The sequence below is a fragment of the Hypomesus nipponensis genome, chromosome 21 (genome assembly GCF_054491055.1).
Source record: "Hypomesus nipponensis isolate SF chromosome 21, ASM5449105v1, whole genome shotgun sequence".
NCBI classification, from domain to species: Eukaryota; Metazoa; Chordata; class Actinopteri; order Osmeriformes; family Osmeridae; genus Hypomesus; species Hypomesus nipponensis.
In genome coordinates, this window is record NC_140381.1 from 9,684,859 (window position 1) to 9,829,037 (window position 144,179).

At 47.8% G+C, this 144,179-nt stretch overlaps 3 protein-coding genes and 1 long non-coding RNA gene across 4 annotated transcripts; 2 read left to right on the forward strand and 2 right to left on the reverse strand.

The window, feature by feature from the left end:
- The first annotated feature begins 34,655 nt into the window (after positions 1-34,655).
- xylt1 (xylosyltransferase I) lies at positions 34,656-98,050 on the forward strand. The gene is made up of 11 exons (XM_084686006.1): positions 34,656-34,953; positions 67,716-68,328; positions 73,388-73,560; positions 73,944-74,146; positions 78,196-78,276; positions 79,633-79,849; positions 80,338-80,514; positions 83,972-84,237; positions 87,737-87,935; positions 92,189-92,522; positions 94,612-98,050. The coding sequence occupies exons 1-11, from the start codon at positions 34,681-34,683 to the stop codon at positions 94,932-94,934; spliced, it is 2,859 nt and encodes a 952-aa protein (XP_084542132.1). The 5' UTR covers positions 34,656-34,680; the 3' UTR covers positions 94,935-98,050.
- Positions 98,051-128,772: 30,722 nt separating this feature from the next.
- Positions 128,773-133,367, reverse strand: LOC146237877 (uncharacterized). Its single transcript, XM_084685975.1, has 7 exons — positions 133,286-133,367; positions 132,443-132,607; positions 131,635-131,766; positions 130,827-130,958; positions 130,019-130,150; positions 129,211-129,342; positions 128,773-128,958 (listed from the first exon to the last, which is right to left on the reverse strand). Exons 1-6 carry the CDS (start codon positions 133,365-133,367, stop codon positions 129,215-129,217), a joined length of 771 nt encoding a protein of 256 aa, XP_084542101.1. The 3' UTR covers positions 128,773-128,958; positions 129,211-129,214.
- Positions 133,368-137,086: 3,719 nt separating this feature from the next.
- LOC146237878 (uncharacterized) lies at positions 137,087-137,894 on the reverse strand. The gene is made up of 3 exons (XR_014740497.1): positions 137,808-137,894; positions 137,391-137,500; positions 137,087-137,224 (listed from the first exon to the last, which is right to left on the reverse strand). It is a non-coding gene; the product is annotated as an uncharacterized LOC146237878 (long non-coding RNA).
- A 2,605-nt stretch (positions 137,895-140,499) lies between these two features.
- Positions 140,500-142,098, forward strand: LOC146237879 (nucleotide exchange factor SIL1-like). The gene is made up of 4 exons (XM_084685976.1): positions 140,500-140,526; positions 141,178-141,299; positions 141,648-141,744; positions 141,907-142,098. Exons 1-4 carry the CDS (start codon positions 140,500-140,502, stop codon positions 142,096-142,098), a joined length of 438 nt encoding a protein of 145 aa, XP_084542102.1.
- The last annotated feature ends 2,081 nt before the right edge of the window (positions 142,099-144,179 follow it).

Genomic DNA, 144,179 nt, shown 5'->3' on the forward strand with positions numbered 1-144,179 from the left:
TTCAGACTCACGCCTTGGTTATCATTCCTTTGTCAGAGTTGGGAACATGTAAAGAGAAGACAATAGGTCGGGTAAAGCCCTTTCATTGATCTGAGATGTTCTATGTTGTTGGGTTCTTTTAGGCCGAGTGTGTGTTTTGCAGACACTAAATAATAAATTAAATAATATTGCCTGAATATCTGCCTGAATGCAGGGCCAAACATTGAGCTAACCTCTTTTAAATGAATGCTGGGCCTATGGTTCAAATCTAATACCAATGGTACTGGAAAAAAAAAAGGTATAATCTGTTGATAACAGACTTGTACAAGAACTAAAGCCCTGACTGCTTTATTCATTGACCCACTGTACTGTGGCATGTATTGAGCCTCGGACTAACATCAAGCTCTGTAGCACAACCACCAAAAACATATCTCAGGGAGTTGTGAGAGCATAGAGATCTATCTGTTGTGTTTTCTGCCGGCCAAGCACAAAAAAAATCACAAAAACCCTCCAGCATGAAATGTGTTATTCCCAACCTTCGAACTACCAGAGACAGCAGCAGACGTAACATATCACCTCTAAGCCACAAACATCACAACTATTTTATTTATGTCCGTGCTCGCCTTCTCCAGCAACGGCCCACCTTTTCACCGCTCTACCTTTCCCACGTCAACAGATGTGGTGCCTTTAAGAAAACGAGCAAACGGCCACTTGCGTCGGAAACTGCTATTTAAAAACAGCAGATTGAGGGTGCCAGATGTCCGATGTCTTCACATTAGTCACAGCTCGGTGGTTGAGGGGGCAAATGGCCGACCACACCAACCAGGACACGGTGGCAAACATCCAAAGTCAGGGACAGATACTGTACAGTACATGCCTCCCCATCTACTGAGTGACCAAGCCACAATAGCTGGAGGGGGGGGGAAGATAATGTGTTCCTATTCATTGACATCACATTTGGCCATTCAACCACACCAAACTATCTCTTAACTGGTGCCCGACAGTGTTTAGGCCGTTTCTCCTCAGCTCCGCCTCATCACATCAATGGTTGTTGACGTTGTAGCGCCTCGCGGCATCACGCGTCCTGTCTTAGGAAACGGTCTTTGTTACCTCTAAGAAAGGAGGACAACGGCACTGTGTTGTGAGTCTCCAAATCATGAGCGCTTTACCTTACCATCCTAAAACTACATCTAATGTCTCCTTTCCCAGCCTTTCGAGCTCACGACTCCTTTGAAGATGTTCTGACGGTAGGCCCCGAGAGAATGACATCTTGCAAACATAAAGGGCGTACGGCAAGCCACTCCAGTTTGTCCATGATCTTCTTTAGCTGGTTGCATTTGTTGACATGACACCACAGACAGTTGAGAAGGGTATTCACAGTGTTTGATTTACCTTCACAACGGAGGCCCGCAGATGATTAGTCGGATCCCCGCAGCCTTAGCATTAACGTTAGCGTGCCGGCTTGCATCTCGACCAGTCATTTTCCACTTGACTCAGCTCCTAACCATAGCTTTTCCACACTGAGCTCCGTAAACTCTTGTCTCACTGCAGTTTGCAGTTTACACACCTGTTTTGTTTTGCTGTTGTGTCCTTGTTGTCAAGGTGACAGGCACATCGTAATCACGCTGACATCTGAGAACTAGCTCGCGGCCCGAGAATGACGACCTGGAAAGGCTGATCGCAAAGAACCACCCGGCTCTCTTCAGCAGCCTAAACGCCCGAGCCCTTTATTTGCATTTGCTCTCTGTCTGGGCTGATTGAAAAGTGTCGTGGCATCTCCCACGTCGAGGCTTTGTGATGAAGTGGGCCACCTTCCAGGCAAGGAGACGGTTTGATCCGAGCTCACTGTGCCGTAAAAGACGCCTCGCTCGCTCTCTCTCTCTCTCTCTCTCTCTCTCCCCCTCTAATTATCCCCCCGTTCTCTCTCGTCTTCTCCTTGAGATACCATCGGCACGGTGTGGGTGTCGGCATGCTGTTTTTAAACTTCTCGTCTTCAGGATTATTTTTGTCCCTCTTTCTGCTAACCCCTGCCCCCTCCCCCCCCCCCCCCCCCCCCGGAGTTGAAGAGACGATTCATCAAGTGGCATATATATCTACTGTCCTGAGGCATCCCTCACAACATGAGAAATCACTTTTCAGTGTTCCTTCACTGAAAAATCAACGTTCTGGAGTTTAATCTGTAATGCTACATTGCTCGAAATACTAATGTATAATTTATCGCTGGAAATGTAGGCATATTCTCCAAGGAACATTCCAAGCCCTGTAAATAGGAGGCATTGCTTCCGAGCATATGGTTGAATGTTTGCTACTTAGATAAGCATCAGCTTAAACACATTGCACATCGCCGCAAAATCTACCTCATGCATTATTTGGTGCGCTTGGCATTGTAACCGGGTCTGTTGGGTTTCATTATTTCTCTAGCGAGGCATTGGAAGTCAAACTGGCACAGCATCTGGCGGCGCCGCCCTGGTGTTGCGTATCCATCACTCAGTGTGAATGAATATTTAATCGCGCATTAATAAGCGCAGGAGAACACGCTCCTATTGGACCGTGGTTATAAATGGATATAAGGGCAATGGCAGCCACCTCCATCAAAACACAGGACGAGGAGGGATGGGGGGGGGGGGGGGTTTGAGTAGAGGGAGGAGGAAGAAGAAGGAAAAAAAAAAGGAGCCAATCTAACAATCTTTCATCATAATCCTGTTACTGTTGAATAATTGAAGTTTCTGCTCACAGTCATTAATTTCCTATCATCAACTTTTTTTCTCCCTCCCGCTAATTCGCTGTGAGAATTAATGAGGATTGACTTGGCCTCTTCTGGCTGTGCTGTGACAGCGAGGTGCGGCTACTGATAAGTGGGAAGCTGGCCAGTCAGTCACACCAGATATACAGTTAAATGAGGCTACTTTGATCGCCTTTGTTCTCTTGCGTACGACACTGCTGGATATGCTCATGAATCCCTGTCTGCTACTTGATCTTTCCTGATAAGATCCAGCACTCAATTGTTGTTTTACAGAGTGAAAGTGATATTCGGAGACAACGTTTTCAGTGTACGTTGCATTCTTTATTTCTTTGAAATGACTGGATCAGAAGAAGTTTTCGGAGTGTTAAGTCACAGATATAAGCTCCCCCAAAGTAAGGGAGGCTTATTTCCCGAATAAACAATGCAAAAAAAAAAAGAAAAAAAGCTGACAAGGTTACCGGATGTATTCAAACTAAGATTGTTAACTCACAAAACAGGCCTTTTCATTCCCGAGAAAAGGTCTCCAGTTAACCTTCCAGGACACAATCCGCTTGAAGCCCGATTGTTCTCGTGTCATCTGTTCCAGAAGATTGATAGTGCTTCTCTGCTATGCTACGCCCCCAATGCTACTCATCTAGACCGTACTAGATCTTCATTGTCTTTCTCCAAGGACATCAGGGGGTAGATGGGCACCAAGAAAATTTGCCATCCCACCAGAGTGGATAAAGAAAGACTTGAAGGAACGCCACCGTCCAGAAAGCTAGTAGTCATGTTCCTGTTATAGCTCCGAAATACACCACTCTGATCAAATCAAATGTATTTGTATAGCCCTTTTACACGCAAGCATGTCACAGAGGGCTTCACATACGCCCATAGAACTGCCCCTCAACCAACCTAAACCCAAGGAAGACGAGGAAAAAACTCCCAGAAAAACTCCCAACAGGAGAAAAATAGAAGAAACCTTTGGAGGAGCAATTCAGAAAGGGATCCCCACCTCCAGAGACGGTTGTTGATATTTACAGCGGGGTGACTTGACAGGGAGTCACGAGAAGGAACGTGTTCTCCGAAGGAGAACGACACGCCAACTAGATGAGGAGAACCAAGGGCTTCAAAGATCTGTGATGTTTGAGAAGTAAAAAAAGAGTTGAATAGCTGATATGGAACTCGAGGGGGCCCGATTGTGGCTTCTATCTTGTTCTATTAATAGATCTGCCAGAATCTCATTGATGTGCGAACGGCGCACTCAAATCAAAAAGGTGGTGGGAGAAAAAGAAAAAGAATTTAAATCTCAAGGAGGGAGCCGTCAGGGAAGGCGTATTCGCGGTGTCAATCGGGGACATCCGTCTTGATTTTCTACATGTCGTTGGGAACGACGAGATGAGTGTTTGAAATGCTGCCGTAATCCAGGTTGCCTTATTGCTGTCAAAGACTGCCGCAGGAGAGAATGATTGCAGGAGGGTGATTCTACCCGGGCTTATGGGCTGCCAATTTTCCATGCGTTGTTCAAGGTATTGAAATCTCCCCTTGCATAAAAAAAAAATGGAAAAATACACCCAGGATATGAAGTCAATAACGTTCTAGACACTTTTGATAGCTATTTAATGGAAATGTCTTTTGGTAGACTGGGGGTGCCATTTCCAGAGATGGTCTCTTTCTCTCTATCACACATACACGCCCAACCCAGACATGTCCTCAATCTATCTATCTTTCCTGTCTTGTTTTTTTTTTTCTCTCTCTCTCTTTATCTCCATTCACCTTTATTTCTCTCTCTCTTTCTCCCCTGGCGCCATTCTGAGTTACGACTTCATCAACCCATCATTGCACAGGACAGGGGCGAGCCATGCATCAGGTGACAAACTCAATGCCGGACTCATTTGACCCCCGACCCCGACAGTGGAGAGCGACCCTGACTGCTCCTCCAATTAATCACCTGACCTTCCTTTCACACCGCCTCCCAGTCCAGCGTCCACCCTCTCCGACCCCTCTCCGCTGCTAACCGTCGGTCGACTCCCAGCCCGACGGCGTTCGGGGCATAGACGGTCACCATTCCACTTGACTAGCAGCATAAATCTGCCGGAAATAATTACCCGACAGCCTCCGGGGCCGTGAACCAAACCGTACCCGCCCCTCCTAACCTCCACTTCCTCCTTCACCATATCCACCAGCGCCGAGACTCACCCCCGCGTCCCTGCTTGACGCCCTCCGAGAATTCCCTCCTCTCACTGTAGCCCACGTGACAGCGAGCGAAAGACGCATTTAGAGTTAATTGGCTCCTGCAGGTGAGAACATCGGTTCCACTCGGTGCCCCGACAGCTCATTCGAAGCCTTGCCAGTTCAATTAACTGCTTGTAAAGGCTGGCTCCTGGTAGGAAAGGTCGAATTTGACCCAAAGTAGCGGGACACGGAGACTGGAGTCACTGGCTAACGGTGTGCAGACCTGTCGTGGTCGAAGGTTGGATTGCGGTCTCGCAAATGACACTTCAGTGATGTGGTGAAAGGTTTAGCAGCCGCCACCTGGACAAATGCAACCTAAAATCACTCTCAATCTAAATCTCCTCAGGCACCTCTTCTAACACCTTCAAACAACGCGCACAGACTCTTTTTTTTTACTTTTATGCGCGCACGCCCACATGCATGCCGTTTCCCTCTCACACCTAGTCATGATGTCGGTCTCTCTCTTACACACACACACACACACACATACACAGACACGTCCTTGCAGTTGACTTGAGTAACGGCCTTTATTGCTTAGGGAATAGAGGGAGATGTAAATAAACTTGTGGCCTGGGGTGGAATTACATGGGCTGTGAAAACAAAGGAAAGAAAAGCCTGCACACACAGAGCCCACAGGAAGCAGAGGCATGAAGATACTCATCAGGGAACAATCCACACACACACACGCACGCTGTGTCTTTGTCCGTCAAAAACAATCCCCCTCTATCCTTGGCACATTCTCTCTCTCTCTCTCTCTCTCTCTCTCTCTCTCTCTCTCCCTCCCTCCCTCTCTCTCTCTCTCTCTCTCTCTCTCTCTCTCTCTCTCTCTCTCACTCAAACACCTCAACGTATTTTGTCCTTTTCTATCTCGCCCAGAGAAACATATCTAGATTATGATGGGGGGGGGGCAAATCTATTTAGAGCCTAGCAACAATAAGTTTACCACACTTTGAGGTGGCGTTGGGATGGGGCGGGGGGTGCAAGGGAGGGTGGGTTGTGTTGATATGTAAAGCGCATCGCATCTCGTCTCTAATCTTTTATGCAGGAGCGAAAGGTATCCTCCTGAAATGGGAATGGGGGAGCTCACGTCAACAAACACGGCGAAACGTCTGACGAGCTGGCTGGGAGCACAAAGAAGAGCACTCCCAGTGGCGCTTTGAAATAGAAGCGCCTTCGAGAGGACCTGCAAAGATTTCTCCTTTCCAAGTTGTCTACTCAAGAAAAACGTGGGTGTTTTCAGATGAAATTCAAAAGGAATGGGTGACGAACAGCTTTCGACTAGCTCGTGGCCCGACCGGTTTTCAGAGTTTTGTTGTCGGCGCGGCATAAGATGCGACAAGCGTGCGTTGTCACGTTCTTTCCACTCAGTGAGCGTTGCTCGACAACTTAGAATACAAGCGCAGCTCTTCTCAAATAGATTTTGTAGTCATTTAGCAGACGCTCTTATCCAGATATGAAATAGTTTTGTGTCCCAACTGATGATTGATAGTTAATGAGGTGCGCCAGAGCAGGGTTTGTAAATGTGCCTGATTAAAAAGAATGTGTTCCGAACAGAGGCAGCGAGATGGATGGATGGATCACTGTGTGTGGAGGAGAGGAAGAAGGATTGCAGGTCAAGGGTGCCCAGGGGGCCTGTGTCAGTGAATAATACTGTGGCAGAAGCCTATTCACATTTCCATATTATAGATCGTTCAGGCGCTTCGAATGGACGCCTATAATGCGGCAGCAACCACTGAGCAACCAAACCTACCTGATTAATTAGGACCTTGTATGTAGATCAATGGCTCTTCATAATTAGTGGGAAGCATACGCTAATGAACATCGTCGGGGCTTGAAATAACATCTCTTGAATGTAAAGGCACAGGAACAATTGACAAAAGAAAAAAAAGACGTGAAGATTTTTCATATCGAGTGATAAGCTAGGCACACATTCCCGTATCTATTAATGATGCCATCATTGACCAGACTTAAATCAATTACTGCTAGCAAATAGGCTACCGTGAATTATTTAAGGTGCCATTTGAACCTTGTTGAACAGTCTATTTAGACTTGGGGCCCATTATTGCCACTTCTCAATTCAGCTGTGCTGTCTAGCTCTTGATTACTGTAACACATTCTTCAGCACACTGAAAAAGTCATTCATTTGTGACTCTAACACAGCTTTCAGAATGGTTGCGATGAAATTGCCATTCGGTTTCCAGCTCTAAAAAGCAAACAATACTTTTGCACGGATCCAAGGTGTATTTTCTAGTTAAAGATGGAGGATTTTTTGAGGGTAGCAAATGGGGAATATCTTTCAATCCTAACTTTATCGACACACCGGAGATGGACAAGACTTGCGGTGCTGATACCGGGTCTGTAAACATGAGGTATGGAGCTCTCACACCTTCAGGCTTCCTCCTTGTCTCCCAATGTCCGAGAGTCCATCGCCATAGCTTCCTCTATTTCTGTCTCGCTCTCATCTCCTGCCACACTTTCTTCACTTCTTCTCTGGGCGGATAGATGTTGGGAGAACAGATTGTTTTGGGGATGCGCACATGGGGCTGACTGTTTCTGATTGCCGTGTGAAACCAGCGAAGAACCAGATTGTAGAAACACAGCATCACGAGTCTTCATCTCGACTTTGACGGGTTGTCAGTGCTGTAGTCTACGATGTTTTGGGCACAAATGAAGGATTGCATTGTAGCTGCATGAACCTGGAAAAACACCATCTTGGGAAGCCAGGATAACAGAGAGGAATTGTTTCCGTAGGCAATATTCTGTCAAGTTATTCTGAAACAAAGTTTTGGTTAAATGTGAGTGCTTTAGCTCAGTGGGAATGTTTAAAATAAAGTATAGCCCTATGTTATGCAAATCCAGGCGGCTAAGCGGGTAGAGCATCGGGCTAGTAATCTGAAGGTTGCCAGTTTGATTCCCGGTTAGTTCACATGTCATTGTGTCCTTGGGCAAGGCACTTCATCCTACTTGCCTCGAGGAAAATGTCCCTGTACTTACTGTAAGGCGCTCTGAATAAGAGCGTCTACTAAATTACTAAATGCAAAGCCTTTATGATTTGAAGTGCCGTTTTTTTTTCTCTATCACTCTCCCTTTTTTTCCCTGTCACTTACTGCAATGGTGAGGGTATTCGAGTGGGTGTGTGACAATGTAAGAGTTTGTGTTAATGCAATAGTTTTCTGAGTGACAGTGCGCGCATTTGTACGGGAGCCTGTGAGTAAGAGCCGTCTGAAACGCAGCGGCAAAAAAAGAAATAATACACAGGGTTACCACGGCAACTATAAGAGAACCATAAATCACGCTAATGGCGCCCTCTCATCGAATCTCCATCTCGATCAAATCCGGGAGCTCCCTGGAATGGCGGCGACCCGCCACGACACGCGGCTCACGCAGTCTGGAAAGTGATCGTCAGATTGCGTTGGTTTGAGCGCTGCGTTTAAAAGAACGCGTGCTCTCTGTCGTTGATCGGCGTCATTTCACTCTCTGTATGCTGTCCTCTGCTACAGTGTGGAGTCGTGACGGCTGGCTGACAAGAAGCACGGATGTGTCAATTGTTTAACGTTTCAGATAACAAAACGGAGGAGATCGAAGCACACAACAAATCAAACGCAAAATTGAGTCTTGAAAGTGGAAGAAAAGAGAGGAGTGGAATGTAAGGCCCACTGAATTTGTGCACATTTTTTTCGTTGTTCCGCAGACGGTAACTCTGTCTTGATGCTTTGCTCGCATTTTCTAGACTTCCAAATGACAGGTATTGAGACCACACCTTTATTGTAGGCCTACATGGGTATTGTACAAACTTTATGGATTTCTATAGACTGACATTTTGTGCTTATGCTAACGTCACAGGTGTTTCTTATTAACATCGCTTCCTCCTCAACAGACTCGATACACTGGCTTACAAACAGATCTTTACCCACAGAAACTATTTACCTGAGCCAGGTACACCATTTAAAGATTGCATTCTTGATAACATGTGTAGATGGAATTTTAATTTAGGAGTGGATTAACCCCTATTTCATCTGGTTTCCATTGTCCCTCAAGTCGCCTAGGAGCCAAGCATTTAGCACACTTGCCCCTTCTCTCCTGGAGTACCTCTCCCTTTCTTCCTCTCCCATTTTTACTTACTTACTGTTCTGTTCTCTACCATGGCTACAGGCTGGCCCCACGGCCCCCTGAGTTCAGAAGAAGCAGACTGAAATGAAATCGTCAATTTGAAGTCACAAAGAACGCCTGAAGGACCCAAGCACCACCAATCCTTCCTGCCCCCTTTCTCTCTTCTACTCTTTTATTAAGATACAGTACAGAGCTCATTTGATGTTATTGTTTTTAATCTCTTGTTTTCTGTGCTTTTCAATTTCTCCTTTGTTAACTTCTCAGCTGATCTGCTTGGATTTCCTAATGAAACACCCAGCTTGATTCATTTCATAACATTTCGTGGCTACAGTAAGTCGTTGCCCTCTTTTATTTGACATGTGGGCTTTCCCTTGCAAAAAAGTATACTCAAGTTCATTTTATAAGTAAACTTTAGGTATATCTCCCAATTACTTTTTGTAGTAAGTATACTAACATCAATTTAGAATACTTGTTAATTTACTATTTTAATACCTCTTGGGACTAAATTGGCCAACTTTGTGTTTAAAAGGACACTTTTAAGTATACTTTAAGTGTACGAGAAGTAAAGTTTTATTTTGTACTGGAAATATACGGTGAAGTATACTATAAGTGAACTAATCCGGTTTACTATGCTTCCAGAACACTTTTAGTGTAAACTACTAGTTTTATAGTATTGCAAGTCCACTTACAAGTTTTCTTTAAGTGAACTTAACATCATGCTTACGGTTTACACTGTGTATATAATGTTGCACTTTATAGTATACTATGAGGTTTCCATTTAGGATAATTTTTTAATACTTGAAATAAATGTGAACTTATAACTGTACTTTAAGTAGACTTGTGAACTACTACCAGTGGACAACACAAAACAATTCACAAAACATACTCAGTATTAAGAACATTTCACTCTTGAAAACTCAGAAGGATAGACAGAGCTCAACATGTAAAACAACATTCAAAATGTATATTTTTTTTACACACACACACATACATATATGTATGCTTTTATGGTATAGTTTAAAATAATATCTTGGGCACTGGATTGATTCCGTTAAGCTCACCAATGAACAGGAGTCAGGTCGTGGAGCGGTTAGGGAATCGGGCTAGTCATCAGAAGGTTGCTGGTTTGATTCCCGGCCGTGCAAAATGACGTGTCCTTGGGCAAGGCACTTCACCCTACTTGCCTCGGGGGAATGTCCCTGTAATTACTGTAAGTTGCCTTGGATAAGACTGTCTGCTAAAAAAAAAAAAAAAAAGACTAAATGAACACTGCCGTTAAACCCCAGAGGCAATTCTTCTTCCGTAGGTTGTCATATCTAAGATGGAAAATGATATAAATTACTGAAAACAGTGTACAGCCAGATAGTTTGTAAAATGACAATATTGCGGAGTGAGGAGGAGGAAAGACCTCCCTCTCCCTTCAACAGTCTGGCACCAATATACCAATGAGCTTCCAGCCAACTTATTCGAATTGCATCCTGATATTATACATAGCAAGGCCACAAGTCGTAGGACAAGTTGATAACTGCAAACAATTGTAATATATTATCTACCAAATTCATGTTGAACAATGCCTATCTAGAGCTTAAAATAGAGTGTAGAGGTTAATGTAGAAGTTATCCCCTTCATGTTAATATTGCACAGGCCTAGACTGTGACAAACTAAAATGGCGTCTGTAAACTGTACCTTTACTATTAGTGTGGAAGCATGTTGAGTCAAGTCATTCTCACCACCATGGCCAACTGAAAATTCCCAGCGACAAAGTTGGCTACAGAAGGCTTTCGTTGAGTAACCACTTTTAAAAGTGTCCCCTTGTTCATTGTAGCTCCACAATCTTTTCTTTTTTGCAGGTTTATCCATAATTGCAGTTTAATCTGTATTTCCACATGTCAAATCGACTGAACGGCGTCACACATTTCCGTTGTTGTCTTTTTTGTGTGAAGGAATTCAAGCATTTACTTAACGTAGCCTACTGATGCCCGTGAGGGGTGTGTGTGATTGGATGATGACGGGTGTCGGTTATCCTTATCAAGTGTTGTGATCTGCACTGCTGCTGCTGCTGTTGTAGGCTATCAGTCAGTAATTAGATCCGCGTAGCAGTCATTAAACGGGACAAGGGAGGTCACGTATGGGACGAATCAGTTAGGCCCAATGTAAGGGACATTCCAGCTAATAGGGGACAGTTGGCAACCCACCTGGTAGCCAGTTGGTTAATTAGCTAGTTAAAATAGCAATCAACTCATTTGATTACTGAACCTATCGGGCATTAATATCTGAGAAAATAGGCAACAGTAGCTTCACTATCCATGACCTGAACAGTGACAATCTACCATACATGCTAGCTGCTCACCTTTGCTAGCTAGGCCTCCTCAGGTTATCTACCAAACGCTAGGTAGCCTAGTCTACTGTAGCTAATAACTAGGGGCAATTTTAGACTCTTTTTACGGGTGTTGAAGCACACCTAAAACACTGTTGATGTTTCTGATTGGCTGGTAGGGGGCATTAACTCGAGACAGTTATCAATGGAAACTTCCCTCCATATGCACCTCATCCATTAACTATATATAGCAGGACAAATTACGTTATCTCGTACTTACTTTAGAAATACAAGGTGTTGCGTGAGAAATGGTTGAGTCTCACGGCAAATGTGAGAGACTTGAGAGCCCTGTGACAAACAATTACAGTTTTAAAGCAGAGGCGTAGCCACGGGTAGGCCTGGGTAGACACAGGCCTACCCAATTTGATCTAAGGCCTACCCAAAAACAAAGATATCTCCGAAAAATTATGCACCAGGTGCACATCGCAAAGTAAATAAGTAAAAAAACTGAAAAGATGCCTATTCATATTTTGTAGGCCTACCCAAAAAGATTGTGCTGCCTACGCCCCTGGTTCAAAGAGCACAGTTTAATATAGTGACTCCGTGTTTCTTTACAGCATTGGTAGTTCACTCCACCAGTAAAACCAAAGGAGAAGTAGGCTAGGTTGTTAATTTGATGGTGCATATTATGATCACAAGTTTAAAATGTAAGCAACTAAAATTGCTGAGTGTTCTGACAGAGAATATTGTGTCAAATGGTCTGACTGATTTAGAAAGTGTCAAGTTCTAGGTCCATCATTGTGTTAATAGTATTAACATTAGCTGATGTTGTTTGCTAGCTACCTCAGACATTATCTGATACTGTTAGCTAGCTCTGTTGCACATTTGCCACCTAAGGAGCTAACTGCTAATGCACTTCATTACTTTAGTTAGAGCTATAGTAGTCAACTTTTCTTATGCTGATAGAATTAGGCTTCATTAAATATTTAGCCAACAGTACATTTGTGGACTGTAAATTAGAGCATGGGAATGAACCCTCACTCTTTTAAAATGACAGTTTTTCCAGATGCATATCTAATTGAATCTACAATTGTTGTCTCTTACGAAAGGAGCCAGGTTCAGGTGAGAATGAGGAGAGAACATTATGTTACTGCATTACCCACAGCAACCCAATATTATATTAGAATAGTGGTATACATTGACATGGATCAATTTGTAGGCCCTACCTCTTATCAGTACTCTGTTTGGTTTGACCTTTGGTTGACAGCACTAAGAGAGGAAGAGAGGACAATGAAGAGGGAGAGAAGGAGATGGATGGAGTCAGCACACAGGGAGAGAGCAAGAACCAGGTGAGAAAGTGGACAGGTAATCAAGACCATGTAGATGCTATGTGTTTTTTGTACATTAAATGTTTTCCAGGCGAACGTTCAGGCAACAAAGCAAAATTCTCCCAGAGAAGTAGAAAGAATAATTGGCAAAACAAAAGGAAGAGAAGGGTTGAGAGGAACTGTTCCTTAGGGTAAGTTGCGTTGGGTTTTGGGATGTCAAAACAATGTTTATTTATTATCTATTTATTGTTCAATAATTGTATTACTAACTACAAAAATGAATGTATTAATTGTTATCCAGTGAAATGTGTGATTTACCAGGGGGGTTTAACACTTTTGCAAGGCACTGAAATGGTTGAAATGTGTGAGAAATACAAGGTGTTGCATGAGAAATGGCTGAAATGTCAGTCTCATGGCAAATGCATGACACTTGAGAGCCCTAAATAATAAACTGTTATTTATTGATAGCCTAATGTTATTTGGCTAAGTCTTGCTAGTTACATATCAATGACATGCTACTCTAGCTTGCTGACTTGCATAAAAGGGAGATAAAAAATAAATTACCATTTGGTTGCAGACCGAGAAGGACGAGATTGATTCCTGGGGAGCCGGTCTAATGTCATCTGAATTTGATTCTGGCTCTGTAGGCTCAAACTTAGATGGCTGTGTAAAGCCAGCCAATCCTGCTAGCATGCATTCTTGTTGTAGTTGATGAGTTTTTGTTGAAGACAAATAACGCTACAAATTGACAGTTTAGAGGAAAGCAGCTTTCCCGCAAGTGGGCGTGGTTTCAGCGACCTCAGCCGACGCGCCCCCCAGCGTTTGATACTTGGCGATTTTTTGAATCATTCAAATTCGGCTGGGTGGTTAGGATTTTTTTCTGTGCTGTGACAAACTCAGAACAAATATTTTATTGTCACTTTATAGGGACTTTAAGGTTGTTTTCCGGAACAAACTTTTTCCCAAACAAAGTCTGGAAATAGGACAGGGATCAGTGACTGAAGCAGGACCTTGGATCTCACAGCTTTCATTCGAGCAAGGCATTATAATTGTGATTTAGGCTGGGTCACGCTCCCTAGCACACACATAAACCAACCTGGAACCGTACTCAAGCACACACACATACACACTTGATAAATTCTCCCACGCACCCTCACACACCCCACCTACCAAAACCTCCTCACATTATACACACACACACACACACACTTGATAGATTCTCCCACACGCCCAAACACACCACCTACACACATCTGCCAAACATGACCTCACTCACGCGAACGCACACTTGATAAATTCTTCTAAACACTCGCGCACGCCGCATGCTCCTACGACGCGCCGCCTCACAAACACACATACTCACACGTCACTCCGACAAGGGGCCGTCGAAGCGGCGGGGCATGAATCAGGATCACCATAAACGGAATTAAAAAGAATAAATACGTGGCTATCATAGAGCCAGAGTGATTTATGCACACTTTCGCCACGCTGGCTGAACAGCGCACCCCCAGAAATCAATATGTAATTATAGACATCCTACTCTGAGCTGCCCACCCACCCATCCCTCCCCGCCCGCCCCCCCATCCCCCCCACCCCCCCCCCCACAAAGGCCCGTTCACTAAAACCATCAAAACAAATACCACTGCAGGTGCTGCCAGTAGAGTTGAAATACTGATGCCTTCGAGAGAGAGTGTGTGTGTGTACAAGGAGGACGGAGGTTATGACTGGGCATGTGCGAGTACGTATTCGTGTGTGTGTGAGGAAGGGGTATGTTGTGTACTCCTGGGCGTGTGTGTGTGTGTTGGGCCTGCGCCAGGGTGTACAGGTGGTGTCTTTTCTCAATGTCTCTGAGGCCTTGCCAGGATGGGGAGTCACTCCCAGAAGCCATCTGAAGAAATCTGCAATCACATGTTTGTGAGTCACGCGCTCAGACAATGACAGAGGCGACAGACTGGACATGGGGATTTTTGGGCATTGCCCGGCGACATTGACCTTTGCAACATCGCCTTCCATTTTGATGCGCCAAATCCAGTGTTTGCGTGTATGAAAACATTGGCTTGCCAGCTGCCATGTGGGTCCACACAAACGAGTGAGTGTGTGGACGTGCTTGCATGCATGTGTGGGCCAATATGTGCGTGTGTGAACAATGGAGGCGGACAGCCTCTGTGAGCTGTCTGTGATAAACAACTGGATGTTTTGGAGCCCTGTTCAAAGCTCTGCACCGGCTCCCAGCTAAATCAATGGGCCAAGCAGTCAATGTCTGGCCACACCAAGGCTGCTGCGGGTCCCCTTATCTGGCCCTGCAGTTTAACGCTGACCCCCTCACAGGTAATCGTGAACAACGCCATCCATCTCCCCCCTGCCAGGCAACCTCCCCGACCTCTCTCTCTCTCTCTACCTCTGTTCATTGTCGTGAGTCTTCTGGGTATTTTTCCGGAAGCTTTGAGCTCTCGCTCTGTCTTTCTCTCTCTTTTTGCGTCATGGATGTTTGCCGTTCTCTTGGACCGTCCAGCTCGTTTTCTTTTCCATTTCCTTTTTCTATATAGGTAGCTCATTTTCCTCTACTGCCTGTTTGCCTGTGCTTCTGTCTGTCCGTTTGTCTGCCTGTCTGTCTGCCCACCTGCCATTCTGCCTGATCATCTGTCTCTGTCTCTCTGTGCCTGCTTTCATCTGAATATCTGTCTCTCCCCCTCCCTCCATCCTTCTGGGTGCCACGGGGTCTGACCACAAGAGATGAAAAAACATTGGGTCTGGTGAAATTGACGCCCACACATCATTGCCTATCAATAGAACCTCAATGAGGTCTGAAATGATTGGGAGCCGGCGCTGTCTTGGTTTGGTGCCCCGGCAGTCCCCTCAGGCTTCACTTCTTGATTCGACCGGACCTCCGTAGGTACTAAATGCTGAATAAGACTGAGTTTTTCTATTTCATTGGGGGAATACAGTATACTTGATGTTTCCTGTACGTGCATTGCATGTGAGGGATGGAATCTGGTGTCCCGATGGGATTGGACCAGGCGGAACGTTTCTGAGGGTTTTGAAAGAAGGGGTAGAATAAAAAAGGACAATACTGTTGAATTGATTTTGATGTGAGTTGCCGTGAAATGTGATAGGGTGTGCTGCATTGAATGAGCTGTGATGTGTTCGTCCACATGACCTTGTCGGGTGGCCGGATGTTTGGGGAAGTCGGCATGTAGGAAAGTGAGGCAACGCAACAGACCGGGAACACCTGGCCTCCTGACGGCCTTTCCTCTTGCGTCCTCCTTTCTCCTCCTTCTCTTCCACCCTCGGATCCCTACCTTCTCCCCTCGCTGCCGCCCTCTATCCTTCACCTCTCTTCTCCATCCCCTCCCTTCTCTCCTCTCTTCCGCCCACTAATCCCCCCCTTCTCCATCCCTTCCGATCCACTCCCTGACCCTCTGCTCTCCCCTCTCCCTTTTCTCCTCTCTTCCACCCTTTATCCCTCTCTTTCCTCCCCCCTTGCCCTCCTCTCCCTCCTTCCCTTCCTCCCATTTCTCCCTCTTTGCCTTTTTCTTCCCCCCCTCCATCCCCGACCTCATCCGACAAGCTACCCTCAAGCTGCTCGGGGGAAGGCTGGTAATGTGGACTTCTCAGAAAGGCTAGGTGAGAGATAGCATCTGAAAATAGCAACGAGAGAGACGGAGAAAAAAAGGAAGATAGACGCTCCATCAGCCGCCACACACTGGGCCTGGCAGTAATCCCTCCTTCAGTGCTCCGTTTGCCTTAACTGTGAAAGAATGGGGAAAGAGAGGGGCGAGAGAAGAGATTGAAAGATGGGGGCAAAAGAGAAATGGATGGGAGGAGGCCAGAGGAGAGATGAGAGAAAATGTTTGGGAGGAACAGAAACAAAGTGAGGTGACGTCGAAAGAAACAAAAATGTGAGGGAGGGAGCGGGTACGAGAGACGGAGTTGGAAGAAGAGAGAATTCCTGCAGGAGAGGGGGAGCATTCTGGCAATAAAGAGTGGAAAGAAGAGGGAAAGAGGTGGAACAATGTTAGAGGGGGGGGGGGGGGATTCAGAGAGAGAGCGAGTCAGACAGGGATAACTAGGGGAGAGAGTAATTGAGAGCTGTGTTGTAATTTTCAGATGCGGTTCGCTGATAAAGGCGTGATATTCCTGCTGATTAGAGCGCCACAGTCCCCTGGTGAAAATGGAGGAAGGGATGGAGGAAAAGAGGGAGTGAGGGAAAGGGGGTGGGGGGGGAGTGGAGGAGAAGTGGCCCTGTCACTGGCGGGCAGCATTGGCATTTAGGATTCATTACAGTCTACTCTGGCTGTTTCTGTTGGGGGGGTGACCTAGCCAGCACCCTGATATATGATAGCTGCGTTTTTGCTCCGAAAGTCTGCCAGCCCAAAGTAATTTGGTATTTAGCAAGTGATGTTTATCTACCCTCTCTCTCTCTCTCTCTCTCTCTCTCTCTCTCTCTCTCTCTCTCTCTCTCTCTCTCGCTCTCGTACTCTCGCTCTCTCACTCTCTCCCTTTCTTTCTTTCCCTCTCTCTTTTTTCCCCAGACCCTTTCGCCCAGTAGTTGTGCACTGGGTTATGGGAGTTAAACATGAATATGGTCCTCTGTGTGTGTGTGTGCTTGTGTGTTTTGGAACTCTCACAATTCGTATTAGTATTTCACCCACACACACACACACACACCACCACCAGCGACAGTGAGAGGAGCCCATTGGGGTGTTTTCCAATAAGACCCAAGGCACTTTTACGCCGTCCATCCAATATTGGATATGCCATCCATCCAATAGACTCATATTGGACGCAGCATCAGTGCAGTGTTCTGGGCCCCCAAGGCTCCACATGTCTCATCCACCAACTCACCCATCCATCTATCAGCCCATCCCTCCATCTCGCATTCAACGATCCATCCCTCCATCTCTCATCCACCATCTCTCCAGCAACAATCCATCCGTACATCTCTCACCCACCAACCCAACCCATCCCTCCATCTATGAATCCATCTCTCTGTCTCTCATCCACCAACCCATCCCTCCATCTCACATTCAACGATCCATCCCTCCATCTCTCCGTCAACAATCCACCCCTCCATCTCTCCGTCAACAATCCATCCCTCCATCTCTCCGTCAACAATCCATCCCTCCATCTCTCACCCACCAACCCATCCCTCCGTTTCTCAACCCATCTGTTTACCTCACCAACCCGTCCCTCCATCTCTCGTTCACGCTCTCCTCCCCTCAGGAGAGAAGACAAACCCCACCCCGCATGCTCAAACCACGAAACCCAGCTGGTCGTGCCGACATATGTGTGAGAGCATGGTAGGTGTGCACCTGCATGTGCTTCTTTATGAGTGTGTGTGTCAGATCTCAATTTTTCATCTAGGAAGCTGGATGAAAGTTTCATGAGGGGATGAGGTTGCCCACAGGGGATAACACGGGCACAATGAAATGCAAAGATTGAACTTTCTCCTGGAGGTTTGTCGGGGTGAGGGAACGAAGGCGTTGGGAGAGGGGGGGGAGAGAGAGAGAGAGAGAGGGAAATGTGAGGGGGTTGTTGGTGCCCTCTGCACGTTGGATGTCTCCGCCGCTTCTGTCGTTCTCTCCTCCCTAACTTCCCAACCCCAACCCTTCCCCCACCTCCCACACACTGGTTGTATCTCTCTATTGGCCTCATTTCTCTTTGGCAGTCTCTCGCCCTCTCCCTCCTCTGCCTTCCTTCTTTCCCAGCCCCCCCGTCACCCCCACGAACACCCAATCAAACTTTTCACTCCCCCCATCCACACCAACCCTCTCCATCCACCACCCCCGCCCTCCCCGCCATCACTCACAACCATCCTCCTTTTCCTCCAATCCTTTTTGTCACCGTCCCTCCATCACACGGTATCTTTCTATGTGGAGGGCCTGGGGACCAGAGCTGTCACAATGTGCCACGGAGGGCGAAAGGGGGACTCGACGAATGTCCCTTTCTCTCTCTTTCTCCCTTTCTTTCTACGTGGCCTCGTCTCTTTCCCGTTGTCGGGTTCCCGTATCTCTTTCTCTCTGTTGCTGTCTCTAACCATCGCTGTATACATCTTTCTGTCCGCCCATTCTCTCTTCCTCTCTTTTACTCCCCTCACTGAAAAAATAAACCGAAACCCAAACTTCTCCTTTTTGACCTTTATTTTCCTAGTCTCTCTCCCTCTCTTTCTCTCTTTCCATCCTTCTTTCCGCACGGTGATCGATGAGCTGCGTTCAGAGACAGAGCGGCACCACGTCGTTTGTTTGTCCCCGTTACGCGCGGCTGCGGAATGACAGCTGGGACCGAAACCACGGTTCTGCTGGGTGTCTCGGCTGGCACAGTCTAGGAAGTTTGGGGTGTCTGGAATTGTTTGGTTCGTCTCTCATCTTTTGTTCTGCCGAGACAAAGGACGGTTTTGTCAACCACGGGGGGCGCTGGGGATACAAATGAATTCCATTGGTTAGCCAGATCCGTACAGGGAGTAGGAGGAATTTGAAATATTACTGTACGTGTTTCTACTAGCGAACTTGATGACATGCAAATTGGATTTGGCTGGAGAGAACATGACAGTTGGTGGAGACGGGGAGGATATTGTGTGTGTGTGTGTGTGTGCGTGTATATTTGTGTGTGTTTGCATATGCCAATCCGTGTTGTGTTATTTTACCGACTTGTGTGTGTACGTGCATGTGTGTGTTTGTGTGTATCTGTGGGTGGGTCTAAACACTTATATGTGGTGGTGGGAGGGCAAAAGAATATAAGAAAAATTGTGAGGCATCAGCAGAAACACACAGAAATGTTTTCGATCTGGTGCCCGAACCCAGGAAATGAGAGCAGTCTTATATCCCCTTCTCATCTTGTAATGACATCTACTTTATTTAAAAGACATTAAGTGCCCATATTTCATAAAGCATCCCCAGTTTTTTTTATTACCCGCCATGCACCCGTGGCAAGAAATACAGGAAAGGTTCACGTTATTGCGCATTGCAAAGTCAAGACTGCTAACCTTGAAGGTTGCATTGGGTAGGAATTGAAGCAAATGGAGAGATGGGAGGAGAAGAAGAAAACAGGAAGGAAGACAATAGAAGCAGAGATGAAGAAGACAACGTGCATTTTGAATTAATGGTTTTCTTTTTTCACCAAAAATTAGTTATTTTGAATGTAGGTTTCGCACAACTATTAAAAATAGATACTGTATGTAAGGTATATAAGGGGTGTTGGAAAGGGAGTTCATTTATTTATAACAAATATTGATGTTTATTTATTTATTTATTTATTACCTTCAGGAAGCAATGTATTTGATTTCAGCAGGATAGGAACATCTCATGGACAGAACTAGATCACTCAACACAGCTTCTATCATCATCTCATCACTGTCATCCGTTTTTCGAGCTTGAAACACAGTTTCAAGCTCGAAAACAAGATGTTGCATGTTGGTTTCGTGGAGCCAGGCTAATGGATAATGTATTATGTTACGTGCTAGTACTTCCTAGTCAACCTGCCTGTGTTACATTAGCATAAACACTGGTGTGGTACAAAGTTAAGTGTTCTGTTCATGTTGCAGACACACTGTATTATACACATGATAACAGAGAGAGAGAGAGGGGGAAAGGGGAGAGAGGCAGTGAAAGGAGTGGAAAGGGGACAGACAGACAGCGGTAAAAGGAAAGTGACAGCAGGAGGAGGGAGATATGGGGGAGAACTGAGGGAAAGAGGGATAAAAGGGGGCGGAAGAAGGTTGAGAGAGAGAGAGACAGAGAGAGACAGACCCACCAAGAGAGAGAGGACATCGAATTACCATCTCGCGCCAGTCAGAGCCAGGTCTAGCTGGTTCGAACAGCAACAGATTACCAGCACAGATCAAAGATAAAGGTGAAAAAGGGACAGAGAGAGAAAGAGGACGCCGAAAGAAAAGCGCAGGGAAAGAGGGAGATAGAGAGAGAGAGACCGACCAAGACAGGAGCGCAGGGGGAGAAAATGAAATCCCATTTCCCTCCAGTGAACACATGTCAGAAGACTCCCATTGACAAGAGCCATACAGTTGATGCAGGCCTTGGTCAACTGCTGCTTCACTGTCGCACTAAAGAAAGTAGAGGGTCGACAACAACGTGTTTTTCCACAGTGTGCGCGTGTAGCAGGTAAGGTTGCTAACAGGCTGGAGCCAATCAATACAAGGACCTTGGCTTCTGACACTGCCCGACCTATCTTGTCTGCCTGTATGAGCAGGGAATATTGGATAAAGAAGTGAAAACACGCACTAGCACACACACAGCCCTGCGTGCCAAACCAAATGAACACAACATACACACACACATGCAAACATGGACAGATATCCATGCGCAGCTCCTCTCATTTGCACGCACACGCACGCACACACACGCAAACATCTGAATGTGGGACACACACTCTTGTTGGTACTGCAGCATCACCCGGGGGTCCGGTACACACCTTCCCTTTTAACCTTGATGTTTCCGTTGAGCCCACCCCGCCACCACCTCCAGCTAACACGTGTAGCCCGCAACACCCTCTATCTCCTCTGGCTGGCAGGGATGAAGGGAGAGAGAGAGAGCGAGAGGGGAAGAGAGAGAGAGGTAGAGAGAGAGCCAACAAGGGAGAGAGATATAGATGGAGATGGGAGAGAGAAAGAGCACAAGGGAGAGAGATATAGATGGAGACGGGAGAGAGAAAGAGCACAAGGGAGAGAGATATAGATGGAGACGGGAGAGAGAAAGAGCACAAGGGAGAGAGACTGGAGCATGAGAGAAAAAGTGAGAGATCGAAGGAGAGAGAGGAATATAGAGAGACAGGAAGAGGGGGTTGTCCTAGATAGGTTGTCTCCTTAGGATTGTCCAGCGTCATTCGGACCTGCAAGTTCCCGTGCCCGGAATACAAGACATCAGCGTCTTCTGATGATGACAATGAGAGAGGGGGCGAGAGAGAAGGAGAGAGAGAGATGGGAAGAAAGTGACAGGGGAAACGTCGGATCTCGTCAGAGGCTGAAGGTAGTCTTTAAATCGTGAAGTCAAGTGGCCGTCTGTGATCACAGTTTGGTCCGCTCCCGAGACGTGCCGTTAACGTTCCTTTGATGTTCCTTCAACGTTCCCTTTGTTGTGACACGGACCCCGCCGTGTGATCAAGTGTTGTTGCGATGCATCATATCAAACGATGGGAAGGGCGTCCCCAGCTGGGACCACATCGGAAGAGGCACCTCTAATGAGTTACTAGAAGGATCTTTGGATGTATCAAAGGAGAGCCCCACTCCACAAACACACACACTTATTTTTCTAGTCTGTATGGCTGTAGAGCCAACAATTGTTGCTTTAAAATCTAAAACAACCCTGTTGTTAAAAGATGACTTTCTTTTTTTTTTTTACCCTAACACGATGTAGCGAATCAAAAGCAAGTTTGACTAACCTTTCCCTGACAAAAATGAGACTAAATGCACAAAAACCCTTGTTAACCTCACAATGAAACAGTCACATATTAGGAACCAATAGGACTTCAGTGGCAAGTTGCTGAATAAAGAGGTTTCAAATGATAACAGGAACACTTTGGGGATGTTTGTGCTGTTTTGGTCTCTGTTGTAGGACACATGACAAAACAATGCAAGTCATCCTCCTCTTTTTCTCCCATGGGCGGTTTCCTGAGAGACACTGCAAGTCCCGACAACGCATATGATCTTTTTTTCATGTGTATTTTCTTGTGTTTATATCTCACTGTCCGTCTCTCTCCCAGTCTATCTCTTTTTTTCCTGTTCTCTTTCTCTCTCTCTCTCTCTCTCTCTCTCTCTCTCTTTCTCCCTCTCTCTCTCTCTCTCTCCCTCTCTATCCCTCCCTCTCACTCTCTATCCCTCCCTCTCACCCGCTCTCTCTCTCTCTCTCTCAGCCTCTCTTTGTCCATCTCTTCCACTTTCCCTCTGTTCCGCCTCCCTCTCTCAGCCCCTCGGGGGACTGTGACAGTGGCTGTCTCTGCTTACTCAGGGCATTACAGCCTGTAAGAGAATGCTGCTTGTGCCTGTAACTCGAAATGGTGCCTAAAGTGAAAATAATTAATAGTGACATGCCTCCCACACACAGACTACACACAAACACACACACACACACACACACACACAAGCATTGGACACACACAGGGTGGCAAGCATGTGCACACACAGATTTTGTACACATGCGCACAACAAAAAACATTCACACATGGCCCATCTCGTCACGCACACACACACATAATAATAGGCCGACCTGCTGACATGCATCGAGTCCATCCTACGCACCTCTCCCCCCCCAACCTCTCCATCTCCAAGATAGATGTCCCCCTGCCTCACACTACCTCACCTCAACTCCCAGGTTCGATAAACACCACTTGTCATCCTCAGAAACGTCCTCTCCAGTTGTCTCGGCCCCGCTCCTTGGCTGCTTTCGCTGAATCATCCCACCCCCCTTCATCCGTATGTGCTGTAGCTGTGAGGGGGGGGGGGGGGGGCATCCTCTCTTCTGGATGCACGCTACAGAACTACACTCTCCCTCTGACTGTTTGAGCATACCACTCAGGGAGAGAGAGAGAGGAAGTGTGCGCGTGAGTTTGTGGGCGGGGGGGGGAGGGGGAGTCAGAGAGAGAGAAAGATGAAGAAGGAAATTTACAAGAGTTGTCTGGTAATTTGATTCTGAGTGATGCCTGTGTCGTTACATCGCTTCAAAGTCAGTCACAACAAGACATTAATAAGACACACTCGGCTTCCCAGTGAATGGCTCGTCACCATCCAATGGAAGATTAGGGCTCTTTCTCAACCAGGAAATAGAGTATGAGTTGGGACAGACTGAAGTGATGGATTAATAAAGAATGGTGAAACACAGTAAATATTGAATCTTGAACCTATGAATGCCAAAATGTCGGAACCATGTACTTTTCATGAAAAAAAAAACAGGTTTCATTAAAATAAATAATACATTATAATAATGGTTATAAAAATAGGAGTTGTTTTGATGATGTCTATACTAATTTGTGAAGATTAAATGGAGGATCAGACTAAATGTTAAACAATAAAATCAAATTTTTCCAGTGTGTAATATATATATATATATATATATATATATATATATACAGTCAGTAGGCACTATTTACTATTCCCTTAATCCACAAAGAACTTTCTGACCTAATGAAATTCTGAGCTGTGGGTCTTTTCAAAAAAAAAAATGAAGAAGGCTACAGCACATTGGCCATAAATGGCCTTCGTCACTGATTCATAAAAAAATCATATTCACTGAAAATACATGGGCCGGGCGATTCGTCAAGGAGTCATTTGACGATTCATCACACAGTCATTGGTCGGATGTGCTCTGTTGGATTGTCTCATCAAAAAATCATACTCAAACTCAGAACCCACCTCTGGGTCATTTCCTTCCGTAGAGTCATTTCCATCTTTGACATGCACTGCTGTGGGGTTCTGTAGGGTTGCTTGAAATCTTGGCAGTAGTCACGTGAGTCCTAATACGTGTGTGTACGTGTGTGTGTGCATGTGTTTGTAATTTGTGTGCCTGAAAATGTGTGTGTGTGCGTGTACATGCCGGGTTAACAATGTTAATCTCCTCAGACAACAGGACCAGCGATGTCCTTCGGCTACCGACCGAGGACAGGGGGACCTTGACAGCTCTCAGTGTGTGTGTGTGTGTGTGTGTGTGTGTGTGTGTTTGAGGCAGCCTGCTGGAGAAGGCTTGCTCTCTCACACAAATATAAACACACAGACACACACACGGGCATGCACACACACAAACATAGACACACACACAAATTCAGCCTGCACGCCTTTTTTCCTTGCGTGACTGGGCTAGGCATGAACCATGGGGCCTACAGAAAAGTCTGGAATGAGATGAATAAGCAGCTTGAGCCCCTGTAGGCTAAGAGCAGAGAACCATGCAAACTAGAGTCTATTCGACAATTCTGAGAAAGAGGAATATTGACAGTCTTTCCGGTCTCTGGTCAGCTAAAAACCGGCAGACAGACATACAGTATATATCAGTTGAACGGGTTAGCTCGTCAGCCTTTCAATCTGAGTAGTCATTCAGCCAGCCAGCAAGTCATAGCCGAACCAAAGACGAGTAAACGCATCAACCAAAACAAACAGCAAGAGCAAACGGAGGAAGTAGTCACAAAGGAAAGATGAGGGAAGAAGATAAAGCTGCGCGACAGCATCTACTCTAGCTACAGTAGCATGACGGTAGTCTGCAAATCTGGGAAGCTTGCCATATGAACAGCAGGGAAGATCCACAGGCTGGTCAGAGCCCTGGTGTTTGGTCCTACTTGCGTTAAAACAGTGTTTATCCACTGAGATGAAAGGATTTGGCCCTCACCCAGCCGCACACCACATGTACCTGGACCCTCACGGCCAACTTCAGGCACCTGCACGTTACGGCGGATGGAATCCTTGCTCCATTTCTGTTACTGAGCTTGATGAATATTGTATGACAGAGAAAGAGAGTATGTGTGCAAGCGTGTGCGGTGCAACCATCTATTTGTTTCGATCACGAAAAAAACGATAATTTTGTCTCCCGTACAGTTTTTCCTATACCGTAGGTCAGCGTGATATTAACAGATGACCTGCTTGATAATGACACACGTTTGTCAAAACAGGTACGACCACTATGGACACCATGATAACATTGGACTAGCGCTACTAAACGTGAGGTTATATGTTGTTAGTGCGGGAGGCTTGTGAACGACATTTATCATCCCCCTTTACACACAGGGGCAACAAAGTGCCCTGAAAATGTGGTTAATTTGTCACCCGTACACAATAAATTCCTCCCTACCCATTTGAAGCTAATGTGCAAATGCTAGCAATGCTACAGTTCCACCCAGGCACCGCGCACTGACTCTTCGATGGACAAACAAATCGATAAGTGGTCTGGTCCATTCCATTACAGAGGGTACAAAAGAGAACAGAAAAACACCACCGCACAGACGTTAAAAAAAGTTGCAATGAGGAGGAGGCGGAGCGGGGTTGTGGGGTGTGAAGGAAGATGAATCCCCAATTTATTTGAGAGGCAGGAATCACACCAAATTGGTATTGATTACAGGAAAAGCACAGGAAATACGATTAACGTTTTAATGCTGAATATAAGCTAGAGAAATGAAAAAGTTTTCTGCAAAGTGACCGCCTCCGCCGGGGAATCGGAAATGACATTAAGGTAATGATGGCGACAGACGATAGCTCAAAGTTTTCCTCTTGAGTATCAAATTCAATGGCTTTGGTGGAGACTTGAGTGTGAGTTATGAAGCTACTGTAGCATAAAGGTCCAATACATTTCGAAATCAAATTGGTTTTCCATGTGAAGTGAACATAACCTGAGAGAATGTAAAGGCATCCGCCTTGTGTGACCTCGATATTTCTGAGACATAGGCTACAGTAACCATAACAGCGGAGCAAATAGCTTCAACCAGCAGACGACCATGAAAAAGAGAACTGAGAAGGAAAGGAAAACGGCGCAAAACAGACGTGGAAAGTAGGCCTAATGTCGGTCTAATGACCATAATCAAAGACAAACAAGGTTGCGGTGCTCATACCATGTGTCTTAACCCTGGCTGAGAGGGGTTGCATCTAATCAGCAAAGCGGTCTGCGACTTGCATAATCACTCCCACCTATGCCCGCTGTAAGCGTGGCCCCAGTGAGGGCAACTCGGACGGCGCTTTTGCCATTTTCCCTCCTTCCTCCTCCGCGCCCTCCTTCCCCTTCTCCGTGATCTTGCTACTATTTTTACGGTTCTAACAAGGTTGCTTGGCCACTGGGGGCCAGGGAGGGGGCAACCCAAAGAGAGTATGTTTCCTGACATCTATGATGCGGTGCTGAGAGTGGCGTATCCCAAGGGTCATTCGCGGGCCCTGCCTAGATGTCGGAGCAGGGCCCAGGCCGATGATCAGGGACCCTTACCCCCCCTCCACACACACACACACACACACACTGAGAGACAGATGAAGACAAGCAGCAGCAGGAACAGGGATGGGGGAAACAGAGGAAAAAACAGACAAACTCAGAGCAAGTCGGCGGTGTGTTCATGCAGAACCCGTTGGATTTGCGTTCAACGTGGAAACCTTCCGATGTCTAAGAAAGATTTATTACTGTGTCAACTAATTATACCGAAAATATTCAGTTGTGATCGTGACTGTAAGATTTACATATCTTTAGTTTGGGCGGTGTCGTTTGGTGTATGGTGGCTTATTGACAATGAAAATGGCAATATACCAAAGATTCTTTTCATGCGATGCAATAGGTGAGGTGTATTACATAGCTGGCAGACTGAAATATGATCATTTCCTACAGAATGTAGAGATTAGCATAAAGGTCACATGCAGTCCATTTGATTATAATCTCCCTTGGCTCTCCATGTCATATGAATACCCAGAGCTTTGACCGACCACTTCAATGGTCAAAAACAAATTCTCAGTCTTTTCCGACGAAACCCATTCCAATCCATTTAACCTTCGCTTTGCAAGGCATCCAGTCAGCAAAAAGACAGACAAAGCCACCCGATGGGGCCTGGATCTAGTGAGCGATCAATTATTCAATACTTTAATGAAAGGAACATGGGGGTAGATTTGCCCTGTAAAATAGTCTGTGCATCAGGGGAGAGAGAGAGCGAGAGAGAGAGGAAGTCAAATGAGTGACAAGGGAGAAACTGGACGGTTGTAAGGTCACAGGATATCAATATTAATAGATGTTCAAGCAACAGAGACATAACCCCCTAGGTTAGGGTTACTGACAGGACAGTTGAAGGATATGGCGTTGACGCCAAGTGTTTCCAGTCAGAATGGGGCCTGCTTAAAAGTTGAAAAGGTCCCATGCTGCTGTTTTGTACTAAGGATAGTCACATGCTCATTTGTGGCCAATTGAAACAATCAGGAATTGTTACTGGTTTACTCGACCACCTGTACACCAACAGAATTTTCCCTTTCTTTCTCTCTCAAACACCGACTTTTATTCTCTGACACTCTCTCAAGCGCAACATTCACAGACACACAATGCTCTCTCTCTTGCTCGGTCTGTCTCACACGCACAGCCATGCACATTGATTGGTCGCAGCTCTTCATTGTCACTTGGGAGAACACATGAGTAGCTTCAGCAGCACAGCGCTGATGCGTCCATGGAGAGTGACTCAGCTGGAGCACTGAGGGGAATCAATTCGCCGGATGTGTCACCATTGCGCTAATGTCACTGTCACAACACAGGCCTATCAAGGGGACCTTGTTTATGGGAGCTTCCCCCCGACGATATCATTCACCGCTGTGCCACCTATGACTCCACTGAGGCACTGTAAAAGGTCATGGAGGTCAACACTTGCCCTGGTGCGGTCAAATTGGTACGCATGTACACTTTGATGAAGAAAGTGTTTTGTCCGTCTCTTCATAAACGAAGTGACTAAGTTCAGTTGAGTTCTGGATTTTAATAAGTATTATCAATCTGCAGGTTGGGAGAGAAAACCAGACCTCTGACAATAAATGACAACACAACACCAGGCTTTGGTCTCAATCATGTCTCTCTCTGCTCTGAAGGCCGGAGGGACCATCTTTTATAGGGCACAAGAATGTAAACATAGATAGTGACAGTCAGGCAGTAATGACGTTACAACAGTCTCAGAGAAAGAGATTCACAGCTCCCAACACATGACCACTCAGACCAGAGAGTTCATAGTTGGAGCTCTCCTTGTAGTCATGACAAAGAACATTTAGCCAGTACTTTCTCCTGATCTCGAACATCTATTAACCCTGACACATAGACACAATCTACTCTTTTTAATAGCAAGCTTACATGAGAACATACTACTAGTATCCACTATCCAATGACGTTCTCTTTATTAGTGAATAATGTAAGCACACAGGAAATCTAAATTTCTTCCACAACATCCCAGATCCTTATGTTTCCTAATTCCACCTTTTAGTGCAGGGAAACTGGAAACTGGGGAAATGTCTGTGTTGAAGAGTGAACTGATTTAACCATTTGTATTCCAACCTTTCTTAACCTCCGACTTTTCCATTTAACCTTGCGCAGGACATTTTGAGACCAGCACGTTCCAACACGAACCCTATAGGCTAAAACAGACACATTAAGAGGGAGTCAGGTGGCTGAGCGGTTAGGGAATCGGGCTAGTAATAAGAAGGTTGCCGGATCGATTCCCTGCCGTGCCAAATGACGTTGTGTCCTTGGACAAGTCACTTCACCCTACTTACCTCGGGGGATTGTCCCTGTACTTACTGTAAGTCGCTCTGGATAAGAGCATCTGCTAAATGACTAAATGTAATGTAAATGTAAAGACGACAGACCCCAAAAACATGCGCGCGGTCAACGTCTGCAGCTAAATGGCACGCTGCTGAACTCATATCGTTCCCTCCTCATCTCTTACCCCCCCCCCTCCATTTTGGTCTCTCCTCATCTGAACCCCTCACATTGACGTCAGTGGGTGACTAACTCTCCGTTCCTATTGTTTCCCAGTGAAAAAGGGAGGAGAAAAGGGGGGGGGGGGAGTATTAGATGAAAAAAATATCCCCACTGCTCCCTCTGGCTCAAGGACAAACGTCCATGCAGCACCGTGCCCAGGGAAGCAACAGCAGAGCAGGGTTACGTAAACTTCACAATATATTTGGAAGGCCGGAGGTTAGGGCCTGGGGGGCATGACTGGTCCTGCACCTCTCTCTCTCTCCCCTCTCCCCTCTCTCTCTCTCTCTCTCTCTCTCTCTCTCTCTCTCTCTCTCTCCCCTCTCTCTCTCTCACACACTTCTGCACTGTGGGGGGGAAAAGAGAGAAAGGGAGAGTGAAGAAGAGTGCCAGGACACAGAAAGGATAGTGCCGGCACATTCTCCGACCGGTCAGGGTCGGGCTCGTGTCTCTTGTTGACTGACAGAACGGGCCGGCTCTAATTAAATTCATCGCCGGCTGCCATGGGGACCGGTAGCCATCGCTGCCGCGCCGCCAGCACCGTCCCCAGGGCAACGGAGCAGCGGCTAATGAGAGACGAGGAGCTAGCGCTGCAGACAGAGAAGATGTGGCCGCCCTTGTTTCTTTCTCCGTTTCCCTTTTCTCTCTCTTTCTCTCCATCTCTCACTGTAAGCACTCGCTGACCCACTCTCCCTAGCCTCCTTAGCCTAGCATAAGTTATACGACTACATTTGTATCCCTTCTGCATGCCTACATTGGGCATGTCTCCCCTCCCCTCTCTCTTGTCTCTCCTTGACCTTTCTCCCTTTATTTACTCCAATGACTCTTGAACTTTCTTTCTTGATGATTCGGACTCTTTTTGTGTCATTCTTTTGGCATTTCCTGTTGGTTTTTCAGTCTTCTCTCGCACGTGTTCCCCATCGTAAACATCTCTCTCTCTCCCTCTACCTCCCTATGTCTTTATGTCTCTCTCGTCCCCTCTCTCTCTCTCTCTCTCCTCCAATCTACTGTGTATCTATCTACATGCCTCTCCTGCTTGTTGCATTTCTTTCATTCTCTCCCTTTTCCCACTACCTTTCACCTTGGCAAAATATTAACATGTATAAGCTGTCAAAGTATTTTAGTAATTTCTGAGAGCACAAAAGGAATTCTGAATTTCAATGTAGCATTTATCTCTGTGGGGTCTGGCAGCTTTATCTCTTTGGGACTGTAACAGTTTATTTTACTGCCTACCCAAAGAAATACCACCCTGCTAAATAAAATGTGGCCAACATTTCAAATGCTAAAACCCACCAAGTTATCATGGAATATGCAATATGAATGTGTGTGTTTTGCATATGGGGATTCTTGTAATGATTAACACATTCTCGCCATCCACAATAGGAAACATTCGAATATTCTGGATTGATGTTATTTTGTGTTGCCAAAGCGTAGCAGAATTAACACTCCAATAACACAATCCACACTTGTTTCAAAATGCAAAGAATGCATTAGAGAGATTGGAATGTCACAAGAACCGTGAAGGCTGACAAACACGACAGCAAGGCCAGCCCTTGAAAAAACAATATCATGTTTTACTTTTCCCTTGGAATAGGTCGTTGTTTTGAGTAGTGCATAATTCGCTTTGTGCGTGTCTCAGGTAAGAGGGTTTCTTATTTTTCTGTTGAAAATAACTCAATATTAGCACTACCATGTTTCGTCACGCCCTGTGTAATTCAATTCAAAAGGTTGAGATATGCAAAACTCCCTGTCAAATATCCCCAACACAAGACCTCTCTCTCTCTCGCCTCCAATTATCGTATTTTCCCCCCTTGCCTTACCCCGAACGACCGCTCATCAATTTGCCAGCGCCAGTGTCGTGCCATCCGATGCACGGCTCTCTGGAGAGGCCCCCCCCCCTCCGCCTGAGCGCGCGCAAACCACTCGGCATCAAAAAGTGAAGGAGGAAATATACCCCAGCTATGATTACCAAAGGAAGTGTGTCATGTTTAGCAGGTTCAAAGTATTTCACATGGCTCTTCATACTAGTTGTTGTGGCCCAAAACGGTATGAGACTACCATCACTGAACTAGTTGTCTATCCTGACGTGAACTAGCACTAGACTGTCCTAAGATGACCTCACTGACTAAGAACTAAAGGGTTACCTCAGGCGAACTAGCATTGACCTAAAGAACATGACAGTACATAGATCTTAGTTACCCAAGACGCACTGACCAAACACACCCAGATACTTAGAAGATGGAAAGTAACAGCTGACGTTTAAACAACCATGGGCAACGACTGAACAAGTTCGCTGGACTCTCGAACTTGTAGAACACTCCCTGCCCAAAACTATGAACAAATATGCGATAACAAGGCATCTTATGTCTACTCAGGTTTAGGCAGGGGCAGGTTGTCTGAAGTGTATGAAACAATATTTTAGCACTCTGCACTCTCTCTGCCATGCACACTATGCCAGGGCTTTTCACCGCAGAAAAGCCCACTGTCAATGTACCTATGATCAGAGACAAATAAACTAACTTGCACATTGAACCAGAAACAAAGCAGACTCCCGTCTCCTCCTTGACCCGCAACCAGGCTAAGGAAAAAGCCACCGCAAGGTTCAAAGGCATGCGATTTTAATGCAGTTAGCCTGCGCGTAGGGTGGGCTACTCAGAAAGGTCGAAAACAGCCTTCTGATCCAGAATATCGGCTGTCCTGAAAACGGACCAAAGGCTCACATGCCTAAAGCCTACAAAAGACAAGTACTAAAACCTTGACGTATCACCATCAAAACAAGTAGTCCTGAGTGGGGGGGGTTGGACCCAAATGCAAGGGAGTACGCAGCCATGTCGAAACAAATAGTTTATTCTTGAAAGAAGCCAGGGACACAGAAAGGGTACTCACATAACAGGGGTAAGGACAAGACAAAGACTGGACACAAAACAGGAACCTAAATACACAGAACCAAACGACACACAGGTGGACACAATGAAACTAACGAGACAAACCACCGAACGAGGGAGGTGAAGACGATAGGGCAGGGGAAAACCAAAACAACAGGGGGGCACGGCTGTGGCCGTGACAGAAATGTTCTCATCATCAAATCTTTTTTTAATATAGGAAGTATTACTCTTATTGTTTAAGTCAATGAAATAAATGAGAAAATAAAACATAATAATCCCCCACCTACCATGGACTATTCTGTCTTCAGACCTGTCCAACATATACATACACATGTATTGATATTAAATGTATGCTATTAAAATGTACATGATGCTGGAGTAGAAGGGAAGAAACGGGGGGAGAGCATTTCATGGCAGGCCTTGTTTTCCATTTGATGTAAGTGCAATGCACCCCGTGCTAACACTGACTAGAAAAGTTTTACATGCCTAAAACTCTGGTTACACATACTAGTCTTCTGAGTGTACAGTAAGAATCATTTGATGCTGGGATATACAGAACAGACAACAGAGCGGGTGAATTTTATGGCACGCTTGTTGTAGTTCTTCTTGCCATGAAATGCACCCCCTGCTAACACTGACTAGGAAAGTGTTACATGCCTAAACCTTACTGTGGGTACTCATACTAGTACCCTCAATGTACTGTGAAAATAATGTGATGCTGGGATATACAGAACAGACAATAGAGGTGCAGAAATACAAGCCTGCCATTAAATGCACCCCCCTCTAATGTGTGTTCTGTATACCCCAGCATCAAATGATTCTTACTGTACCCTGAGGGGACTAGTTTGTGTAACCAGAGTAAGTTTAAGGCATGTATCACTTTCCTAGTCAGTGTTAGCACGGGGTGCATTGCACTTACATCAAATGGAAAACAAGGCCTGCCATGAAATGCTCTCCCCCCGTTTCTTCCCTTCTACTCCAGCATTATGTACATTTTAATAGCATACATTTATTATCAATACATGTGTATGTATATGTTGGACAGGTCTGAAGACAGAATAGTCCATGGTAGGTGGGGGATTATTATGTTTTATTTGTTATTTTATTTAATTGACTTAAACAATAAGAGTAATATTTCCTATATTAAAAAAGGATTTGATGGTGAGAACATTTCTTTTGATGGTGATACATTTTTTTTTTTTTTTTTTACAGGTTTTAGTACTTGTCTTTTGTAGGCTATAGGCATGTGGACCTTTGGTCCGTTTTTTCAGGACAGCTGATATTCTGGATCAGAAGGCTGTTTTCGACCTGTCTGAGTAGCCCACCCTACGCGCAGGCTAACTGCATTAAAATCGCATGCCTTTGAAGCTATACATTAGTATGAAGAGCCTTGTGAAATATTTTTAACCTACTAAAAAAATACGTTTCCATTGGTAATCATAGCTGGGGTATATTTCCTCTGTTGGTTCGCGTTCGTTACTTTACGGTTTGAATGACGAATTTGATTGATTTTGTGTTGAGAATAACATCTGTTATTAACACAGATAACCGACATTTTCTCTTGAATTCTATAACAAAGAAAGTATAATGTGAGACCTCTGTCTCCCCTCTGTTTGGTTGCGTATCAAGACGAAATCCTTCACTTTTTGATTCCGAGTGGTTCGCGCGCGCTCCCGCGGAGGGGGTGCCTCTCCAGAGAACCGTGCATCGTATAGCACAACACCGGAGCTACAGTTGATACACACGTAGTCTCGGCTATCTCGTTTACTCACCTCAGTGGCTCAATGCCCTTAAGCAAAGACCAGAACGGCTTCACCGAGGATTGCCTCATTGATAGTGTCAACACGTTTGTTTACTTTATTAGAAGCAGACAGTGTATTCTTCCTGGCTAAAATACCCCAAGTCCCAGAACGAGACTACCTCAGCCTTGGCAAGCAATTAGAAGGAGCCGAGGTGTAGACGGCTGGCAGTAAATTAGAAACCAATACATAGAAGTGGTCATACAAACTAAACTGCCTTGGTATTCTATTAGGTTATATAGCCAAATACAGGTGCTCCCAAAACACATAAGCTATATTTTTTTGCGTAGAGCAGCAGATTCTCCAACAATGGGCTTCTCTTCATATAACTTTCTTAGCTATCGGTCTTGGTCTTCCAGTTTTGGAATGTTGTGCATTAGTCACGCACCTTTTTACATTTCCATCATAGGCTAAATAGTTGACATGGACAGGAGATGGTTGGTATTGTTGGTTAAATGTAAAATGTAAAAGAGACATTTTAATAGCAAGACCATTTGCTCTGTCCATGGTACTGATATCGTGAACACATGCCGACCACTCATTTTTGGACCACATAGGCCTTATTTTAACAGGCAATTCGTAAACAAGCCTACACTTTAACTGTCCTTTATCAATCTTAGATGTAAGGTTAGCCTATTGCAACCCACGTGCTGGTAAATCGACGTACTACGTGTGTGACATGGGTTTTCTCTATCGCCAACCTATCTCAGAACATTTGGAAGAACATCTTAACGTTGTTTGGCCACACGGTGGCCCCGTGCCTTTCTGTCTCGACGCTCCTCCTTGCCTCAGTCATCGTGAGCTAAAACCTCTCCTCCAACCTCCTCCTCCCTATCCAATTCCCCCTCCTGTCGCGCTACGCAGAGCCAGAAAGCCGACAATCTTCCACTGTCGAGCCCAGTGTGAAGATGATTGTCGGCTCGTGCGCTCGCAGGTTGGCCCGCCGCTCGCGGTCCGCCTTGATAGCGGCTCTCACTGTGTTACTGGTGCAGACGCTGATAGTGTGGAACTTCAGTAGCCTCGACTCCGGGGAAGAACGCGAAAACGGAGGCTCCAACCTGAGGGAGAAGAGAGACCGGGTCGCTGGCAACAAAGCCAGCAGCGAGTATTTCAAACACGGGGTTCAGCAGCAGCACGATCCTCCGCACGGAAAAGGAACGGTTCGTCACATACAGCAGCCGGTAAGGCATCAGCGCTACTTATAATATTACCGTGCGCCCCTCCACTGAATGGGCCAAATTTAGACAAGAAGACAGATGTCTTGTATAGACATCAGAGAATTTAGCACACATATCCCCTTGAATGGATGAATGAATGGCGGTTTGGCGAAGATGGACAGAGACACCAAAATGAATGATTGGCATGTTTTCCACATTCCCCTCGCTGTCGATTCAATGTGTTCGTTGTAGTTCTAATGTTACTTTGATTTTGTGTCCGAGAGAAACGGACAACGCGAGAATGCCAAAATGTACAGTATGTTCATTTCTATGCCACATTGTTTCATTTCATGCCTTTCTGTTCAGACCTCTTTCTAAATGCTAGTTTAATGCACTGCTAATTAATAGCATGAAAAATCCGCTGAGGTAATTGCAGATCCGTAAATCGCTGCTTCGGGCCAATACAGACTGCTATGGGTCAGAAATAATTATTTGTTCTCAACAAAACAAAAGCAGCAATGCAACACCACTGTGTAATGGCCATTTGAAACACATTATTTGCAGATTATCTGTTTCAATGCGTATCAATAAACAATGCCTTAATGAACTGTTCCATGTGGAAGTAGCCTAAATGGGAAAACCATGACTGTAGTAGAACCAGTCCTAAAGAGAAGCAAGACAGCTGTTGATTGATGCTTTAAGAACCACCTTGTAAATGTTCACAAATCCACACAGTTCTGCTGCTTAATAAAAAGTATGGTGGATTTCAGCTCTGACTATGGAACGAAAATAAAGTGAAACCTTGAGGTAGTCCATTCTCTAGTCTGTGGTATTTAGTGTCTGCTATAAAAAGGTCCTGCTATATGAGTTGAACTAACCAGTGAAGTCTGCTTTGGTGATATCTGCATACCTGAGGCTCAAGTGGCAAATAACAAACTTGACAAAGGCAACGTGAGACTACACCACAAACACAGCAACCAACACTATTCATGACACACAACGAAATACATCGCTCAATACAATACATGTAGTGAAGTGAACCCAAGTCATTCATCTTGAAGTCTTTTAAAATCCCAGCAAGGTCAACACAGCACTTATTCCCCTTTACGAAAACCCAACAAACCTGAATCCCTCCCTCCCTTCGAGGTCAACGCCCGGCTGGCAGCTGCCACACCGTGTGTCTGTTGACGATGACTGTGGTGATGTGTAGCCTACAGGCTTCAGGCTACGGTCGAATCACAGCGGATCATCGCTCTCCTATGGGGCTTTTCCAAGTGACTCACTTCATCCATCCAGTGAGGCCGTTCACACACGCCACTCTAACCTGCCTTGTGAAGGGTCACGCCAAGGTCAGCACGCGGGTGACCGATTGGTTTAAGACCGCGTCTCCCGTTGACACCTCTCGCTCGGACGGACGGACGCCAAAGTCGTTTGGAGCGCTGCGGCCGCGTCGCCGTGACGCGCCTGAACGTTTCCCCTGTTTCTGCCACCGCGAATCCACTCGGCGGCGGCGGCAGCCGCGTGTCAAAACCCATTCACGCCTTGTCGACAGTGATCTCTCTCAACCCCCCCCCCCCCGACCCCTCCCCCCAAAAAACGTTGACCATTAAATACGCGCCTATTGGCTCCCGTGACCTTTGCGGTGGAATACAGAGTCCGCGGCGCTACCTTGGTTTCCTCCCGACTCGGGGTTGCCAGATCTGTGCCGGTCTGCCTGTCGGCATGCCGGTATCTGTCAGGCGGGATTGCTTCAACCCCCTCTTTTCCTACTGCACTTCTCTGGCAACCTCCCTCCCTCCCCCATACCCCCTCTCCACCCCGTCCCCCTCTCCCAGGCCTTACACGTTTAACCAGTGGCCTGTGGCATCACGGTTCTCCTGACGGGTTACTCCGTGGCATTTTCGTTTCTTCTGTCTCTGTGTGTGTGTGTGTGTGTGTGGGGGGGGGGGTTGTCAGACATTCATTCGCCTAAGGTACGGTAGCGGCAGCGTAAGAGGAACAAGCCGATGCTGCTCTTGTTATGAGAGAGAGAGAGAGAGAAAAGAGGAGTCCTTTGAGAGATTTGACAGTAGCGGCGTCGTGTGAAGAGTCCAGCTCTTCGTACAGGCCACGTAGGCCCCTTCGACTGTTTTATTTGACGCCCATTTGGCGCGCTTCATATCATGTCCCTTGAAAGTTTCCACTATAACATCAATTAGCGCTCACAAACATCAAGTGGGCAGATGTAATGGTAGAACATGTCAACGGTGTTAATGAGCAGTTCTTTTTCTGAAGCCCAGTGGGTGTGCTTGGCAATGCTGGTCTTCAGAACGGACATATATCTAAGAAGGCCGGAAAGAAAAGGAGGGAGGGGGTGGGGGGGTGAGGGGGGGGGTGCAATTACGATGAGTAACCCTGCTCTTCCTCTTCTCTTTCCATTCCGCACTAACCGCTCTTCATGGGAGTTGAGTCTGTCTTTTTTTTTTTTTTTTGTCTGGCGAAGGCCTATACGAGTCATCCCGCCCCGCTCTTCCCAGCAACATGCCGGGCCGCACACGTGTTGGACGCGTCCCACCCACCACCCCCCCCCCCCCCCCCGCTTCACTCGGTTGTCGCCACGACTTTGTACTCCGCATAGATTCCCTCATTTGTGAAACGTATATCTTCCCTTCTTCTTGGAGCCTCGAGCAGATGTCGCTGCATGGAAGATGAACCGTCTTGGCTCGGAGGAAGAGAAAGAAAAAAAAAAACGTTTTGCGTTTGGCAATAGAAATAAACGCTCCCCATTTGTCTTGAAGTCAGGTCGGTATGGCAACGGCACATCCGTTGGTACCTTTGCTTATTGAGCGGGGATGTATGTACATTAGCGCTCGGTTTGTGTTACTTTTTGATATGGACTGAGTCGCAAGAGTTTTCCCCTCGTGACACCATTTCAGTTTCTATGGTTTTCATCTACGAAGCAGCATAATAAGGGCTGTGGTGTCCAGTCTGACATGTTTAATATTCCACTTCCTGCTAAGGCCTGTGTTCTGTAGGAAACAGCCAGTAAATTGTGGCCTTGTGCATCTGTTTTGTATTTCAGAGCTTTACTGAAATGCAGATTTAGCTCTCATATTAGCGGCCTCTTCTCTGTCCTTCCCAGCCTACCTCGCAGTCTGATTCATGCCACTCTTGTCCCCGATCACAGTGCTGACTCACACACACACGCACGTACACACAGTCACACACACACGCACGTACACACACACACACACATACACAGACAACCACGCAGGCATCTGCACATATGCAGGAACACAGACAGACAGATGTGCCTGAACACATGCAAACACACACCGACACACACCGACACACACGCACACACACACCGACACACACACACACATGCACACACACCGACACACACACCGACACACACACGCACACACACAGACACACACACACACAGACACACAGGATGTGTGAGTGCGTGGTGCCCCACTTTCTCCCCCAGTTAAAACCTCCTATAGCATCCGCCCTCCGCGGTGCTCGTCTCATGACTGAGTGGGTGTACAATCGCAGCAGCACTCACCCAGACTCACCCATGTTATTCCTTGTGTGTTTGTGTGTATGGGAGACGGAGAGAGAGATCCTGGCTACATTGACGAGGGAGAGTCCTGAGAGCGTGAGGGCATTGTGACCCTGGCTAGAGGAGCATGATAGCCACATCATGATGCCACGGTGCCTTTATTCCACCTACGCCTCTCGCAAATAGCTTTGCCGCCATCCCCCTAGATCGCAATATGATGACCGCGTTTCTAGAAGGTCTGGTCAGTCCATGTTATTGCATATTTCTTTCATCATGTGCAGCTCTAATGGCATGGTTAGGCTGCCGTTTGAATTTGAAGAGAGGATGGGAGGGGGGGGAGAATCACCCATCTGAGTTTCAGCAATAGTCTTTGAACCGAACTCGTTAAATTGCAGAGAAAACCTTAAATTACAGGGTATATGTGCAAACCACTCTCCGGCAGTACATGATTTAAAATTCCCCCAACTCTGAATAATTACATCACTGAGGGATAGTCCATCTGTTTCATCTGCAAGGGGGGAAATGTTAAGTACAGGAATGGTACGGACCCACCTTGTGATCTCAGCCTGTATTTGAACCAGTGCTTATTCTGACAGAATGTAGCGAGGCACCGTCAGATCTGAGAGGAGTCAGTCGACTCGGACAACTTTTTTTCGTCATTCTTCTCAAGTAGAAACAGGACCGCAAACATACGTAACTGCCGCAAGTCTCCCCTGAAATCACCAGTAATGAGAACACCTGCCGTATTTGCGATCCGCAATTTTCAAAAGTCAAAAGATCGTTGACCTGGAAGATCTAGAGAGGAGCCGTAAGCACCGGCGTCGACCCTCTCTTCCTGTTCAAATTGCCCGTCCTCGACGATTCCATCACGCCAGCACCTCCCCCACCACACACACACCACTACCAACACCCCTCCAACAACCCTCTTCCTAAAATGACACTTCTAGCTCAGGTTCTAAATGTAGACTTCCCCCTGGTGAGCTCCATGCAACGTTTCCTACGGACAGGCAGGATAGCGGCACTCAGTGTTTCTCTGCTTACGTGGAGACCCCCTGTGGCTTTCCGAATGACGCACGCCCGCTCAATGGGCCTCGACTGTTGTCAGCGACTGGTCCGAGACCCCTGCTGTGAATGCATAGGAGAAAATGGCGTCGGCGTGACTCAGCGCGCGCGACGCCTCGCTCCGTGACGCGAACGGAAGGGTTGTTGAAGCCGTCGACATAATTCATGGGTCGATAAACCTTTGTCGCGATAACCTCTCAATCGAGCCGGCGGCGTTGGCCTCGATCTATCGTCGAACACATTTACATTGAACATTGAGTCATTTAGCAGACGCTCTTATCCAGAGCGACTTACAGTAAGTACAGGGACATTCCCCCCGAGGCAAGTAGGGTGAAGTGCCTTGCCCAAGGACACAACGTCATTTTGCACGGTCGGGAATCGAACCGGCAACCTTCAGATTACTATCCCGATTTCCAAACACACATGGCGGGATGTCGGGTGTGCGTCGTGTGGTGGTGTCGCGAATTCCGGAAGGCGCTGAATGTTCCGGAATTGTCTGTAGCAATGTTGTCAAGAGCGATTTCTCTGTTGGTTTCTTCAGCGATGGATGAGTGTCTTCCATGCAAACACACACGCAAACATTGACATTGACATTTAGCAGGATGTAGTCAGGTGCTCGTTCACCCCTCAGACGGTCAGTACCAGGGTCTTGAATCTGATGCGGGCCGTGATGGGCCGCGGTTCCTGGCAGAGGATGAAGGGGTGAACGTGGGAGATGGAGCATGATGAGAGAGCTGATTTGGCCAGCATGATGATAATTTCACACACACACACACACACACACACACACACACACACACACACACACACACAGGAACAGCTGTGATGGTGCTGGGTCAAAGGGAAAGCTCACCCTGACGGAGTCTTCTCATTGGCTGGGCGATGGCCCAAGATTCTGCATGAGGACAACTAGGGATTCTGACAACACACACACTCTCGGGCCCCCGGAGAGGCTACGCTAAAAGTGTGTGAGACCTACGGAGCAAACCACGGTTCGATTCCCGGCAGTTCCCGGCAAGGACGTCGTGTCCTTGGGCAAGGCACTTCACCCTACTTGCCTCGGGGGGAATGTCCCTGTACGTACTGTAAGTCGCTCTGGATAAGAGCGTCTGCTTAATGTAAATGTCATGTAAATGCAATCACTACCAACCAAGACACACCAGCACTTGCACAATTAGTGTTGACTTGCACAAATACGCGTTGTAAGTCCTTGTAGACACACAATATGAAAATACCCCTGCACACCCCCCACCCCCCCATCATCCTACTTCCCCCACTACCCAGACCACATCATCCACCATTACCAGCATTCACAAAATAAATTAGTATTTTCAAATAGTATTTGACCTGGGTTTACAGCCCCATTGGATGGTTTTAGTCTCCCACCAACACGATAATATCCCATCATCCAGATGAACGCAACTGTATAATAATACCCTGCGATGCAAATAATCCCAAAGGTAAGAGGCTTAAGGCAACAACCCAGACAGCGAGAGAGATAGAGAGATAGATGGAGAGTTAGAGTTAATGGGAGAGAGGGAAGGGGTGGGGAGTTAGGGTGTGGGGGGGCAAGCGGGCTGGGCTAAATTACTTCTATCTGAAATCTGCTCCACGTTTTTTGCCGGGTGGGTCAGTGCGTGGCTGTGGCTATGAGATCCTCGTCATCTCTCTCTCTCTCTCTCTCTCTCTCTCTCTCTCTCTCTCTCTCTCTCTCTCTCTCTCTCACTAAGACAGATAAAGTTTGGGCCAGACCAAACAGCATATGGAGGGGGGTGATTAGGCGTATTGCTACCCTTCACCCTCTGTTTACATGGTCCAGGTTTATCCCTTTAAATAGAGACATCCAAACATTCAGACGGGAGTGAAAGCTTCATCTAATCGTTTGGCCGGAAACCTTTTTCTCCCATAATGCTCCATTTCAGACAATGTTACCCAGATAATTGAAGCTTCCAATATCCTTTTTGCTTTAATTTTGTATTATTAGCTTCTACTTGTTACTCTAATAGCCAAGCGATGCAGAATGAAGGCTTTTTTGTTGTTGTTTTCAATCGGCCTTCTTACTTTCTCTGTGTGCCACTGCACTGAAGATGGACATGCAGAGGGCACAATGGCTTTTCAGGTCAGACCTTCACTGGTTTCTGTCAGAGGACATTCTTGACTCTCCATCTTCAATTTCAGCCCTATAGAACTTGATATGAAAGCCCGGTATGTGCGTGAGTGTGTATGTACAATACTCAAGTGTAGCTGTAAGAGAATGTGAACGAGAGAAGGAAAGCACGCGCGTGCGTGTGTGTGTGTGCGAGAGAGAGAGACAACGTGTGTGTGTTTACGACGGAAGTTCACAGACACCGTCTGTGCGTCTCCCAAACAGATAGTGATTGGAAACCACTTGACAGCCGTGTCATTTGGAAAAAGGTATAAGTACAGCCGCCCTCTCGGGAAATATCCCAGAGACTGTTGCGACACACGCACACACAAGCTAACGGTATGACGTGAGTCATTCCCTCGCTATCTCTTCCCCTCTCTTCATTCCCCTACACTAATCCCCCTTGTATTTTGCTTTCCTAATAAGATGTGGGTGTTTCGTGGCGGAAGGAGATGAGAGGGGGAGAAAACGGGCAGGGTGACGCGGCGGCGCGGCGCAGATACGGGCCCTGCGTCTCGGCCTACCAGAAAGGGATCCTTTTGTCCTCCCGGGCCACCGAGTAAAAAGGGGCCCGGTAATTGCTCTCTCTCTCTCTCTCTCTCTCCGCCATTCGCCGTTTCGTTTCCTCTTTTGTCGTTAGCGCCGCCGAATTCTAACGGTTCACTGGGGTTGTCTTGATCAGAGATTGAGAGGGAGGGACTGTGAGAGAGAGAGAGAGAGAGAGAGAGAGAGAGAGAGAGAGAGAGAGAAAGAGAGAGAAAGAGAGAAAGGAGAGAGAAAGAGACAGAAAGAGAGAGAAAGGAGAGAGAGAAAGAGAGAGAGAGGGTGGGGTATGAGAGGGAAAGAAAGAAATGGAAGAAATCCGGGGCGGAGGGAAAAAAACTAAGAAGAGAGGAAAAGGAGAGGGAGAAGACCGTTTCATCCCTTCTTAAATCCGACGTCAACTCAAATCCCAGTCGTAATCCCAGCTGCAATCCGGTGCGCTCCGAGGCTGTTTAGCGCGGAGTTGGCGAAGACCGTCTCTGGCGCCCGTCCCTTGAGGCCGACCCTCTGACAACCGGCACCTTCCGCATGCACGGAGGAACGATGCCTGCTGACAGGTTTATCACAAGAAGTCTGTGTGGAACTAAAAATTCAAATATTACCACCATCTATGTCGTCTCTCTCTCTCCCTCCCCCTTCTTCTGTCCCTCTCTCTCTTCTCAGACAGTTTATTTCCTGACAGTTTTTCAGGACAGCGGCTTTACGTTTGTCCCAGAGAAGCACAATTTAAGTCGTTTTTTTCTAATGTTGTTAAGGAAATAACTTTTTTTCTGAAGAGCAGAAGCATTTGTTAGTCTTCATACAGCATCAAATTGCCCGACAACCTTTTAGTGGAACTATGTAACTGCCTCTCAGCATTCAACCAAAGTCAGTTAGGTTCAGTTTATTTTCCTTCAACCAAGATGAAGAGGCGTCGAAATAGAACCCGGTGCTGGATCTTTAACGACAAGCCTACAGTAAAGGTTTTATTGTGAGGGAGAGAGGAAGAGGGCAACGAACCCATGACCTTTACCCCTCCCCTGGTGACACAGTCATGGCAAAACATTCATGATCTTAAAATGAGTATCAAGGTGAAGGTTGAATGGAATTTCACATAACCTCGAGCCATATATGCGTGCGTGTGTGTGTGTGACAAGGACATTCCACCAGAGGGACAGACACAGGAGCATGTGTTTACAGCCCGGATAATATGAGATGTCGTTAAGGGGTCCATTAGTCAGGCACTCAGACACACGGACGAATCAAAAACACAGATTCAAATTCGGACCGGAGAACTGTCGTCGCTCCTGTTTAGTATTCAAACAGGAATCCCTCCCATCATTGATTGGAGGGATTTTAGAGCGTCTCTCAGTGGAAAGCACACTCACTTCCTAAACACCCCGCCATCCTTCCCATCTCCCTGCTGCTCTCTCCACAGTCTCCAGCAGCACTTAGCCACTCTCAAGTAGGGATCGCTCTCTCTCACACACACACACACACACGCGCACACCAGCATACAAACACACATGCAGACATGCACACACACACACACGTCGAGACTGTACATACACACAGCACAGACACACGCGCACACACACTCGACTTTCCTTTTACACCTCAAACTAATTGCCCACTATGTAAGCTCTCTTTCTCCCTCTCTCTCTCTCGCTCTCTCTCTCTCTCTCTTTCTCCCTCTCTCCCTCTCTCTCTCTCTCTCTCTCTCTCTCTCTCTCTCTCTCCACCTCCCCTCATCTTAAAAACAGTTCTCATCCCGGTTGGCCGTTGAGTTTTTCAGCCCCCACCAAGTGGAGTCTTTACGAAATCCATCTCGACCAGAAGACCCCGCCGTAGTTGCTCGCAGTCCAAGTGTGCGTGTGTTGTGGGGGTTGATTGGGGCCTAATTGGGCCGTACAACAGTGGCGTATGTTCCATGCCACTTCTGTTGTCACCGTAACGAATCGCCACCGTCGTCATCATCGACGGCCCAGCCCGGCCATCGTGCCGGTGTCATCACAATGTGCCACCCTCCCTCTCCATTCCTCCATCCATCCCTCTCTCCCCTCCCTCTTTCTCTCACGTCCTCCCTTTCGTCGTTCTCTCCGCCCTGCCCTTCCCTCTTCCTTCCGTCGGAAACAAACGCTTTTACTGTCATATGTTTGCTTTTTCTTCACATTTCGGAGGAGATAATTAGGATTTGTGTTTGGTGCGAAGCCGGCGCGGTACGCTATTTAAGGCGTCTGCTAATGTGCGAACAGTGAGTGAGTGAGTGGGAGCGATTATCGTGCTGCAGTAGTCGACTCCGCGAGGCGCGGTGTGCAGTGGTCTAAGAGTTATGTTCCTGACAAACAAGTGTTGCCACTTAATCAAGCGTGTGCGCTTTCCCCCCCCCAAAATGGCACTCTGCTTGCCTCGCACACGCCCATGCACATGCGAGTAGACAAACACACACGCAAGTGGCCTAGACAAACACACAAACACACAAGCACATGTTCTGAGTGCGCAAAGTTGTAAAAAAAAAAGAAAAAAGCATACACAGGCAATCATACATTCACACATACACTGTTCATAAAGGGACCTGTGTCTTACTCATAGACGCTGAAAAGAGTCTTTGAGTGAAGGCAGTTGGTCAAAGGTGTGTGTGTGATGGAGAAAAGGGGGGGGGGGTGGAGAGCGGTAAAAAGTGGGGAAAGTGAGGAAAAACTTGTGGTTAAAAGCTGAGAGAGAGAGAGAGAGAGAGAGGCGGGCTAACATTCATGCCAAGCCAGAGATGTGGGTGTGTTTGCCATCTCTCTTTCTCTCTCTCCGTGTCTGAGTGCAGTGGTGGTTTGTTCTCCTGGGGAGGGAGGGGGGCTGGGCCTGAAGCCTTATGGGGTTTTAACCATACCCGCAAGAGCTCCCTGCTCCACAGAACAGCAGTGATTGGGAGAAATCATTCACTCCTTATTGGTTTCAGCACTCCCTGTGTGTGTGTGCGCGCGTGCGTGGTCGAGTCCACATCAACTGTGTGTGTTGTAGGTTTCAACCGTGTGCACGCGTGTGCGCGTTCTTGCAACGTGTCTGTGGTGTGTGTGTATGTGTGTGAAAGCCTCTGAAAACAAAGAACAATATTGTTCTTTCTCTCCCCTCCTCCGAGTGGCCAATCTGTCAGAGTGGGGGGTGGATGTGGGAGGAGGAGGAGGAGGAGGGGGGGGCAGTACTTTTTGACTTCTCTCTTTATCCAACCCCCCCCCCCCCCCTCCCACACCCGCCCTCCTTAACTGGTGTAAGTTGAATCCGTTTAACGTCAATGAATAGGCCTTCTCCCCCCTCCCTCCCCCCCCCCCCCCCCTCGCTCCTCTCATTGCCCTCAGATAAACTTGGTGGTAGAACACATCGACTTTCAACAGAGCACACTGCCCCGGTGCTGTCGGAAAAAACTGACCGTTTTCACTGGATTTTTGTTCTCTTCCCCTTCAGCTTCGTTTATTGACAGGGCGACACGAGAGAGAGACGGGAACGCAGGGAGAGATGGAGGAAGGCGGCCTCGGTCGGACTCAAACCCAGGGCCCTTATGTTAGGCGTAGTCTTGACGGCGGTCAGATGGCTGAGCGGTTAGGGAGTCGGGCTATTCATCAGAAGGTTGTTAGTTCGACTCCCGGCCGTGCCAAATGACGTTGTGCCCTTGGGCAAGGCACTTCACCCTACTTGCCTCGGGGTGAATGTCCCTGTACTTACTGTAAGTCGCTCTGGATAAGAGCGTTTGCTAAATGACTAAATGTAAGTGTGAATGATGGTAGGCCCTGTCACACAGAGCCACAGGGGTGCCCCTTCCAGGGAGGGTTTGTCTTCTATCATGTCTCTCTGGCAGGGGCGTGGGGGAGCGTTCGCAACGACCATGAACACCCAGATGGGCACATTCAGGAAAATTGTACCTCGTAACCAATACCTTATGTAACACTACACTGGTACAGTTGTAGAGTGTGTCTTCATATGTTCATGTCTACGTATGACTGTGTGTGTGGTCTAAAAACGGATTGAACAGAGACATAATTGCTCTGGCTTTTTCCAAGAGAAAGAGAAAAAGAGGAGAGAGAGACAGAGAGAGAGGTGGAGAGAGAGAGAGAGAGAGAGAGAGAGAGAGAGAGAGGTGGAGAGAGAGAGACAGAGGTGGAGAGAGAGAGAGAGAGGTGGAGAGAGAGGTGGAGAGAGAGAGAGAGAGAGAGAGAGAGAGAGAGAGAGAGAGAGAGAGAAGGAGAAAGAAAGCCTAGCTGTGTTGGAACAAGGCAATTATATCAGAGCCAGGCCAACCTAGGCCGCTCTGTTTGCTTAAAAGACACAAATGGCTCCCATTTAACTAACGTTTCAACATCTCCGTAATGAGCTTGTGACGAGAACCCCCCCCCACCCCCAACCCCCCCTCCCCCACCTTCCTCCTCTGTGAGCAAATATAAGCCCGCGCTGCCGTGTAACTCTTTCTCGGGGACTGTCATGTTTCCTTGTGGGGGCTCGCGCCGCCGTGTGCGTTCGGACCAAAAGACGCCAGTCTCTGATTGGTTCTTCTGAGCGGGATGAACTTGCGGGGCTTCCGACGTTGTTGTTTTTCGCTGCCATGTGGTCGTTGAGTGGGCTTCCTTCTCGGTCGATGGGAGCGTGTGTGTGTGTGTGTTTGTACACGTTTGCCTTGGTTATTGTGCTTGCGTGTCTGTGTGTGTGCGTGTTTACGTGTGTGTTATGTGCGTGTGCTACGGCAAATGCTATTTACTGGGGTTTTTTAATGGGAGCCATTAAACGAGAGGCTTCAGGTATTTATGAGCAGAGGCTAGCCTCCACCCTTCGTGGCGAATCCCGTCCTCGCAGGACTCCTCTCCTGCACAGCGAGGCACACACACACACACACACACATTTCGTTGAATGTATGGGATGTGTGTTTGTTCTATGTGAAATATATACGTATGTGTGTATGTATGTGTGTGTGTGCGTGGATGTGCCTATGATGGTCGTGAATGGCACTCGTAGGCTGCAGCTCTGTGTGTGCCATGTTGGAGGAAACTTCAAAGGTGAAATAGGCCCAATGCTGGCAGGGACAGAGAGGGTCTTTGGGGAGTGTGTGTGTGTGTGTGTGTGTATTTAGTGTCTGCGCCTATTGAGTCAGCCCCCATACCACCACCCTCCAGGCAGCCCCAGGGGATTCTGGGTACGATGGGCTGACAAATCAATGCCACCGGGCCAGCTAACCGCCGGGCGGCCGAGGCGACGCTATCCGAATAACAAGTGATGGCCATGAGGGTTTGGACACACGCGCTTAGACTCCTCACTCGCTCGCGTACCGGCAAACCGCAAACACTCTTGGTCTGTTCTCTCTCTCTCTCCCTATCCTTTCCCTCCGCCCTCTGTCACACACACAGTCGCACGCATCAATTCTCCCTCGCATACACGCTATCACACACACGCTCACACACACACAGATTCTCCCACACATACGCGCTCTCTCAAACACAGAGATTCTCTCTCAAACACACTCTCTCTCTCTCTCTCTCTCTCTCTCTCTCTCTCTCTCTCTCTCTCTCTCATACATACACACCCTCTCTCACACACACACCCTCTCAAACACACAGATTCTCTCTCTCTCTCTTTCTCTCTCATACATACACACCCTCTCTCACACACACACACCCTCTCAAACACACAGATTCTCTCTCTCTCACACACACACACACACACACCCTCACCACGCTACTCACCAGCACCACTGCCCGGGCTAGCTCGGCATGGATCATCCTTCCCTAACCCTGGGATAATCTCCGCCAGGTCTCTGGGCATTTAGTCTGGCACTGAGTCCACAGATCAGTTGTTGCCCAGCTCCTACTCCACACCCTCCAGCCAGCCTGGTCAGTAGAGACTCAGAGCAGGATTCTGGCCCAGGGAATGCACTGGAGGTCGGGTTGAAACCCCGCAGCAGTGAGCGCGTGCTGAAGCCATTCCTCGTCATGTGCTGGCATTCTGGTTGGTTGAAGGATGTGTTTGTTGACGATGACTGGAATGAGCATCTCTGTATACACAGACATAGATGACCTCTTTTCCTCTCATGCCGTCTAGACATTCTATCACTGTGTCCTGTGATGGGTTCCCCACCCTGGCATAGATTTGTCTGGAACTGTGTGTGTGTGTGTTTGCCTCACCAAGATGGCAGAGTCAGCACCGTGCTCCGCCGATTGGCCGAACCACATTGTGACATCGCCGGGGTTCACGGGAAGTAGAATAGAGCTGGAGCTAATGGTAGAACGAAAGGATACTATTACCCGTGAGTGCAATCATTCACTCTCCTTCCTTCGCTATCTTTCTCTCTTTCTTTTTGCCGACCACCCCACCTCGGTCACCCTCCACCTGGAATTGTGTGCATGTCTTTGTCTGTGTGTGTGTGTGTGTCCGTGGACATGTCATTAGAGTCGCACATCACACAACCACAGAGGCAGACCAACGTTGTCCGAGCTGGGAGTAAGGCTGTCTCAACGAGTGGTGATGAAAGACAGTGTGACGCACGAAGGGCTTTGAGGGAGAACGAGGGAGAGAGAGAGACAAAAAGGGAAAGGGAGAGAAAGAGAGAGAGAGAGAGAGAGAGAGAGAGGGAGAGGGAGAGGGAGAGAGAGAGAGAGAGAGAGAGAGAGAGAGAGAGAGAGAGAGAGAGAGAGAGAGAGGGATAGAGGGCGATAAGGTATGCTGAGACAGACAGCTTTAGGCTGCCAAAAGATTTGAACACGGCGACTTGCACTTTGCGGGTTGAACTGCACTAGGATGCACATGCATACATTTAACCAGCTAATCACTATACCGCAGATGAACAAATCAGTTATACTTTGCTGCGCTTGAGGGTTATAGCCTACGAGAGTGCACTGTACTAGGAAAGCAAGTTTGTGTGCGTGTGTGTGCGTGTAACACAACAGTGTGGGATTCTTTGGTAGGCCGGGGGTGGGGGGTGGGGTGGTGTATTGGGTTGAAGGAATGTGGAGGAATCTGTGTGTGTGTGTGCCTGTGTGAAATAGAAAACACAGTGTTTTTGTGTATAGGTGTAAACAGCTGTAGATGTCTCATTTCCTTCAACCCCCTATCTCCTGCGCCAAAACAGGAAGTGGAGAATACCAAACACAGGAAACACAGGCATGGATGTTTATGCACTTCCCTCTCTGCATCAGGGCAGTGGCACAGGGTCTGTATGCTTTTATCAGGGCCTGTTCCCAGACCAGAGATGAATCCGGATCCCTCCGTCCCACTTCCTACTCATGACCTCATCAGCCATTCATCATCTCCCCAAATCTGGAGCAATTGAAAAATGAAGAAATCCCTCCAATTGACTAGATTGCGTCACGTTGTCAGAATTGGCAACACCTATTCAGACCTACTCAACTGCTGGCAAGGATGGAGATAGGATTCGAATAATTATATGGAAGGTGCTAGAGCGTTAAGGGAGGCCGGGGTTTTGAGGGAGGAGCTAGGGTAAAAGGGGGGGGGGTGGATGTGGGGAGGTTACTCGGGAGAGACTGGGGTTGTGAGGGAAGCCATTGGCCTCTGGAGCAAGGCAACGTTTGCGAAACGTTTAGAGCCTGAAATATGAAGAAGTGGGCTTGTAAACTGAAATCACATCCAGAAGGGCATGGTTTTAAATCTTTGTGAGGCCCTCAAGCAAATCACTCTTGCCTCAGTCGATGCCCTGCTGTGCTAATGGTAGATGTGGTGAGGAGTGTTTGCCTCGTCAGACGCTATTCAGAAACAGGTCATTTCCTCTTGTTTCCACGACGTCTGGAGATAAGCCAGGCATCCTAGGTTGTGAGAGACCATCTTAAGGTTGGAGCAACACGCTTGCACTTGCACACACACACACACACGCGCACACACACACACACACAAACAACAGTTCCTCTGTATATTACACTGGCCCTGAGTGTAGCAGGAATACACACGCACAGACTTCTTCTTAAGATCACTCAGGTTATCTTTGTAGACCACAATGTTCTAAAGCCATATTGCCTCTCATGCACAAATGCAAATCCTCGTCTTGAAACCACGAGACAGCCAAAAAAACATTCATTTATTTAGTCGCTCTTCATTTATTTAGCCCCCACCAGTTAATTATGAATCTATTTATCCATTATTTACCCCCTGTTATAAAATGAATTGTCTTGAGATAGCATGAAGAAACCTCCAAAGATGCTAAGAAGTGTTGCTTGGCTCAATCGACAAGGGAGAAAGAGAGAGAGATCGTCTGGGGAGTGCTCTAGCACACTGTACATGACAACCATAGTCAAATCCAAAAGTTTCGGGGGAACGAGTACGTGGGAGGAGATGTGGAGTGACCTAATTAAAACGGTGGAATCCTGAGAGGAATAAATTAAGAAAACGTCAGTTAGGCCGAGCTGGAGGAGGGGAGATTAAGACGAAGCAGAGAGAGAGAGAGAAAGTGAAAGAGTGGGGGGGGGAGAGAGAGAGAGAGAGAGAGAGAGAGAGGGAGAGAGAGAGGGAGAGAGAGAGAGAGAGAGAGAGAGAGAGAGAGAGAGAGAGAGAGAGAGAGAGAGAGAGAGAGAAAAAAAGGCCAGGCGTTCATTGTCGGGAGAACCACCCTGTCTGGTTTCCCCTCCCTCCTTTCTACATCCTCCACTCTGTCATCCCCCTCTACCTTATCGTTCTCTGCACACACACGACTTGTTTGAGCGGAGCCCTTGTTTTCGTTTCATCTAAAAACACAGTTGAACGCAGTGTGTGGGTGATAGTTTCAAGATTTCAAATCTTTGCATGGCAGCATCAAATTTAAAAAAAGCCTTTCTTAGGGTTCTAAATGCTAAACTCAGCAACTGTTGCATAGCGCTGCCAAGCTGCCAGTTGCCACCTGTGTGAGGTGGAAATTGTCTGACAAAGAGAGAGAGAGAGGAAGAAGGAGAGAAGCTGAGATATGGTGCGATAGAGAGAAAGATCGAGGGCGTTAGCGACGGGGAGAGAGAGAAAGCGCGATGAGGAAGCGTGGTAAATAGTTTGAGAAAGAGAGAGAGACAGAACAATAGGACGCCAACAGTGACCTGAGGATGGAGCCGGCAACGACACCAGCTGATGTTTTTCCTGCAAGAAGTATCACCCCAGCGGGTGCTGTGCCAGTCACACACACACCAACACTCCATAATACTCCACCCTGGGAGCGGCAAGTGCATTCCTGCTGTTCAAAGAGACACGCTCCCCACGGCGGAGCTCCGTCGCAGAGACACGCTCCCCACGGCGGAGCTCCGTCACAGAGACACGCACCCCACGGCGGAGCTCCGTCACAGAGACACGCACCCCACGGCGGAGCTCCGTCGCAGAGACACGCACCCCACGGCGGAGCTCGACATGTTTGTGGCGAGCCGTGCGGGATGGCAGCCATACGGGTGCTGTCGGACAAGATGTAGCTAGGCAATGGGACAGACGAGGGAGACGGGAGCAGTTGTAATCGTCAACATGGGAGGAATCTGGGTGGGAGGGAGTCAGGGGCAGGGAGAAGAGAGGGAAGAGAAAGAGGGACATCTGGTGCAACGATCTGTGTGAGTGGAGGATGAGCAAACAAGTACGTTTTTGACATATGCACCACAGTGGCATGTGTGGTTCTTTTCGCTTTGAATAATCAAATGATGGGGCTACAGCAGGATTTACGAAGCATGCACATGGAAAAGTGCTCCACAGAAACACGCCTGTACTCCCAGTCTTGCCCTCACGGTTCAAACACATATCCAGAAGATGCAAGAACTCTCGCAGGGTATAACATACGCCATCCAGTAAACATTCCCAGTATACTTTATTCCACTGCTTAATAATCCACACACCGAGTGTTTACCCTGCCAGATGTGTGTGTGTGTGTGTGCGGCTTCTCTACCGCAGTGTGTCAGCGGGTGCGCTGGTGACAACCCAGATATTGCTGGTAGGGGCTTGTCTCTAGGCCATTAAAGCTGTCATGCTTGTAACGCGCCACGGCTGGCAACACGTCAGGCAGACGGCGGAGGTAGAGACGGAAGGTAGGGAAGGAGGGGGCACAGAGAGGGTGGGAGGGTGCTGTTGTCACTGGGAGATAGGAGGGGTGAAGGGATGGATGCGGAGAGGGGATAGAGGGAGGGCTGTCCCCGGCAGACCGGGGCAAGGGAAGAATGGAGGGATGGAGAGGAGGGAGGGATGGAGGGATGCTTTCGGAGGCTTGGGGAGCGGCTGTCGTCGAAGAGAGAGAGAGAGAAGGAGGGATGGAGAGTGGGGGACTGTGGACAAGCAAGCGATCTCCTGCAGAGTCAGACAGAGCAGAGTTGGGTTTGGTCGCGAGAGCGAAGCAGTGGAGTGGCAGTTGGCATCTCCTCACCTCCATGTTCATTGACTTTGATCTTTTGGGGGTCTTTTTTTTCTTTCTTTCTCTTTGTTCCTCGCTCTCACATAGACATACATCGACTCTCGCGGTTTCACCTGTAAACTTTCGCTCTCTTCCGGCTCTTTTCAACCAAGCGTTCCTTTTTTGGCAGATTGCCCAGCCATTCTTATTTCCCTACTCTCACTCCTTCTCTGTCTCTCTATGTCCATGTTCCCTTCGCCCCATCTCCTTTTCTCTCCCACAGTGGCTCTGTTACCTCAGCAATTCGCCTAGAGGTTTAGGGTGCCCAGTTGCTCTGTGTGTGTGTCTGCGTGTGTGTGTGTGTGTGTACGCATCGTGTTTCCTTTCCTAGTGACATTTCCGTGCCAGGTGTGACAAATGGCAGGAAGAGAGGAAGCGTTTATTCCCCGCGGTGAGCTTAATTAGCCTATCAGCCGAGCCTGGCACCGGCTTGTTTTGAAAAAGACACACACAGACTTACACACACACACACACATTTACACATATGCGTGCACCTGCGAGCACACACCCACATGCAGACATAAACACAGACTCTGGCACACGCACACACGCACTCTCATATAGACCAAGGCGGCACACTTTAGGAGTAGGACCACATGGCTAATTTGCTAGCGCAATTAAATGATATCTAAATTACAGCTATACCTCTTTCAGTGCCGAAACAGAGTTTGTCATCCAGGGGGATTCGACTTTGCCTGGTGACTCGCTTTCTCTTTAGAAAGGTTAAATCATTTGCAAATTACAGATAATTTCCTGCAATTAGTGCCAGAAGCGCTTGTGTATGGACCATACGGGGTCAGTGTGTATGTGTGTGTGTCTGTCTGTGTGTGTGTGTGTGGGGAGAGAAGGCCGTGGAAGTTGTGTGTGCTGTCGGACAGATGGCCAGTTTCAAAATCACACGCCCCTGGCTTGGTACTATGGCTATAAAGACAGGAGCGGTTTTTAAAAGCCTCTGATTCCAAATTGGGGGGTGTGATCAAAATTAAAATGAGCCATTTTAGTCATCATGGGCGATTGACTTTTTTTTCCCCCTTCACGCGGTCGTGTATGGCTTGTGAGGCCTGTGTGTTTGTGTGCTATCGAAGCATTCTATGCAGGTGTTGCCATGTGTGTGAGAACAATTATGATTTGCCTCAAGGTCTCAGGGCTATTTTTCCTTACCACTCACTCACTGTGTGTGTGTGTTTGTGCGTGTTTGTGTGTTTGTGCCAGTCTGCCCACATCTGTCTTGCACATACACCCTCGTGTTGGTCAAGGGTCTGTGCCAACCTCGACATCTGCAGCTGCGAGGGGGTCTGGCTGGCTGGGGTTAGGGTTGGGATGGAGAGACGGAGGGACGGAGGGAAGGAGGGAAGGAGGAGGGCTGTAGATCTGGCACGGCCTAGCGTTACTGTAGCCAGGCTGGGGACCTTAGCCCTGGGGCAACTGTGTGACAGGCAGCTGCTAATTATACACACACACACACACACACACACAATCCTCCAACACACACCTATTTGTCCACCCCCACACTCACACACACACACACACATAGACTTGTTTGTCAATGGGCTGTCTGAGGGGTGCTAATGATGTCTTCCATTAGCCGCTTCTCTACTCGCTCTGTCGGCAAATTACAAGCACTATTGGCTGCCAAAGAGCCTCCAACCAGGCTGTGGCCTTGGCATGGCGCTCTGCTCCCCGCTGCGCCTCAGGAAATGAATACCCCGAATGTTGCTGATGCGGCCGAATACACCTGGGACACGTCTGGCCTCTGATGCCTATCAGCTAGTTTTTTTTGGGGGGGGGGGGTGAAGGCGGGGCAGTAGGAATGTCATGAAAGGTCGGTTGTTTGGGGTTCACTTTTGCTCGTCGTTCGTTTTAGGTTGCGACTGGTTGAGACGGAGCTCGTGGTGGTTACGGTGGGGGTGGGGCTCCACATTGAAGGGATGCCGTTGCATGTCGTTACCCAAGGTGGGGTCCCTTTATGGAATTCTAGCCCCTTTGGCTAGCAGCGGGCTTTGATCTGAAGGTTCAAGAACGTTTGAGGTTTTCCAGGGGCTGATGGTTTGCTGAAGGCTGGAATTAGGACTGGAAAAGGACAAAGTGTTCGACTGGAATAAGAGGTTGCCGAGTTACAGGAGTGTTGTAAAAATAAGCCTTACAATTAGCTAACTAGCTGTTACCAACCTTAGAGTGGAGCCTCAACCTAGCGCTATAATTGGTAGCTTGGTAGCTATTTTAGGACGGTTTGAATCATATTGCTAACTTTGCTGGATAATAACAGGAACAACCCTTTCTGTGCAGAACAAAGTTATACAGTATCTTACAGCTTACTCGTCGTTGACTTCATTCTTGATTCCTCTTACCAATGCCATTACGTCTCTTTCAACCCAGGTCCGACAACCGCACAGCTCCCTCCGTCCCCCCCTCCTTCCATCCCCCGCCACCCCCTGCCATGTGACCCGAGGTTGATTAAGACAAGCCACTTAGTCCAGCCGGGGGGCTTAGCATTAGCGAGAAGCCGTGGCCCGAGCCCACAGGATTAGGAGTCATGGTTCTTCGCTACAAGAGGTCCCTGCTCTCTCGCATTCTCAGCCCACAATCCTCAGTCCAATTCTGGGAGGGGTAGGGGTGGGAGAGGAAAGGGATTCCCCCCCCCTGCCTCCCAGTCCTGCTTCCTTACCCCCTGGAGGGTCAGAATGCTAGCGCCCCCCCCCCCCCCCCCCCCCCCCGTCTGTCTGTCTGTCTGCCAACCAGCTGGTCCAACTGCGTTAACCGGCATTGTGGGACATCCGTTGACGGACCTTGATAGCGTCACATGCGCTATAAACAGTGTGTCATGTATTCAAGTGTTTGAGCATACGTTTTTTTTCCATTCCGAGCTGTTTTTCCAATGACCTCTCAGAAGTCGGCAGAAGTGTTACTTAGTGTACATGGTTTTTCATGACCCAGAACTGACATGGTGGAGTCTTTGAAAGGGACGGCTCGTCATTAGAAGATCGTAGACACACGCAGAATCTCCCCTCACGCCACCAAAATGAACGATGGAGGTCTTTGAAGGGGTTAAAGCGGTCATATCTTGTCTGACGGAGGCTTACCCGACCTGGGGTTCCTCGAATGGGCCGTTTCTTCCACTTTGAAGCACACCTGGGACACAGATTTATTGCGCTCGGCAGAGCTTCGTTCGATCATTTGGAAGTTTTAATGATTCTAGTGTCAGAGCGGCAGATTTTATCAGCAGTTTCCCACTTGTTGCCGCTAGTTCTGGTGCTTAACTCCTCACCTCTACTCCCCGCTTCCCCCCCCCCCCACACTTATCTCTCTGTCAATCTCAATCTTTTCAGTCTCTAAGGGAGACGACCTGGACGCTTTTGAAGTTTGTAGGAAGCCTGCTACAGTAGGCGCAATGAACAAAAAAATGGGCACGTGTACTATCTCATTAAACTGACCTCAGCTGCTTGGAGGAAGGCCATTGGTTCTTAGAAGTCAAGCTGTTGCCAGGGACTGAAGGAGCAGACCACAAATTGTGACTTATATACACAAGTTCTTTAAAAATAGTAGAAACCAAAAAGAAACTGTCAGCACATGCAGTAAGTGCCCACATGCACGTTTCAGTTTGTCCTGGAAATGGTCCGCACCGCAACATTTGACGTGAGACGACTTCAGTTTGAAAGTGCAGCGCTTCTCCAAATATGACATAACAGTGTTCCTTCTCAGGCTCGTGTCATGGTTTCGTTGTCATAGGGAGGTGAGTCGTCTGTGATTCGTCTGGCTCGCGCGCGCGTCCCACGCGAACGAACGCACGCGCGCACTCGCGTGCAGACAACCATCCTTGGGGATGAACCGTGAATGAATAGGTCCTGTATGTAGCCTACTGTTTGTCCTTGACGGTAGCCATGACACCGCTGACACAACAGATCAATCCCGGGTCACCTCGGAGGCCGAGGTCACTGAGGGGTCAGCGTAGAGTCCCAGCTATGCGGCACGCAGGGGCGGGAATCTCGGTAATGCTGCCTGACACTGACATCACACAGTCAAGCGGTTTTCCCACTAGAGGCACCGGACACCCACTCCCCCCCCACCCTCGCGCCCTACACACACAACACCCTCTCCCAGTCCCTGCGCCGGACGCTTTTGTGTTGGGAAAGCAGGGGCCTCCCTGGTACTCGGAGTAGCCCGTATCCCTCACACGCACACGCACACTCAAATGTACGCATGATATACACGCGCACGCGCAAAGGTTAACGCGACAATTACAATATTGCCGTACAGTGCATAGTGACGCTCGCGCATACCGATTTCACACACCATCGTTTCATCAAACAGACACATTCGCTCAGATTTCACGTCTCCCTTCAGAGCCGACTCTGGGAATCGTCGAAAGTCTAGAGCCGACCATTCTCCCACCCCCCCATGACCACAGTGCAGAGGGACCCCTGCATTGGCTTCTTTGATGAGGCTGAACGGGGGTGATGGGAGGGGGGGGGTTGGCGATGATGTCATATAGCTGGTTCCCCTTTATCTACCTTCCCCTCCCCCCGTACACACACACACACATGCATACCCCCCCCCCCCCCCCTTCTACACACCCAAACACACACCCGCGCCTTTTATACCCGTTGCCGTGGTGAATGGGAAATCGCATGGCTGTGCAGTTCAATCACTGTCAAGTGTAAAGAAAAAGGTTGGAGGGGTTTGGGGTGGAGGGAGCGAAGAGGGAGGGGAGGGGGGGGGGCTGATGTGTCCCGTGCGAAAATGTTCACGATTCGCGATAATGCCCGGGTGTCATTTCACGGCCACGGCTCGGCGAAGGAGGAGCGGGAAAGGCTAGTTTAGCTCTCTCTCTCTCTCTCTCTCTCTCTCTCTCTCTCACTCTCTCTCTCTCTCTCTCTCTCTCTCTCTCTCTCTCTCTCTCTCTCTCTCTCTCTCGCTCTCTCGCTCTCTTTCTCTCTGTCTCTCTCGCTCTCTCTCTCTCTCTCTTTTCTTTTTTTTCCCTCACACCCCTGTCATGTGACTGGGTCTATACAAAGCTCTGGATGTACTGGTTACCGTGAGTTCATTCTGACAGGGAGGGGGGGGGGGGTGTTGGGGGAGGGAGAGGGGGGGGAGGTGTCGAGAGGGGGTTGGGAAGGACACGGGGAGACGGAAGGGGAAGCGGGGATGTGGGCGAAATTGCCGTTCACTTCTCATGGAGTTTTATGGATGCTTTTGTGCCCCTGTGATATACACCGTCTGATAGTCACATGGTATATATTGAAAACGACTGAGGGGAAAGTACCCGCTGGCTGTGAGAAGGAAGGAGATCGAGAGCACGGAAAGAAAAGTGAAAACCTGGGGGATTTTCAAAGGAGAAGTGTGTGAAAGTCTTGGACGAATGTACCGGAACTGAGCAGGCCAGGATGCAGCAAATGAAAACTCAAAATACTGCACGTATGAAAATATCGTTCCCCCAAAATAGGCTGGAGAAGTGGCCCACAATCAGCAAAATAAAAACGGACAAAATGACACCACTTGAGGCTTTGCACTTATATAGGAGGTGCGCGGGCTTTTCATGCTAGTAGGCTACACTTCTTGCTCCATTCGGTCAAATTGCCCTCCAGCAAAATGGAGTTCCCAAAGATCGTCAATCGGTCAAATCAAAGGTGCTTGCTGAAAAAAGGAAACGCGTGCAGCTGATCAGAGATAACACAGTAGACCTTCGACGAGGTCCCTAAATCCCTAGTAACCAATCGCCACGCTCTGCCAATCCATGTGACCTCTGAGCGGGTCTCCAACGTGACGTGGTGGGAGCCCCTGCCTTAGCAGGACTGGAGACCTGCGCCGTCGCTCAATCGGTTCCTGGTCCTGAGGGCAGCGAGAGCCTGTGTGAACCCCACGTGGCCCCCAGCTGACCTTTGACCTTTGGGTGTCAGCCCCCCCCCCCCCCCTCCACCGCAGGCTTGGGACTGGGAGAGACTGGCACTGAGCTTATCTCGCAGGACAGAACGTGTGTGTTTGGTGCCAGGGAGAGAACGAGGGTGCGTGTGGGTCAAATTGTGTTGGCACGTCTGCGCCCGTGTATGGGTTTATCAGTCAATGGTGGCATGCGAGGCGAGCGCCACATACAACTCGGATTTTTGGGATTGGATGTGTGTGTATGTGAGTGTGTGTGTGTGTGTGACAGTGTGTGTGTGTGTGTATCCACTAATCTCTCCATGTAAGCCTTCCAGATACAGACAAACAATTGGCAAAGGGAAAAAAGGCCACTTTGTGGGACTGACCCATGTGCACCACATCTGCTACATTATTTCCCTCTAGCATGATGCCACTACTTTCAGTCATATTTGAAGGATGCCTGAAAATATCTCTTTTTGTGTTTAAAGGAGCCCATTCTGGAGAATCTCAAGTGTCAATAGAAAGTAAGGACTTAACGTTCACTTCAATTTCTCTCAATAACGGCCTAACTTTCACACAGCTGAGACCATATCCGCTTGCATCCTCGACGGACTGCAGTTGAGATGAAGTTAAGGACTTTGAGACCATCAAGAGTCTCTCCTCCCTCACAGGCATGAGCGAGTGATGTAGTCACGCGAGGGGGCTGAAGGTCTCCATGGTTGTCCAACAGGTCGACGCCTGTTGGAAAACCTACCGCCACGATTGTCTAGAGGCGGAGATTCCCCATCACACTCGAACACCCCAGTCGCTTTTATGAGCGTGAACCTTCTGATGAGACATCCCTAAGTAGCGTATCTCCACAAGGAATCTTTTTCATTGTACATCTTCGTCTTTTTTATCTTCACGCCAATGATTTCACTTTTTCTGTGTTTTTTCCTTCTTCTTCTTCTTCTTCTTTCATCCTCGTGTGTGAAGTTGTTGCTTTTTCAGGAAGTTGGCAGTTCTCACTTCCCTCTTCTCTTCTTTCTTTTCCTTTTTTCTTCTTGCCTGATATAGTTTGTTTTCTTGACCAATTTCTGCATGCACATGCATGCAAAGCCAGCGTGGCCGCAGAATGAAAAGACAAGAATGTCCACTCCGGTCCAGACACCGAAAAAATGTCAAAATGTTTCGCTTTTGGCTTTTTAGAGCCTGGCCTTAAAATAAAAGGCCTATTTTTAATCGCAAATGGGACAGCTGTGTGACACCCATTTCAGAGTGGGACATTCCAGCCTGCGACTGGGAACGTTAGAAACTGACCGACTGAATCAACTGTATCTAATGTGTCGGCCACAAGTCGTGCTAAAACCGGTGGGAACCGTCACCGAGGTAAACATTTCTCATTCAAAGGGAATCTGTCTTCAAGAGTCTCCAGGCGTCTCCAGCTCTCCGGGGTTCTGATATTGCGAGTGTTTTCCACCGTCACAGAGAGAGGGCATGACGTCGCCCCGCATCAACACCTTCCTCCCTTGAAAGCTTTTCACTGGTGTGTGTGTGTGGGTGTGTGTGTGCAGTGAGTGTCTGCTTGTGCATGTGTGTCCAGTGTGTGTGTGTGTGTGTGTGGGATTTGCATGTTCTTTGGCCTTTCTTTGTGTGCGTATGCATACATTACAGGAATATGTGCGTGTGTGTGTCTGAATAAGTCAAATCGCGTCTTTTTCGGTGTATTTGTGAGGATGTGTGTGTGTCGTAAGGCTGCCGTATTGTGATGTCGCCCCATACACAGTCCTGGTTGATTGACAGGCTTCTTTTTCACTCGCTGAAGAGTGCCAGGCATAGGGCACAGTACAGGAGACCGCCACGCATACCAAAACCTAGCGGCTCATTCAGCGCCACCGCTAACCAGGCCTGCTGGCACCCACCCACACACGCACACACAAACACATACCCATATACACACACATACATACACGCACACACGTACAAAGAACCAGCCTTTTCCAGTCAGTCCGATTAAGAGACGGAGAATAAAAGAAGGAAAGAAAGAAAGAAAGAAAGAAAGAAAGAAAGAAAGAAAGAAAGAAAGAAAGAAAGAAAGAAAGGGAAGTGAATGATTGCGGGGAGGAGAGAGCGAGAAAGCGTGAGTGAGATAGGGAAAGAGGGGAGAGACAAAAGGCAAACGTCTACACCGTGGGCCCAGCTTTGTCACATTTGCAGTTTTGTGTTCCCAAACGGATCCAGGTTGTACCGTTTGTTTCCTTTGCTAACAGCGGTACATCAAACACATTCCAGATGGTGTGTGTCCTTTGTGAAGAGAGAGACAGCGAGCTGAACTCCTGTAGCTGTCCGGGCTCTCGAGCAGAGCTCTCTGTGGAACACGGTGCCCGCGGGCTGACGCGAAGGCAGAGAGGCCGCGAACATCAGCTCTCAAATGCAGCTTGGCACGCGAGCGCGCGAGGAGACGCACAGAGTCACGGTAATCACTGCGCACCAGCAGCGGGGCCTCCAGGAAGTCCTCGGTCGGTCCGTGCCGGGGCGCGCAGTCGCGCTTGTCTGTCCCTCACTTTGACCGCGCGGTATGCGCGCGCCTGTCTGACGGCCTTATCCGTATGTGTATTACGTGTGTAATACACAGAACCGGTTGCTCAGGGGATCATCTCCCTCCAATCCAGGTCATTTTAAGAGCTCTTAAGCGGCCTGGCGTGGAAGGGGGGGGGGGGGTGGTGTTGGTGGTGGAGGGGGAGGAGGGAGGGGTCCTAACTGCTGCGCCTGATCTCGACGCTGTGGCTGGAACACCTGTGAGGTCACAGACAGCTGACTGCGCTGCTAAGCAGATGAAAGCCCAGGCGGGGCACGTGCCGTCATGTAGGCTAAGGCCCCGTTCCAATACTCTGGGAATGCGCCCTTCCTCGAGGGAGCTGCTGCGTGGGGCATTGCGTGCCGTGTGGATAGGGACGGGGACCGCCTACTCTGGCTTTCCTTGAAGGCAGGGGTTGCAAGTAGCATTGTGTGAGAAAAAAAAAGAAAGAAACTCTCCAGTCTCCTTCCATTGATGTGCTTTCTGTCACCATGTCTAACAGTTCCCCTTTTTGTTGAGGCAGCCACTAAAGGTGTCCCAACGTCAGGTTGGGCCCTGGTCAAATACTGCGAAAGTGTCCCCTTCCCTTTTTCTCGCTTCCTTGAGGGAGTGGCCGTGCGTGCCTTTTATGTAGGGCAGGGACCCGTTTCAATCCTGTCGACACCCGCCCTTCCCTAATCACCGATCTCGTATAATTGAATGCGATTGGAGGCTCAGAGTCCTGCTCTGTGATCTTCTCCAAAGGAAAGATGCACTTGAAGAGAATTCAAAGACGGCCTTCCGGACGCGGCCATCTTGGATGCCTTCGAGAGGCTGAAGGATTGTAATAAGTATTATGATTATCCAGTGTCATCAGTGTAATCTTGGCCATGGTAATCTTTTCAAGTACAGTGCTACGGTCTTAGGGTTAGTTTGCACCTCCCTCCCACCAGGCAGGGTCAATAGCTGTTGCATAATCATCTCGAAGTGATTACTTACAGTCATGCCGTTGTGTGTGTTTGTGTGTGTGAGGGAGGAAGAGAGAGAGAGGGAGCATCACCTTTTCAGTTAGCAGATGCTTTTATCCGAAGCGTGGGACCCCCCAAAAAAGTGCACAGAGTAAGCGCAGCACATTATCAGGAGCGGCAGTAGACAGTTGGAACTCTGTCCGGCATCACAACCGTACTGTGGTGAGGAACAGGGTCAACCTTGCGGACACGCTCCGTGTGTTTCTGCATAAGCGGTGGATGTTTGAGTGCCTATGGCGGTTGCCAAGGGGAGGGGGGGGGGAGGGGCTTGGTTTCATCATACACTTCCCACACATTTTCTGAAAAAGGCCAGTCTACCCTCCCCTCCCCCTCCCCCTCCCCCTCCCCCTCCCCCTCCCCCTCCCCCCTCCCCCTCCCCTCCCCTCCCCTCCCCTCCCCTCCCCTCCCCTCCCCTCCCCTCCCCTCCCCTCCCCTCCCCTCCCCTCCCCTCCCCTCCCCCTCCCCACCCCGCCTCGCACACACACTTTCCAGTGAGAGAAAGGAGTCAGATGGCTGAGCGGTGAGGGAATCGGGCTACCAATCGGAAGGTTGCCGGTTCGATTCCCGGCCGCGCAAAGTGTCGTTGGGGGGAATGTCCCTTTTTGTACTGTAAGTCGCTCTGGATAAGAGCGTCTGCTAAACGTAAGAGAATCATATTTAACGGCCACATCCTCCGTTATTCAAATGCTGTCCCACCCACGTATGAAAACAAACACGGGCCCCTGGGGGGCACCTAGTGTATGCTCTCATGGCTTCACGCGTTCGATACGCTCTCCCAAGTCTTAATGCACAGCAAGTGCATTTGTGGACTGTGTACTGGATCAGCAGCTACTGTGCCGGCATGCTGCAAAGCTTTAAATACATAAGTAAGTGGCCTCACAGACTCACTATTAAACCGGCGCAGGTGAACAATAGAAGATGAGAGTTCAACTGTTCGCCCCTCAAGGGAGTAGGGCAGGAAGAGGGGGAGGGGGTGGACACAGACAGGTGTTGAGAGAGAGAGAGAGAGAGAGAGAGAGAGAGAGAGAGAGAGAGAGAGAGAGAGAGAGAGAGAGAGAGAGAGAGAGAGAGAGGGAGAGAGAGAGGTGAAATATTCCCCCCCGCGGCAGAGGAAATGAGGAAAAGTGGAGTGGGCGGGGGTGCGTGTGAGAAATGGACTAAACCATCCCTGGAGGGGGGGGGGGGGGGTTAGGGGTTGGTGGAGCCTGTAGGCTGTACCTACCTGTGATGGACGATGCAAACGTTTATCCACCAGCCCCCACCCCCCCCCCCCCCGCGCCCCTCACTCTTTATCTGCAGCTGGTTCTCCTGCTGAGCTGCTGAAGACTGGGGTGCAATGTGTGTGTGTCTGTGTGTGTGTGTGTCTGTGTGTGTGTCTGTGTGTCTGTGTGTGTGTCTGTGTGTCTGTGTGTGTGTCTGTGTGTTTGTGTGTGTCTGTGTCTGTGTGTGTGTCTGTGTTTGTGTGTGTCTGTGTGTGTGTCTGTGTGTCTGTGTGTGTGTGTGTGTGTGTGTCTGTGTTTGTGTGTGTCTGTGTCTGTGTGTCTGTGTGTGTGTCTTTGCTTGGGATGGCGTACCAGTCAATCCGGTGCCCCGGCATCCCCAAAGCTATCCTGGGGGGAAGACAGCTCTCCGCAGGCGATCGATAACCCCCCCCCCCCCCTACCCTCCCCTCCCCCTCACTCACAAACACACACATACCCCTCACTCCCTGCTAATAAATCTGCCATTTCCTGCCCGGGGGCCCCCAGACTGCGTACACACACACACCTGGAGAGCCGACGCTAAAAGAGGAGAGGCTCAGCTATGGAACCCCTTTTACCACAAAGAGAAGGGAGGGAGTGAGGGAGGGAGGGTGTGGGGGATGGGGGGAGGGAGGGAGATAGGGAGGGAGGGTGTGGGGGAGGGAGGGAGATAGGGAGGGAGGGAGGGTGTGGGGGATGGGGGGAGGGAGGGAGGTAGGGAGGGTGTGCGGGAGGGAGGGAGAGAAGGGGAGATGGAGGGAGAGAGGGGGAGAGGGGGTGAGAGGGAGAGGGAGGGAGAGGGGGGAGAGAGGGAGAGAGAGAGGGAGAGAGGGAGGGAGGGAGGGTGTGGGGGATGGGGGGGTTAAAGGAGGGAGGTTGAGGGTAGAGAGAGTTGAGAGGGGGTAGGGAGGCGAGGAGTAAGGATTGAGAGCAGGGATTAAGTGGAGGTGGAGAGAGAGAGAGAGCGAGGAGAGGTAGAACAGACACAGGGAGAGAGTGAGGGGGGGGGGCGGAGGCGCGTCTTGTCGACATTCTGACGGGGAGAGGTAGAGAGAGACCGGGGAAAGAGAGAGGGACAGAAATAGAGAGACGGGTGAACGCGCCGAGAGACAAGTGGGAAAAAAAGAGACGAGACGCACAATGAAGCAAACGGCGCCATCAAGTAAGAGGTAAAGAGAGAGAAAAGAGGCATCAAACAATGTATCCGATCTACATGATTTCTTTCCTGCCTCCGGGAGGCACACACAGTCTTGATTGTCACATGCGATTTGAATGCAAACTCCCCGCAAGCCGCGTACAAGTGATTGCTTTCAGACAATCCCGGAAAATGTGTTGTTTAAGCCTGGTTTGCTCTGGGCCAAACTTGGTATGTTTTCAAAAAGAAACACGTGTGAAGATGAACACAAAGATTTGTGCGTCGACGTGCGTGTGCGTGTGTTTATTGTGCCATTCCAACTGGGTTCTCTTCCTCCCCTGTCTTTCATAATAAAACCCGAAACAGAGATATCCGTTTCTCCGGGGCAAACACATGCTTTCTCGTCTCCTATGTGTTTATCTCACACACACACACACACACACTACACAGTGTACACACAGTTAAACACACACACACCCCTCACGCACACACAATTCGCCCTCTTCAAACAGTCAGTGGCTGACGCCCTGTGGACGAGCACACCCAAATAGCGGCGTCTGTGTGTCAGTGTTCTCTCCAGGTGACCAGTAGCCGTGAGCAGCGGTTACACGGAGGATTAACCGGCTGGCTTTCGCTCGCACCAGGCTCAGACATGGTCCCCTTGAACTGTGGTGGGGGGGACGGTTGGGCAGGCGGAGCGTGAACAGGAGGAAGAGAGAAGAGAGGAGGGGATGAGATGGAGGGCCGGGTCGGTGGGTGGGGTGGAAAGAAGGAGGGAGGGAGAGACAAGAAGGAAAACGACGGCAGGCAGGGTCGCGGAAATTCCGGAGGAGGGGTTGAGGGGATGGCCAGGAGGAGAAGAGAGCAGAGAGGGTGACCCAGTTGTGACGGGAGAGGACAGGTGAAGCAGGCCTGACAGGATCTGGGTTTGAGAAACTGGGTCCCCGCCAGGAGAGGGAAGGAAGAAAGGATGAAGAGAGGTGGAGGACAGGAGGGCTGACTGACTGGGAGAGTGCCGATGCTTGCTTTTTCTTTCGCCCTGTCTCTCCTCCATCCTTTTTTTCCCGCCCTTTTTTTCCCAACCCTCCCTCCCTCCCTCCCTCCCTCCCTCCCTCCCTCCCTCCCTCCCTCCCTCCCTCCCTCCCTCCCCGCCTGCCCGCCCCCTCCCTCCCTCCATTTCTCCCGCTCTTTCTCGCTCTGTCTGTCAGCGTCAGCCCTCCTCCACTGTCACTGCCCCGGCGTGAGGCGTCGGCAGAGAGGAGCGGCCAACAGGCCGATCGCAGAGCCTGTCCACGGCGGCGGGGAGACGTCGCCGTACGGAAGCTTCCAGTCTCACGAGAGCCTCTCTCGCCCTCTCTCTCCATCTCTTGTTCGCCCGTCTCGCCTCGCCGTGCGTCCCGCCTCGCGTCTCGCCCCCCCCCCCCCCCCCCCATCTCAACCCCCCTTCTGTTCCTCTCCGTCTCTCGCCCTCGCTCTCCTTTAATTCAGCGTGCTTTACTTGGCATATACGACGAGGATAAACAGCGCCGCCGAAGAAGTTCACCGCAAAGGGGGACCCGAAACAATCTATATATATAATTATGAGCGCGGACGTCAATCAAGCGGTAAAGCAATTGATATAATCATACGCTGGGAGAGAACATGGAATAGAATGTGTGTGTGTGTGTGTGTGGGGGGGGGGGGGGGGCGGGGGGGGGGCGGGGGGAGGGGCAGGGTGTGGGGATGCGCAGAAATAGAAAGACACATCCAAGGATGTCAGTCATAAAGACAGGCTCGGGTTTGACAGACGCGTGCTCAGTATAACTATCATTACATGTGTGGTGTAGTATCGAGCACTGCAAACTTCTGGGGTTTGCTCACCGCACTGTCACCGAGAGATAAAGCAGACGCCCTCTTTTTTTTACCCTCTCCTCAAATGATCCTTGCGTTTTAAAGTCTGACGTTTGTGTATTTAGCTTTCACTTTGATGCATCTTCCGATCAAACTCAACAGTCTGCATAATTGTAAACGAGACATGAAAGTATGCGGTGACTCAGTCTTTACTTATAAGCAGCTTTCTCAGCTTAATCTACCTGAGGAAAGAGAGTCGGTTCCTATCCCTGTGGGTTTTGTGTTTACGTTTTCATGTCCCAGTGTTCCATATGTGTTTTAAGAAGAGTGGTCATTTGATTTACTCTAATTAGTGACTGCAATGCTGGTCTGAGAATCTGTCCTCTCTCACTTTCTCTCGCTCTCTCTCTCAAAATCTCTCTGTCTCTCTCTTTATTTCTATGTACTGGCTGGAAAAAGAATGGCACATCAAGTGCCTGGCTTGTTGTGAGCTCTATTTCATCAGCATCCTTTTGCTTTTTTTTCTCTCTCTCTCTCTCTCTCTCTCTCTCTCTCTCTCTCTCTCTCTCTGTCTCTCTGTCTCTCTGTCTCTCTCTCTCTCTCTCTCTCTCTTCCGAAGTCGCCCGCATGTGTCAACACTTCCTCACCTCGCCCACCTCTCATCCTCCCTCTCTCTCGTTTCTCTCCCCAACACCCCCCCCCCCCCCCCCCCGGTCCACTCTGCCGGAAAAGACAGGGAAATTGTACTTTCAGGGGAGTGTGTGGCTCGGAGTCTGTAAACACACACACACACACACGCATTCACGCACAAATATGGTGTAGGCAGATACTGCCTACCAGTCACACGCCAACCGCAGTGGGATACCTCTGACATCACCGGCGCAGGCTCTGGAGAAGCCTGCACACGCAGCCCTCCCCCCCTCCCCCCCCCGCCCTCACCTGCGCACACCTTTGGCGCTCGTTGGTAATCTGGTTACGGAGCGACGGGCACACCGTGCCGCAAATTAATTGAAACGTGTCGAATCTGATGAGTGCGTAGAGCATGAGATCCCTCCGCCTTTCTCCGACACACACACACACACGTGCGTGCCGTCACACTCTGGTCTCTCTTTGCCCCGGCTCCCGTCGCCTCCAGTTTAAGCTCCTTGTTGTCCTCCAACACAGACACACACATACACACCTACACACCCAACCCTTGTTGTCCCACAGTCAATACTGCTGCCGCCACCTCATTTCATGCCTCTTGGTTCTGTTAAGCCCGGCCTGGTAATACAGACCATGTTGATTGTTAATCTGACATTTGATATGCTGCTCACTCACTGACTCTGATCTGTTGTGCTTGTTTGTCTTCTCCCCCCCCCTCCTTTTCCCCCTCTCTCTCTCTCTCTCTCTCTCTCGATCTCTCTTTCTCTCTCTCTCTGATCTCTCTCAATTTGTCTCCTTCTCTACCTTCTCTCTCTCACTTTCTCTCTCCTTCTTCCCCTCCCTTCCTCTACCTTCCCTCCCCCTCTCTGCAGGACGGGTACTACTCCCACAAGCCCAAGGAGAAAGTGCGCGTGGACAGCAACAACGAGAACTCCGTCCCCAAAGACTTTGAGAACATCGACAACAGCAACTTTGGCGCCCGCTCGCAACACCACCGGCAAACTGCAGGGGGCGCCGGCAGCAAACAGCACCGGGAGCGCCTCCAGGAGAAAGCCCACGCCCAGCAGCAACAGAAACAACAACAAACCCGGAAGGACAACTCCGCCCCCAACCTGAGCCGGAGCTCGAACGAGGTCCCCCAACATGGCCGCCGCGCCGCCGCCGCCGCCAACGCCACCAGGCTCCGGCAAGGCGGCGTCGGCGGTGCGGCGGAGCGTCAGCGCTCGTCCCAGACGACGGCGCCGCGTCACCCCGAGCCGCCGCAGCACAGACACCAGCACCCCCACAGGCGACAGGCGACGACGGCGCCGCTGGAGGCGGCGTACGACCAGCCGCCCAAGTGCGAGATCAGCGGCAAGGAGGCCATCTCGGCCCTGTCCCGGGCCAAGAGCAAGGAGTGCCGGCAGCAGATCGCCGAGGTGTACTGTCGACACAAAGAGGGCCAGCTGATGCCGGAGAAGGTGACTCGTTACTGCCCCCTGGAGGGTGAGTACATAACGAGTGTGGCACTATTTGCATAATCTTAGAGAAGATGAGAAAAATGAGACTCTGTCTCTGGGAGCTGGGATTGGGATCGTATGGACGTTCGTTAACCCACTGTGCATCCGGTGTAAACATGGTGTTCCGCTTTCTGGGGAAGATCTCGTTTCTGTCAGTGACATTTCAAAACGTTCATTATGCTGGATTTGATTTCCATGTGAGTAGCATGCAGAAGTCTACGTGGTTATAGAAACAGCTGTGGTCATCAAGTTCCCACCAAATCACTTCCTTTTCCAGCTCTGTGCAGTATGTCAGCTACATGTGTATGTTTGGTGAAGAATTGACGTTTTTTGAGAGAAACGCAATATGCCTTTGGCGGGAGACAAAGCGGGATGAGCGGTCAACCTTAGTGAGTTCTTCCTCTTCTAATAAGTTCAATTCATTGCACAGTCTCGCTCGGAAATGTGTTTTTCTCCTGATGACAAATTTGCCGGAGAAAGTGGGAGTCGCTCTTTGTATTACACCAAATTGCCATCCAATTTTCATTTTGTTCAGACAAGCTGGCCACACACACACACACACACACACACAGGCAGATAAATGTACAACCATCCAACCGCAAACACAACTTTACACACTGTTTACGCACACACACACGTGTTCACACAAAGACACCCGCGCCAGATACGCGGACACACACCCACCCACGCACTCTCACGCACACTTTTCCAAGCAGAATGGCTGAACATCTGCCGCATGGCAGTGTGTTCCCTGTAAACAAAATCGGCGAAGTTGCCACCGTCAGTGGTCACCACGCCTCAGCAACTGTGTTCAAATAAACGGCACATACAGGAGTGGAGAGCACATGGAGGGAGGAAGAAGCCAATAGAAGATTCCTTTGGACATCTGGTCTCTCCTAGTCAGACTCTCATTCGCACGGTCGCCCCATGAGCACACAATGACTTTGCGGCCATGCGGCTTCCATTGGTAGCTACTCTCCTTTTCCCCGGCAAACAGCAAAAGTATGGCCTGTCAATGACTAAGCCTCTGTCATCTTGCCAGGCGACTCACCAGCCCACTCAAACTGACACTTTGATCAAAGGAGACAGAGAAATTGAAAAGGGCTTTACCCCAGTGGCTGGTGTGTAACAACACGACAGCTAAATTAAATCACTTTTTTTCTTTTTTACACGCCGTCCGTCTGCCACAATTTTGTTATCTTCTCCCTCTTTCCTTTTCTCTTCTGCCCCCCCCCCCCTCTATCGCTCCCCTTCCTGCTATGCTCCAATTTGAACTTGCAGCCTTAACTTTGTTAGCTGAGTTGGTACAATCAAATTGGTACAATTTGTATTCTGTCCTTGAATCTCTTCTTACTTTGGAGTTAGCATAAGCTGCTAGCAACCAGGCCTCGCTGGGTGTGAAGGGATTGTGTTTTAACATCTCCATATGCTACTTTGGATAACAGCTAAGCTAATGTCTTTCTGGCAACGCCAAGTGGCTATGGTTCAGAAACAAAACTGGCATCAGCTACAAAGAGTATCCATGCTCATCTACGTACAGTAACAGCCAGTGAAGAACCGATTACGTCCCTCATTTCCTATGATGCGTGTCACATGAGTTCAATCGAATCCGTGTTCATTTCGACTTTGCTAAAGGCTTTTTCAACACACTGCATCAGGGGTGTAAGTTTGTTTTCAGATGTGGGTGGCACCGCTTTTTTATATATAATTGAGGACACGGGCCGTTGAATATAATCTCCTAAATAAAAGTCGGGGGGGGGGGCAGATTTTACTTTTTGTGATGAAAACCTGTGGCCCTACTCTGCATTCATATGATGTATAATACATCATTAGGGTTGTCGAAGAGTTCGGTGGTAGGATAGAGGGAAGGTTAATGTTGCAAATCTTATGAGGCATCCTCCCTGGGCCTTTAACTTGACCTCACATACAGTACAGCTCACGACGTGTCCTGAATGAAAGGACTTGGCCCTGGAGGACCATTTGCAGCAGACTGGTCCGGTAGCCCAAAGTATGAATGTTACCCTTTCTCACTCTTGGCTTCCGTAAAGGATTCATGGCATTGCCTAAGCGACGCAAGTTGATGGTGGGTGGGTAGGTAGGTACTTAATTCCAAGAGGATACTGCAGAGTTTCAGCAGTCCAGATAAAAAGAAAGGAATCAAGATCTAGAAGATCAAGAAAATGCAATATTTTAATAAAACAGATCAACAGGCTACCTATACAAAATAAACAGTGCTGCACATGGGGATAAAACAAATAGCACACACGTAAACACAGTACAGGGGCATTTCCCTGAGGCAAGTAGGGTAAAGTGTCTTGCCCAAGGACACAACTTCATTTGGCACGGCCAGGAACCGAACCGGCAACCTGCTGATTGGTAGCCCGATTCCCTAACCGCTCAGCCATCTGACCCCCACTATACGGTAATAACAATTGCCACATGGACTGGACCCTTGGGGAGCCTCCGTGCTGCTGACAAACAGCTCTGCAGCTGCACAAATCCTGGCCTGCCCGACAGATCGTCGACCACCTCGGAGACCGAGGGGCCTTCCACCTGCATCTACCGCACATTCTCCCCCCAGCAGCCGAGGCTGCAGTGTATGCAGCAGCTACAACGCACTGGAGGAAAAAAACCACGATCCTCGCTGTTGTGCACTGCTCCATCCAGGGAACGGCCGGGAGGTTGGCCCCTCTGGATCAGAGAGAGGCGGGGAAGGCGAATCGCACGGGGTCCGTGAAGGTGGCAGACCAGAGGCCTGAGGTTAGGGGACTGAGGGGACTATCCTCTCCCGGGGGGTGTTCATGCCACAAGACGGAAGCTTTACCCGGGCTGTGGTCATCGTCCTGGACCGCTGGGTGTCCCTTCTTGGGAACGTTCTCAAGAAAGGAGTCCTTGGACATCCCAGGGAGCCTTTCAAGGCTCAGGTGGAAGAGGAGCCAGAGTGCTCCACACAGCTGGGCGGCAGAGCTCCTTAGTGCTCTCGGGCTTTTGTCATGAGGACAAGTGGACCTTGCCCCCCCCGCGAAGCCTCCTCTGCTCTCTATTTTCAATTGGTTCGAGGGGAAGGGCAAAGGCGCGGGTTGAGGGGGGAGGGGATGATGTGTCGCGGGTTGTGACGGCGGGAGAGAGAGGCGACAGCGGATGAGGGAGAGGGTGTTTGAAAAGGTGAGGGGGTGGAGGGGGAGCCGCGAGAGTCGGGAGGGAGGAGGACGTGGGACGCTAATAAAAAGGTTCGTCGGGGGTTCGATTTTGGAGTTCTGTATCGTAACGTTTCCCTCCCAAACCAAGGAACACGTAGGCTTTATTGTAGGTGTGTAGCAAAAGGAAATTGGACATATAGACCGAATTTGTTTCCCAGCTGTCTCTTTGTCACACACACACACACATACATTGCACTGTAGTGCTCATTAGTTCAGCCAGATAGCATACCAGCCGCTCAAAGTGCTTTGTGAAGCGACTGGCCAATTAACTCTCCCGCAAAGCAAACCAGTGAACCTTCATAGACGGGCACCAATTACTGTTTAATCTGAACACACCACACACACACACACACACAAAACCACTTCCCCCCTGACACTGTCAGACATACATACACATGAATCGCCGTGCTGAAATGATCGTGCTCTAGAAAAAATACAATGTAGAAAGGGAGCTTCAGAGCGGGGGCGTTGACTGACAGTGGACACGTCCAATCTGAGTCACCCAAGCATGTCCGTTCCCCCGCCCCCGTTGTCAGACACCTAGATGAAGACATGTTGGACGGTCGCCCTTTAAATTCGAGTGATTGACACGGGGGCATGACCAATTGGAGGTGGCAGACCATGTCATTTCTCCCCGCCCCTGTTGTTAGTTCTTGAAATAAAGACACGTTGGACAGTTGCCCTCAAATTTGAATAATTACAGGGAGCCCTTTGTTCAGAGTAGAGCCTCCAGGGTCTTTTGCACCTTAGAGACAGCTCACCCATTGGTGCAGGAAAGACAGCCCCTACCCACCCACCCGACACCAGACCTTACTGTAACTTCCCGCCCTTCCTGAAACACATAACTGACATCGTCCTTTCCTCTTCCCCCGTGGCCCCCTGGGAATTGCAGTCCATTCCCAGCCAGAGTCTGGATTACAGTCATTATCTTCCAGCAAAGCCTCTCTGTCTGTCAACAAACACGGGCTGTCTTAATAAAAGGCTTCTGCTTTCCGTAATGCCACTGTAATTCCAAGCGGTCCGCTGAGAACGGCGACAGCCTATCAAGAGAAGCCTATATGTACTTCTCCTGGTCGGTTTCCATGCCAACAGCCATCGCCAACAAGTACAGACAAGCAAGTGTGCCGGAAAGAGGAAGCCAGTTTGTTTGGAGGTTTAGTCGACTATGCGAGTCACTTATGTGTTGGTGTTATTCTTTTAACAGGACTCCAGAGATTATGGGTCTCGTTTTAATTTGATGCCTGGTTTCTCGCGCGGAGACGAGGATGTCCTCATTCTCGTCGGCTGTTGTTTGTGTAAAAGGAAAAGGGTTTTACATCACATTTTTGGCCACGGAGGAGGAACACGGCCGCGTTATCCACTTCTCTGCTGCAGCCTTGCACCCAGCGGCATTGGGTTATAGGATTCTCGTCAGAGTGAGGACAGTATTTACAGCGGCTGTAGTGTCGGCTGGCGTAGTTAGGATTCAGTCAATTTGGTGAACGAACGAGGCTTTTATTCTTGTGGAAGGTTCCTGTTACAGTCTATAGATGTGTGTGTGTGTGTGTGTGTGTATGGGAGTCAGGTGGCTGAGCGGTGAGGAAATCGGGCTATTAATCAGAAGGTCGCCGGTTCAATTTCCGGCCATGCCAAATGACGTTGTGTCCTTGGGCAAGGCACTTCACCCTACTTGCCTCGGGGGGAATGTCCTTGTACTTACTGTTAGTCATTCTGGATACGAGCGTCTGCTAAATGACTGCATGTAAACGTGTAGATTTCTACACCTAGGTGTGTGTGTGTGCGTGGCTAGCTTGGGTGTGAGTGACGTTAACCCCTCCCATGTGCGTGTGCCCTCCCGCCCCACAGGCAAAGCCAACGCCAACGTCCAGTGGGACGAGGACTCGGCCGAGAGCGCGCCGCCCTCGCCGGTGCGGATCGCCTTCGTGCTCGTGGTGCACGGCCGGGCCTCGCGCCAGTTCCAGCGCCTCTTCAAAGCCATCTACCACACCTCCCACTTCTACTACATTCACGTGGACCAGGTGAGGCGACCGCGCGCCGCCGTCGGGCCGCCGTGAACCGCAATGGGTGACGGTGTCGAGACGGCTGCCGTCGACCGCCGTCTGCCCCCCCTCCCCCACTCCCAAAAACAGGCGGCATCCTCCTCACCCTTTAGATTGGCTCGCTGTAGTGTTTTTTTTTTTTAGGCATTATTTATTGATGCGTTCACTTATGCATTCACTCGTCGATGCAAAGTAGCTATGCAAAATAAGCCATGCAAATTCCAATCTCGACAAACACCCAAATTTGTATGTCTCACGACGTTTCCAGTCTCCTGCGCTCTCCTCCGTTTAGGGTAATTGGTTCCCCCTCCCCTCTTCTCTCTCCTTCTCTTCCTCTTCTCCTACTCCGTCCTGCGCCCCAGCGTTCCAACTACCTCTCCAGGCAGGTGCAGGCCCTGGCCTCGAAGTACGCCAACGTACGAGTGACGCCCTGGCGCATGGCCACCATATGGGGCGGAGCCAGCCTGCTCACCATGTACCTGCGCAGCATGGCCGACCTGCTGGCCATGAGGGACTGGAGCTGGGACTTCTTCATCAACCTCAGCGCTGCCGACTACCCTATCAGGTGAGGCGGGAGCGTGGATAACCAATGAAGGAAGACAGGGGGAAGGGGGATTTTTGGAGGGAGTTGAAGGACTTTGACATCAACTTGAGTGCCGCTGACTCAGATGATTGTGTGAAGGAGTTTATAGGCTTGTTTGCCATTTATGTAATGTTGAAGGGGAGTATAGTGAAAAGTCTGCCTTTAAGGTGACTGGGGAGTGTTTTCTAAATAACAGTAGTACCACTGATTACCCAATCAGGTAACAATGAGGAGACTGAGGAGGCGGGGTATAGGGGCTGACTGCCCTATTAGGGGACAGGATGCTTGACTTCAGGGATCCCACTTTCAGCAAAAAACAATACAGGTTACCTTCCTGAACAAAGCCTGTTGACGGCCGTTGCACATAAACTGACAAACTGTTTACATATTCCAAGTCACACAGAGACTACCTTTCCGAGGGAAATCTATACACAACCAATCTCCTGGAAGTAACTGTGGACCTAACAAAGACCAACAGTGATACGTTGAACCCAAACCAATCAATCGTGAGAACCTTTTTGTCTCTATCCAGCCTATTCACACAATTTGTTCCCGAATTCTGTTTCCTTCATTGACTTAATTGAAGAGGTAACATGGTGAAGCGATCGCCACTTAATTGCTCTCAGTCAATAGCTATTGACTTTTCCAGCCCGTGTGGTCGTCGGTGCGTTTGCTCCAGCCTTAAAGGTGCGGTTGTTTTGCTCCACTCACTCGTCCCTTTAAGAGCCCTGAAAGAGTAATTAAATGCCCCTGAAGTCGAGCCGAGACGAGTGATGTCATGGAAATGTCCCAGTTTGAGTTCAAACCGACAAGGTATGGGCCCTACCAAGGATCGACGCCCTATTACAACGACTGATGTGGTGGTTTCACCTGTTGGGCCAGATGTTCAGGAGCTGTGTTTGCCATTGGGGCATGAGAAACTGGAGGGAATGCATGTGTCAACAGCTTGAGCCAAGATGGAGATCATCGATATGGACGGCATTGTTTATGTGTTTCACGTCCCCCACGTGGGATTGGTTTATTGACAGATTCACCGGCTGTGGTGTTCAACATGTCAGGGGAATGTTGGTCTCTCCGGGAGAGCGTTTTTCTGGCTTGTGGTCATGAGCCTGGAGGGTAAATGGGATGGGTAGATGTGTGTGTGTGTGTGTGTGTTTCCCTGTCCGTCACTTCTTTCTTATGCGATCTGCGTCAGAGTTGATATACAATCATTGAGAAAAGCGCCGACTCCGCAGCTTCTGATCTCCATCTGTTGGGAGACGAAGGGAGAGAGGGAGAGAGTGACAGCAGAGGAGAAGAGGTAAAAAGAGAGGGGAAGGGGTGGGGGGTGGGGGAGGGACTGAGCACCGTAAAAAAAAACATTTACATAAATCCCATGTTTGTGCCATTGCTTAGCAAGCATGTTTGGATCACAACTGGCAGTTTGGTGATTTAATAGGGATTAGCATACAGTCGAGCCCACATCTAAACAACTGAATCATGACTTAGCTGTTTGGCACCGACAAGGATCGTGTTGTTTTTACAGTAAAACAAACCAATGCACCCAATACCACTTTACTAGCACATTCAGAACATCTACATTAAGTTTACCGTCTCTAATTCAAACATGAGCTGGAGCCTCTAAATGGGCCTATTGCTTTCACCCATCCAGACATCCATCCATCCATACATCCAATCATGAGTAGTTCCTACCCCGACCAGCCTGGTTCCGGTACACGCTATTTGTCTGCTGAGAATCCCCACCATTCATCCGTCCGTCCATCCATCCATCGACGTATGCCCCCATCTCTATCTCCATCCCTCCTTCCCTTCGTCCCTCCATCCCTGGTCCCTATCCCTTCAGAGAGGAATGTGGTGGCCAGCATGGTGCTGTTGTTATCAGTGGGGCTGGAGACAGGCATGATTTCCCCCCTAATTCCCAGATAATGTCTGTCCTTCTGCATGGCTGACTCTCAAAGGCCTACCCAAAGCCCTGTTGGGGAAAGGGGGGGGGGGGGGGGGGGGCTGTGTGTCCGAGGGGGGGGGGAAGGGAGGGGGGTCTGGTTTAGAGATGTGTGTCTATAAGCAAGGGTGTGAAAGAGTGTGTGTGCGCGTGTGTGTGTGTGTGTGAACAGGAGGGTTAGGTTGGTGCCCGTGAGTGAGTGAGTGAGTGAGTGAGTGAGCGTGTCTCAACGGCAAAAGGTTGCGTCGTTCGTGAGCATGCCTTTTCCTATGAGTGTGTCTGGGTCGGGAGAAAAGCTGGTGCGCGCGCGCGCTTCGACGCAAGCGTGTGTATTCACGCCAGCGTGTGTGTGTGTGTGTGTGTGCGTCTGGAGGGGCAGGGGATAGTTTACACGCCCGCTTTGTCCTACGGTGGGGCTCCCTTTCCAGGCTTTTATCCTCTCGTTCTTTAGCTATTCCTTCTCTTCTGGCCCTCCTATTCATTCACTCCACAGCTGCTTTCAAGAACACAACTCAGAGCTCCAGGGTACAGACTCCAGACTCCAGACTGGAGACCACCACTCCCTGTGGGCATAACTCTCTTTCGCCCCCTATCGGTGGGTTATGATAGTAGAACCCGAACAAAGAGGTTTGGTGTGTCTCAGCGTGTGGGCGGGTGGATATCTGGTGAGGGGTCTGTACGTGGGCGGGACCGTGTGTAAGTGCGAGAGAAGGAGAGAGAGAGAGAGAGAGAGAGAGAGAGGGGAAAAGAGTAAAAGAGTATGGGTGCATTTGAATGCTCATTTGTGCACACTTGCGCGTCTGTGCGTATGTGTGTGTGTGCGTGCGTGCGTGCGTGTGTGCAGTCAGAGCACACAGGCAAAAAGAGAGAGGGAGTAACAGGGGGACCCCTGAGGCCTGACAGAACGAACCAAAACCAAGTGGACAGGGTGACCACTCGGGTGGCAAATCTGTAGCTTGACCTGGATTCCCCCCCCCCCCCTCCCGCCCCCTTGTTTGTGTGTAGGTGTGTTTGTTTGTGCGTGTCTGTACGCGGGTTTGTGCAAGTGTGTGCGCGTGTTTGTGTTTTTGTCTGTTTGACTATTTGCTCGGGTCTGTGTCTGTGTGCGTGTGTGTGTGTTTGTTGGTGCGTGTGTGCACGTGCGTGAGCGAGCGCGCCGGTGTGCACGCGCGTTTGTGTGTGTGAAAATGCTCGCGAATGTTCGTGCGGTGCGAGTGCTCGCGTGCGTTTGCGTGTGTTCTCGTGTCTGTGTTTGGGTATTTGACTGGGTGTGGCCGCCTTGCTGGGATGCGCGTTCGTAACGACGCACGCATTTGTGTGCGGTGTGTTCACACCCACGTGCGTTCGGAACGCGCACGTTTGCCAAACGGGATCGTCTTGCTTGCGTGCGCTTGCACGCGTGGTCATTCTCTGCAGAATGCGTGCGTTAACAGGGTCTCCCGTGAGCGAAGCCTCCTCGGGGCTACGGAATTGCTCCTTCATGAGTAAATGGCATTAGCATCCCTTCCTTCTCTGGCCAGCCTATAGTCAAGGGTCTCTGCTCTCTTAGAAAACCAAACTGAGCTGTCATGAAAGGCCCATATGGGCATCCATTTCACGCGCCCCCCGCAGTGAGAAGCATTGTGAGCTCCATTAGGTCCGACATGGCCTGCAAAGAAAGGCTTTCAGCCCTTAGCTTCAGCTTTTAGCCTTTAGCATTAGCTCTTAGCCTTTAGCGCTGGCTTGCAGCTTTTAGAGTTAGCTCTTAGCCTGTAGCGTGAGTCTTTTAACAAAAGCAGGTCCTTTTTACTGAATCGTTTGACTGTACCTATCCACACACTATCTACTTTTAGTCAATGGAGGTGACCCATTTCCGTTCTGTATCTTGAGTAGAGTGTCAGAAGATGCTATCTGCTTTAGCCTTAAAATCCTATTTATTGATGCCACATTGCAATACATGAAACAGAATCAATGCAAGGTCATTTTTTCCTTGAATAACTTTCGAAACGGTTTGAATAACTTGTCTGGTTGCCAAATTGTTTCAATGTTTTTTGTTGTTGCTGCCCTCCAATTGGCTGGTTCTGAAGATGCGTTTGATTCTCATTTACAGGACTAACAACCAGCTGGTGGCCTTCCTGTCTAAATATAGAGAGATGAACTTCATCAAGTCTCACGGCAGGGACAACGCCAGGTAGGATCACACGTGCACACTTAAACACAGAGACTGCTGTGGAGTGTCAGATTTGTGCACAAACACATCTATACGGCCGGTCTTTCTTTCTCTCTCTCTCTCTCTCTCTCTCTCTCTCTCTCTCTCTCTCTCTCTCTCTCTCTCTCTCTCTCTCTCTCTCTCTCTCTCTCTCTCTCTCTCTCTCTCTGTCTTTCTGTCTCTCTCTCTCTCTCTCTCTCTCTCTCTCTGTCTTTCTGTCTCTCTCTCTCTCTCTCTCTCTCTCTCTCTCTCTCTCTCTCTCTCTCTCTCTCTCTCTTCTACCTCAAGACACCCACACATCTAGTGTCACTCTCCATCTCTCTCTCACACACACACACACACACACACACACTCGCGCGCACTGTGACGACTGACTCATAATCCAATTAGGCTCCATCTGGGGCTTTATTAATCACCCTCCACACGGTTGGCTGCCGCGCCCCGCCCTCTCGCACCTAACGAGGTGCCAATCAGAGCCCGGCCGCGTGCCAGGCCCAGGCACTGTGTCAACCGTGCCACTCGGCTCCTCGACTCAGGATAGTGACACTGGGACGCAACGGGGTAGAGAAGCAGCAAAAGCGCTTCGAGAGGACCGAAGTTACAGTACACACAGGCAAATTTGAGTCGACTTCGAGTGTGTTTGATTCGCGTCGAACTTGCGCTTGGTGTTTGACTCGCGTCGCGTTGAACTGCGCTTGGTTTGCTTTTCGCGGCGCTTGGCGCACCACATCAAAGGCACCTCGGCTACGGAAAGAGACAGGTTTCTACGTGACTCAGGGATACGGTTGACGGCGCGCCCTGAACGTGACACTAAGCGAATGCTTAACACGTGATACTTAATGCCCGGGTGGGAAATACATGTGTTATGCATCAGGTGTTTTTATGATACACGTGCTTGTGTAAGAGTTGTTTTTACAGATAATTAAGCCTCAAGAAGTGTGTCAATCATATTGACACATGTTAACGTTAATACATATCTAATTAGACCTATCTCCAGTCCTAATCCTAACTCTTACAATATTATTAATACTTAAATAGCCTTTATAGTTGTTAACACATATTTATGCTAATCAGAATCTCGCAAGTCCATTATTACCTATTAACTCATGATTATTACAAGCACCTGGCTTTAGAGTGTCACCCAGTCTTGCCTTACGCAAGGGGATGTTATATATATTTCGTTTTGAGGTTCGTACTGCATAACGCGCAGTGTTCAAAATGAGGCCTTCTTGGCACGGTCTGCCTCACACGACGCGCCGATTGCGGTCAAACACAGGGGATCGATGGTTGTTTCAGCACGTCTCACTGAGCGCACGTTTGTGTGCTCGCGCTCGACAGGTTCATTCGCAAGCAGGGCCTCGACCGCCTCTTCTACGAGTGCGACACCCACATGTGGCGCCTGGGGGACCGCAAGATTCCAGAAGGCATCTCGGTGGACGGAGGCTCCGATTGGTTCCTGCTCAACCGCATGTTCGTGGAGTACGTGATCAAGTCCCAGGACGACCTGGTCAACAGCATGAAGAGGTTCTATGTCTACACACTGCTGCCTGCCGAGGTAACCTCACACACACATACACACACACACACGCCGTCCGTGACGTACGTGCATGTAGTTAGACACGATAATACTGTGCCACATTCCCCTCCCAGACTCGCATCCAACAATTTTTTTTATTTTCTTTATTTATTTAAACTTTGTTTAACCAGGCAAAATCATCTAAGAGCAACATTCTTATTTCCAAAGATGGCCTGGCAAAAAGCAAACGTTTTTTGAGGGAGAGGGGAAGGGGGCTATGGAATAAAAATCAGGTTAAAATGCAACCTGTCTCGCTCACACAAATGAACACACACACATGCTCAATTTAACAACCCCCTCCCTCCCTCCCTCCCTCCCTCCCTCCCTCCCTCCCTCCCTCCCTCCCTCCCTCCCTCCCTCCCTCCCTCCCTCCCTCCCTCCCTCCCTCCCTCCCTCCCTCCCTCCCTCCCTCCCTCCCTCCCTCCCTCCCTCCCTCCCTCACCCCCTCCCTCCCTCCCCCCTTCCAGTCCTTCTTCCACACGGTGTTGGAGAACAGCGCCCACTGTGAGAGCATGGTGGACAACAACCTGCGCATCACCAACTGGAACAGGAAGCTGGGCTGTAAGTGCCAGTATAAGCACATCGTGGACTGGTGCGGCTGCTCCCCCAACGACTTCAAACCCGCCGACTTCCACCGCTTCCAGGTGAGGCGTGATGGCGTGCGGAGATTGACGCGCTGCCACACACACGCGCGCACAGAGGTTTACACTCAGAGCAGGATGGGCGAATTCCGGTGGGAGAGCATTAGCCTTCGGATCAGGAGGTCCCAGATTCGAGGGTTCAGATAGCGTCTGCTAAGTGAATACACTACATGTAAATACATACTCCCGTTGTTATGAGATACTGTATACTCAGCAAAAAACCTCTTAGTACCTCTCCCATGTCTGGATCTCCCTTACACTCCTCCTGCTCCCACCCCCCACAAACACACACACATTCCTCCCACTACACAAACACACACACTCTCCTCCCACACACACACCAAAGTCATTGCCCTGACCTCAGCCGCTCTCGAGGCCAGCCTGTGGCTGTCTCTCTCATCCGGACCCCTGCCTCCCCCCTCACCCCAGCTCCTTGGCATGGAGTGTAGGTCTGCTTGGCACACCTACGCACACACACACACAGACACACACCTATACACACATACATACACACACGCAGACAGTCGAAAACCCAACACCACACACACACACACACACACACACAGACACACACCTATACACACATACATACACACACGCAGACAGTCGAAAACCCAACACCACACACACATACACACACACACACACACAGACACACACCTATACACACATACAGACACACACACAGACAGTCGAAAACCCAACACCACACACACACACACAAACTTGTTATCCGATATTAATGGGCCTTAATTAATACCCTATTGTGGTTTGGAGGTTGGGCTGTCACACTCAGCGGGAGCCTCCGTCCACCGAGATGCCTTCTGGAATCTTGCGGTCCCCAAGGCGCCACATGTGGGTGTCGCACTCGTAGAAGAGGCGGTCGAGGCCCTCCTTTGCGTTCAGCGTCTGTGTGTGGGGGAGGTTCTCGCTGTTCCCTGGAGGAAAGCCAAACGGGGGTTCCGGTGACACGTACAAGTGTCGGAGGGGGAGAGACAGGTGAGAGAGAGGGAGGAAGGGACGCAGGGAGGGACCGACGCCGACCTCTCAAACCTCTCCTCTTAAAAAAAAGAGAAACTTGAGAGAGAGAGAGAGAGAGAGAGAGAGAGAGAGAGAGAGAGAGAGAGAGAGAGAGAGAGAGAGAGAGAGAGAAAAAACAGAGCAAGACACAGGCAGAAAGAGAGAGAGACAGAGACAGAAGCAGACAGAGAAAACTAAGACGAGAGGGAGAGGAGAAGCGAGGGGCGACGGTTTGTTTCGCAGCGCAGCGAGGAAAGACGAGGGTTGAGGACTCGAGAATTCCCTCGCCCGCCTCTGATGCTGGAGCGCCCACAGTTTGATCCGCCGCGTTAACGTTGGATAAATCTCCCCGCCCCCGGATATTCTCATTTGATGAAGTGCACAGTGGGAGCGGCAGCATCATAAATCGTCTCGGGAGACGTATGAGCCGACGACAGGTTGCCAAGTTGCAGCCCCGGTGTGAGAAAGTGCCGGGTTGCCAGATCCTTGATTATCCCCCTTTGCCGGGAGTTTACAGGAAGGTGTGCCGTGCCCGAGGTGTAACTCACAGTAAATAGTTTCCTCTTCGCAATGATGCGTGCCGGTGTCCAAAAAAGGCTCTCTCTCTGTGTGTAGGCCAAGCAGCGTAGGAGAAGGAGTTTTCGTGATCGAGCGTTAACCAAAGACTCGACAGAGAGAAGGGGGGATGAAAGGAAAGACAGAGCGATGGGGGAGGGAGGATGAGGGTGAAGCGGATGGATGGATGGATGGAGTGTTGGATCAAAAATAGACCAAGAGGATGACTGTGAGAACGCAGGAAGACGAGAGAGATACAGAGCGAAAGAGAGAGAGCGATAGAGGGGTCAGGGAGGGCCGGTGAGATAAGACCTCCGTCTGCCCACCTCATCCATCCATTGTACACATCTTGCCCACACACACACACACACACATACATCACACACACAACATACACATACATCACACACACATACACAAAAACACTTCCAGCCACATTTATGAGCTTTATTCCACTTCCAAAGGGGTCTAACAGCACTTTTGTCTCTTGTTCAAACGGGTGACGGGTTTCCTTGGCAGGCCCCCTTCCGAAGGCCATCAACACCTGCAAAAGTAGACGTCCCGAGCATGAATGCTTTCTGACACAGATAGATGTCCGAGATGTTTTTTCTCTCGACGCTAACCCTCCCCCCTCCTTCCCCTCCACCCCCCTGTCAATACGGTAGTCGCGTAGCGACATGGCATACTTTTCAAAAGCCCCTGGACTCTCCATGATTCCTTCCCTTTCTCCCTTTTCTCTATCTCTCTTTCTCTCTCACCCTCTACCTCCCTATGTCTTTGTCTCTCTCTCTCTCTCTCTCTCTCTCTCTCTCTCTCTCTCTCTCTCTCTCTCTCTCTCTCTCTCTCTCTCTTTCTCTCTCCCCCTCTACCTCCCTATGTCTTTATGTCTCTCTCTCTCTCTCTCTCTCTCTCTCTATCTCCCCCTCTACCTCCCTATGTCTTTATGTCTCTCTCGTCCCCTCTCTCTGTCTCTCTCTCTCTCTCTCTCTCTCTCTTTCTCTCTCCCCCTCTACCTCCCTATGTCTTTATGTCTCTCTCTCTCTCTCTCTCTCTCTCTCTCTCTCTCTCTCCCCCTCTACCTCCCTATGTCTTTATGTCTCTCTCGCTCAGTCTCTTCTCCTGAGAGAGGGTTGGGAGGACGATGCGTTCCTAAATCTCGATCAGCTGGCGACGTCCCCCACGGCCGCGTGACTGTTGTTAGCTATTTTTCAGAGGTCTGGTAGAATGTGTTTTGGATTCTGTCCTGTGCTTGTTTTAGAGAGGTGAGGGAATTGTTGAGCTGTTGTCGTTTTTTTCCCTCCTGTTGATTTAGTAAAGCCAGATGAGAGAGAAGGAGCGAGAGAGAGGGAGAAAAAGGGAGCAAGATGGATCGGGAAAAGGAGAGATAGAGAGAGAGAGAGAGAGAGAGAGAGAGAGAGAGAGAGAGAGAGAGAGCAGAAATCCCAGTGTCCTCATTGGATTCCAACTCCCCCTAACAGAATGACTGAAGATAGAATCATGAACCGTTTTGAAGTGCTTGCATTTTCTTGTGTGAGTGATGGAGACGGAGAGACGGAGAGAAGGAGCGAGAAAGCAAAGCAGGGTGGCAGACAGAGCGTATGCTTTCTCAGTGCACCTTCTGGGATTGTACTCCGTATCTCTCTCCCTCTTTCGCTCCCCCCCCCCTCTCTCTCTCTCTCCTATTCTCGCTTGATCCTTCTGTATGTCCCTGTTTCTTTCCCTCTGTCTCCATCTCTCCCCTCCTTGCTTCTCGAGCCCCTGCTCTCTCCACCTGCCACACACACCTCCATTTACCATCCACCCTCCCATCTTCCCCAGAGGTGCTCTGTCACTTAATCTATCTTTATCTCCCCATCCTCCTCCTCCTCCTCCCCCCATCCGCCAGCAAACGTCGCGGCCCACCTTCTTCGCCCGGAAGTTCGAGGCCAGCGTCAACCAGGAGATCATCAACCAGCTGGACACGTACCTGTTCGGGCCGCACCCCCAGGACGCCCCGGGCCTGCAGGCGTACTGGGAGAACGCCTACGACGAGGCGGACGGCGTGGCCAGCCTGAAGGACTCGCAGCTGACGTACTACCACGCCTTCTCCAGGATGGGCCTGGCCCGGGCGGAGAGCTCCCTGCAGGGGAACCCCAGGGACAGCAGCTGCAGGTGGGCCGGGTGCGGGCGTGGTGCGGGCGTGGTGCGGGCGTGGTGCGGGCGTGGTGCACCCTTGGCATATCCTATATTTACATGTAGTCATTTAGCAGACGCCCTTCTCCAGAGCGACCTACAGTAAGTACGGGGGCATTCCCCCCCGAGGCAAGTAGGGTGACGTGCCTTGCCCAAGGACACGACGTCATTTGGCGCGGCCGGGAATCGAACTAGCGACCTTCTGATTATTAGCCTGATTCCCTCACCGCTCAGCCACCTGACTCCGCACGCGCACGCTCACGGAGCTACTCACGTGCACGCGTAAATTCACGCTCGCACGCGCGCGCATCCTCGTTCTCAGTCCCGTGCACCGACGACAGCACAAACACGCCCCAAACAGACAACCCAATCACACAGTCGATTGGCCCCCCTTCATAATCCTAGCACAGTGAGTCACAAGCACATCCCATGCACAATTGCACCCACATTATACCAGATACTAATCGCTCCACGCCAGCACACACACACACACACACAAAGCTGGTGCAGTCACAGGTGCAGTGACTCTGAAGCCGACACACCCACTCGAGAAACGTAATCCCCCTTTTTGTTATCCTGTCCCACGCGATACCCAAATATCCAGTGTCACAACGCATCTCGTGTCGGGGCGACTCGTCACAGTCAACAATGCCCTCTGGGTCCGATGAGCAGATGGGAACCATGGGAAATGCAGTTCTCTCTGGAAGGTGATACAGCACTGGCAAATGACACTCTAGGAATAGGAGCAAGGTATCTAGGCCACAGTAATGGAGTCCTCCCCCAGGGGGCCAAGGAGAGACGTCGTTTTGAAGTGTCGCCTTTGCAGATACCAGGGATGTGTTTATTATGTGTTTGGCATGCGGTTGCTGGAAGTCAAAGCTCTGCTTTGTTTTGAAGCAGCTCTATTCCTTATCTTTGCACTGTCAACCACAAACTGTTCTCTCTGTATAAGTACTGCTCTGTTTACTGGTGCAGCATCGCCGTTCCCCCGTTCCGCGAACAAAAAGCAATTCACCACTTTCAACCTTGCTTTTCCCAAATCTTTCCTGCTGTGGTTTGCCATATTGACAAGTTGCCATATCAATACGTTCGTTCAGCACAACATATACGACATGTACCCTCCAAAATAAAAGTCTCACTCCCACTCGAAGGAGCGGGACTTTCACTTTGTCCCCGCTGAGGTCTTGTCTCCACGTAGGCAGTGTATGGGGATACAGGATGGGCCCTCAAGCTACGCCGCACGCCCCGCTGCTTTGTGGGTGGGCGCAGATAGAGATGGGTAGGGCGGAGGGATGGTGGAATGAAGGGGAAAACGGAGAAACGAGAGGAAACATGTTTCTGTCTGATGAACCACCACACCGCTCCGTCTCACCAGATACAGCTGTTTCCACTCATGTGCCAGCTCTGTGAACGAGGGAGGGAAAGGAAATGAGGTTTTGTCTGTGTGTGTGTGTGTGTGAATGTAGACGTGTGTGTGTGGATGCGTTTGTGTGTGTGTGCGTGGAGGCGTGTGTATCTCAGTGTGTGCGTGTGGCTGTGTACGAGTGCATGTGTGTGTGTGTGTACGTATAGTGCATGTCTCATCTGCGGGCCTGCATATTAACACGCTTAAGTGCGGTTTGTGTAAATGTGTATGTATGTGTCAGTCAGCAAATCACTGAAATGGGAACATAATTACCATGTGAAAAAGCTTTTACTTGGGGAAACAGGCAAACTCAATCTTCCACACACACATACACACATGCACGCACGCACACAGTATAAAGTGCTGTCGGGACCCATGTGTCTGTGTGGATTCCCGGCATGCATACAGTGTGTGTGTGTGTGTCTGATTGTGTGGGTGTGGGTGTGTGTGCTGGTCTCCATGTGTGCGTTGGAAGAAAGGGTGGGGCTGCCATGACGTCCGCAAGCCAGACCGAAAGACAGAGAGAGAGAGAGAGCGAGAGCGAGAGAGAGACAGAGAGAGAGACAGAGAGAGAGAGAGAGAGAGAAAGTGTGAGAGAGAGAGAGAGAGAGAGAGACAGAGAGACAGACTGAGAGAGAGAGAGAAAGTGTGAGAGAGAGAGAGAGAGAGAGCGAGAGGGAGCGAGAGAGAGAGAGAGAGAGAGAGAGAGAGAGAGAGAGAGCGAGAGGGAGCGAGAGAGAGAGCGAGAGAGAGAGAGAGGGAGCGAGAGAGAGCAACAGAAAGAGATTTCTGTCTCTTCACAGCCTGCTGCGACTCCTCTAGGTAGAGGCGCTGGAGGGCGGCTGAATGCAGCCTCTGTGTTTCCCAGTCTGCTCCGCGGGGAGAAGGAGAGGGAGGGCGGAGAGAAGGAGAGGAAGGCGAGCGTACGGGCGTCTGTGTGTGTGGAGGGGGGGGGGGGGGGCGGGGGGGGGGGTGTGTTTGTGCGGCGGGGCTGTAAATATTTGCAGTTCGGCTCGTCAGAGGAGCGTTGCCGGGATGGACTGACTTGGGAAGGAGGGGGGGGGGGGGGGGCTCCTCCGACAGACTACGGAGGTGGGCAAGCACGGGAGCGCAGGAGCGTGTGTGTGAGTGTGCGCCTGTTAGTGTGTGTTAGGAGGTAAACTGAAGGAACAGCAGGAGAGAGGGAGAGAGAGACAGAGGTAGAAAGAGAGAGAGAGAGAGAGAGAGAGAGAGATAGGGGTAGAGAGAGAGAGAGAGAGAGAGAGAGAGAGAGAGAGAGAGAGAGAGAGAGAGAGGGGTAGAGAGAGAGAGAGAGAGAGAGAGAGAGAGAGAGAGAGAGAGAGAGAGAGAGAGAGAGAGAAGGGTGCAGAGAAAGTGAGAGAGAAAGTGTGAGGGGAGGAGGGGGGGGGCAGCTGTGTATCGTCCTCCTCCTCCACACTCACCCCCACCCCTCCTCCCCTTGTTTATTTTCCCAGAAGTCCTTCTGCCCTCAGGTCCAGCCCTCTGCCACATGTCCAGAAACAAGAACATAACCGTTAGTGTGTGTATGTGTGCGTCTGTGTGTTCGTCAGACCCAGGCCTGCTCGTATCACGTTGGACCTTTCTACTTGGCCTTGAACCACTTAGAACGTGCGTGTTTGTGTGTGTCTTGGAGCTAGCTGTGTCACAGAGGTCACAGTCAGTGATCTATGGCTAACCTAATAACGTCCCCAATAAACCTCAGTGAAGCACCGTTATTGAACACACTAACGCTGTGTATGTCTGGGTCCTGTTCCCTTCCCGGCCCCTCCCTCTTCTCCTGCCTCCAGCCAGCAGATGTTTTCATAGGTCACTGAATGAATGCTTCACAGACAATCACAGCAAACACACGCAAAAAAGACACACAAACACAGCCGCACGTGCCGCTCACCGCCTTACACCGCCTTCGACAGCATCGCCACTCAACTGTCGAAGGGAAAAAGCCATCGATGTTCTCTAGTTACGCTTTTAACCTTTCAGAAACACCGCTGTATCGAGTTTGAGCTCGCTAATGGAATCACTTGTTTTTTTCTCTCCCTGTTTTGGGGTTGCCAGGTATTTCCCCATGGGCCACCCAGTGTCGGTCCACCTCTACTTCCAGTCGGACCAGTTCCAGGGTTACCTGGTTAAGCACCATGCCACCAACCTGGCAACCAGCAAGCTGGAGACCCTGGAGACCTGGGTGATGCCCAAGAAGCTATTCAAGATGGCCAACCCGCCCAGTAGCACCTTCAGCCGCCTCCAGTTCGCCGAGGTAAGACACGTGGGGTTGTGCAACATTTATACAATGTTTATGCAACGTTCCCCAGACGTTGACGTTTAGGCCACTCAGAACACAGTAACCAGCAGACATTCACTCGGTTCATAACTTGGATGTTATTAAACTGGCTACATATTTAAAAGCCTGGTGCCATTCACACAAGTCATGTTGTCATATAATTGCAGGTTAGATATATAGCTCTTTGCCATGGTAACATTATATTCATCGCTATCGCGACCTTGCCAGGGACTCTCAGCAGTGAGCTTGCAATTAAACAAGAGGTCTGTAACTGCCTTGTAAAATGTAAATTGATTGAATTCATCAAACTTTATGTGGATGAACGCCTCGTTCGCTGCTTATTTGTTGTCTGTTAATGAACTGGCTCCTCACCTTCACACTGGAGTGACTTCGTGATTGTTGTGTTATGTTTATCATCCCCCCCCCCCATCTGCATGCTAGCCCCTGAACCTGCTTGTGAGTATTAGCGAAGTCTGACCTTATTTTTTTGGCACAATTTTAACACTCTGGTAGTCCCATCCATGTCGTGACCTTCGGACCATTTTCCTCAGAACTCTGCAGGTGAACAGATGGTCGCAGCTTTGAGCTTTTTTCGGTGACTTGGTCCAATGACCCTTTTGAACTTCTTAGGGCGGTGGGTGGGGCAGTTTTAATACAGCACCCAGGGAGGCTAAGTCCCAAGCATTTCCAGAAACTGGGTCTGTCTAGCCTCGGAGAAAATTATGAGTGACAGAAAAAATGACGTGTTTGAGACTATCTGAGCGCTCAGAGCCGGAATAGGGGGGCCGGCTGTCTGGAGCATGTCGGATGACTGGCAGGCAGGCAGAGAGAGGTGGGGATAGACAGATACCAGACAGAGAGAGAGTGAGAGAGCGAAAGAGGAGAGAGAACTGGAGAGGCATAACGAGAGAAAGAGAGGGAGAGGGGAGAGAGGCGGAAATGCGAGAGAGAGGAAAGATAAACTGACAGGACAGCGGGGTTATCGTTTGTAGTTTACACACTGAGTTCTGCCAGTGTCACTGTACAGACCACTGTACTGTATAAGCCTGGAAGATAGTAGGTAGATAAACGCTGACTCTACGAGATACCTGCCTCCTTGCCAACCCTGCAATCTCTCGTTCTTCTCTTGCTCTGGCTCTCTTTATCTACCCCTACCTCTCTTCCGTGCATAATCATCCTGTACCCACCACGAACGCCAGCCTGCCTCGCTCTCTTTCCACCCTCTCTCCCTCCTCCTCTCCGGTGTGGTGTCTTTATAGACCAACCTGGCAACCCTAACCCAGAGAGACACGGCATTTTAAACCAGGCCCCGGGGAGTGCTTCGGGGCTGCGTTCAACACCTGTGTTTGATTACTCCCCACAAAGAGCGCCACTAATAAGCCCCTGCGAACGACCGACAGGCCCTGGGGGGCCCATCCTTGCCATTAACCCTCCACCCCCACCCCATCTTCACCCCCCCCCCCTCTTGTTTAATCAAGGCCAGATGTGCCCGGGGGGTACTGCTGCTGCTACCCCCCCCCCCCCCCCACCCCCAACCAGCTACTGCCTGATCTGATTGACCTGTCAGGTTTTATGGAGGTGTCGGAGTCTGGGCGCCAGTGAGGGTTTTTTTGAGGGGATGCCAAGTCAGCATTAAAGTGGAGTGGAGGGTCGAACTGTAATACGTGGGGAAGGGGGGTTAGGGTTGCCAGGTTGGCATGTCAAACGTGTATTTTATTTGAATGTAAGTAAAAAGCGGGTAAAAATAGGATGGAGTTGAGTGTGGAGGTTGCGGGGAGGTGCTGAGCATGGTCAGTGAACATTTTCTGTTGACGTACCTCACACTGTATTTTGAGTTTGAGTTTTTGAAGTGGAAAAAGCACATATCCTTGAGGTAACCTTGCTGGCTTTTACGATCACTTCACACAGTGTCTTCTCTCATGTTTAGGCCCTTGTGGATTTTTGGGACTGCCTACATGTAGCCATAATACGGAGAATGAGCAATGGTCATAAATAAGAGGGTGAACCTTGAATGGGCCATCGAAGGAATTCTCCATTGACCCAAACGATCTTGTTGGTCAATAGAGACTGTCTTGCCAGTCCTAAGCTACCACTGTGACCATCTCCATTAGCTGGGATTATTGATAAATGTCAAGATTTGTAAAACCTACGTCACATTCAATAACAGGGTGTACACCATGAAAGCTTGTTCTTACAGTCTAACGCCTGTGCCATCTCCAAACTATCTCCAGTCAACAATTACAGCTCAATCATGACAAACCAATGAAACACTTATGGTCATTAATCATTATGGTAACCAACGCATACGCGGCAATTAACTTGGATTCGACTGGACAATTCGATGAATTGGGCTGATTCAGGGATTTTGACATCGCTGCCGTATGGATTCCATTGGCTGATGGTGTGTTTTTTGTGAAGGGACCTGCCATGTCACCCCACCTTTTCTAGTCTGTGTCCATCATTCACCCATCACTGAGAGAGAGGAAGGGAGGAAGGAAGGAAGAGAAAGAGGGAGGGGGAGAGGGTCAGAGAGAGAGAGAGAGAGAGAGAGAGAGAGAGAGAGAGAGAGAGAGAGAGAGAGAGGGAGCCTGTTTAGTGTCGGCAAGGCAGTCATCCCCATCAGTGGATTACAGAGATTCACTCGTCAATAGTCTTTTGATTTCAGTTGGCGCCTCGGAATTAGACCGCCGCCAATCAATCGGGTGTCTTATGGGCCAACGAGAAGCACTCTGGTCTATCTGGATGGAGGGGAATGACAAGTTCGGCTGATTGGCATTTCAGTTGATTCATGTAGGCTGCAGAGCCTTTAAAGTGGAGGAAGGAGGGGAAAGGGTTTGGCATCGCGCCAAAGCTGAGGTCCGTCCCATGGGGGGAGGTCCAAGATGGTTGTGTTTCAGAAGGCGCCGAACGTACGCAGGGTTTCGGGCGATTCGGAGAGTGCAAAGGTGCGCGTGCACATAGACATGCACACGTGTCCCAATGCGCGCACGTAATGCGCACACGCGCAGCCGCTCGCAGCGATGCGACCCGCACGCACCCTCAACGATGCACACCCTCGTAGATGCACGCGCGCACACTCAAACACAGACATAAACACACTTTAATGTCTCATGGAGGCATCTATTTATACCTCTATACTTCTCCCTCAGCCTGTAATAGCCTTGGTTCCAGTCAGGCATTGATCGCCCGAGCACTGTGTTAATCAGCCGGTGTAAGGATGAGCTCTTCCTACACAACCCTCATCCCTCCATCTCACATTTCCGCTAACACCTCACTCACTCACTCACCTCTCTCTCTCTCTCTCTCTCTCTCTCTCTCTCTCTCTCTCTTTCTCACACTCTCTCTATCCCCTCCTCTCTCTCGTCCTCTCATTCTCACCTTTTCCCCTCCTCTCCCTCCTGCCACTGCTGTAGTCCGTAACGCATTCTGAGGAGTTATAGGCGTTTTAAACCCCTCCCCCAAGCACATCCGCCCACCCGCTGAGCTCTCTCCATCTCCCTCTCTGTTTGTGTTGAGGCGCTATAAGCTAGATAGATTGATCACCGCCCCCCCCCCCCCACCCCCAGGGGAGCAGAGGAGGCGGGGGGGTGGTCTCCTCCCCAGGTTCGCCACTGCTTACGCCCGCTCCCCATCGACATCGACCCCCCCCCCCGTCCTTCTCCCCCGCCCCACCTCCTCACCTCACACACCCACACGGCTCCAAAGAAGCCACACTGGAGAGGATGCCAATTTAGGCGATGTGCGATTGCCGTGTGCACGTTTCCATGTCGGGAAACAATGACTATGTGGGGGGGGGGGGCGCACGTGTGTGTGTGTGTGAGGAGGGTGAAGATCTGTTGAGTGTGTTGTTCACTGTTTCCCTCGACGCCAGAGTGCACACGATATTATAACGTTTGACCCATTTCGTTATTTTCTAGAAGTGGGACCGATGTCATTGTGTGCGCCAAGTGTGTTATCCAGTTGCACTTATCACTGTAATTTAAGGTCCGGTAAATGAACAGGCCTCTCTCTTCGCTCCATTTTCTTTGTCTTTCACCTCTTTGTCTCTTGGTTCCCTCGCTGTTTCCGTGTTTGTTTCTTAATGTCGCTTTCCTACTTTCTCTTTTTGCCTTTCGACCATCTCTTGTCCCTCTCACTCCTTCTTCTTTTTGCCCCCTACCCGCTGTCTAACCTTGTCTCTTTTTTTTATTACTCCCTCCCTCCCTCGGTCCTCCGTCCCCCCCACCCAGATCGGCACGGACTGGGACGCCAAGGAGCGCTTGTTCCGGAACTTCGGGGGCCTCATGGGCCCCATGGATGAGACGGTGGGCATGCAGCGGTGGAACAAGGGCGCCAACGTCACGGTCACCGTGGTGTGGGTGGACCCCACCAACGTCATCGCCGCCACCTACGACATCCTGATTGACGCCGCGGCCGAGTTCACCCATTACCGGCCGCCCCTCAACCTGCCGCTGCGGCCGGGCATGTGGACGGTGCGTGTGCTGCACCACTGGAGCCCCGTGGCCGAGACGCGCTTCCTGGTCGCGCCGCTCGCCTTCAGCAAGCACCAGCCCATACGACAAGGTGAGGGGGGGAGAGAGAGAGGGGAGGGGTGGAGGGAGGGAATGGGAGGAGGGAGGGATGGAGGGGAGGATCGACGGGAGGGAGGGGGGTGCTAAGGAGGAAGAGGAGAGGAGGATGACCTGGAGAAGGATAAGTTGGTAGGATGGACACGCCGGTACACTATGACATTGGCGTGCCAGCCAGGAGTGTTTTCTCCGCTGGAAACACCCCTAAAGACGCACACGCTTCCACCTTCCACACACACCACTGGTTTGTGGCACCACTTAATAACAACGTTTGCACCAATTAGCATAAATTCTTGGACGTGCATAGATGACAGAAAACGAACATGATATGTAATATATCTCCATGCATATATCCAATCGGGCTATTTATCTTTTTGTCAGCTCACACACACCTACGCACGCAATTAATACAGAACGTGGTCCATAAGATGCACTCTATAATCAACCGTCTGGGAGGCTGGGAGTTGTTTATCTCCTGGTCTATTTCTGAGAGTCTACTGTTTGTCTCTCGTACACACTGAACAGCATTTTAAACACAGCCATATTTAGCCCCCTCTGACCCAAATGAAGTCTCATTTCATTAATGCATCAACTAGTAAACCCCCGATACCCATTGTTGCTCTGAAACTCACAGTTACACAGACAAACAAATAAAAAAAGCGAAACAACTAAGACAACAAAACGCTGCACGTATAATCACGGTTCGCATTGGTTTGTTACTGCTGTTGAGCCTTTTTAATTAGAAAGAGCGCGAGAAAGTCAAATCCCTGGCTTCTGCTTCGACCCTCCGTGGAGTTGTGAAACCTATTGTGCCAGCACAAGGCAACTCAACTATTCATCAATAGTTCATGTGTGTTTTTGTTTTGGTTTGTTTGTTTGTTTGCCTTGCATTCAGGTTCCAAATTCCCAGTTGACGCGAGGGAAGGTTGCGTGCCAAATTATTAAGTAACCCCTTATCCCTGTTGTTCACTCAGATCCAAAAGAACAGACAATAAATTCACTCCAAAATAACATTAGGCTGTCCTACCTTGCTGTAAAGTCTTTGGATAACTTCGGATAGCTATGTTACTGTGTATGTTAGTAACATCTGTTGGAGTATTAAGTATATGTACAGAATGACCACTCAATTCGGTTAAGTGAGTTAAATCATGTCAAATACAAATTGTATTTATGTGTACATGTGCCTTCACTCCTCAGATGAATGTCTTCTTGTCCTGTCTAGACGTGTGTGTGTGTGGGGGACACTGCCACTGGCCTTGGCTGCTCCATCTATCCAGCCTCAGTATGATTTACTATCATGACTGGCACCAGGTCCTCTTACACATAGAGCCTGTAAAACTTTATGGTCGGGGTTTAGCATTGGCTCGGCAATGGCACTGGGCACACATAAACACAGGTTCTCTCTCTACACACACACACACACACACACACACACACACACACACACACACACACACACACAGAGCTACCACAGCAAAACTGGCATGTACAGGTTGGTACCTCTCAAGCCTGGCATCACACCATTACTCTGCATTACTCTACCTCTGTGGCTAGCACATGAAAATCGCTGACGCTAGCTAGCGGCCGCATGTGAAACCAATGGAGGTTTAGCGCACAGTAGCCCCGCTGAAGGGAGGCGGGTAGCGTCCAGGTGCGAGGAGGACTGAGGAATGTCCAGCTTTACTGAAGTTCAGGGTGTGGGTTTGGGGAAGAAGGGAATGGTTTAAAGTCTGAACGTTTTAGGGAGTTAACTTGAAATTTGGTAAAAATTGAGTAGTGTAACAGAACTACGGTCGGATCCTACTTTGAGTCGCACTACTGAGAAATCGATAAAAACTGTGAAGAGGGATTGAGCGCTGTGTAAAATCTGGGGAATCCAAAAACCCTCTCAAACTCAGGTCACAATCCTTCTTCAATACACAATCAAAATAACGGTTCAGTTTTCAAGGTTTAAAGGATAAAGAGAATTTGAAACGTAACCACGAGCCCTTCCCCACTCCTTCTTCTTCCTGCTCTGTTTCCTTTTCCCCACATCTCTTCCTTTCCCTCCATCTCTCCCTCGGTCTCCCCCCTCGACTCTACAGAGGACACCCTGAAGCTTCACAACGGGCCGGCCAAGAACAGCTACATGGAGCAGAGTTTCCACGGCCTCAATCCGGTACTCAACATCCCGGTGAGCCTGAACCAGGTGGAGCAGGCCAAGAGGAACGCCGCCCTCACCGGAGCCCAGCTGGACAAGTGGCTGGACAGCCTGGTGGGCGAGCTGTGGAAGGCGGCCGACATCTGCGCCACAGGGCCCACGTCCTGCCCCGTCATGCAGCTCTGCGCCAAGACCCCCTGGTCGTCCCTCAGCCCGGACCCTAAGTCCCAGCTGGTGGCGCCGCGCGCCAACGGACGCATAAGGTAGCGCGGCGGCGCCACCGCTGGTCGGGAGGCCGCACTGCAGCGAGAGGAGTCGCGATTGAGTAATTTATTGTTTTCGTTAGTTGTGTTGTTTTGTGTTTGTCTTGGGGGGTTTCTGAACGGGAGAGGAGGGAGAGAGAGAGAGAGAGAGAGACAGAGAGAGAGAGAGAGAGAGAGAGAGAGAGAGAGAGAGAGAGAGAGAGAGTCAGCTCTGAGTTCCTTTGTTGTTCTTGTTTTGTTTTTTTGCTGGCTTTGCAGTTTCAATTTCTTGACAATATATTTATTTTCATCTCATTGCTGAACTTACTGTGACCGAAGCTGTGTCTGAAACTGAGACGAGAGTTGCCAAGCAACCTTGGGCACCTAGCTTGCCTCTCAACCAAAAGATTTGGTTTTGAAGTCAATAGGGGCTATGTCTTATGTAACACTCGATTCCCTATTAAGTATGACTTTATTGTACACTACTTTCAGTAGTATACACACATTTTGAGTATGCAAGATAGGGAATTTGGGTTCGAGTGGAACAGGATAGTCAACACTGGTAGTGGACCAAGGTGTTCTTCACAAGGCCTTTAGGCATACAGCGTAGGAGACAGAAGGAAACAAGTATTCAACTGTTCATTGTGAGGTGCCGGTATCAGTTGGGGTTTGTTTGTTTCCCTTCAGGAAGTCCAAATTAAATCCAATCAATATCTAAGTTGAACATTCAAGGGCCACTCACACAGTAGTGTGATTCAGGATGAATATGAAAAGGGAAAAAAGTGGCTTTAGTCCTCTCTCTTCATAGGGGTTATTTTGGACAGAAAGCATTTACGAAGTATGATACCCTCGACTGAAATTTGATGTCCGAGGTGCAGCGAAGATTTGAAAGTCAGTTTGTTGCCTCAATCTCTGTTTGTGAGTGACCGAGTACCTGCCACACACCACTGCTTTGTCACTTTCAGTGCCTGAACAGAAGAGTGGTTGGCTGAGAAGACTAGCATTATTTTTCACTATTGCGGAATATCTGCGGCTTTCCAGAAAGGCGGGATTGTTTCAAAGGGGAAGTCGAAACATAGTGTCATAGGCCTACAAATCAGATTTGTGTCATCATAATTTCGAGATATATGTATTTATCTTTTAGCATTCGGATAAGGTTTCTTTGCTGAAGACAGACGAGTTTTGTGGAAAGAATGATCCTTCAGACCTTCATGTTCTCCACAGAGAATGCCTTTTAAATGGAAGCAGGCCTATAGAAAGAGAAAATCTCAATCCGTTTTTTTTTCCCATTTATTATCATTTTCCATTTCTTAATTTGTTGGCAATGACACTTTACGTTGCAAGTACGGTGAAACAAAAATTATTACTGTGTGAATGGGAGTCCACAAGTTGCTATTTATTTATACATTTATATAAATACAGATATTTTTAGTCAATGACTAAATGACTACCACGCTGCCAAGGCAGCTTGATAAATATTTTTTTGTAAAGAAATTGCCTTTATTTACAAAGGCCATCCCCCGTGAACCTGTACCTTTATACTGCAAACGCCAGTGCGTCAATGTCGTCACCTTGTGAATAGACCTTCTTGTCCTTTCCCTTTGCTGCTGTTTGCGAAACACATCGCGCAGGGAAGCACGCAGGATGAAGATGTCAGCCTCCTGACAACCTCACCAAACAGAGAACGGCGAAGACGACAAAAACACTCCCCCAAAATGGAAAAAGTAAGAAAGTAACTGATCTGGAACATTTGTGCATTGGTGGTGTTACATTTCACTTGGGTCCTTTTCTGCCTTCTCGTCAAGAGTGATGGAGATGTTGATGATGCTATCTTTGATGAGACAAAAATGTAAAATAAAAGCTAATCTTGTATCTTAATCAAGGAGCAGAAGGTTTCACAGTTAACTGTCCCAGCTTGTAGAAGTTTTAGTGGTTATGTTATTTTGGTGCCATTAAGAAAGACAATCTATCCCAACACAAACGAATTGGGGGAAGTGTAGTTCATTCAGAAAAAACAACCACACAACAATATTTGGGTGTAGAAAAGGCTATTTTATTTTCGTCCTTAAATGAACTCCCTCTCCTGAACCAATCTGAACCAATTTAATGTGCAATCTGTGATTGTCAATATCACTTGGCTGTCAAGGTTACTAAGTGAATGTTTTCACAAGGACCTAATCAACGATCATTAAAGTTAATCAATTGCAAGTTCACCTTGCCCCTCTGTTGGATGGATCTATTCTAATAGCCATTGCCCCTGTCAATCAAATTGTAACTGTGTCTCTTCAAACAATTGTGAAGGACAATTTAAGCAGTCAGCATTTTGGCCACAAATAGCATATTAGACACATTTGACCTTCACCTGTCTCCATTTTTTGTACTAGTCATTCTTTGAATGACAAACATTGTTCAACAGTACAAATGGCAATTTTTTGGGTTAAATTTATAAAGTGTTACTCCCAATGTGAAAGTCTTATTTTGTTACCAAGAATTAACATGAAGAAAATGTACATACATATTTTGTATCAAAAAAAAGATGTTCAAAAGTGATGGTATGTACATACAATGTGGTTAAACAACCATGAAGTGGAAATGTGAGAATTCCCAGAGTGATTTTAAGGTATGTAACGTGTTTCAGTGTTTTTGACAGGCAGACGATGAGGTAAGGACTCATTTGGGGAAAGCTTTTCGTAAATACTCGCCTTTTTCAGAGAATCTCACGTCAGATTGTTGTTCTTCTTGCTGGAATGTATTGCTGAGCAACTGTTGCACAACCTTCTCTGAACTCAACGTTGTTTCCCCTTTTTTGTTTTCTTCTTTTTTTTCGGAGGGAAACCTTGTGCCTTAGCTGTCTATATTCCTGTCTGGGGGAGCGCTTAACAAATCGTATCTGTCCATCAACTATAAAGGGTTTCAGTTTGTTTTGTACTTTTTACGAAAAGTGAAGTGAGAAAAAGCACCAGTGAAATGTGATTTAAAGAAACTGGAATACACCAACAACAAACAAAAAAGACGCAAAAAAAATTAAAATAATGCCCGTTGTTGTATATATATACAGTATATCACGCCTTCTGTCTTTTCAGCTTTTTTTTATTTGTCAGGTTTTTGTTTTTGTTTTACAGATTGGTTCTTGTTCTCTGATTGCTTTTTAAAATTAAATCTAGAAAAAAATACATGGCTTCCTCAGTTTTATTTTTGTCTTTCTTTTTTTGTATTTACCAATTAAGGTTGAGAGCATAGTTGTCATCCTGTGTTTACAATAATTGTAGTGAGTGGGCCACATGACGAGTTTCAGTATTTGTTCAGTAAGATGAACTTATTAACATAAAATGCTTTCCGTGGATATAACGAGTAACTTACATCCTAATCGGTTAATTAATTGTCTTTCACTTCTTCTGGTGGAATGTTCATCCTTTAAGCGTTCAACTCCATTAAAGTTAACTAGCTTAGTCATTATTTTGGCAAACGTGAAGTCACAACCACATGTTTTCCATGACAACACCAAATGTGTCACTCCATAACCTGCCATTAATGTAAAGAGTTGCTGGAGATGCTCACAAAAACAGAACAGAAACACCCTCAACCTGGTATTTTCTAGTGTTTCATCGAGAGTGTACAAGCACAAGAAGATCTCACAAGTGTGGAGATTAAAGATTCAGAATGCGCATGTAATGAATCCAAACATGTATTCTTCAAGATGAACCTATGGGAGTAGCAGCAGGTTGTAGCCACCTATTGCCTGAAATGTAAACTGTTCAACCATGTGTGAGAGCCTGTGAGTGGACTAACATCTCCGTAGTAAGTGACGACCCTATTGTATTCCAGGCGGTCTGACGAGCGCGATCTTGCTGTGCGCCACTCCCTGTCCTACGTGTAGTGTTTGTGTGTATGCGTGGGTCTTTGTGGGGTGCGTGTGTGTGTGTGAGGGTTTGTGTGTGTCCATGTGTAACCCTCCAGGGTTTACTTCATTCTCCCTGCTGCCAAGCCTCAGATAGATCTTGATCAAAGGGATGCTACAGGGCCACCAGATCCCAATCAGTCCCCAGTCCTCCACGGAGACAGGCTGTCTAATTAGTCCTGACTGTCTCTGAGGTGTGTGTGTGTGTGTTTACATACATACCTACATAGTGGGGTTTTGCATGCATGGGGTGTACGTGACTGACTACCAGCCATATCTACAATCTGGTCTACAATCTACCCAGACGCTCCCATGTTACCCCGCTCCTCATCTCCCTCCACTGGCTTCCCATCACGGCCCGTATCAGATTCAAGACCTTGGTACTGACCTTCCGAGCGGTGAACAGGACTGCACCCGACTACATCAAGTCTCTCCTGCAGCCTTACACCCCCACCCCCACCCGCCACCTACGGTCTTCTTCAGACAATCGCCTGGTGGTCCCACCGCTCAAGGCCGCCTGGTCCCAACACACGCTCTTTTCCTGCCTGGCCCCCCAGTGGTGGAATCAACTCCCCACCTCCATCAGAGACACAGACTGTCTCTCCACCTTCAAGAGAAGCCTCAAAACGCACTTGTTCCGGGAGTACAACGGTACTTAGGAATGGTTTGCTGAACCCAATGCTAGTTTCCTCAAGGATCACAAGACTATTGCTTAGAGACTTGTTGCTCTCGTTGGTTAGTGGTAACTGATTTAAACTGTTGTATTCACTGCAAAAGATCCTATTTTAGTTGATCTTATTTTTACATTTACTGTTGCTTGCTTTTTCTACAGGTACACTTGCACTTACAGATTCATGTTGTTTAATTGTAACTTGCTTAACTACATGCTCTTATGGTTCTTCCCTTTGGCACTTATTTTTTGGTTGTTCACAATGTGTGCTTCTTGTTTTGGCTACCCGCAATGCTTTGGGGCTATCTTGTTGTTATTATCAGTGACCTATGCACTTTGTAAAGCTCTCTCTTGGAAGTTGCTTTGGATAAAAGCATCTGTTAAATGAATAAATGTAAATGTAAATCTTTACAATCAATCCACATGCACATTGCAAACATCCACCTCGCGGGAAGCCTGCGGCAAAACAGTGTTTTGTATCGCAAGATGTCAAAGCAAAAAATGCCAACAAGTTGATGACCAGAATGAAAAACGGCATTTCACGGACTGTATGATGTAAAAACAAATACAGTATCACGTGACACAACAAGATTCGGGTTTGGCATTCAAGTTTCAGCGCAGCCTTGTTTGGTGACTAAATGAATTATCACCAGAGAGACGGACAGAATATGTGAGTAATGGGATGGATAGCGCAGGTTGTCATTAGCACTAATAGGCATCCATCTTGAAGTAACCACCTGGCGCCAAGGAGAGGAGAAGCGTAATGCTCGCCAACGTGCCGCGGTCGACCCGGTGGGAGAGACACTTTGCAGATGAGATTTTCTGAAACCCACGGTCAGGGAAGCTTGTCTCCCCCCAGAGAGAGAGAGAGAGAGTAGTAGGAGGAGAAGAGAAGGAAATGTTCTCACTCCTCTCTCCGGCTGTGTGATAATGGCACTTATCCCCCCCCCCCTCCCCCCACTACCACCTTCTTCTGAATCTTGCTCCTGCCGAAAGGGGTAATGACATCATCATTCAGGGCTCGTTTTAACCTCGCAAGGGGTCCCTCGGGCGCGCTGCGACCCAGCGAGACAAGTGGATTCACACACTGAAGGAGACGCACACACTTGTACCCACTCCTCGGGATGTACGCGGTCACGCACGCACGACGCACGACGCACACGCGTGAAAGGAAAACACACAGGTGCACAGTCTGGCCCTCGCACGCATTCACGAGCAACACACACTCAACACACACACACACACATCCTCATACCACTGTTGCTGCTATTACATCAAAGAGACAGTGCCTCAGCTTTACTCATTGATGAATAGAGAAGAAACAAATCTGATTATTACAACCAGAGGCCTCACTGCAGCGCTCTGTGACTAGGTGCATTAAGACAATCCCTCTAACCAGGCAGGAGAGAGAGAACAAGGGGTGTAGACTGCCTGTCAGGCCTCTAAATATTTCAGTACCATCCGAGAGATGGGGAGAGACGGGGAGAGAGAGAGTGCTTGTGCGTAGGGTGGGGGTAAAGAAGGGATAGCAGACAAAAAGGTGTCTGGAGAGAAAAGGGTGAGTGAGAGACAGCCCGGATTGAGAGGGATGGGAAGAGTGAACGTGTCAGAGTCGGAGGGAATGTGGAACACGCAAGAGAAACAAACAAACAGAAAGAAAGAAAGAAAGAAAGAAAGATCGAAAGAAAGAAAGACGGACAGAGATTTGCTGAGCGGAGTCAAACCAACTTGTCCTGTGGGAGCGAAGCAAGGGCGAGGAGAGGACGGCCGAGGTTTTTTCTTTTCGACGTTACACGAGGAAGTGTCTGCAGACATCAGCTCACAGGCGGCTAACAGCCATTAGCGGCGAGGGGGTGGAGTGGCGAACAGACGGAGGAAGTGTGGGGGGGGGGGGGGGGGGGTTGATCGGCGAGAAGAGGGAGGAGGGCACACTAGTTGAAGCTCCTCTTACACCTTCAAGTACAAGGTGTGTGAGTGCTAGAGCAGGGGGCTGAGCTCCCTTTCTCTGACCGAACGCATGTAGCTCAAATCACATGCTGTCAAGTCTGCTTCTGGTCCATTGAGAGAGAGAAGAAGAGAAGAGAGGAGGGTTTTTTTTCTCTCTCCCCTGGTGCTTAGAAAGGCACAGTATGCACTGTAGGGGACGTCTAACATGATGTGAAACATATGGGGCTTATGAAAATCAAATTGAATAATGCTAATTAAAGAATACAAGTGTGTGGACCGGACAGCCAGTGGTTTCCACACTGTCAGTCAACATCTGACAATTCTGCCAGCCTGTTTCAACTCAGCTTACAGGTACGATCAGTCCAGCCAGTTAAACCAAGCAAGCAGCCAGCCAGCCAGCCAATCAGCCAGTCAGTCATCCAGCCAGCTAGCCAATCAGCCAGTCAGCCAGCCAACCAATCAGCCAGCGAGCCAGCCAGCTTCTCTATCCTGTGCAAGGCCAGGTAATGAATTCAGTGGATTCACCACCTGTCACAGTGCTCATTGATAAACACAGGCCAACACACACACACACACACACACACACAAACAGATGGATCATCACAACAGCCCAGTGGAGGCCCAGAGAGAGGGCAGACCCTGCCACCATAGTCTGCCACTATCGATAACCGTGGAAATAAGTCACCCTCCCTATCGATCTTCCGTTGACGGAACCGGCCCAATTGTCGGTGTTCCTGTGAGGGAAGGGGGTGGGGGACAGTGGGGGGGGGGGGGAGAGTTATCTTCACTAATCCAGAGATCGCTCTTCTGAGAGACAAGAGTCGAACCACAACCTACACCGTGAATTGCGGCCAATTGCTAACAGCGCTAGCGGCTAACACAGACAGAACGGTTCTTCCTAGTCACAACTATACTAGCACAGCTCTTCAGAAGCATGAAGAAAAGGCATCCGTTCTTTCCCTTTTTCGAAAACTCTTGAAAGTCTGAAGTATTTGAAAGTTAACAATCATCACAACAACAATTCAATATTACAACTAACGATTACTTTATTACTCTTATACTGTTTTATGTTCTGAATGTAATAAACAATGTATGATCTATACCCACGTCGAGGCCATTTCCAGGAGCCCTATCTAAAGACTAAACAAAAGCAATCTAGCACCTTGAATTGGCAGCTTCTCCCCGTGCTTGCAAAGGCTATGTTGATTGTCACCCCCTGACGTTTGTAGTGAGAGTAAAACCTCCCATATTGTGATACTATTTAACTGCCTTTCATTCCTGTATTCATTGTCCAGTCCTCTGAGATGCTCAACTTGAGTGTATCAGACACCTGCACCTTACATATCTGTAATAAATATTTTTTGTCCTGAACTTTTATTTGGAAATTGACTTCATCGACTTGGTACTTTCACAGCAATAAGGGTACAAAGAGAATTCTTCCTTTTCAGTAAAACATGTTTTATTGTTTGAATATACACTGACCATGGCTCAGCTTCCTTGAGATCAAACCCTAACTAAAGCATTTATAGTGGAATTTACACATTTGCATTGACAAGGTCTGAGCCAATGCACACATTCATTTTCTCAGAGGGCCTCATCCCTGAGGCAGATTTAGCATTCCTCTCAGCTATGTGCCCAAGCAAAGTTGTGAGGCAGGGTGGCAAAACAACGGCGAGACAGAGTGAGTCAGAAACAGATTGGGAGGGAGAGAGAGAGCACCAGGACACCATAGAGAGAGGAAGCACGAGGGACGGGGTTGAGCTGAACAAGAGAGGAGGAGAAACGAGAGGAGAGGGGGGAGACGAGCGAGGAGAGCGTAGAGACGGAAAGAGGAAGAGAAACAGTGGCGAGGGGAATGAGAGGGACAGAGATGGAGAAAGAGAGAAGCAGAGAGAGAAAGAGAGAGAGAGGGAGAGAGAGAAAAGGAGAGAGAAAGGGAGAGAGAGAGAGAGAGAGAGTGAGAGGGGGAGAGAGAGAGAGAGAGAGAGAGAGAGAGAGAGAGAGAGAGAAAGAGAGAGGGAGAGACAGGGAGGGAGACAGGAAGACAGCTCCCAGCAGCACTCTAAAACAACAGCGCGTCGAACTAGACGGATGATTTGCAGAGGCTGGCCAACCATGAGAGCAGCACCCCATTCCCCCTCTGTACATGTCTTCACAGAGCTGGATCCACGTCAGCACACAGACAGAGGAGAGGAGAGCAGAGGACAAGAGAGGAGAGAAGAGGAGAGGGGAGAGGAGGGGAGCAGAGGACAAGAGAGGAGAGGAGAGGGGAGAAGATGAGAGGAGAGAGAGGGGGAGAGGGTAAAGAACAGGAGGAGGATGAGAGGTGAGCAAAATGTACGAAAGGGAGAAAGATATAGTAAGGTGGAGTAAAAGAGAGACAGTTGGCTCGTGAGAATTCAAAACAGCAGTTGGCAGAGATGGTCAATTATTAATATAATCAAAGGAACCCACTAACCATCGTCGTGAGGGGGAAGAAAAGAGCAACCAAGAAAGAAACAGAGATAAAAAGAGAAAGAGCAAAAATGATGGAGTTCCTCATACACTCCATTTATTGTTGCAAAATCCTGCTAGATTACACAACTTTGCGCATAAAGTTTGACCCTCCCAAGTCTTGCGGACTAGAGGCCTTTTGACACACAGCTCCTAGTTTGGGTTTGTTTTGAAAGTAAACAGAAGGAACGTTACCCAGGACTGACTGAGGGGCAAGTCTTACTTAGACCTCCTTGTGTACTTGTAAACCAAAATGGGGGGAAAATACGGACGGAAAAAAAACATTGAGGAACTGTAGAGTCTATTCAACCATCCATCCCTCCATCCAGTGGCGCACTCAAGCAGTTTGAAAGCCAAGGGTGGAACAAATAAGTAGGGCACCTACAGCCCAACGTGGGGCCCCAGCAGTGTGCAAAAAGCTATGATGCATTATGTATGATGAAATACGCAGGGGCCTGGGTTTGAATCTGACCCGAGGTCACTTCCTGCATGTCTTCTCTGTCTTCTCTATCTTCCAAGGGCATCTAAGAAGACACATCAGCTGTAGGGGACCTCAAGTTTATCCAATTGTAAGGGCACCTGAATGGTACCACATCACACTTCTTCCACTGGAGTGGCATCCATTAGCAAGTTTCCCCACATTCTCATGTATGTAGGGACACTTTAGCTACGCCTTTTCAACCATGAGGCGGTCAGCCCCACCCACCCTCGGAGCACGGATCATACAGGAAGTAGACTCGGTTATTTGGGGACTATCCTGGGTAGGTTATATATGAATGTATGTATTGTATGTATGTGTTATTTTACGTATCCTCAAGATCCTATTCACAAGCCAATCATTTGCTTACATTTACTTACTACAGTTAGACATGGCAAGATGTCTTTATTTGGATGCCTTTGTTCAATCAGGCCATCCACAGACACTTCATCCAAGCATTGAGAGGACAGCTACCCCCAAACCTCATAGACGATTGAAAAGGCCATGTCCTCAGGGATGTCGATCGCTACATCATGCAGGTAATGCTCTTTAAAGTAGAGGAAGCCACTGTCGTCTTCCTGTCAAATGTTGATCTATCAAGCATTGCACAGTCAGTTGGTTAACAAGTTTAAGAAAGTTTATTGCTTGCGGCCGGCCCATAAGGAGACACAAACATCACACGCCATTGTGTTACAAGTTTGTCCGCTAGCATGTTGTGCTAGCTAGCTATTTAAGCAACCCCACTCTTTACAGTCATTGGTTAAGACAAAGGTATGCAAATGTTCCATGGCTCTCCTTCATTGGCTACCTGGTGCGCGTGTGTGCGTGTGTGTTTGAGTGTGTGAGTGTTAGGGTGACCAGATTTGAGTTTGTGAAAAGAGGACACTTCGTTGCGTCGGCGGGGGGGGGGGGGGTTGGGTGCTGGTCGAGTATTGCATGCCGCACTGTCTGATCAAAATGACAGTTCTCTCTACAGTCAGAGTTTGCGCAAGAAGGTGGAACGTAAGGGAGATACCCTTTCCTGAACTTGTAAGGGCGTAATAGTTGGTGAAAGACCCAGAGAAACACGAATATCCAACGAGGCAAAATCCCAATTTTGGAATCCCTGCCGGACGCATTTTTTAGGTCTCGAAAAGAGGACGTCTGGTCACCCTAGTAAGTGTGTGTGCCTTTTGACCCCTGTCAGCTTGACCACATGATTCACCCAACACTGATAAGGCCAGACATCTTTTATGGCCTCTCCCTACACACGCTGAAAACAGAATCATTCTTATACAGGATAAATGTGTTACATCTTCAATTTTTCCAACACTTCCTCAGAATAAGAATTCAGAATAAGAATTCAGAATCAGAATTCGGTTTATTCACCATGTAGGTTTACACAAACACAGAATTTACTGTGGCACAAAGTTGAAACAATAAACATATAAGGATCTTAAATTAAGCAAAAAAGTACAATAGTCTAACTGATTCTAAGAACTAAACAATCTAAAAAATATAACAATTTAGAATATAAAATGTATTGTTATATTTTTTAGATTCTGTTATTGTTTCGTTCTTCTTCTGAGAAGAATGCAAATTCTGAAGTGAAAATGTCGATTTGACTCGGATTTGGTGTTGCAAAAGCATTGTAGTCGTGGGAACCTCAAATAGACAGCATTATCATTCATTTGTAGTCATTTGTTTTAGTAGAAAAAAAAAATACCTTTTCTACCTCTTCTACCTGTTCAACTGTGAACCGATATGAGAGCACTTTACAAGGTCTCTCCATTGATTACTGGCGGTTCAGCATAAACATTTACACACTGTTTTCCTAATAAATACTAACCGTGAAGTGGCACTGGTGCCTTAGGTGCCAAACCGGCACGCGGCCCAGAATTGGCAGGATTAAACCTCTTCTTGGCTGACTGGGGGTGATGACAGGGTGGAAACACCTCGAAAGGTGTCGGTAATTGGACCGCCGGAGTCCCCAGACCAGTATTCTGTATTGTAGGAAAAACATGTTGACATGGTGGTGAAGTGGCACCGAGAAAAAAAAGCCGAGCTAACAGTAAAGTGACTAAGCTATGGCTTTGATGGTTCATGTAAGGTCCATGGCTGGACTTACTCACCATCCTGCGGAGGGGTCTCCCACTTCCATGCTCCATCACAGAGCTCCTCTCCATTCCCTACTTCTGACTCTGTCTCCATGAACTGAAATGGAGGGAGATTCTCCAGAGCAAAGGCCTGGGAAAGTGGCTCGGATGGAAACATATCCGTTGTGCGGATCTTCTTCTCATTGTTGTCCACATGGTGCACGGCCCAGTCTGCAGAAGAGCGCTGAGAATCACTGGGAGGGCCTCAATGACGAGGTAGAACTCTGTTCCAGTCCCAGGGTGGACGACAGATATCCTTGAGAGCTTTCCCTTGTATCTTGACCCCATCCTGTGATTCAACATCAAGGAGGGTCTCAACATGTTGCTGGGCCTCTACACTATATGTAGACCCTCCACTCCCTTCAATGCTGCCTCAAGGTTCCGCTGTATAAGGGCCTCCTTGTTGACCTCTTTCTCCACCGGATTTTGTGAAGTTTTTTTGTACACCACTCAGGGGCGCTGCCAGGAACTTTGGGCTCCATAAAATAAAATACAAGATAAAATAAAAGATAATTTTCTGTTTTTTGGGGCCCCTGTCAATCAGGGGCCTTTGGAATTGTCCTAACTTTTCCCCGCCTATACGGCGCCCCTGTCACCACTAGGCTGGTCTCTAGATTGATTTCAGCCTCCTGTTCCTGTGAAGTTTGAGGTGGACATTAAAGGTATACTGACCTCAGAGGGAGTCACTATCGACTGCTCCACAGTATCACCGCTCAGTATAAGAGCCTCTCTCTCAGTCTCTCTTTGGAAGTCAAAATCCACCCTTAGTTTGACCTCTGTCTCTTCTTGATTTTCTTTTGCCTCTATACAGGCAAAAAAACTCTGCTGCTGCAGGTGTCCCCGGGTGCTTTATTTTATAACGGGAGTCAGGTGGCTGAGCGGTTAGGGAGTCGGTCTAGTAATCTTATGGTTGCCAGTTTGATTCCCGGCCGCACAAAATGACGTTGTGTCCTTGGGCAAGGCACTTCACCTTACTTGCCTCGGGGAATGTCCCTGTACTTACTGTAAGTCGCTCTGGATAAGAGCGTCTGCTAAATGACTAAATGTAAATAACGAGCCGACACACTGTAAAAGGAAATGAATCAACATAATAATTGATGAGACAGTACAACCTCAATACCCATTAGTTGTACCCAACGTACTGTGTGAGTCCCTTTCAGGTTTGTCTTGCAAAGTGAGATCAGGAATGTCCAACAAATGTGCATTTCTTTACACTCGCTGCAACTTACTCTCAGCCACTCTCATGATCTCCTCACTAAAAAAGAAAATACAAAATGTTACATTTCATAGAAATCATAGGGAATTATGATGTAGCGGCCATGATGAGGTGAACATTTGCGTTCATGTAGACAGAAAGAGTGCTATAGAGGCCCTCACATCTGCGGTTGTGGACAGGATGGATCTTCTCCTTGCCACTGTGGCGGTGGCTGTCCATTTGAAGGAGGAGAAGGATCCAGAATGAAAGGAACTAAGATTATACAGCAACATATCACAAATCACTATCCACCGTCTGGTGAAAAGTAACAATGGAGACTCTGATGGTGGACGGCTACATAGGACCGATACAACATATTTGATCCTAGACAGAGAAGAGAGATGATGAAAAGGTCAACTTAGGTCACTGTGATTTCAACACCACCTCTTTACAACAGTTCGCTTCCCTTGACCCCTTGACCTTCTCTTGTGCCCTTGAAGAGAAATTGGAGTACTTCCCATTGGAAATACTTTGACATTGGGTTCAAACTCTGCTCCACTCACACGCCAAACCTAATTACAATCCCATTTTTTTTTTACTTACCTTTGGGACCATATTTTCCACGGTCATTACTTCATCAATGCCCCTTCTCTGGATGCCCTCCATTCTTTATTGAAGATTGAAAACATTATCAGCATTTTCAAAACGTAACTGGTTTATATCAGTTGAAATACACCAATTAGTACTCACCAGGCTGACATTCATGGTTGTTCCTGTCAAGAACTTTTTCCTTTGTCGTTTTCTACACAAGAATAGGGTTCACACTGAAGATAAGACTGCTTTGACACTAATGAGTGCATTCTAAGCAGACTACAATTTAGAAGCTGAGCAAAACGTCATAGCAGCTGGCAGCTGGCATCACTATTGTTACGTCCGTTTTGTCAGAAAAACTATCACAGTTTTTATTTGCTCAAGCCTAAATTGCACCGGCAGTGTGTATCTCATCCCTAGGGTAGCATGGTCTCAAGTTCTTAATTAACACTGTATTGTTCCAGGAAAATGTGGACCTTTGATATACTTTCACGACCGCAAAACCGTTTTAGAGGAGGCCGTTTCTATAGCATATACTGTATATGTGACCTACACATTAGCATAAATGCAGAATTTAAGATAAGATCAAAATAATTAACTGCATCATAGATCTAAACGTTATTTAGATCCAGGATGCGCTCGCGGATATTACACTGGCAGCAATGTGAGCTTGTATGATGATTGTGCTAAGGAGTCTTTGTTCCTAAAAGTATTCTTTTATATCTAAGCTTACAGTTTTGTTGAAGAAGGTTAATGTAGGCCATATGAAAACATTAGATGTTAGACTAATTTAGTTTCGACTGATTTGTTTCAGTCCGCCCCAATCAACTATCACCTTAATTTGCTTGCAAGTGTACATTTTTAGATTACGGTCATCAGTCAATTCAATTGTAATGAAGGTCTACATCTTCACTCTATGATCCTTTTAGATAACAAACAAAAGAATGATGCAGTTGAACTTCTACTTTTTGTCATTACAATTATTATAATTTTATATGATTATAATAGCATACAATGTATTACATCATAATATATGCCATAATATGTTTGAAGTCGAATATCCTATTTTAAGTTTGTGTGTGTTTCTGAAGGGTTAGGGCCGTCCTGACTGGGCCCCATTGGACAGGCTAACTGAGCACAATGAGACAACCATGTTCACAAAGAGCGTCTTGGATTGGACACACTGAGAAGCAAGCACCAATGAACAGCAACAAGCAACTTAGCGAGCCGGAACGTATTGGCATTGGGTAGCTCCATCCCTCCATACGCCCTGTGTGCATGCATCCGTCTATCTATCCATTAGTCCATTCATACATCGACCCATCAGTCTATCTCTTATCTATCTATCAATCCATCCATCACTCCCTTCGTCAGTCCCTCTATCCATCCATCCATCCATCCTTCGTTTGTGCATTTGTTCATCTTTCCGTCCATTAGTCCGTTTACACATCGATCCATCAGTCGGTCCATCTATCATCCATCCATCGCACTATCCATCCATCCGTCCGTCCATGCATTCCCTCATCCGTCCGTGATAATCCTCAGCTCCTTAGTCCTTGGATCAGTTCTTTGTCACTCTCCCGCAAACTTCCCCTTCCAAGTCCACCCTGTGAGGCGGCGGTGCGTGTGCATCCGTGTGGGCCCGCGTGTGCGTGTGTCCGCGTGTGCGTGATATATCTCTTAAATGTCAGGAAGATGGATGGTGTTGATCCAAGTAAAGTGTGGTGACATTACTACCTCCCTTCCCTCCTCGTTCTTAATTCAGACCTGCCTGCTTTTCCATTGACATTTCCACTTGTGTGTGTGTGCGTTTGTGTGCGTGCGTTTGTGAGTGTGTGTGCATTTGTGTGTGTGTGTGTGTGTGTGGTACGAGCAGGCTGAATGTCACACTAGGATTTAAGAATCTAAAGTTATGCTGGGATAGAGAGAGAGAAACAGAGAGAGCGAGAGAGAGAGAGAGAGAGAGAGAGAGAGAGAGAGAGTGAGAGAGAGAGAGACAGAGAGAGAGAGAGAGAGAGAGAGAGAGAGAAACAGAGAGAGCGAGAGAGAGAGAGCGAGAGAGTGACAGAGAGAGAGAGAGAGAGAGAGAGAGAGAGAGAGAGAGAGAGAGAGAGAGAGAGAGATTGGACACACGTCACTCTATCACTTTTTTCTTTGTTTGTCTTCTCTTTACTGTCAGTTTGTTTCCCCCTTCCTCTGCGACCAACTGTCATCTCCTCTGTACTGTGAAATTCAACCCTGCTTCTCTCCTCCTTTTCTCATCTCTCCTCTCCCCCATTTATTGTCTTCCACATTCTCGGCTTCTCCATCCTCCTCCTCTCCTCTTTTCTCTGCACTTCATCGCAGCCCAAATCGATGATGTCATTATCCATGTATACCATCAACCCAACACAAGCCCCTAACTCTCTCTCGTTCCATTTTCCATGAGGCATAAATTGAAGAAGAAAAAAAACACAACACGGCAAAACACATGGAATTTACAACAGGGCTTAAATTTCACTTCACACACAGTTTTCCCCCTCGTAAAACAGTTTTGGTAAGATTCCTCCGTGGTGTAATAAGATGTGAACGTTGTGAGGGGAAAAAAGAAGGAAAAAATGACACAAAGACCGTTAGAATGTTTGCTAATAAAGTCAATGTTTAAAATGTATTGTTTAAAATTAAACATCACGTTTTCTCACACTTTTTTGCATGACATCACAGTCCTCTGATAACTCATAGGTAGGTGAACCACATGACCCTGACTGATAGGATTTCCTCTCTGGACAGGAAGTCCAGAGAGGAATCTCAAGGATTTTGCTTTTCCCATTGCAAGATGGGAAAGCGTGTCCTCTGCCCCCCACCATACCAGTGTGGGCCTGGAACGTGTAAAAAGCAGTCGACAGGAACAGCTAACAGGAACACCCCACCTGTGTCCTTAGTCTGCATTAACACATCGTGTGTCAAAGCTGTCGTCCTGACAAACTCACAAACGCAAATACCCCAATGTCCTTTAGTTACACACAAAGGCAATATGTCATTGGTCTCTTTCTGTCACACAAACAGACACTCACACACACACATGCATACACACACCACACCTACTCAGGGTGTCTCCATGTTCTTAGTAATATGCAGACATACATCTTATTTCGCTGGCCTCCTTGTGTCACACAAAGAGGTACACACGCGCACCTACACAAACACACATACAAACACACGCGCACACATATGATATTGCCTGGTGTACGAACTTCATATGGTCCCATCCGGTACATCAACATCTAAGTGTGTGCGTGTGTGTGTGTGTGTATGTGTGTGCACGAGTAGGTGTGTGTAGGTATGAGTAATGAATCCTTCTTTGCCCTCTACCCCATCACACTCTCAAGCTGGAGAGAGGAAGAGAGCAGAAGGGATTTCCAACATACAGGATGAATCACAAACGGATGAATAGTCACACCTCATGTCAATCTACTATCAGGAGGAATATTATTCTGAAACAGACACACACTCACAAAGAATTATGCACATAATAAACATTGTATTGAACATAATAGATTTCTTCATTACCTTCTGGTTGTGTTGCTTGCATTTTGTTACAGAGCTTAAACAGCATCAATTAAATTTCTGTTATTATCCTTACATAATAATCTAACTGTAGTTTGGTAAGACACTGAAATACAAATCTCATACAGCAGCATTTTGTCTGCAGATTGTATTAAAATCATATTCTGTCCAATGGGTGATAGGGTGTTCATGTCAGAACAGGGGATTTCCTGTTCTCAATAATAACATGATGCACCTACAGTACCCAGGGACTAGTGCACCAGCCTAACGTTCTGTGCCCCGACACCCCCCCCACACACACACACACACTCTCTGCCTCTCTCTTTAACACACACACCTACGTTTTGCCTCTGTCTCTCCCACCTACACCCACACACTATTTCCTTGTCTTTTTCTCTCTTTTACACAGAAACACACACACACACACACACACTCTCCAGTTCCTGGTCGTGATGAATGACGTACAGACAGGGCTGCACCTCCTGCCATTACCCCTGCACAATTTATAACCCCTTTATCTGTGCGCGTGCAATTAACCCCGGCCAAGGAAATAGAGACTTCTCAGTCCTTCATTACCAGGGAACTGCCCATGTCCCCATCCCTCTCTGTCACCTCCACCCAGCTCTCCTGTCACCTAAGCTGGGGAAGGGGGGCCGGGGTGAGTCCCTGGCTTGGCTGGAACAGGTCCTGTGTCTGTCTATCTCTCTCTGTCAGCTCTACCCAGCTCTCCTGTCACTCGGGCTGGGGAGAGAGAAGGAGGAGACCCCTGGCTGGGAGTCTGCGTGGAGCTTCAAGGTTGAGAGGACATAGGGAAGGTGGCTTAGTTGGTATGGATATGAGGGAAAGGTTCCTTTGTTAGTACGGAGATGTTGGGGAGGGAAAAGAGAAGCAGTGAGCAAAAGAAGAAGGAAGAGAATAAAATGATGATTTTCAACGGTTTTCAAGGATTTTTCTGTCTATCTGTCTGTCAGCCGGTTGTTTTGTACACGATCCAATTGTCGGTTGCCAGTCACACTGCTGTTTCAACCCCTGGAATGGGTGCCAACCCATGAGCGTTGCCACTGGCACCAACAACTGGCAAGCCATTTCTGGGGGCACTCCACACTGCAGAGCGGAGCATTTTCATAAAAAGCGGAGCATTTTTATGAAAGCAGCAGTCCATCGGGCATATATAGACGGCCAGCTCTCCTGCATAGAGGACCCCAGCCGGCCTTCCAAGCCAATACCATGGCCTTTTTCTTCCTTAGTCAGTTCTTGTAAACATCATATATAGGTGTATAAAATGGTCTAATGAATGCACAGTCTGTCTGGCTAGCCGGGACTTTAGCGCTTCATGACAGAGTTGTTGAATGGTATGGACATTTTGTCAAGTGCTGAGCGGCTGGACGGTCTTGCTTTTCTCCCAGAGAAAAACTTTGCGACAAGTGGAGGGGGGTTGACTGACAGCGTCCTCAACGTCGCACGAGATAGCGCACGGTCTCGCGGCCCCCAGCGGAGGAGGAGACGGCGCGTCGCGCGGGAGGTAGACGGCGGACGTCCCGCGCGTTCCGTCGGAACGCCGCGTGATGGCGTGAGGCCGTGAGCGGGAGGGGCGGCGAGGTCTTCAGAGGGCCTGATGCTCGTGATCTCGTGGGTGGAGATTTTACAATACAAAAGGGGTAAGGTTATTCAAGGTGGCAGTGTGTTTTGTACTATTAGCCCAGCCTACTATTAGCCTTCTCTCTCTCTCTCTCTCTCTCTCTCTCTCTCTCTCTCTCTCTCTCTCTCTCTCTCTCTCTCTCTCTCTCTCTCTCTCTCTCTCTCTCTCTCTCTCTCTCTCTCTCTCTCTCTCTCTCTCTCTCTCTCTCTCTCTCTCTCTCTCTCTCTCTCTCTCCCTCTCCCTCTCCTCTCTCTCTCTCTCTCTCTCTCTGTCTCTCTCTCTCTGATGTTCTCTCTCTCCCTTGACACTCCCTTACGCTGCCGTGTACAGCTGTATGAGTTCTATAGAGGACACAGCCCGGGGGACAGCGCGCGCATGTGTGCGTCTGGCATTGCTCCTTTGTACGTATGTGTTTCTTCCCCCTCATCTGTGTCTTACGTGCCTGCCTGTGTGTGTGTGTGTGTGTGTCTGTCTGTCTGCGCGTGTGTGTGTCTGTGTGTGTCTGTACTCAGCGCTTGCACAGGGTGAGCACTCGCCCACGCACACTCCCGATGGCCAAAAACCGCGCCTCCGAGCTCGCGCGGCAACATTTGTCACCGAGTCGGCGCTTCCCTGTTAGCGTGCTGGCGGATGCCGACACCTCCCAGCACCTGTGGAAGGAGAGTGTCTGTCAGTGTGTGTGTGTGTGTGTGGGGGGGGGGGGGTGGTGGTGAGAGTGGGCTGTGTTGCTCTGCGAATACGCGGAGCTGCTGGGGGCTGCAGTGGAGGGATCAGAAAAGCCAAGACTCCTGCCGTGAGCCAATAACAAAAGAAACAAATAGCTGCCGTCTGCCCCAACCCAACCCCGAACACACACACACACACATTTATACTCTCACACACACACACACTCACACACTTCTCCCTACACTTGTGGTATCTCCTAGGAAAGACTAGCTCAGTCTGGAATGCAAATGGAAGCAGATACACAAGGATGGACTAAATCATTGCTGGGGAGACTTTGCTTGGACCCCTGAGATTTTTGGGCAACGCATGCATGAATAGAAAACAGCCAAACAGCCAAACACATTGGCTTGAAGTGGAAGAGATCTGTCTTTCATGAGAACTAAGTTGAAAACCTTGGTCCACATTTCTTTCAGTTTTTGTAACGCACACAGTGTTCAAACACAGAAGTGTTTTATTGTGGTTCACAAAAAGCTGAGAGATGAGGCTGGGCCGATTGACTCTAAAGTACAAAGACAAAATAGCAACGGGGGATGCTTGATTGGAAACAGGTGATGTTGCCTCGGGGGAATGTCCCTGTACATACTGTAAGTCGCTCTGGACAAGACCGTCTGCTAAATGACTGAATGTAAATGTTGATCAGGGCCGAGGAGGTCAGTTACACAGGTAGGGTGGGGGAGACTCAAACGAGAGGAGAGATGAGAACGCACAACACAACATCATTGACAAAGACAGGACCTACGGAGAGGAGCGGGATACGACACGTTTGGTTGAGGTGCAGTTCTACAGGCGAGTGGGAAACCCTCCGAGTCACAGCTTGTTAAAAAGGACAATAACAATAACATTTGATTTGATTTCTCTCGTCCTTGGCTCATCCCAGGCAGGCAGGTAGGAGGGAGGGAAGGCAGACAGAAAGACAGACTGACAGGCAAATAGTTACTGTCTGAATGTCAACAAATGTCAAAACTGAACTCAAGCAGCGGTCTCTCTCGAGCCAACCCCACGGTCACAGGCAGGCCCAGGGGTTGGCTTAACTAAAGATTAGTTTGAGGATAGAGAGTGAGAAAGAGAGAGTGAGAGAGAGAGAGAGAGAGAGAGGGAGGGAGGGAGGGAGGGAGGGAGGGAGGGAGGGAGGGAGGGAGGGAGGGAGGGAGGGAGGGAGGGAGGGAGGGAGGGAGGGAGGGAGGGAGGGAGGGAGGGAGGGAGGGAGGGAGGCTTTGGGGAAGCTAAAGGCACCCGGCCTTTGTAACATTTTCCGAGCTAATCTTTCCTGTTGCAAACCTCTGGGCCTGCCTGCAACAAGCGTCTGATGTGTGTGAGGCCAGGACGTTCATCCTTATTCCAATAATGATTGTCTGTCTCTCTATCTTGCCCTCTCTCTGGCCTGCTCGATTTACCGTCTTCCTTTCCCCCTCTCTCTCTCTCTCTCTCTCTCTCTCTCTCTCTCTCTCTCTCTCTCTCTCTCTGTCTCTCTCTCTCTCTCTCTGTCTCTCTCTCTCTCTCTCTCTCTCTCTCTCTCTCTCTCTGTCTCTCTCTGTCTCTCTCTCTCCGTCTGTCTGTTTGTTTGTTTGTCTGTTGTTCACTCCAACTCCCTTAATGCCTGTCTGGGTATCTGTCTGTCTGTCTGCCTGTCTGTCTCTCTCTTGCTCACTCTTTCTCTCTAGCCCGCTCTCGTGCCTTTTTTTCTCCCCCCATTCCATCTCTCTCATTAAATTACCGGGGAGGGCGGTGTTGGAAGTGTGATAGAGCAGGAGGGAGGGATGGGACGTGTAGGTTGGAATTAGATTCCCTGACATCCCTGCTAATTGAGCCGTCTCCTCTGCAATCCGGACCAGGCCAGGCGAGCTTTAATTAACGCCTAATCCAATCAATACGGAGCCTGACGAGGGGGCTGGGGGGTAGGGGGGGGGGGGGCTACAGGGCTTGATAAGGGGTGGGGGGGGTGAGGGGGGAGGCGGGTCAGATGCTGAGTCACAAATGCATTCGATTTAAACCTCGAGGCTGATGCAAGGTGTGTATAGGTGTGCCTGGCCAAAGCCCAAAGACATATTTAAATAGAAAAAAAAATATTGGCAGGGGCAAAGGGACATAGAGGCCTTCTTTTTTTTGTACAGACAGACTTCTTATGTATATTCCAGTACCCAAAGCTAATGACGGCCGTGGAAGCCTCGGCGCATTGCGGTCTGTGTCTGAGTGGCGTATAAATGGGCTTCCTATAGGAGCAACAGTGTCCCTTTAGTTCACATTAGAGCTGCTCTAACCCTGGGGGGGGGGGGGGGGGGGAGAGGCGTCGGAGGAGGAGATGTTTCTGGAAATGTATTGTGTGTTTTTCATTCCCTGAAAGCCCGTGTGCACTTAGGCGCGCTAAAAGCGGGATGTTTTAGGTGTTACTTGCTGCCGCACGCCCACATGCGTGTACACGCTCACACGCAGACGTACACACGGACAAACGCACACAGACAAATGCACGCAGACAAACGCACACAGGCGAGCACACAGACGAACGCACGCAGACACGCAGACACACACATTTCAGGCATATGAATACGCATCCGCATTGCACACAAAGACCCGCAGACGCACGTTGATCAAGAAACAGACTCTCTCTCCCTTCCCTTGCACTCTCTTTTATACACGTCCAGGCCACACGCATACACGCAGATATCTATATATCTATATTGTGTATATCTACGGTATATAGCTATCGATATATGAAGGTTTAGTGCCCTCCAGGGAGCTGCAAAGATTGAGACATCCACAAGAGCGAGAAGTGGTGCTGCACAGCCCATGGACCCTGCAGCTGGAGGCTGGAAGGGGGCGGGGGGGGATGGTGGGGGGGGCTGTCAACACACCCTGACCCCCCCGGAGGCAGTCCAGCTGGGCCTAACATCTACTGGAGCCTGGGGGAGCCTGGGTCCTGCAGCTGCTGCAAACCCAACAAAATATGAAATACATATAAACACACACACACACACACACGTGTGCAGGCACGCACACGCTCCATCTCCGCACGTGGGCCCCCTGAAGGCCGCGCCGTTCCTTCCGATCACAGTCATCAAAACACACACGCACACACATCGAGAGAGACGATGAACGGCGTGATCAGCACACAGACACACACCCCCAAACGCACACATCTCGTTCCCCAAACAACGCACCCCCCGAGACGGTCTCGGCGACGTCGCCGCGAGCGAGGAGGGCGACGGCGTCGCCCCGCGCAAAGGCCTCCGGCGTGTGTCGTGACGAGCGCGTGTCGACACGGCAGTTCAGCACCCGTCTTCAGCTCATCTCGGAGTGGATGAATCAACACCTGTGAGAGATGTGACCCCACCACCACCACCCCACCCCGTGCAGCAGGCCCCACACGGCCCCTAGGGCCAAGGCGCAACAAAGATATACCACCGAGGAGAGGAGGAGGAGTGGAAAGGACAGGAGAGGGCGGTTAGAGAGGAGGGGTGAGTAGAGGATGAGCGGAGACGTCGTTATTATCACTTCCTGAGAGACGCTTGACTGAGTGGGTTGAAATCCCCTTTCCTGACCCTCTCCTGCAGATCATCCTCCATGACACTGGGTCTCCTGGTCCTCAGAATCAGAATTGGTGTCTATTCGCCATGAAAGTTTGCACAAACAAGGCAGGAGAGCCTACCTTCCTATAGAACATGTGGTCCCCAAATAGATCGAGCACCTCACAAGGGGTTGCTTGACCACCGAGGGGCCCCTGCAACCCCCCCCCCCCCCCCCATCCCTTTGTCACGCTATTGATACACGGTTGATCATGATGCATTTCTTTAAGCACCTTAATCCACAGCGACGCGTTTGTGACCACGTTTCTCCAGCGAATGTGCTTCAGCTATTATTACCGAGAAGGATTCATGCCATTTGTCCTCAGTCCTCTCCACCTCATCGTGAAAGCGTCCGTCCATTCAAACACCAGCACCATGCCCTGAATCCTAAACAACACCTGTTGCATTCATAGCCTGCATGACTTCATCACAGTGGATAGGGGGAGTGCCAGTTGGGAACTGTACTTCACGCATTGTCTAGCCTGGGAGTCTTTTGGTACCCCCCGGGCACCGCGCTCAAGGTGATCCAGTTACAGGATGTGGCCCGCGCGACCACAGGTGCCTCTACAGGTTTCATTTATGGAAGTAATCCTTCCCTCCTCGTCACCTCTCAGCCTTACCGCCTTCATTACACCGACACCAACAGCTTTGATTCACTTCCTGTTAATTCATTGCTGTTTTGAACCCGCTGGCGCGGACCGGCGTCGAGGGGGAAGGGGCGAGGGGGACGAGGGCACCCTGACACTGTTGTTGGTGGCAACGACGGCAGTCCCCCCCCCACCCACCTACCATCCTCTGAGAGAGACAGAATGAGTAAGTGAGTGAGAGAGAGAGAGAGAGAGAGAGAGAGAGAGAGAGAGAGAGAGAGAGAGAGGCAGACAGAGACAGAGACAGACAGACAGATTGAGAGAAGAGGAAGAGAGAGAGAGACAGAGAGAGACAGAGAGAGACAGAGAGAGACAGAGACAGAGACAGAGACAGAGACAGAGACAGAGACAGACAGACACATTGAGAGAAGAGGAAGAGAGAGAGAGAGAGAGAGAGAGAGAGAGAGAGAGAGAGAGAGAGAGAGAGAGAGAGAGAGAGAGAGAGAGAGAGAGAGAGAGAGAGAGAGAGAGAGAGAGAGAGAGACGGTGCCCTTGAGGACAGCCAGGGACTGCGAGGGCAGGATGGATGGCAGCGATCCCCGTCCATAAATTTGCTGCTTTTCCAAATGTCTCGTTTATCATCCACCACCCGGGCTCTCCCTCCTCTCCTCCTCCCAGTCCAGAATGCCCCCCCCCCTCCCTCTCATCACACTCACACAAACAAACAGACATACACACAGACACACCCCCAAAGAATCACATTCACAAACACAGACCCGCATATTCACAATGACATGTATTACTGCATGCATACACACACTAAAACACATGCACAGCCAATACATGTTTTCGTTGGTGTTTAATTACAGATGTATATAGACAGTATGGTCACACCCCAATTCCCTTTATTTCTCCCATATCTCCCTGCTCGTTCTACATTACACATTACAAAATGGAGACAGGGCAGTGTATAGAAACCTGAGATAACAGGTTGTGGGTGTGTGTAGCGTGTGTGGCTGTGTTTGTGTGTGTTTGTTTGTTTGTTTATCTGTGTTTGTGTGTGTGTGTGTGTGTGTGTGGCTTTGTGTATGTGTGTGTGCATGCATTTCTGTTTGCTATCTGTGAAATGACCGTTGTGACAACACCTAGACCTCTATATCACCTTGGAATGCAAGAATCATGAATCTCTTTCTGGGAGGAAAACAATCCCCTCCTGTAGGAGATACATTGTTATTATCATATCTCTGAATTCTCCTCAAAGACTCGTTGGTCTCCTCTGTATATTCTAGAATGTTCCAGTCTTTGGAGATAGAACAGGCATCACCTATTGGGTGGAAACAAATTCACTTTTCTGGGGATTAGAGAGTTCAATGCATTATGTTACCCACACCTTGGAAGCGTTCACCTACATACAGTATGTATATATACACACACACACACACACACACACACACACACACACACACACACACACACACACACACACACACACACACACACACACACACACACACAACCTGGGGAGAGGCACCAAATACATGTATTTATCTCCAGCTGTAGGGTGAGATACTTTGTAATGATGGTTTTGCCTGAGTCAGTTCCTTCTCTATCTCTCTGACTCACTCTTTTTTGGTTTTGGACTTTCTATACTTCTCTCTCTCTCTCTCTCTCTCTCTCTCTTTCTCTACTTCTCTCTCTCTATGTCTGTCTGTCTTTCTTCCTCTGCAAATTGATTTATGGAAAGGAGACAATGAAGAGCTGAATAAAGCCTTTTTTTCAATTTTCAGAGCCAAAATAGGGTTTTCAACCTATTCCACCATTTCAATATTAATTCTGTTATCTCTGTATCAATCATAATTAGTCCTCCAATCTGGTATATATAATACTGTAAAAGCTTTTACAGGAAGGGAACTAGGCACAAGCAAAATGTAAGATATCTTTACTGCCCTCCCATGTCAGTTTTGGGTAGTGCATGAAAGAAATTTAAATGAATTTACCACCCAGTGAGAATCCTAAAGGCCACTATTTCGTTCCACAGATATGAGAGATTATGAATAGTGATTAACAGCATGTAAATTAGCATCAGCTCTTCTTTAAACTTGCAACCTCATAAATATGCAAACGTACACTAAAATGCTCAACAGCGGAAAACTAAAAAAAAAAATTCAGTTTGTGTACCCTGACTAGAAATGCTCTACTAAATATCACCTTAACTATCTATGAGCATTATTTAGCATATGTTGTTGAGAAGTACTTACATTACATTTAGTCATTTAGCAGACGCTCTTATCCAGAGCGACTTACAGTAAGTACAGGGACATTCCCCCCCCCCGAGGCAAGTAGGGTGAAGTGCCTAGCCCAAGAACACAACATCATTTGGCACGGCGGGAAATCGATCCGGCAACCTTCTGATTACTAGCCCAACTCCCTCACCGCTCAGCCATCTGACTCCCCCTACTTAGTTGTTGATTATCTCAAGAGCTTGATAGATAAATAGATTAGTCGTAGACCCTCTAAAAAGGCATTAACAAATCTGTCAAAAATGTGATTAGTCAAACAGTCGATCTTTAAAATGCTACAAATGTGTTTTAAAAACCATCAACACATGTCTAATTAACATCATCCAACCCTTACTTTATCCCTACTAACAGGCAATTTAGATTTTCTTCATTTACAAATTTCTGGATGTTAGTAATTTGATATCTGATCTTATTGTTATCAGACTGTAATTATTTTTGTTTTCTATTAATTATTGTCAGGACCGTTAGTAAGTAAGATTTGTAATATTCTGTGAATACCATATTTGCCAGTTCATATGACCATAAACCATGTTGAATTTTAACTTGAACTTAGAGTGAATTTACTCGACTCCGTGGATTGTTGTTGGTTCACAAGAAGACCGGCAGAAGTAATTGAATTAAAACAAAGTGCTTTCACTGCTGTTTGGAACCCTCGACCAGGCTCTTCTAGTACAATTCTAACCAAACTCTCGTGGTCTCGCCACTTAGTATGACTTCATCCCGATTGAAGGTTGCCAGGGTAACTCTTTCTGAAGGACAGTGAAAAAAAGGAAAAGGACAGATGGAAGGAAGGGCATTCAACTCAGTGTATCTCTTCAAGGTATTTTTTAAGTGTATCGTGATCTATGGACACAAGTTCTTCAGGACCAGGAAGCAGTGACGCAAGGAAATAAGGTAGGCTACAAAAGCAACCCTTGAAGGATGTTTGAGAAATGACAAAGGGGATCTTGGAAGGGGAGGCAGTTACCTTTCGATGAACGAATAAGACAAAAGGCACACACACACACACAAAAGCCATAGAGGGAGTTCATACAGCATACGGAAGGAAGACAAGCATTGAGAGATTTGTGCGCAAACACATTCCTTTTCTCCTGCACAGAAACATGCATCCGCACGCACAGACACACACACACACATCGCAGACACGCCTTGACTTTCAAAGGAAGCCAGATAACAGACTTGTCTTTCAGTATTCATGTATTCCATTTGTTTCCTAGATCTGCCAGCCCCCATCCACCCTCATCCCTCCATACCCCCGCTGCCGACCGCCAAACTTCGAGGGGCCACAGGGAGAGACTCTGCTCCCTGTGACATATGGTGCAGAGAAGAAGCACTGAGGGGTTCCAACACCTTGATGCCAACCCCACACTCTGCCAGCCTCAAGGACCCGGATGAGTATCGCATTCAAACTTGGTCACTGTGGAACAAGTGACAGATCGGCATGGGATGGTGGGATCTGCATCCAGAACCTGAATGTCTTCTCTCTCTCGCTCTTCCAGGAAGTTAGACATAACTGCACTTCCTTTCATCCAAACGGAATCCAAATCATTTAGGTGTAGCCTATACGCTTCACCCTTGAGAAACCACCTCAGACTCCCTTGTCGTGAAGGAGTTCAAGGAGGTGAACAACTTCTCCTCTGTTAGCTCGTTAGCTCGTCGGCTAGCTCGCCTCCCTGGGCTTCGAAAAACCAAGGAGCGAGAGATGGTTTTCTCGTACCAGGGAATGCTTAGTGCTGTTAATCCAACTGGGAGATGGTGCCCAGTCTCTGTGCACTTAGCCTACATAGCTACGTAGCGCCACCGGGAGCGTCGATGCATTAGCTAGCTCCTGCCCCGGCCTCCCGCGCATCTTTATTCCCTTCGTGTGGGTGATTTGTGTGGTTACGTGATTGGACGGGTGAAAGTGTGTGTTAGGTCTTTATGTTGTCACCTGCCTTGTCATGTCAGGTCCCAGTCCCACTGGTGGTGATGTACAGACCAGAGTTGAGAGCGGTAACACATGGCTTTTTCAAGTCAGTCCTACATGGACAGAAGAGAGTGCAGCTTTTAGTCTTGGAAATGGTTACCAAGGGACTAAACCAGTAAAAAAGGGAGGACATTTCACTGGAACGTCTACAAGGAATACGAATGTCTTTCATTGATTCATTTGATTCCACACAATATGTGTATATATATATATTCATATCAAATATATATATTTCATATCAAATAATGAAATCAGTTTATTACTATACTATTCATGACCTCATGTATTATGCCTGGAGTTAGGGTGCAAGTAGTTCTTTCACCTACTGGGCCCTAGGGCTGTATGTTGTACTCAGGACTGTGTGGACACACACAGCTCCAACACCACCATAAAGTTGGCTGACAACACCGTGGTGGTTGGTCGGATGACTGCTGACAACTGATCAGCTGATGGAGTGTAGGTGAGAGCCCTGGGGCGTCTGGTGTTTCAGGACAAATACCTCCAGCTAAACGTCAACAGAACAAAGGAGCTGATTGTGGATAACAGGAAGAGCCAGGTTACCCTGGGTCAATGTCGGCGAGGGCCTGACCTGGTTTCACCACACCGACACCACCGTCAAGGCGACAAGGCAGGGACAGACAACATAGCTCAGTTGTTCAAACACTTGACTGCACGTCACACGGTAGCAGGTTCATATACGACCAACAGGATTTGAGACTTCCCTCAAGTTATGAAGCTGTTGAATAGTTGATCTCCTCCTGGCGAAGAATCTTACACCCACAAACTATCCTCCATTACTCAGTCAATCACTTGGCCACTTGACAGATATTTGTGTTTATGAACAGACAGCGTCTACATTACAGTTTTTTTCAGTCGCTAACAAGCATTTGTCCAAACAGTTGTCACATTTTCAAAACTCTAAACACAATTAGCACAGCATCAGTATTTTTTGGCCATACAATTCACATATTTCATGTGTTTTTCACACAATATGCAGTCAGTGAACACATTTCCACAACGCTTACATTTTCTTAACAGACAAGCTATACCTCCCAACAAAATGATGGATTGCTTGTGTAGTATTCACGAATGTTAACACACAACATCCCACAATAGCAAAAACAATTATCCAAACCTTAGATACAGTATAAAAACATCTGCTTCTGCAATGATATTAGTTCAAAAACAACGTATCTCAGCTGAAAAAAATTATAAAGACAATTGAAAAACTGACACGGATTTATGTTGGGTAAAGTGGGCCAACCACAGCTGATTCCAGTCTAGCTTAGACTCAGTGGCAGGGGTTATTTCTTTCAATTACTATAAAAGAAGGACTTTGAGGAGTGATGTTTTTGGAAAGAGAAACTGAAAAATACAAACACTGTAATGTTTGGACGAAGAAGAGCAAGGGGCCCAGGGAGATTCGAGCAGGCCCAGTGAGAGATGGAGGGAGAGGTGCACAAGCAGTGAGAGATGCAGAAGGAGGTGCAGGTGCAGTGAGAGGAGCAGGGCTGGGGATAAGAGCAGGCCCAAGGAGAGGGCAAGGTAGAGGTGTAAGAATGTGTGGTGGTGGAATTCCAAGGGGCTGCAAGAACAGTAGTCAGTGATGAATTTTGTACCATTATCATTGACCATGTAATCAACCACAGTCTTTCACTAAGAGAGGCTGATGAAAGAGTACAACCCAAGTTGAGGTGGTCAACGGTTGCCTCAATTATACACATCTTTCAACAAACTAATATGTTGTTCACTGTAAGCATTACTGTAAAACCTTTTCTGTTCTATTACTGTATACTGTGTTTCTGCTGTACTTCCTTTAGTAAACAGTAAGAAAAAAAAACAGATTAGCTTTTTACGGAAATGTTTGAATGTGTCCATTATTGTATATGTGGACATACAGTTCCCAACCAATACATTTAGTGTAAAAGGTGGATTGCATGCTTTGCATGCAAATACCTGAAACATAGGTCTATGCAGTTTTTATAATATCAACTATAGCCAGTATTTTGAAACCTGGTGTACTTTGATTGACTGCATGTACCTTGTGAAGTGAAAACAACAAGTGAAAGTGTTATTCTTTGACAGAATAATTTCATTTTGAGTCAGATTTCCAGTGTTTTGGTAAAGTCAGTGTGTGCAGAGAAACATGTGTTCTGTCTTGAAATGGAGAGTTAGTGTATATTTAACAAAATGTGTTTTTGAGAAGAAAATTATCAATTTGGCCAATTGTGTTTTGTAGTTGGCAGTCTGTGTTAAGAGTTTAGAAAAAAGTATCCGAAGTATGGGTAAGCGCTTCTGGGTGATTGAAAAAAACTGTAATACTTTCTGTTGTCATTTTGCACTACTCCAAACTGTCTGTACAAAACTTGCATTGTTAATTGTTCAAATTTGTATTTCCAAAAGTCTATTTCATACTAAATAAATATTGTACATTGTTTACATCACTATAGGTTCAATTGTTTCATTCAACTTTTCTGTACTGTTGGAGGAGAGTGAAATTCAAGCTATTCTTTGCCTATAAAAGTAATAAGCATACAACAAAAAACTTGAACTTCAGCTGCTGAATGTGGTTGTTTATTTTATTTCTGTTGTGCAGTTATCTTTGCTTAAAAATGCTACGGTTGGGGCTCAAAGAGAATGTATGGGCCTTCCTAGCGACTAAAATCACAAAACAAGCCCTGTCTTAAGTTTACATCCAGATACTTATACTCAAAATACTTATACACAAGATACTTATACACAAAACAATTTGGTCGGGAAGTTGGGTCTGAAGGGTCTCGTATTGGGAACAACTATATAAAACCAGGATCTGGGCGGACCAATGAAATTGCCAGGGCGGGCTTTATACGATGATGGACAGATGATCAACAGTAACGTAATCAACAACGTCACAAAAGAGCCCTTGGGTTGAATTCGTTTTCAACAAAACAACATATTACGTTGCTCTGATTGGTTGTAGGTCTATCCAATTGAGCGAAGAGGCATTTGTTTTACGAGTTCGGTTGAAACACGCCCCATAGTCACAGCCCAACGGAGAGTTATCAGACTCATATTCTGATTAAAATTATGAGTACGACAACGTCATGCTAAACATTCAGAGCTAGTTGAGCAAAAATAACATACAGAAAAAAAAGTTTAAACTTACTTTCTTTCAGTTTGAGAATCCAACAAGGAATCTTAAATTTAGGAGGCTTCTGTGTAGAAGGCTTTGTAAATGTTCATTATAAGACATTGTCAGTTGTAAGTAATTGGAGGTTGTAAAATGAGCGAGAAAAAAAATGTGAGCGGTAAATTTGGGGATTTTGTGTTTTGTTTGGTTCTGTTATCCAGGATAATCTTCATTATGATGTCATTTTTGCATCTTTTAAATGTAATCTTGTAGATCTTGTTATGGAAAGATAAAACATCGGCATGAAGTGAGATGAGTGTTTTTCTTTCCAAAACTCCAGTTTTAGGTCAAAAACACCACAGCCTGTCACTCAGTTTTTTTTTGACTTGTTCGAGCCATTTCTCTTTTTCCTTTTGTGCCCTGTAGGAGGCAGGATAGACAATTGTAATTCACATAAAGGTGAACTCACTGAAGTCAGCCAGGCAATGATTGGGGAAGCATCTTGTATGACATTTTGAACCAAATCAACATGATACTGTATTACTATCCATTTGATATCAATGTGCCAATGACACATTTCCAGAAACAGGGTGGTAGTGATTACAACAGCAAGACTGCAACACTGTCTTGCTAGCTACAGAGGTGGTTCAGTTATTGGTTTGTGTTTTCAGTTGGATGGAGCTATGACTGAGGCATCCTGACAATAGTACCCAGACAAGTCGCTATTGACGAATCAATTATGGTTTACAGTTTTTTTCAATCGCTATGACAGTTTTTTCAATACCTTTAAAAAGTTTTCTAAACTCTTGACACAGTTAGCAGAACATCCGCCTGTGTTGGCTATACAATTAACACATTTCTTGTTGCTTTGACACAAAATGCATAGAGTAAACACAAATTTTAAATGCTTGAACTTCTTTTACACACAAGCTCCACCAAGACCAAAACAATTGATTTTTACGGACCAATTTACCAATGCTTTAACACTGTATGTCAGAACAGATAACACTATGTTCAAAACCTAATTTATTGGCCGAAGTCAAAGTGAACAGCTGTTCATATTGTGAATTGAAACACAAATATATCCCCTGTATTTTATTCCATTGCTACTGAGAAAAAGCTGGTTGAAGTTATGCAAATACTATAAATTACAGTTGATTCCCAACTAGGAAACACTATGGTGTTGAGGTTCTTTCAATCGCATGACTATGTGGTACATATACTGCAAAGTGGAGCTCTTTGTGCTGATCTTGTGTGGAAAAAAAACAATATAGAGTAATACCTGCACGAAGGAGAGGAATACAAGTACCAGGACAAGGGAGAGGAGTGGGACAAGGGCAAGGGAGAGGGAGAGGAGTTAGAATGTGTGGTGGGGCTCAGAGAAAGGCCAGAGCTAGGGTACTACTGTAATTGGCAGCTAAATTGCATATTTCTCGCAATAATGTCCTGTTGCAAATGAAGACTTTACTGCAGCAATTATGTTTCTGTCTTCTTTTTTTTCAATACAGTAACCGTACATTCTATAAAGCTATTCTGACATCGGTCATTCATTTTTTGTTCTGAATTTCTGCAGCAAAAGAAACAACATGCAAACACAATCTATAATCCATATACTGTGAGACTTGACACATACCTGCATAAATGAATGCAGTTTCTGTAATTCCATCTGATGTTAGTGTTTTTTATGACATTGTGCTATGATTGACTAAATGTTACTGTGAAAAGAGAACGTGTGTTAGTGTTTGGTAGACATGGTGTCATTTTTAGTGTATTTTTGTGTTATGACAATTAGTGTTTGAGTTTAGTTTACAATGTGTGATTTTGAGCATGAAATTAACAGTTTTTCCAATTGTGTGTGGTAGGTGTGTTGGTGCGTTAAGAGTTAAATTGTTAAATGTTTTGAAAAAACTGTCATAGCGATTGTAAAAAACTGTAAACATGAGAGGCTTCAGAACATGCAAAATACAAAACCAGCAGTGTCTTCAAAATCCATTTACAAAAATACTGGCAGTTGGCAGTGAACACCAAATCAGATAACGCTGCACATTTCAACTGAACCTACATACCCACCATGAAGGCCGTGTTCTATATTTCTAAAGACTGACTGACAAGACACTTATCGATGAGCACTGCACAATACTGGCCTTCTCCCTCCAGACACTGTCTGAGAGAGCCGCACCTGAGGAACATCATTGCATGTCGTCACAATGTTGACCTGAATGTAGTCGATGCTGCCTTGAGATGCTTGCCTCACTCTGAACTGGATACACAAAGGAAAGTGTCATGAGTGGAGAGTACATTGTTACTACCTAATACAGGTTAAAACTGTCACATGTTCCATCCTACTTGTCATTGCATTCTCTATTTATAGAATATGAAGGCAAATGTGAAAAAACGATTGTTCCAGTCAACTAAAGATGTTGTTTCTAGACATAAGACATTTTCATTGTGCTTAGAATAAATACTTTTTATGATCACTCTCCTGTTCTACTAGTTACTCACGTGTTTTTTCTCATCTCTTATTTTGGCTAAATCAACAGGTTCTTGACAGCACACAGTTGTTAATTAATTTCTCAGCTCAAACTGCAACCTGAGCTGATGGACCACTGAGGGAACTATATTTTGTTGTATATAATGCCACAACTAAATTACTTTATCTATAAAGAATAAGAACAAAATGTTCTAATGTTTGCCTGACAAAGAAAACATAGCTCATTGCACAATGCATCATGTATTCAAAGATGTATATTCATTTCTAGCACTTACCAGCAGAGGCCAGCAGTGCTGTTATAACATCCTGATGTTTTATTTGAGTGCACGTTACCCGACATGTCGTCGGGGGCCCCCTGGTGGCTGGGGGCCACTAGGCAACTGTCCCGGTTGCCCATACGTTAAACCGGCCCTGGCAGGGGGGTAACCGTATTCCAGAAATGACAATGTTACGTTGAAAGTTTTATTTTGGTTAGAACAGTACAAATGTAGTAAAAAATCAGGCACCATTTTGCCTTCAGATGAACCCACAACATACATTACTTCAAAACATCAACCTCCGAATATTTGACCTCCTAACCAATCACAAGGGCTCGCTGCAGTAGTGGCCACAGATTGCCTGGCAACACTACTGCTCTCCTGGACACTGGCTGTCGTGGGAACGGTACTCTGCACACATGGAGGTCCCCTTGGGCTGGGTACAGCAGCCTGGCTTCACTCTGGCAAAAAGGAGAAGATTCTGAGTTCCAGAAAAACGGTCTCTTTCAAAAACCTATTTAAGGAATCTTTGGGGGCCTTTTTTTAACAGTTGAGATTGACAGGAGATTCAGGGGACAATCAAAGGGAGGAAGACGTGTACAAATTTTGCGAGCCGCATTCAAACCTGGGGAGCTGCTGTAAGGCCTCACCTACATGGTAAGCACACTTACCCAGTGTAATTTGACATAGACCCCTCAGCCTCTGATGTTTACCTGTTTAGGGGGTGATGCAAACATGCCCGCAGCCGTTGGAACAGCATTTGTCGTTGTTGGGACAGTCGCTGTCATCGGAGCACGTTTCCTCACACGGCCCAATTTCACTGAGAGGACACACTCCTGGCTTCCCTTTGGAAACAAACGTGTCAGGTACATCATACTCTGAGCTCTAGGAGGTATTCCAGAAAGCAGGTTGCGCAACATAAGCGGGTAAGTTTACCCACCAGCCGTTTCATATAGTTGCAGCAACTTACTGGCAATGGCCGGGTTTCCCAGATTTGTTAAGAAGCTCTTAACGCTAAGAGCTTCTTAAGAGCATTCTAAGAACGCTCTAGAACGCTCTTAGAACGCTCCTAAGAAGCTCTTAGCGTTAAGAGCTTCTTAACGAATCTGGGAAACCCGGCCAATGTTGCTATAACGCTGGGTGTCAGCTGGGGAGTTAACTTACCCAGGTATGTCACATAACCTGCTCTCTGGAATACCCCCCAGGTCATGAAGGCTTCATATAGACTTTCAGAAAACGTAAAATTACACTAGGATCTTGAGAGCAATAATTGTTTGAACATTTTTAATTCAATGGCAGTTTTTATTGCTCAATTATCAAATATCTTAAGGATTCTTTGGGGGCCTTTTTTTAACAGTTGAGATTGACAGGAGATTTAGGGGAGAATCAAAGGGAGGAAGACATGCAGAAATGTTACGAGCCGCATTCAAACCTGGGGAGCTGCTGTAAGGCCTCACCCTACATGGTAAGCACACTTACCCAGTGTAATTTGACATAAACCCCTCAGCCCCTGATGTTTACCTGTGTAGGGGGTGATGCAAACATGCCCGCAGCCGTTGGAACAGCATTTGTCGTTGTTGGGACAGTCGCTGTCATCGGAGCACGTTTCCTCACACGGCCCAATTTCACTGAGAGGACACATTCCTGGCTTCCCTTTGGAAACAAACGTGTCAGGTACATCATTCTCTGAGCTCTAGGAGGTATTCCATAAAGCAGGTCATGCAACATAAGCAGGTAAGTTAACCTACCAGCTGTTTCATATAGTTGCACAAACCTACTGGCAATGGCTGGGTTTCCCAGATTTGTTAAGAAGCTTTTAACGCTAAGAGCTTCTTAGGAGCGTTCTAAGAATGCTCTAGAACGTTCTTAGAACGCTCCTAAGAAGCTCTCAGCGTTAACAGCTTCTTAACGAATCTGGGAAACCCAGCCAATGTTGCTATAACGCTGGGTGTCAGCTGGGGAGTTAACTTACCCAGGTATGTCACATAACCTGCTCTCTGGAATACCCCCCAGGTCATGAAGGCTTCATATAGACTTTCAGAAAACGTAAAATTACACTAGGATCTTGAGAGCAATAATTGTTTGAAAAATGTTAATTCAATGGCAGTTTTTATTGCTCAATTATCAAATATCTTAAGGATTCTTTGGGGGCCTTTTTTTAACAGTTGAGATTGACAGGAGATTTAGGGGAGAATCAAAGGGAGGAAGACATGCAGAAATGTTACGAGCCGCATTCAAACCTGGGGAGCTGCTGTAAGGCCTCACCCTACATGGTAAGCACACTTACCCAGTGTAATTTGACATAAACCCCTCAGCCCCTGATGTTTACCTGTGTAGGGGGTGATGCAAACATGCCCGCAGCCGTTGGAACAGCATTTGTCGTTGTTAGGACAGTCGCTGTCATCGGAGCACGTTTCCTCACACGGCCCAATTTCACTGAGAGGACACACTCCTGGCTTCCCTTTGGAAACAAACGTGTCAGGTACATCATACTCTGAGCTCTAGGAGGTATTCCAGAAAGCAGGTTGCGCAACATAAGCGGGTAAGTTTACCCACCAGCCGTTTCATATAGTTGCAGCAACTTACTGGCAATGGCCGGGTTTCCCAGATTTGTTAAGAAGCTCTGAACGCTAAGAGCTTCTTAAGAGCATTCTAAGAACGCTCTAGAACGCTCTTAGAACGCTCCTAAGAAGCTCTTAGCGTTAACAGCTTCTTAACGAATCTGGGAAACCCAGCCAATGTTGCTATAACGCTGGGTGTCAGCTGGGGAGTTAACTTACCCAGGTATGTCACATAACCTGCTCTCTGGAATACCCCCCAGGTCATGAAGGCTTCATATAGACTTTCAGAAAACGTAAAATTACACTAGGATCTTGAGAGCAATAATTGTTTGAACATTTTTAATTCAATGGCAGTTTTTATTGCTCAATTATCAAATATCTTAAGGATTCTTTGGGGGCCTTTTTTTAACAGTTGAGATTGACAGGAGATTTAGGGGAGAATCAAAGGGAGGAAGACATGCAGAAATGTTACGAGCCGCATTCAAACCTGGGGAGCTGCTGTAAGGCCTCACCCTACATGGTAAGCACACTTACCCAGTGTAATTTGACATAAACCCCTCAGCCCCTGATGTTTACCTGTGTAGGGGGTGATGCAAACATGCCCGCAGCCGTTGGAACAGCATTTGTCGTTGTTGGGACAGTCGCTGTCATCGGAGCACGTTTCCTCACACGGCCCAATTTCACTGAGAGGACACACTCCTGGCTTCCCTTTGGAAACAAACGTGTCAGGTACATCATACTCTGAGCTCTAGGAGGTATTCCAGAAAGCAGGTTGCGCAACATAAGCGGGTAAGTTTACCCACCAGCCGTTTCATATAGTTGCAGCAACTTACTGGCAATGGCCGGGTTTCCCAGATTTGTTAAGAAGCTCTGAACGCTAAGAGCCTCTTAAGAGCATTCTAAGAACGCTCTAGAACGCTCTTAGAACGCTCCTAAGAAGCTGTTAGCGTTAACAGCTTCTTAACGAATCTGGGAAACCCGGCCAATGTTGCTACAACGCTGGGTGTCAGCTGGGGAGTTAACTTACCCAGGTATGTCACATAACCTGCTCTCTGGAATACCCCCCAGGTCATGAAGGCTTCATATAGACTTTCAGAAAACGTAAAATTACACTAGGATTTTGAGAGCAATAATTGTTTGAAACATTTTAATTCAATGGCAGTTTTTATTGCTCAATTATCCAATATCTTAAGGATTCTTTGGGGGCCTTTTTTTAACAGTTGAGATTGACAGGAGATTTAGGGGAGAATCAAAGGGAGGAAGACATGCAGAAATGTTACGAGCCGCATTCAAACCTGGGGAGCTGCTGTAAGGCCTCACCCTACATGGTAAGCACACTTACCCAGTGTAATTTGACATAGACCCCTCAGCCCCTGATGTTTACCTGTGTTGGGGGTGATGCAATCATGCCCGCAGCCGTTGGAACAGCATTTGTCGTTGTTGGGACAGTCACTGTCATCGGAGCACGTTTCCTCACACGGCCCAATTTCACTGAGAGGACACACTCCTGGCTTTCCTTTGGAAACAAACGTGTCAGGTACATCATACTCTGAGCTCTAGGAGGTATTCCATAAAGCAGGTTGTGCAACATAAGCGGGTAAGTTTACCCACCAGCTGTTTCATATAGTTGCTGCAACCTACCGGCAATGTTGCTACAACGCTGGGTGTCAGCTGGGGAGTTAACTTACCCAGGTATGTCACATAACCTGCTTTCTGGGATACCCCCAAGGTCATGAACGCTTCAAATTGACTTTCAGAAAACGTAGAATTACAGTAGGATTTTGAGAGCAACAATTGTAAAAAAAAAAAGAGAAAAAAAAAGAGAGAGAGAGACAGAGACATTGAGAGAAGAGGAAGAGAGAGAGAGAGAGAGAGAGAGAGAGAGAGAGAGAGAGAGAGAGAATGTCTTCATTGAACTTAAGCAAACTGAAAGCATGTCAACAACAATCACAAATCTGAATCACAGAATGACAATAAAAAGAAAAAAAGGAACACTGTTTGCAAGAAGCAAGTGGTCTAAGAAATTAAGTCATTTTGTCTAATTTAAGCATTAGTTACGGTTCACAAGATCTTGATCGATAGATAAATTCAGAAACAAAAAAGTAAGTAATTGAACAAAGAATACAAGAATTATTAGGCTTACCTAAAAGTTGTTAATGATCAAAATAATAACACTTTTTCGTGTATAAAACATGTACTAATTATCTACAGCCTTTGCAAAACTCACCTGCGGTACAAACGGTACTGAAATCTGCAAACGCTAAAAACACAATAATAAACCCACAAATCGCTGACGAATGCATCTCCATGCTGTCTTCGCGTTGGGCTCAAGACTGTAATTGTTTGGACAAATAGGCCTATTTCAATATAAATAGAGACCGCGTGCTCGCACTCACGCACGGGGCCATAAGCGCTTGCTGGGTCCCTGCGCCGCTCAATTTACATTCCCTGCACCCGTCCCTCACGTCACATTCAGTAACTGTAATCAAGGCCTGCCAGTTTCCAGATTGACTTCAGTGCAGAGCAGTGGCAAATTATTTAAGACTACAAGATAAGCTCGGCTTCCCCTAAAATGTAAAAACAAATTAACGGTTAAATATTTACCATTGTGTTAACATTTTAAATGCGTTAGAACACGTTCATCTCGAAGACGAGTTCGTTCAGAATCAGCGACATATATAGCAGGTCGACTCAGAGGTGTTGTTAGACATAAAACTCTACTGGGGCACAGGCCCCTATTCATATCCTTTTTCTTTCAAGCTTGCTGCGCACAATGCACTTGGCCTACTATGCTATACAAACTCCCCTTCACCCAATATACAATAGTTCATGGACGCAAGTTTGATATCAGCTTTAGCAGGGACATTACTGCGAGCGCGCAGTTTTTTCGCATTCATTTGAGCGCAATTATAGTTTTTTCATGCAATATTTTTTTATATTGAAGTCCAATTAAGGTGATTGGTAGGCCTATCATTGAAAACCTATCTTTAGTTTTGTAATGTTTTCTTAGCCGACCTCAATTCAGACTTGTGTGCCAAGTCTGACACCATGGACGGCATTCCAGAAAGCAGGTTATACAACTTAACCGGGAAACCCGGATTGACAGCAACCTGGCAATGTTGCTACAATTCTGGGTGTTAGCTGGGGAGTTAATTTACCCGGGTATGTCACATAACCTGCTTTCTCTAGAATATCGCTATGGGCTCTGATTGAAGCCAAAAGTATTTCAAATGCGTATAGGACGAACCAGGGCCTGCCCAAGCCTTTATGGGGCCTTACGCAAAATTGATTTGGGGGCCCCCTTTTTTTTTTTTACATAATACATTAAACTGTAATTTCCTTTGCTCTTGGGGGCCCTCTGGTAGCCAGAGGGGCCTTAAGCAGCCGCGTGGTTTGCTTATGCCTTGGGCCGGCCCTGGGACGAACCACAAATGTAAAACGTGTTCCAAAAATGTAAAACGTGTTCCGCAAATGTCTAACTTGTTTGGCCAATATTAAACTGGTTCTGCAAAGTAAATTGCTTTCCAATTATATACTTTGCTGGATTAGGTTATTTCACAGAGCACTAAATGGCCACAGGCAAGAGCCATAAACAATGATCCAGATATAGTAATCTTTTACTTAGTGGCTTATGTTTTTTTTTAAATGTAATTACATGCAAACTGTTTCTGCTACACTAAGGCTTAGCAGTTTAAAAAAGACTAACAAATCATATCCTTTAACAATTTATTTATATTGATACGTATTGTAACAGCAATAGTGGAACCATCCCATGGTGACTTCATTGGATTGTGAATGCGGGGCCTGCTGGATGGCACTCAGCAGAGAGGGGGACCAGGTACGTGCGTCTGCACATTATAGCCTAGTGAATAGTGCCACCATCCCGCCTGCGTGGGGCACCAAGTGCTGAGGTGGAACCAAAAATATCCTAATGAAAAATCATCATAGTCATAATATTTATAATACTAATACTATTTCAGTACAGAAACAGTACCCACTTTTTAGGCATGTATATCACAAAACAGGCATTTAGAACATACGTCTGTGTTCTTTTTGTATAAGTAATGATCAGTTTGGATTCCTATAACTAGGCACTGCGCATGCGTATAGTCAGAGTGACTATGAAGGACGAGCATGACCCACGTTGCCTGTAGTGTCTTCTCAAGTTCCTGAGTAAAGATACGAAATATACGGAATCTTGAATTTTGTCACTCGCATTTCAACACGGCAGAACAAGAGATATATTCAGGAGATACATTTAAGAAAGTATCGATGGTGCCCCGCCCCCCAAACACTCAACTTCCCAAGCGCCCCGTGGGTGCCCTTCCCTATGGTCTGTTGGATTGTGCCTGACCAAGTTTGACAAGTTTGACTATCCTTCACGTGCTACCTTATCTTGAATGTGCTTAGCATTTGCCTTAAATTGTGTTAAATATGCCTTACATTTATGAAACACATGTTTTGAGTATGTGTTTTCCCGTGTTCCCAGGTAGACAATGCCCAGAACCTGGCCTCTATGGGTGGTCTGAAGCTGGTGATAGAGAGTCTGAACAGCACTGACCATCGTATGCAGCTGAACGCAGCCTTCGTACTGGGGTCTGCCCTATCCAGGTATACACATACAGACACACTCACAACGCAACATAGCAAAAACATAGTATATAAACACTACTGGTCAAAAGTTTAAGAACGCCATTTTTATTGAAATATATGTTGTATAATGTCTCAATGTACTCAGTGTAATACAATTAAAGAATAGAACAAATAAACATTCCGAGATATACAATTACAAATTAAAGTAGTTGCTTTCCACCTTCTGCCCAGTTAATTCCCAACTAGCTTGATGTGGTTAAAGTCTGCAAGCGACAGTGGACTTCAGACTCCAGACTCTGTGGACTGAATGGACGATTCTAATTACTATACAAAATGCATAATTTAATTTGCTCCTTCTGCCTGCAGTAACCCAGTTGTCCAGGTGGAGGCAGTAGACTCTGGAGCGTTACAGAAGCTGCTGACCATGCTTGCCACACGGAGCTGCTCTGCTCCGTCACTTCCCCTTTGCCCAGAACCACTTCTTGAAGCTGGGGGGTCTGCATGTGTTGGGAGAGCTGTTCCGTGGCATGGGGGGCAAAGTTCTGAGAGTCAGGGTGGTCACTATGGTCTACGACATGATCATGAATCAGAATCAGAATGGGATTTATTCGCCATGAAAGTTTGCACGGACAAGGAATTTACTTTGGCAGGAAGGTGCATACAATAAACATAGATTCTGGACCTGCTGGATACCCTGGTACTCAGGCTCAAGTGATCCTGAGGCTTGGAGAGCGAGTATGGAGAGGGGGTGAGGAGGCAGCAACCTGGGACAGGAGCCTGGGGTTGGGTGGTGGCTGAATTGGGGCGGAGAGTGGACCTCCAGTAGCAGGGTTAACAAAACCTCCATCGGTATGGGAAAAACTCTAAAGATACAACTGGCTTAATGCCTTCATTTGTTTTGAATTAAAGGGTACCATGTGCAAGATACATTACCTCTGACAAACACACTGTACCACAACCCTGAAAGCAACAGCCTAGCCTTGGATCGTCTAAGCTTGCCCTGCTGATAGTGAGGCCAAAAGATGGACAGATATTGCAAGGTTATACATGTATGTGTACAATGAGTTGTGCTATGATTGTTGATAGGAATTTGGGAAAGCAATGGCTTTGTCTTTTATTAAGGGAATGTGCAATAAATGTTTCTTCATTCAATGTCAGGGAGCGTTGACAATAACAGATGATCTTCTTCCTTCCAGTCTAAGATTTGGTTCTAAGGTGTGTTTGGTATCCCTCACGGAGAGACTCAAAGATAGATATAGCAGAAAGCCAGGTTCTAGCAATCAGGAAGACTGACAATCTGAGCTATCCCCCCATGCCTTGCTGATAGTGATACCATAAGATATTGGACAGGTAAATGTACTGTAGCTTTAGCAAGAAGAAGAAGGTCAAACAGTGGGGTATGGAGGATGTAAAACTTTATTACAGTCAAGTACAACATGAATAGCCAACCATGGCTGTGATTGGGTGGCCAATCTGGAGACCTCTCAGATAAGTTTCCTGTCAGGCAGACTGGCTGGATGACTAGACCTAGCACTCCCCATCGTGCTCCACCCAGACATGCTGGTCATTGGCCCTAGAGGGAATCAGAGATGGTGGATCACAAACGTGACTGATGACTGAGACAGAAGAACAACTTGAGGTGGATGCAGACCGGTATGGTGGATTGAACCACTGAAAACGGATTTAGTGTACAAATGCACGTGGCTCTTCCACTTTCCACAAACTTCTTCTTCACTTACATGTTGTTTCTACAGAGGATACACTCTGTGTCGTAGCTGACTCCATCACTCCCACACACAGGATTGATCTCCCTGGTGCACGCTGGTAAGTCGTACTTGTCACACTGGGGCTGGATGGAAGACAAGAGCATGGCTTATGTGGTTATTGCTACTAACTAATATGTTAGGTAAACGTTCATCATCATGCTGTCCTTTTAAAGCCACACAGAGTACAGGGCAGGATGGCAGATGCTAGTGTAGTATAGAGATGGTTTGGTATCGTGCCTTTATGATAGTTCTGCCTCATTATGAGACTGTGGTTCCAGACCAACTGTTGTAAGTCAGACTATATAAACATTGTTTACTTATGTCTGCATTCTGATACAAAAACCCAATATAAAGGCCTTGCTTGTAGTGATAGTCCTGTAGTTAACTCACCTCTCTGGCCCGAAAATTGATTTTGTCCACAGCGAAGACTGTAAAGAAAGATAAATCAATCAGAAGCTCTACTTTCAGTTAGAGTTAGATTGTCTCAGGTGCGTGACATTTAAACTTGGTCTATGTTTCATAACCTTGATCAACTGAACAGTTATCATCATCAGTCATTATGATTGAGTGCAGTGCCGGTCCTAGCACATTTGGCACCCTAGGCAAGGTTTACCCACACCACCCCCCCAAAACTTAGGTGAGTGCCCCCTGGCCCCCCGGGGAGAGTTCCCCCCCCCAATGGTCAACCACAAAACGGACATATAACGTGCCGTGGTTGGCGCCTTCTGCTGGTTGTGCACTTTGTAAAGCTCTCTCTTGGAAGTCGCTATGGATAAAAGCGTCTGCTAAATGAATAAATGTAAATGTAACACAAAACGTTTTGTCAGGAATGCTGGCACGCTCCATGTCAGGGGGTCTTTAGCTTGGCAGCCAACCTAGGAGGAAGCACTGTGATTGGGGTGAGAGAGAGAAGGCTGCTCCCTTTTTCAACAGTGTCAGTGACAGGGACCAGACAATGGGAAGACCAGTAGGCAACAGTGCCACAGGAACGCCACGAAACAACTAGACTGAGAAGCCTGGTTAGAAAATGGCATCTGTGTATGTTGATGTTACTTGCTGACCAACAGGGTTTGTGAGGGATATTTAAATGGCTTTCAAATAATAAATGGTTAATTACTTCAAGGATGCAGCCGCTTTTTACAATGTCTTCTTAGTAAAGTGTATCATTATCAACAGAGAGAATTGTTTCAATCTCACTGCTGAATAATGTTGCGTCAAGAGACTTCCAATGTAGGCTATATACAGTCACTAACTTTTATGTTTTCTAGCAAGAATGACACATGTAAACACATAGGTAGCAGTACAGACTATGATGTCCCTTAATTGTGATGTTGATGATGGTTCTAATGTAGGTCCCAGACGGTTGTGGTGGTACTCACCTGAGAGAGCCAGGAACAGAGTGCAACAGAGCACGATGGTGATCTTCATGGCTTCAATTAGGCAGTTTGTTCTTGAATATGTAATATATCGTAGTTTGGCTTCAGAGGCTGCAGGTGTCTGTGTTTCAGTCTGTTCCCTGACTGTCTTTTCTACATTCCCTGACCTGTCTGTCATGGGTGACTCCACCCACATTTCCCCATCACCCCTCCCACCTGGTCGTATGGGTAGTTGATGCTGTCATGGTAAGACACTTACTTTGTCATTGCTACAGAACAGCAGTACGTTGTGAACCCATAACTTGTTCACTAATAAATTGCTTTTTGAATAACGCCGACTAATGTAATGTAATGCTTTAGTAAAATGTAGCCTGTTTCATAATGAACCCTTGTTATTAGTATGTGTTTGTGTGTGTGTCTGGCCCAGCGCCACACAAGTTGTTAAGGCCTCTCAGTTAATTGTCTTAAACATTATTTTTAAGTTTTATGTATAAAGATGTATTTGTTTTTCTATAATGAAGCTCCCATCACTGAGTAAGAGCTCTCAGTTTACATATGTTTTATGTAGGAGAGAGAGAGAGCACACACGTGCATGCGTTAATATAAGTAAAGACCTATTAGAGGGGGCCCATTCACTGGACCTTTTCAGGGGCCCAGCCATTTCTATGGGCGGCCCTGGAACACGTTCATCTCGAAGACGAGTTCGTTCAGAATCAGCGACATATATAGCAGGTCGACTCAGAGGTGTTGTTAGACATAAAACTCTACTGGGGCGCAGGCCCCTATTCATATCCTTTTTTCTTTCAAGCTTGCTGCGCACAATGCACTTGGCCTACTAGGCTATATAAACTCCTCTTGCTTAATCCACTATAAAATAGTTCAGGGACGCAAGTTTGATGTCAGCTTTGGCAGGGACATCATCGCGAGCGCGCAAATTTTTTTCGCATTCATATGAGCGCAAATAGGTATAGTTTTTTCATGTAATATTTGTTTATGTTTAAGTCCACACAAGGTGGTCGGTAGGCCTATCATTGAAAAACTATCTTTAGTTGTGTAAAGTTTTCTTAGGCGACCTCAATTCTGACTTGTGTGCCAAGTCCGACACCTGCATAGACGGCATTCCAGAAAGCAGGTTATGCAATTTAACCGGGGAAAGCCCCCAGCTGATTGAAAATGTTGCAGCAACCTGGCAATGTTGATACAAATCAGGGTGTCAGCTGGGGAGTTAATTTACCCGGGTATGTCACATAACCTGCTTTCTAGAATATCCCTATGGGCTCAAAATGAGGCCAAAAGTATTGCAAATTCGTATAGGACGAACCACAAATGTAAAACGTGTTCCAAAAATGTAAAACGTGTTCCACAAATGTCTAACTTGTTTGGCCAATATTAAACTGGTTCTGCAAAGTAAATTGTTTTCCAATTATATACTTTGCTGGATTAGGTTATTTCACAGAGCACTAAATGGCCACAGGCAAGAGCCATAAACAATGATCCAGATATAGTAATCTTTTACTTAGTGGCTTATGTTTTTTTTTAAATGTAATTACATGCAAACTGTTTCTGCTACACTGAGGCTTTGCAGTTTAAAAAAGACTAACGAATCATATCCTTTAACAATTTATTTATATTGATACGTATTGTAACAGCAATAGTGGAACCATCCCATGGTGACTTCATTGGATTGTGAATGCGGGGCCTGCTGGATGGCACTCAGCAGAGAGGGGGACCAGGTACGTGCGTCTGCACATTATAGCCTAGTGAATAGTGCCACCATCCCGCCTGCGTGGGGCACCAAGTGCTGAGGTGGAACCAAAAATATCCTAATGAAAAATCATCATAGTCATAATATTTATAATACTAATACTATTTCAGTACAGAAACAGTACCCACTTTTTAGGCATGTATATCACAAAACAGGCATTTAGAACATACGTCTGTGTTCTTTTTGTATAAGTAATGATCAGTTTGGATTCCTATAACTAGGCACTGCGCATGCGTATAGTCAAAGTGACTATGAAGGACGAGCATGACCCACGTTGCCTGTAGTGTCTTCTCAAGTTCCTGAGTAAAGAAACGAAATATACGGAATCTTGAATTTTGTCACGCGCATTTCAACACGGCAGAACAAGAGATATATTCAAGAGATACGTTTAAGAAAGTATCGATGGTGCCCCGCCCCCTAAACACTCAACTTCCCAAGCGCCCCGTGGGTGCCCTTCCCTATGGTCTGTTGGATTGCGCCTAACCAAGTTTGACAAGTTTGACTATCCTTCACGTGCTACCTTATCTTGAATGTGCTTAGCATTTGCCTTAAATTGTGTTAAATATGCCTTACATTTATGAAACACATGTTTTGAGTAGGTGTTTTCCCGTGTTCCCAGGTAGACAATGCCCAGAACCTGGCCTCTATGGGTGGTCTGAAGCTGGTGATAGAGAGTCTGAACAGCACTGACCATCGTATGCAGCTGAACGTAGCCTTCGTACTGGGGTCTGACCTATCCAGGTATACACATACAGACACACTCACAACGCAACATAGCAAAAACATAGTATATAAACACTACTGGTCAAAAGTTTAAGAACACCATTTTTATTGAAATATATGTTGTATAATGTCTGAATGTACTCAGTGTAATACAATTAAAGAATAGAACAAATAAACATTCCGAGATATACAATTACAAATTAAAGTAGTTGCTTTCCACCTTCTGCCCAGTTAATTCCCAACTAGCTTGATGTGGTTTAAGTCTGCAAGCGACAGTGGACTTCAGACTCCAGACTCTGTAGACTGAATGGACGATTCTAATTACTATACAAAATGCATAATTTAATTTGCTCCTTCTGCCTGCAGTAACCCAGTTGTCCAGGTGGAGGCAGTAGACTCTGGAGCGTTCCAGAAGCTGCTGACCATGCTGGCCACTCCTCATCCCATGGCCGTGAAGAAGACGGTGAGACTCCCTGAAGATCCTTTCTTGACTCCAAAAACTACAAGCTACAGAGTACACATACTCTTTATTTATTTGAAATAGCTGTTTCTTCTAACAATTTCCTTGCACAGAATGCATCTATAGCCGCCTCTAATGACCCTGTGTGTTTGTCTGCATCTCCAGGTGCTGTTTGCCTTAGCTGCTCTGCTCCGTCACTTCCCCTTTGCCCAGAACCACTTCTTGAAGCTGGGGGGTCTGCATGTGTTGGGAGAGCTGTTCCGTGGCACGAGGGTCAAAGTTCTGAGAGTCAGGGTGGTCACTATGGTCTATGACATGATCATGAATCAGAATCAGAATGGGATTTATTCGCCATGAAAGTTTGCACAGACAAGGAATTTACTTTGGCAGGAAGGTGCATACAATAAACATAGATTCTGGACCTGCTGGATACCCTGGTACTCAGGCTCAAGTGATCCTGAGGCTTGGAGAGCGAGTATGGAGAGGGGGTGAGGAGGCAGCAACCTGGGACAGGAGCCTGGGGTTGGGTGGTGGCTGAATTGGGGCGGAGAGTGGACCTCCAGTAGCAGGGTTAACAAAACCTCCATCGGTATGGGAAAAACTCTAAAGATACAACTGGCTTAATGCCTTCATTTGTTTTGAATTAAAGGGTACCATGTGCAAGATACATTACCTCTGACAAACACACTGTACCACAACCCTGAAAGCAACAGCCTAGCCTTGGATCGTCTAAGCTTGCCCTGCTGATAGTGAGGCCAAAAGATGGACAGATATTGCAAGGTTATACATGTATATGTACAATGAGTTGTGCTATGATTGTTGATAGGAATTTCGGAAAGCAATGGCTTTGTCTTTTATTAAGGGAATGTGCAATAAATGTTTCTTCATTCAATGTCAGGGAGCGTTGACAATAACAGATGATCTTCTTCCTTCCAGTCTAAGATTTGGTTCTAAGGTGTGTTTGGTATCCCTCACAGAGAGACTCAAAGATAGATATAGCAGAAAGCCAGGTTCTAGCAATCAGGAAGACTGACAATCTGAGCTATCCCCCCATGCCTTGCTGATAGTGATACCATAAGATATTGGACAGGTAAATGTACTGTAGCTTTAGCAAGAAGAAGAAGGTCAAACAGTGGGGTATGGAGGATGTAAAACTTTATTACAGTCAAGTACAACATGAATAGCCAACCATGGCTGTGATTGGGTGGCCAATCTGGAGACCTCTCAGATAAGTTTCCTGTCAGGCAGACTGGCTGGATGACTAGACCTAGCACTCCCCATCGTGCTCCACCCAGACATGCTGGTCATTGGCCCTAGAGGGAATCAGAGATGGTGGATCACAAACGTGACTGATGACTGAGACAGAAGAACAACTTGAGGTGGATGCAGACCAGTATGGTGGATTGAACCACTGAAAACGGATTTAGTGTACAAATGCACGTGGCTCTTCCACTTTCCACAAACTTCTTCTTCACTTACATGTTGTGTCTACAGAGGATACACTCTGTGTCGTAGCTGACTCCATCACTCCCACACACAGGATTGATCTCCCTGGTGCACGCTGGTAAGTCGTACTTGTCACACTGGGGCTGGATGGAAGAGAAGAGCATGGCTTATGTGGTTATTGCAACTAACTAATATGTTAGGTAAACGTTCATCATCATGCTGTCCTTTTAAAGCCACACAGAGTACAGGGCAGGATGGCAGATGCCAGTGTAGTATAGAGATGGTTTGGTATCGTGCCTTTATGATAGTTCTGCCTCATTATGAGACTGTGGTTCCAGACCAACTGTTGTAAGTCAGACTATATAAACATTGTTTACTTATGTCTGCATTCTGATACAAAAACCCAATATAAAGGCCTTGCTTGTAGTGATAGTCCTGTAGTTAACTCACCTCTCTGGCCCGAAAATTGATTTTGTCCACAGCGAAGACTGTAAAGAAAGATAAATCAATCAGAAGCTCTACTTTCAGTTAGTGTCAGGATGTCTCAGGTGCGTGACATTTAAACTTGGTCTATGTTCATAACCTTGATCAACTGAACAGTTATCATCATCAGTCATTATGATTGAGTGCAGTGCCGGTCCTAGCACATTTGGCACCCTAGGCAAGGTTTACCCACACCACCCCCCCAAAACTTAGGTGAGTGCCCCCCGCCCCCCCGGGGAGAGTTCCCCCCCAATGGTCAACCACAAAATGGACATATAACGTGCCGTGGTTGGCGCCCTCTGCTGGTTGTGCACTTTGTAAAGCTCTCTCTTGGAAGTCGCTATGGATAAAAGCGTCTGCTAAATGAATAAATGTAGGTGTAACACAAAACGTTTTGTCAGGAATGCTGGCACGCTCCATGTCAGGGGGTCTTTAGCTTGGCAGCCAACCCAGGAGGAAGCACTGTGATTGGGGTGAGAGAGAGAAGGCTGCTCCCTTTTTCAACAGTT

Coding starts and splice junctions, on each gene's coding strand:
- xylt1 (XM_084686006.1), top strand. CDS start 34,681: ATGATTGTCGGCTCGTGCGCTCGCAGGTTGGCCCGCCGCTCGCGGTCC. Junction 78,277..79,632: donor CACGGCAGGGACAACGCCAG/GTAGGATCACAC, acceptor CGCGCTCGACAG/GTTCATTCGCAAGCAGGGCC. Junction 79,850..80,337: donor ACACACTGCTGCCTGCCGAG/GTAACCTCACAC, acceptor CCCCCCTTCCAG/TCCTTCTTCCACACGGTGTT.
- LOC146237879 (XM_084685976.1), top strand. CDS start 140,500: ATGGCACTCAGCAGAGAGGGGGACCAG. Junction 140,527..141,177: donor TCAGCAGAGAGGGGGACCAG/GTACGTGCGTCT, acceptor CCGTGTTCCCAG/GTAGACAATGCCCAGAACCT. Junction 141,300..141,647: donor CTGGGGTCTGACCTATCCAG/GTATACACATAC, acceptor TTCTGCCTGCAG/TAACCCAGTTGTCCAGGTGG.
- LOC146237877 (XM_084685975.1), bottom strand. CDS start 133,367: ATGGAGATGCATTCGTCAGCGATTTGTGGGTTTATTATTGTGTTTTTA. Junction 131,767..132,442: donor TTGCATCACCCCCAACACAG/GTAAACATCAGG, acceptor TTGTTTCCAAAG/GGAAGCCAGGAGTGTGTCCT. Junction 130,151..130,826: donor TTGCATCACCCCCTACACAG/GTAAACATCAGG, acceptor TTGTTTCCAAAG/GGAAGCCAGGAATGTGTCCT.